Source organism: Chelonia mydas, chromosome 1, assembly GCF_015237465.2.
Source record: "Chelonia mydas isolate rCheMyd1 chromosome 1, rCheMyd1.pri.v2, whole genome shotgun sequence".
Taxonomy (NCBI): domain Eukaryota; kingdom Metazoa; phylum Chordata; order Testudines; family Cheloniidae; genus Chelonia; species Chelonia mydas.
The window spans coordinates 181,151,210-181,295,388 of NC_057849.1; positions in this window are offsets into that span (position 1 = coordinate 181,151,210).

Below are 144,179 nucleotides of genomic sequence, written 5' to 3' on the forward strand. Positions count from 1 at the left end.
CACTCTATACATGAACTTTCCTGCTTTCTCTGGACATTGTAGCATAATGGTTGGGTTTATTACAGTTTCTATATATTTACCTGAATGCTGGATATTTTCTATACTCATGTGTGTTGCTACATTGCTGGGATGGTTTCTTTCTTTCTGTGTTTTTGTCTTCAGACAATTTGATTTCTGTGAAATTTCTGGCTAATTTAGTGATAGAACTCACAGTCATGTGCTCTGTACATTTCTCTAGGTTTTTTATTTTTGTTTCTGCTCCCTGCTTCCTCTTCCTACTTGGCACATATGTTGCTGGACCTGGTTGCTCAATGAGCTCCAACTAACTTGACCTGTCAGACTCTTAACTCTTTGCATGTTCCTTGAATCCTGCAGACAAGCACAAAAGATGGAAAGGGCTGATTGGAGTGAAATCTTGATGCTTAGAAATTAGGTACAATACTATTGTCCTGCAGAGAATGTTGTACTCCTAAACTTACTGGAAATTCTGTACCTTACATCCGAAAAAGTTTCCCAGTGAGCTGGATGTTTCCCCCCACCCATGGAAATTGGGGTTTTGGTCACAAAAAAGCATCACAGAAAAATTTTGTGGTTTGATTTTCCCCCCCCATTTTCTGATGAAATTGTACAAAAGTATTTCAAAAATGTTTTGAATTTTTTAAAAAAATTCAAGATTTTTTTTTCCAAAATGATGAGAACACACACCTTTTTGTGTTCTCCTTTCACTTCACCTCCCCCAGTTGAAAAAGGGAGCTGGGTGGGAAGGGAAGTAAAAAAAAGTAAGAGAAATTCTGTTTCTCCGAGTAGGAAAAAAAAAGGGGGGGTGGAAATAAACATTCTAAACTTTTGTCATTTCAATATATGATTTGAATTTTTCAGTAAGTGAAAAAACATGAACAATTTTGAACAAAATGAATGCTTTTTTTCCAAAATATTTTATGAAAGAAGATCAGATTTTGACAAGTAAGATTGTAACATAGATTGCAAGACTAAGCTCCTTGGAGCAGGGACCATCCTTTTGTTCTGCATTTGTATAGTGTCTAGGCAAAATGGGATCTTGGTCCATGAGTAAGACTACCAGGCGCTATGGTAACACAAATGGAGATATAGAACAATGAACTCTAATTTTCAATCACTTATAACTCAGCTACTTTTAAATATTTTTTAGGTTAGCCTCAGTACTTATCCATATGCTTAACTTTAAGCACATGAATAGTCTGATGGGACAACACTGGATTGTCAGTAAATCAAAATGGTTATCTACAATTTTCATAAAGTTTTCTATAATTTTTTTAATTGCTGATTTTTTTAAAAGAGGTTCAAATTTGATCACAAGTTTGAAACTTTTGGCAAAACTATTTCTCAACAAAGAATAAAGTTAAAACATGTATATGGAAGTGATACAGTTAGAAGCCCATTTGAGTCTCACTTTCTTAAGTTAACAATAGCTAGGGCTGTCTACATTAAAAATTGTGCCACAGTAATTACATCAATGTAGTTATACAAGTGCAAACATCTAATTTATACATGCTGCGTCACTGCACAGTGGGGCTTACATTAGATACAACTTATTTCGTTATATTGTCATATTAAGCAGCACCGTTGCAAAACCTATACTGGACCAGTACAGATGTCTGCATCACTGCAGCTACATTAATGTTGTTGCACTCGTATAAATTTCCTTAATATTGATAGGGTCTAAATTTAGATCCCTAGCTAAGGATGTTTTGTAAATTGATATGCATTCTCCCCTCCCCAACGTTCCCGAGCTCACTAATTAACTTACTTTCAGTAGGGAAGCATCACAGGTCTGCATAAGTTAAAGTTCTCACAAGGTGAAATTCAAAGGAATTCTAGCCCTACAATAAATATTTACACATATGGTTTCTAGCTTTAGGTTAAAACTCACTACAAACTTTTCATATTTTTGGCTTTGAGGTTATGTTTTTATAAATTATATATGAAAATACCCAGTATTTGAAACGTGTGAACGGGTGAAAATTGTTTGATGAGCAAGTTGTCATCCACAGATCAACTATTACTGAGGACTAAATGCCTGGGAAGCATGGGGCTTTCAAGTTAGCAATTATTTATTTATTTACATTATCCCAAGTAAACCTTTTTGTATTCCTTGGTAAAAAATGATTTTTAGTTTTAATATTGAGTGACAATTTACATAAGAACAAACAATAGAATTCAGAAGAACAACTGGATATCTGGGCACTGATTCTTAAACCTATCTAGGCTCCCATCAGGGCACGACATGTCTGTTTCATTCTGGATGGTAACAGGCCCCTAGGGAACATAACACCAGCTGGTGACTGCTGGAGCACAGGCTCTGAACCCAAACTACATTTCCTCCACTATCGGTCCAGCATGTCTTCTACACTAGGGGTGGTGTAGAGCTAGCGATACCAATTCTATGCCAAACGGGCATTCCCTCATGCTTTGGGGAAACTTCAGGTGCCCCTTCAGATCCACACTGTGGTACAGCAGCTGGCCCCCCACTATATTTCTGAAACATTACTCAACGTCACTTTCACTCAAATGCAACAACCATACCCAATTAAAAGCAACTGTTTGGGGTTTTTTTTATTTTATTTTAAAAGTATTTTGTTGTTTCCTTACTCAAAAAGTTCATTGAGTCCAATTAAAGTCATTTGGAGATAAAGACATGTCTCTGCTTTCCAGTATTCACACCTCTGTATTTGGCGGCTGGACTATTTCAGAGGCAATAATTATCTTGCTCGGTTTCCATGCCTCCCCTTCTCTGTAGCCAACCACTAGGTGGCAATGTTTGCTTTTCATATGCTATTAAAAACCACATATGTTAAACATATTAGTATACTCAGGTGAGAGTGTAACAAATTCTGTCCTCAGTATAAGTGAGGACATATTAAATGCTTCAGTTCTGCTCTTCAGGAATCTAGAATCTTCCAAATAAATTTACCAACCAGAATTTATCAGTTTTCTACTGTGCCGGTGTTTTATGAAGAAGATAGTCAGGGTCATGCTGCATTTCAACGGCTAATGTTAAACTAATATGCAGAAGGTTACATCTAATTTCCCCCCACCCCATTTTTATGGCTTTTCAGTGCCACTTCACAGTGGAACTATTCACACTTTTTCATTGATTTGTTAATAAAACGTTAAATAAAATGAAAAGATATAAGGATAAAGAAAGGAGCAATACATCACCACACTAAATTAAAATACTGCATGGCAAAGCATAAAAGAGAAGTCTCATCCAGGCATCGGAAGTCCTCTGTTTGCTGAAGTAGTTATAACCATCATAAATATGATAAAGAAAAAAGGGGCAGTATATTATAGGATGAGTTTAACTAGTTCAGGAGCTGTGCAGGCTGAAGGTGAAGTAAGGAAATCTTTAAAGCACAAGACTAGGAATCATCACAATCACAAGACCATTCCCATCCCAGTCATTGATTCATGATGTCATCTTGACCAAACCACTTAACCTCATTGTGTCTCACTGATGCAAAATGAGGGTAAAACACTTAATCTATGTAAAGAGTTGGCTGTTTGCCATCCTTACCCATACGCAAAATACGCAGCCGCGTAGGGCACCAGGAAATTTGGGACACGCTGCTCCAGCCTCTGCTCTGCCCCAGCCCTGCCCCCACTCCACCCCTTTCCCAAAGCCCCTGCCCCATCCCACCCCACCCCCGCCCCCACTCCACGCCTTCCCCTGAGGGCTGCAGCAAGGGTCGGGCACCCTGCACTCAGCGGGCGGCGGGAAGTGGAATGACCCGGCCCCAGCCCGCTCCCAGCTACGCCAGCCTGGGAACCAGAGCAGAGTGGGCTGGGGCCGGGTCACTCCACTTCCCACCGCCCCATGAGTGCAGGGTCAAGCCCACCCTGCAGTCACCGGGCGGCAGGAAGTGGAGCGATCCGGCCCCAATCCGCTCCGCCGGCTCGTGCCGGGGGGCCCTTCCTCCCCCTCCCCCCGCCCCGCGGAGGCTTGGGGCCACACACCCCGCCCTTTGGGGGGGGCTGAGTAGGGCACCAAATTGCTAGGGACGGCCCTGCCTATTGGCTTCTGTGACCCGCACTACGTCGGGCTCTCCTCTCTCTTTGCTCTTTTGGCTTCTTGTCTTATGTCTGCCCATCCAGTCCCCTCCTCCCCAAACTCTCTCTGTCACTGTCCGCCTTTCAAAGGCTTAAACAACCTAGCTGAGATACCACCTTTCACAGACTATCTTGATTGGCTTTACTGAGAGTCAGGCAACCCCCTTGTGAACATTCCCTAACTCCCAGTAAGCACCCTCACCCCTTTGTCAAGAACTATGAATTATGGACAGCAGCCCAGACCTTCTAGGAGAGTTCCATTGACATATCTTATGTGAGATGGAGATGATACTTTATCCCAAACAACAGTCAGTCTGTTCTATACTCCTAAGGTCATGACACTGACTCAGTATCATACTCAGTGTGATAGGACAAGTAACTTATTACACTTGGATTACAAAGAAAGACCCCTTCGGCAAGGTGGAACATAAGATGTGCTTTAGGAGGAAGGGAGAGAACCTTTGAGAGACAAGGGGTAACATTTTCAATGACTTAGGCTCCTAAATCCTATTTTCTAAAGTGACAGGCATTTAGGAGCCTAAGCCTCATTGCAAGTCACTAAGGCCAGATTTTTAAAGGTATTTAGGCACCTAAAGTTGTAGATAGGCACTTTGAGAATCCCACTAGGTACCAATGGGAATTAAGCACCTCAGCACTTTTGAAAATCCCACTAGGTTGGTCAGAAAAATAGTAAACATTTAATGGGATTTTTTCCAAAGAAAATAGGGTTTTTGAAATTTCCACCAAATGTTTCAACTATCAAAAATGCAATCAGTTTTACTGCAAGTCAAAAACATCAAAGTGCTGACAAAAATGTAATGAAAAGGTGTTTTGTTTTTTTTTTTTGGGGGGGGGGGGCGGGGGTTCCCTGTCAAAACTCAAATTTTAACTGCTATAAATTTGACATTTTGAAATATTTGACCAGCCCCACTTTAAACAGCAGTTTCTAAAATGCACTCTAGTTTAAGGTTTATTGTATGAGGTATCTTTTATTAAGAGGAGACAAGAAATCTCTCCTTTCAAAGAGAAGCCTCTGGACAATATAATCCAAATTCAATTTTAATACAAGGGTTTAAGAGAGAATAATTATTTAACCTTTCAGTTAGGTGAATATATCTGCCCAATACACTTACATTTCAAAGTACAATTAGAATTTCCAGGTTCCAGTTGAACCTCAATAAAAAACCAAAGCAACCTTCCAAGAATCTGTGCTTACAAAAGGAAAAAAAGAAAACAAAATCATCAAAATTCAGAATTTTTGGGCTCATTTTGTAAAAAAATCATTTCCTTAAATAAAAATCTAAGCATCAAGAAAGAACCACAAAGTATAATATTTAAATGCACAGGATGAAATATTACAAAACATGAACGTTACACTAATGTGTTTTATAATGATATAGTATATTACTGAAATCTAACAAAACCAATACTGAAAGATTTATTTGCTTCATCCTATCAGTTTGAAAAGACACTTGTCCTACAGATAACAACGCTTGCTTTTTCATCCACATAGGACTGAATTGGAGGGGAACTGTTTTGAGAATACTTTGGGCCAAACTGTGCCATTGGGGTACAATTGTAATGGGAAAATTGATATATTCATGCTGCATACACAGATTGCAGGCACAATCCCTTAGACTGAGCTCTAAATGCGTATGCTCTATCATGCTCCTTAAATCTGTAGGTGAAGCATGCGGTCCCCAAGCACCTGATAGCAGAGGCTGAAAGGAATGCATGGAGCCTAAGCCCAGAAGAATGCTGGCCACATCAGTTTAGGATATTGGAATGCCTCTGGCATGCTAACCAGCCATCAGTTGCACTCAAAGGGCAAAATCCTCATGGCCATAAAGTAGGTTTAACCCACACTGAGCTGCTTGAGGATTCCTCTCATGCAGAAGGAAGCTCTTGGTGGCATAGAACTAGCATAGCAGCTCTGTGCCAACTCTTTCCCTGTTCCCAGCATAATGAGCATGGTTGCAATTTGCTCCAGACTGTCAGAGTGGCTCCTTGTGGTCAGAGGCAGCTGGGTATAACTAAGATGGCCCTAGGCCAGTCCAAAGGTCAGGGATTGAGGGAAATGCTACAAGTCACCTTTACTCCCTACCTTCAGCTATGTATCAATCACAACTTAGTCAGACTGAAGGATCTGATTCACTGATGTCAGTTCTACCTGCGTGGATGCCCAATTGCAATTCAGAAGAAAGAAGCTCTCTGTGTTCTTTTTGCCCTCTGCCCTCATGCAGGGCTAATTAGAGTTTAACCCTAAACACTAAAGGCCAAATTCTGACCAAACATACTTATACGGGAGTGCCAGACTTCTAAACAGAGTGTTGTGTGCTCAGATATCAAAGGGTAGAATTTGACCCTAAAAATGTATGCTTTGTGTTCTGTATATGTATTCACTCTACCATCCTCTACAATCCTTTTAACAGTTGCCCTATTGGTGGAATAATATACTGCCCAAAATTAAGCTTGTGTTCCTAAATTGGTTCACTGTTTTTACTGATGCAGCAAAGGACAATTAAGTCTGATTTATGAGACATTTTGCAATGGTAAGAATATGGAAACAAGCTAGGTTTGATTCTGTGTATCTCTTTTATTGAATGATGATACTGTTTTTATTCTTATAATTAATGGGACAAATTCTGCTGTCCATCAGTGTTGTTAACTGGTTTAAGTGGTTTGAGGTACAGCAGAACCCTGTTTATCTGATCTAATTGGGACCGGGGCCAGATCAGATAATCAAAAATTCAGATAATCCAGAGAATGGGAAAGTGTGAGGCTACAGCGCTGTCTAGCTGCCACAGGAGAGATCACCCGCTTCTGGACTTGTATGCGCTAGTTTTTCTGTTAATACAGAGAACTGCATAATGGAAGGTCGGATAAATGGGTTCTAGTGTACTTATTTCACGAGTGTTATGGGTGCTCAGAAACTCACAATAGAATTTCACCCATAAATTGTATATTCTCCTGCAGCCAATTGATCAAATTCTGTAGTTAAAGCTCAGAAAAGGTATAAATTAAGACCATGTGTGTAAGTCAAAGTCGAATAGCAATTGCAGCTGGTATTCTATAATGCAGAATGGATGAAGTAATGACCCAACCCAACGCATCTTTGCGCATACAAGTAGTCCCACTGAATTAAGGACTATTGACTCATTTGCTAATAGCTTGTCATAAGTCATTTCATTAACTTCATCTGGCACATTGTACAAAATTATACTACCACCAGCATCTGAAAAGAATGACAAAACTGTGCATATTAAAAGCCCATGCCAGTTACACTTTGTGTAATGCAGGTGAGCCAGACCATTATCTGTAATAACTAGGGCTGTCAATTAATCGCATTTAACTCACGCGATTAACTCAAAAAATTAATCATGATTAATCTCAGTTTTAATCGAACTGTTAAAAAATAGAATACCAATTGAAATTTATTAAATATTTTGGATGTTTTTCTACATTTTCATATATATTGTATTCTGTATTGTAACTGAAATAAAAAAGTGTACAAAAACAACACAATGTGAAACTTCAGAGCCTACAAGTCCACTCAGTCCTCCTTCTTGTTCAGCCAATCGCTAAGACAAACAAGTTTGTTTACGTTTACAGGAGATAATGCTGCGCTCTTAGATTAGGGTTGGAAGAGACCTCAGGAGATCATCTAGTCCAACCCCCTGCTCAAAGCAGGACCAACACCAACTAAATCATCCTAGCCAGGGTTTTGTCAAGCCAGCCTTTTAAAACCTCTAAGGAAGGAGATTCCACCACCTCCCTAGGTAACCCATTCCAGTGCTTCACCACCCTCCTAGGTAAATAGTTTTTCCTAATAGCCAACCTAGACCTCCCCCACTGCAACTTGAGACCATTGCTTTTTGTTCTGTCATCTGCCACCACTGAGAACAGCCAAGCTCCATCCCTCTTTGGAACCCCCCTTCAGGTAGTTGAAGGCTGCTATCAAATCCCCCCTCACTCTTCTCCTCTGCAGACTAAATAAGCCCAGTTCCCTCAGCCTCTCCTCATAAATCATGTGCCCCAGATCCCTAATCATTTGTGTTGCCCTCCGCTAAACTCTTTCCAATTTGTCCACATCCTTTCTGTAGTTGGGGGCCCAAAACTGGACGCAATACTCCAGATGTGGCCTCACCAGTGCCTCCATCTGCTGGCAATGCTCCTACTTTTGTAGCCGGCATTCCAAGGTATTTATGTGCCAGATATGCTGAACATTCGTTTGCCCCTTTGTGCTTTGGCCACCATTCCAGAGGACATGCTTCCATGCTGATGACGCTTGTTAAAAAAATGATGTGTTAATTAAATTTGTGACTGAACTCCTTGAGAGACAGTGCCATGAGAACGCTTGTTCTCACTTCCAGGTGACATTGTAAACAAGAAGCGGGCAGCATCATCTCCTGCAAATATAAATAAACTTGTTTGTCTGAGCGATTGGTTGAACAAGAAGTAGGACTGAGTGGACTTGCAGGCTCTAAAATTTTACATTGTTTTGTTTTTGAATGCAGTTTATTTTGTACCTAATTCTACATTTGTAAGTTCAATTTTCATGATAAAGAGATTGCACTACAGTACTTGTATTAGGTGAATTGCAAAATACTATTTCTTTTGTTTTTTTTACATTGCAAATACTTGTAATAAAAAATAAATATTAATTGAGCACTGTAACTTTGTATTCTGTGTTGTAATTGAAATCAATATATTTGAAAATGTAGAAAACATCCAAAAATATTTAAATAAATGGTATTCTATTATTAACAGGTGATTAATCGAAATTAATTTTTTTAATTGCTTGACAGCCCTAGTAGTAACTATTGGGCTACAAAATATTCATGGTCAGTAGGCTGAACTTTAACTCAGTAGATCACACATTTATTATCTCAAATCACATACCTAGTTCATTTTATAAGTGGGTGAATTGCCATAGGTGCTCAGTTTATCTACATCCTTGTTATGGCAAACTATTAAAAACATGAACTGAGTGTGTACAGTACATGTTTTTCTTTGAAGAAAATCAAATTGTTAGTTTACTTACTCATTCCAGATGACAAAAAATGCTCTATCCTTACAGACAAATATCTCCTGCACATCAGAAGTCATTGCAGAAAGATGTAGGGGGAAAAATGCAATATACATGAACTAGAGGACCTAAAGAGAAACAAACACACATTAAAAACAATACATTACCCTTTTATAGCACCTTCCAGATAAAGATCACAAAGAGCTTTACAAATATTAATGAATCACATTATCTTATGAGATAGGGAGGTATTTCTAGCCTCACTTAATAGATGGAGTAAACAAAGGTCCAGTAACATTAAGTAACTTGTCCAAGGTTACACAACAAATATGTTGCAGAACAAGGAATAGATCCCAGATCTCCAGTCTCCTACTTTTGTACTTTAACCACAGGACCACCCTTCCCAAAATGCAGAAATCTAGGCCTCTTGACGTAGGGTCTCACTCTGGTGAGAATTATTAGTAACCTCACTGAAGTTAATAGCATTAAACTGATATAAAACCAGGTAAGCAAGACCGGACTCAGACACATTAGGAATGGTTGTCCTCTGCCTTGTAACTTAGCTATTTACACTGAGTTCAAGATGAGCACCTCTGAAAGAATCAGGCCCCTTATTTAAGATGTTAATTTGGATTTAGATCATTTATATTTCAAGAGTGAAATCCTGGCTCCATTGAAGTCAATGGCAAAATTCTCATTGCCCTCAGTGAGGTCCGGATTTCACCCCATGTATCAGAATCCCCATTTGTAATACTTATCTGCTTCACAGGGGCAGGATTAGAGGCCAAATGTATTAATTCTTTGCAAAATCCACTGATGGCCTTGAATGGAAAATGCCACGTAAATGCAAAGTATTAATATTATATTTTGTGTGTTATGGTCTCACTCTGGCAAGCTTTAGTTCCAATGGCATTTGGACTTTTTAGAACAGCAAAAACAGATACTGAAGTGTTGATTTAATTCATGTATTTGTATGAGACAAGTTGTTTCCTTTATAAATTCATCTTCCTTAAACACAATTTAAGCCAAAAAAAGAATTTTGTTCCTAGCAAAGAACTGCCTTCTGCTTTCTAGCATATCCTTTAACTATATATACCCTGTTCCAGATGTTTATAAAATTCAAAGATTCACTTAAAAGCAAGCCAGAGTATCTTGGTTTAATTTATTCTTCACACAACTTTCAGTTGAATTCCCATTGTTGAATGGCAAAAGGTGCCATAAAATGTACTAGGTCTTTGATATATTCTTCACATTTATCAATGACTGAGTATGTTCAATAGGATTAAGCAGGCAGGTTTCTTTATCTAACCAGTGAGACGAAAAAAAGGAAATTGAATCATAAATCATGATCAGATTTTTAAACTTCTCATTTGCATCACCTCCTTCAAGTGCATGAGCGCATACAAAGCAGCAGCTATTGCAGTTTCATGGAGTGAACGCTTGTTCAATTTGTATTAACTTATACTGCTAGTAATACAACCACATGAATATCTTAATTTCTATGCAAAGTAGCAGCCCTGGGGACAGTGAATAAAAATAACTTGTGGTTACAAATGCCCATTTGATCCTGATTATTCTAATAGCCACGTATCATGCGTCCATTTAAAAAGATTTAAGTTGCACTGTATCCACTGGTATGGTAATGATTTCTAACACTGGGGGCTTTAAAAAAGAGATTGTCTATGAGGGGAAGAAAATTCTCTCTCTGATATAACCTGGGGCCAGAATTCTCACAGGAGAGGTCAGAGTCAAGATTTGCTCATTGAACAGGGAAGATTCTCTTCTTTCATGTAGATAATCTAAAATGCCTTAATTAGTTTAGAGATGTTAAGTAAGTGGTTTCTTTTGTTTTGAATCCATTTTCACGCCTTTTATGATAAATCTTGCTTTAAGGTATTCTACTGTTTGGTGTTTCAGGCAGTTCATCCCCAGGAAGAAAAACAACTCCGGCAACTCTCAAGGGGGGTGCTAAAGGGCAAAATTGTTTTGGGACCTAAACCACCTGCTCAGTCTCAGTCATAGGGCCTGGGCAATGTTTTCTGTAGGGCCAGTAGCACGTTAAGGGAGACAGCAGCAGGCCTAAGGAGGATAAGTGAGTGGAAGGCTGGCTAGGTGGTATCCACTAAATGGAATACAATTGTGGAGAGGAATTATTTAAGCTCAGTACCAATGTGGACACAAGAACAAATGCATATAAACTGGCCATCAGGAAGTTTAGACTTGAAATTAGACGAAGGTTTCTAACCATCAGAGGACTGAAGTTCTGGAATAGCCTTCCAAGGGAAGCAATGGGGGCAAAAGACCTATCTGGCTTCAAGATTAAACTCGATAAGTTTATGGAGGAGATGGTACGATGGGATAACATGATTTTGGCAATTAATTGATCTTTAAATATTCATGGTAATAGGTCCAATGGCCTGTGATGGGATGTTAGATGGGGTGGGATCTGAGTTACTGCAGAGAATTCTTTCCTGGGTATCTGGCTGGTGAATCTTGCCCATATGCTCAGGGTTCAGCTGATCGCCATATCTGGGGTCAGGAAGGAATTTTCCTCCAGGGCAGATTGGCAGAGGCCCTGGGGGTTTTTCGCCTTCCTCTGTAGCATAGGGAATAGGTCACTTGCTGGAGGATTCTCTGCACCTTGAAGTCTTTAAACCATGATTTGAGGACTTCAATAGCTCAGACATAGGTGAGAAGTTTATCACAGGAGTGGGTGGGTGAGATTCTGTGGCCTGCATTGTGCAGGAGGTCAGACTAGATGATCATAATGGTCCCCTGTGACCTTAATATCTATGCATCTATGAATCTTCTTGGAAAATGTGAGACAGAGGGGAGTTCTCTCTCCTTGCTGGAAATCAAAAGGTTTATAAAAGTGAATACTAAACTATATAATTATCCAACATAGGGTGACCAGATGTGCCGATTTTATAGGGACAGTCCTGGTATTTGGGGCTTTGTCTTATATAGATGCCAATTACCCCCCACTCCCTGTCCCAATTTTTGACCCTTGCTATCTGGTCACCCTAATCCAATATGAAATCAAGCAAAGGAAAAATGGCATGTAATGATAGATAAAGGATGCTTCAGACTTATGCAATAAAGTCCCAGATCTGTGAACACATATATTTGCTTTACTTTGCATGTGCATAAATGTTTGCAGTATTGGGGCTTATATATGCTGCATACATTAGGCACCAATGTGTGGGAAACTCGTATGTACATACACAGCCTTATTTAAAAACAAAACATTTTTAAAATTGTGGCCGGGAGCGTAACATTTGTTTACCCATGCAACAAAAACAACCCTGGTGAAACACAAGAGTCAAGAAGAGGGGAGAACAGCTGCCAGAGCAGCAAACCATGTCCTTGGTTCCAAATGAGAGAGTTTTTATTATTTGTTTGTTTTGGCAGTTTCTGGTATGAAAAATATATTGCAGCATGAAGAAACAAGAAAGGGAAATGATTCATTTTACCTAGATAACTCAGCTGAAGAGGCAGACAGGTCCCAAAGCAGGAAGGTATTGTAATGTACAACATTGAGTAGGCAGGACAGACTTTATACCATATTATATATTCAAAACCAGACTGCTTTACCAGTGAAGAAAACAAGAACTAAAGGTTGAATTCGAATTGCAAATCAGTTGAACTTCTGCTCTTAGATTTCCTCCTCATTAAACAAACTATAGACCTAGTGGTCCAAATTTAGCCCGGGTGCAAGCAGCACGAAGTAATGGAACCTCACCTACCTACACCAGGGCACAATTCTGCTCAACCTCAACTTTCTGTTACATTCTGCCTGCAACCCACCCTCACCCCCACTTCATCCATAGACAGTGCAGAAGCAACCAAAAAATTGTTCATATTATTTACAAAATAATTATGAGCCTCTGTCTCATCAGGGCTCAGTGATAAAGTATACTGAATGTAAAACAAAATTAATTTTAGCTCTTGTGTTAGCACACACTCTCTGTCATTATATCCAGTGATTGCTGGCCCTGAATGGGAGAAAGGTTTCCATGACTTTCTCCCATCTCCATTTTTCATTGAACCACATATGAAAATGCAGCTTTGTACTGTTTTCCAGCATAGTTCCAGCTAAAACATTTGCATGCAAAAGTTGGGCTGGACAGTGAGGAAAGGGACCAACTTTCTTAAAAACTCTTTCAGAAAACAACATAGTTTTGTCTTTTCTATATTGACCAGTGAAACAGGCATGGGACTGGTGTAGGACCTGCTTCTGCAACCCTTCCTCATGTTGAGTAGCAATTATTCGTACAGGTGACCCCATTTAGTTCAAAGTTAGTAGGACTCATGAGAGCCAGTACAACACAACCTGAGGAAGAGTTCCAGAGTCAGGCCTTTAGTTGGAACTCTCTTTTAAACTCTTTAGTTGTCCATCTGAAACCAAAAGGAAACATCTCCTTCCTCCCCTCAACAACCTACGCTTATCTGGAGGAACTACACATTTGTAAAGTCTGGATTAATAGTAATTTATTGACCCTGGATCTGCTGTCCATTTATTTGGTCTCCTACAGGAAATAATCCCTTTTTTGATTCAAGTGTTCAAAGCCAGAACCCCATTTAGGAGGATATTCTAACATACATATGTCTAAATTTAAGTGGATGTTCCTGCTCCACAGAGCCTTGATTTTGGCTTCCGGACACAAAACAGGTTATTTAACAATTCCCTAATTTGAGTTTATTCCCAAGTATGGGACAGTCTATCAGTTGAAAAATGACCCTATGTTTGAGTAGTGGCAGTTCTTTGAATCCCTTCTCCCAGTTGTCCCAGAGCCAAATCTTCTGAATTATTCTGCCTTGCAAATAGAGAAGGACTCTGAGTTCTGCTGTGCAGTGATTCTCAGATAACACAAATGGAGCTTTAAAATAATCCAGGGCACCAAGATAGGAGAGCCATCATCCCACAGTATCTATAATCACTCTAACACAAGGAAAAAGATAAAAAGTCATTTAGGAGAGGCTCTCTGCCAACCCATTCATGTTACATCACTACACCAAAACCAGACATGTCTAGTTCAGCTTCTGCTAAGAAACGTCACCTATATCTGAAGCAAAATGTGTTAATACAGTTTTACTACTTACATACCTCTGAGAGCAAAAGGCAACAATGTATAACTATGCTCAGAAGTACACTTACAGTGAGGAAATAACCCTAGCACTTCAAGGGCGGGTAATGGGGAGAACAGCTGGCTCATGTTCAGTTCCTGTAACATTTCTGCATATGACACGTCCTCATTCAGCCATTCTGAACCAGGCCATTTCTCTCAGCACACTCCTCAAGCACATCTGGAACTTGCCAAAAAATCCTTCTTAAGAGAAATATGAGGAGTTTTTTTGAAAAATAACATGGCAAGCACTGTGCAGAAAATCAAAATTATAATGCCATATCACTTCTTTTATTGAACTGGAAGTCACTGGAAAGAACTCTTGAGGAGAGTAGCTGTAAACAATTAAAGGAGGATTCTCAGATGTTTGTCAGTCTTAATTTCTGGAACATATACTGTATATCTATATATGTTTGCATATATTAAGAGAAATCTTACAGCTGATATATTGAGCAAATCCAGCCTTCACATAGACTTCAGTTGGATTTCCACTAGTGTATGGGAATTGTTCCCACATACCTCATTGAAGTATCTCACCAATTCCATCCAGGAGTCTTGCACTGGAGAACATTTTTCACAAATCACAAGGCACTTGAGTACATTCACTGGTAGAAAATGGAGACACATGAAATGCGAGTAGTCAGTCATTAGACTGAGTAAATAAACAAGAAAAAAAGCTGATCTATTCAAAATGGTGATCACCACCTAGGACCCCTTCTCATCTGTGGAAATACAATTCTCTGTGCCAGGGCGAGTGGCCTGCCAACCTGAAGAAGAACCCAGGGGATCTGCTCCCTCAGCCCATGAATCCCTCATGATCTACGTGGCTCTTCAAGATGCAAGAAATATCTATGCAGATGCATGGATAGAAATCACACTATAGAATGGTTCTCTTCAAAACATAATTTCCTGTTACTTTGTTAATAAGTATTCTTGGTATAACAAGAGGTGCATATTTGTATAGGGTATGTTAGTGATACACTAGTAGTGTATCTTTAAAGGAAGGTCAGTTTAAATACAAAGTGGATGTTGGACCACATTCTGTTCACTTCACTCATGTGATTTAGCTCACAGAAGGCAACAGGGCTGCTCCCATGAGAAGTGTCAGGTAGAAGCTGGATCATAACAGATACCCATATTGTCTGACCAGAATTAAGTTTGAAGCTTGTGCCTGCTCTCCGAAAAAGCATGTATCTTACAATTTAACATCTTTTCCATATGGCCATTCAAAGCTGTTTACGGAGTCTTTTGGGCTCCAATGTAATCTAATTTCCCTTTAAAAGTCAAGGTTAATTTTATTTTACTGTCTCTAATTTTTAAAGCAAATAAGGCCTTACGAGACTCAATTACCACTAACCTGATTTATAAACCAGTCAAATTTACCAGACACTTCTTCTCCCTCCCATCCCTCAATCATATTTGTTTGTTTGAGATTTTTTTGTGCAGCTGGCAGCAATCTGTGGAATAATAACCACCGTCACCAAGATAAGAGTAATTTTTCCCCTTCAACATCTAATCATTTTAAAAGCAGCCGCTAGTTTAAGCATTCCTTGCTAATGGAGGTGGTATCTTTACACAATGTGCCCACTTATATTGGATCACGATCACATAAAAATTGAGAGGAGCAGCAAACTTAATAAATTCACTCCTTTCCTGTAAAAAACCACATGTAAAAATGCTACTTCCTCTTTTATGGATCCAGTTGTTGGAAGAACACTAAAAGGTAACTTTAACGGCAAAGCTGAATAGCCTTTGGCTCTTTTGTTTGATTTTTATTTCTGAATCTCCAATATAGAAGGGCTGTGGCTAAATTTGAAGTCCAGCTTCATCTTGCTGTTTAATTGTCAAGCAAATAGTAAGAGGGTTTGAAACAGGAACACATCAGGGATAAGGTTACACTACTGAAACTGTGTTTTGTATAAAAATCCTGGATACATAATATTAAGACAATAGCAATTATTCCTCTAAGCCTTCTTACAAATGGTAAGAATATTAAGAGAACTATATACTTGAACTTTACAGCAGCACTTCCATAATACACAAAACCTCCTTTATCAACATATGGATAATTTAATCAAACCAAAAGACTTCAACTGATTAAGAAAAAAGTCAAAGTGAAGACAGAAGTGTTGTAAACATTGTGATCATCAGTTTCTGAGATGGAGAAATCAAAGATAAATTGAGAAGTAAGAATTCCTGATAAATCAGAGAGGGGTTTTGTCAAACTTCATTGCTAAGAGTTTGTATAAAATGCTGGGTAAGGAGGTTCAAAGGGATCTCCACTTTTCCAGATGTCCAGGGTCATTTGGCTGCACCAGTTCATCCCAGCAGAATTCTGGTATTTTGTATGTACATATTCATTCATGTGTTAACCTGAAAATTAGCAACTGATTTACAACACTAACACTTGTTTGGTTTGAGAGTACCACTGGCAGAACAGTACATCCCACTGCTCTCCGTTTCTACAGAATGTGTTAATATTGTAGCCAAATATCTTCTAAGTCAATTATATGCAGTCACTTAATGCTTAACACAGGGTGCTAAATTCTCAAATCAATGGAAGCTTTTTCTGAAGGTCTGAAAAAGGGCTGCAAGATTTGCTCCAGTGTTTAAAATAAAACTAATTATTACTCATAATATAACCAGCATAAAACTATCTGAAAATGTAGACAGATTTTTATAGCTTTTCCTGTGACATCTGGCTACAGCAAATGTGTCTTCTTTCACTCTTGATAACAGAGCTCTAACGATGCTACTTATATTTGGGGATTTCTTGGCTGTTTTCCAACTCCCTCTTTTTCATTCCTTCCCCTGGCTGTTAATCAGATTTAGTTACTGTGCTCAGGTCCCAACTGACTAGCAACTTCATTTGTTTATTTTCCTGGGATTTTTGACTTGGCACATGTGGCAGTTTAAGCCTTCTCTTTAAACATCCACTTGATAGAAGCAATTTGATAATTCTCTTTCTCCAGGTGAGAATATCTGGAGCTATCAATCTCTTTCTGTTGAACTCATCATTCTGACTCTTGCCCACCTACCTCCAGCCCCTTACTGAATTCATTGCAGCACAAATTCCACATCCACAATGAAAGCGACTGAAAAGGCTCCATTGCCTTCGTGGTAAATCAAACCCTGCTTGACGTTGAGTGGGGTCTGAGAAATGGCACACAAACCATGACTAAAGCTAAGATTTTGTCATCATAATTTAATTAAAAGTCATGGACAGGTCATGGGCAATAAAGAAAAATTCACAGAAGCCTGTGACCTATTCATGACTTTTACTAAAAATATGCATGACAAAATGGGGAGCTGCCGGGTCCCCACACCATAGAGGGTGTCCCCTACTGCCCGCTCAGAGCTCCAGGGTCCCCTTTCTGGCTGCGGCAGCTCAGAGCTCCAGGGTCCCACCACCACCCACAGCAGCTTGGAGCTCAGGGGCCCCTGCCGTCTGTGTCGGCAGGGGTGCCCCGCAGTTCCCAGCTGCCAAAAGATGGCGGGGGGACCCTGCAATTCCCAGGCGCTGTGGGCTGAAATCATGGAGATCTATGGAAGTCACAGATTCCATGACTTCTGTGACCTCCATGACAAAATTGTAGCCTTAACCATGACACACATTGTTGAGGACTGCAAAATGACAACTTCCTGGAGGTTTTCATACCTTGAACATTGTTGATAAGAATGCTGTGGCTTGGCTTGACAGGATCGCATCTGCCAAATAAACAAACAACTCAATTTACTCCTTGTCTAATTAAAAAATGTTGTTAACCTGACATGACATACAGTGTTCAGGGCCTCAACAGCACTATTAAGTAAACTCTCTCCCGCTTTCTGAGTTAAAGCATAAGGTTCAACTCTGGAACTACAGCTCTAAAAAATGCTTTAATGGCTCGTCAAGTTCTTGAACCTACGGACCTCCTATACAGTTTCACAAAATTGTCAAACACATCCCTGCTACCCTTTAGTCTCTGCTAGTACAGAGGCTCTGTCAGGGCTTTGTTTGACAGCTGAAAAGGGACCTGCCTGTTATCTTTTGACCAGTCTAAAAAAAGGCTTCCCTTCAGCCTAAGGGAAGATTAAACCTTTTGTAGAAAGGTCCTGGGTTATCTTTTCCCCATTTGGAGGGAAAAGGAGGTTTCATTCCTGCTCTTCAGTGAAATCTTGTGCATCTTAAAGGCAAAAAATAATCCTTCGGGAAGCATCAAAGATTTAGCAATAAAGGTCAATCTGGAGAAGATACTTCTGCAGTAAGTACAGGACAGGGTTGAATGTCCCTCACTGTTTACCACACCCTCCTCTCCTTCCCCCCTCCATACAAAAGCTTTGTGTATGTACATGCACTAACATTATTTACTTCTATTTTATTTTAACATTTTGGGATTCACTTTTAAGCCAATTTTTTAAAAATTAACTTTCCTGTTGCTGGTTTTGCTCTCTCTTCCTTCCATTTTCCAGTCTTTCAACCCATGTTCTGTTCTTCTGTTGTACTTTTAGTGTCTCTTCCCATGTCCTTCAATGTCTGCCTCTGTCTTTTCTCTTTCCTTTCCTTTGACCTTCACGTATCGTGTTCTCTCTGCTTCTTCCTTTCCTTGCATTGTTTTTTCTCCCTCCGTCCCTTCTCTCCCAGGGCCTTTCAATCCCCATATTTCTGTCTCATTCATCAACAATCTTCTTCCTGTCTTCTGTTCTTCCCCCTTATTCTCTCACTCATCATCCCATCCAAATCCATATTCTTCTTCACGCAAGATATATTAAAATTAGAAAAAGTGCAGAAAAGGACAACAAAAATTATTAGGGTATGGAGCAGCTTTGATATGAGGAGAGATTAAAAAAACTGGGCCTGTTCAGGTTAGAGAAGAAATGACTATGGAGAAATAAGATAGAGGTCTGTAAAATCATGAATGGTGTGGAGAAAGTGAGTAGGGAATTGTTATTTATCCCTTCACAATAACACAAAAGCTAGGGGTCTAGGCAGCAGGGTTAAAACAAACATAAAGACGTGTTTCTTCACACAATGCACACTGTGGAACTTGTTGCCATGGATGTTGTGAAGGCCAAAAGTATAAATGGGTTTAAAAAAACACAACTATAAAAAGTTAATGGAGGATAGGTCCATCAATGGCTATTAGCCAGGATGGTCAGGGACGCAACCCCATGCTCCGGGTGTTCCTAAACCTCTAACTGCCATAAGCGTCTGACACTGGCCATGGTCAGAGACAGGATACTGGGCTAGATGGACATTTGGCCTGACCCAGTATGGCCATTCTTAAGTCAAATTGTCTCCTGTCCTCCTCCTCAAGCCCGCGCCCCTCAGTTCTGCTTCATTTCTTTGCTCACCGGAACCACTGCTGTTCGTCTCTCCTTTTTCCCCTCTCTCTTCCTTTTACCTCCCTGTTTCCCACAAAACAAGCAGCAGCCCTTGGCTCCACTCAGGAGCAGCCCATAAATACAGCTGCCACTTCTCTCTGTCGTGGGAAGCAAGGACAGCTCCCAGCTTCACCCCCTTCTGCCCCTCTGGAAGGACACCAGTGTGGAATGAAGAGGCTGGCCTAGCTGCCTACAGAGCACAGTTCTGGCAGTTACTTTTACACCTTACCCGAACTGCACTAGATGGAACTAAAAAGCATTGTCTATGCTATGTCAGGCCTGAGAGTTTAACTGGGTCTGAAAGAATAATAATGGGACTGAGGGTGCAATCCTGAACCCAACCTGCATTTAAAAACTGCCTTCTTGCTCTGTCTGTATTGGTCTCCCAATTTTTGTCACAATATAACACTCCTAATAAGTCACAAAACCACTGAAATTAGAGATAAAGAAGATGTACTGTACCATGTTACCGTTTCTCTTGCTACAAAGAGGAATGATCCCTAGAGTCAAATTTTGATTGCTTTGTGGAGCCTCGTGAACTTGCATGAAGAAATTTGAGAAGATTTTCATTTCTGATTTTGTCTGATGACACTAAATGGTATCTGTCACATACAACACTTAGCATCTAATGAAACCAGGATAGGACCTTAAATTAAGATTTCAAAATTGATAGTGTCGGGGGTACACGCAGATCATGCAGAATAAATGCTGACAAACTACAGGACAAGAAAATGGATAAAATCACTTGTCTCTCAACTCTACTGTCATCGATGCTATCTTCAGAATGAAACCTGAATGAATTGTTAAACTAAGCAAATGGTCAAGATGATCTCACAACTAAGCATTTGTCCTTAAAACTGAATTAGACAGCACTTTTGCTGTAATGCAGTTAAATGAAAACTGTGTAAAAACTACTTTTTCAATAACAATGAGTGTCAGAAACCAGCAAAATCAAAGACTTTGAGGTGAGGGTGCTCAACCATTCACTCAAGTTGTTATTGCGCTGGGCATGGGGCCTACTCCTAGTATGGCAACTAGAACTGATAAAAAAAATAAAATATTTTTTCAGTGAAAAGCAGAGAGAAACTTTTCTCTTCCTTTCCCCCTCCCCCATTTTTCAATCAGCTATAGTATCAATATTCTAGGTGGAGACATACTTTGGAGTTCCTCTGATTTGTCCCAAACCTGAGATTCCCAAACCTGAGCCTTCTTTTGTAGGTGACAAATCTGAGGAATTGTCACAGACTGAAGTGTCACTAGAGGAGGTTTTGAAATTAATTCAGAAATTTAACAGTAACAAGTCACCGGGACCAGATGGCATTCACCCAAGAATTCTGAAAGAATTCAAATGTGAAATTGCGGAACTATTAACTATGGTTTGTAACCTGTCCTTTAAATCAGCTACTGTACCCAATGACTGGAAGATAGCTAATGTAACGCCAATATTTAAGAAGGGCTCTAGAGGTGATCCTGGCAATTACAGACCAGTAAGTCTAACGTCAGTCCCGGGCAAATTAGTTGAAACAACAGTAAAGAATAAAATTGTCATAGAATATCAGGGTTGGAAGGGACCTCAGGAGGTCATCTAGTCCAACCCCCTGCTCAAAGCAGGACCAATCCCCAACTAAATCACCTCAGCCAGGGCTTTGTCAAGCATGACCTTAAAAACTTCGAAGGAAGGAGATTCCTCCACCTCCCTAGGTAACGCATTCCAGTGTTTTACCACCCTCCTAGTGAAAAAGTTTTTCCTAATATCCAATCTAAACCTCCCCCACTGCAACTTGAGACCATTACTCCTCGTTCTATCATCTGCTACCACTGAGAACAGTCTAGATCCATCCTCTTTGGAATCCCCTTTCAGGTAGTTGAAAGCAGCTATCAAATCCCCCCCTCATTCTTCTCTTCCGCAGACTAAACAATCCCAGTTCCCTCAGCCTCTCTTCATAAGTCATGTGTTCCAGTCCCCTAATCATTTGTGTTGCCCTCCGCTGGACTCTTTCCAATTTTTCCACATCCTTCTTGTAGTGTCGGGCCCAAAACTGGACACAGTACTCCAGATGAGGCCTCACCAATGTCGAATAGAGGGGAACGATCATGTCCCTCGATCTGCTGGCAATGCCCCTACTTATACATCCCAAAATGCTATTGGCCTTCTTGGCAACAATGGCACACTGTTGTCTCATATCCAGCTTCTCGTCCACTGTAACCTCTAGGTCCTTTTCTGCAGAACTGCTGCCTAGCCATTTGGTCCCTAGTCTGTAGCGGTGCCTGGGATTCTTCCATCCTAAGTGCAGGACTCTGCACTTGTCCTTGTTGAACCTCATCAGATTTCTTTTGGCCCAATCCTCTAATTTGTCTAGGTCCCTCTGTATCCTATTCCTACCCTTCAGCATATCTACCTCTCCTCCCAGTTTAGTGTCATCTGCAAACTTGCTGAAGGTGCAATCCACACCATCCTCCAGATCATTAATGAAGATATTGAACAAAACCAGCCCCAGGACCAACACTTGGGGCACTCCACTTGATACCGGCTGCCAACTAGACATTGAGGCATTGATCACTATCCGTTGAGCCTGACACTCTAGCCAGCTTTCTATCCACCTTATTGTCCATTCATCCAGCCCATACTTCTTTAACTTGCTGGCAAGAATACTGTGGGAGACCATGTCAAAAGCTTTGCTAAAGTCAAGGAACAACACGTCCGCTGCTTTCCCCTCAGCCACAGAGCCAGTTATCTTGTCATAGAAGGCAATTAGATTAGTCAGGCATGACTTGCCCTTGGTGAATCCATGCTGACTGTTCCTGATCACTTTCCTCTCCTCTAAGTGCTTCAGAATTGATTCCTTGAGGACCTGCTCCATGATTTTTCCAGGGACTGAGGTGAGGCTGACTGGCCTGTAGTTCCCTGGATCCTCTTTCTTCCCTTTTTTAAAGATGGTCATTACATTAGCCTTTTTCCAGTCATCCGGGACCTCCCCCTGATCGCCATGAGTTTTCAAAGATAATGGCCAATGGCTCTGCAATCACATCCGCTGACTCCTTTAGCACTCTCAGATGCAGCGCATCTGGCCCCATGGACTTGTGCTCATCCAGCTTTTCTAAATAGTCCCAAACCACTTCTTGCTCCACAGAGGGCTGGTCACTTCCTCCCCATGCTGTGCTGCCCAGTGCAGTAGTCTGGGAGCTGACCTTGTCCGTGACTAATGGGGGATATGATAAAGTTATATAAAATCATGAGTGGTGTGGAGAAAGTGAATAAGGAAAAGTTATTTACTTGTTCCCATAATATAAGAACTAGGGGCCACCAAATGCAATTAATGGGCAGCAGGTTTAAAACAAATAAAAGGAAGTCGTTGTTCACTCAGTGCACAGTCAACCTGTGGAACTCCTTGCCTGAGGAAGTTGTGAAGGCTAGGACTATAACGGGGTTTAAAAGAGAACTGGATAAATTCATGGAGGTTAAGTCCATTAATGGCTATCAGCTAGAATAGGTAAGGAACGGTGTCCCCAGCCTTTGTTTGTCAAAGGGTGGAGATGGATGGCAGGAGAGAGATCACTAGATCATTACCTGTTAAGTTCACTCCTTCTGGGGCACCTGGCATTGGCCACTGTTGGTAGGCAGGATACTGTGCTGAATGGACCTTTGTTCTGACCCAGTATAGCCATTCTTACGTTCTTATATCCCTGTACTTTTCCTCTCACAAATCTATATAGCACAGCAAACCACATGGTCCTATTACCTTTCCCTCCAAAAGAATGGTTTCAGAGTAATAGCCGTGTTAGTCTGTATTTGCAAAAAGAAAAGGAGTACTTGTGGCACCTTAGAGACTAACCATCCGATGAAGTGAGCTGTAGCTCACGAAAGCTTATGCTCAAATAACTTGGTTAGTCTCTAAGGTGCCACAAGTACTCCTTTTCTTTTTTCTCCAAAAGAATGTAATTGTTTCTGCTCAGTTGTCTTAAGTAAGCTCCTAAATTGCAATGTCCAATATTAGTGTGTGTGTATATACCACTGCTGTTCCAAAGCATGTTTACCAAGGAGTGCTGCTATGCTGCTGGCAACCACAAGGTTGTCAAAAGTTTCAGTGGTGTGATGAGAATACTAATGATGACATAAACTGAATATCCAGCCAGACCAACTGAAGAACCTAATTAGAGATTGATTCAGTGGCATTCAATCTGTGAGGAGGCTACATCCCTTGGGATTTGCCCTGATGACACGACTGCCAGCTATTAGACATAATTATGGTTGCAATTTAGTCACAGAGGTCAGGGAAGTCATGGAATCCATGACTTCCAAAAGACCTCTGTGACTTCAGCCAGCGCTGGCTGGGAGCTGCAGGGTGCCCTGCTGCTGGCAGAGGCAGGGACCTGAGGGGACCTCCACTGCCCCAGGTCGTGGGAGCCCCCCGCAGCTCCCAGCTCCCTGTGGGCGGCAGGCAGACCGCCACTCCCAGCCACCACGGGAGGCAGAGGGACCCCCGAATCTCAGAGGCCCCAGGAGCTCCCAGCCTGGGTGCAGTTGCCCAGGCTCCCCATTTTGTCATGGATATTTTTAGTAAAAGGGACAGGTCGTGGGCTTCCATGAATTTTCCATTATTGGCCATGACGTGTCCTTGACTTTCACTAAAAATATCCGTGACAAAGTCTTAGCCATAGACATAATGACAAAAAAAAATATTTGAGGAGTTTAAGATGTTTGTTGTATTTTGTTTTTAGAATTGCAAGAGAGTTTGAGAAGCTAAATAAATGGCAATCTACATAAATGTCAAATTAGCTCTAATATTGCTAGAGCTGAAAAAGAATCTCTCTTCCTTTAGTTCACAAGGCAGGGCCCCATACCTTTGGAGCAGAAGGACCTTTTCTACGTGAGCTGAAGGAAAACCTTCATTACCTGTACCTAGGACTACAGTATAACATTCATTTGAGCAGGGCTGGACCAAGTAGATGGCTGGGCAGGCATATGCAATACCCTCTCTATTACACACTTTTGTACTCAAAAATGCCCCAGCCCTCTTTGCAGACTGGCTGTAGTAGTGCTCTGGAGAAGATGCTACAGTAGAAGAATGCTGGCCTGCAGCCAAAATCCAAAGGAGACTGCTGCCCTTGACTGCTTTCCCCCCCATGTGGTGTGGGACCATATTGACAGACTCTTCACTATTTCCTCTAAAAGGAGATACCTGTTTCATTTCCTCAGAGGCTGAAGCATACTCACATCCCTCAGTCTTTTAATCTGATGAATAACATTGCAGGGGGTTATGCCTAAAGTTGGTCAAAAAAATTCATTCATTTCCCCCTCCCTTTAAAAACAACTGACCTTCAAAACTCAAAACTTTTGTGAAAAGTCAAAACCAAACATTTTCTGTTTCTCCCTACCACCCCCTCCTTCTCTTTGCCCCTGAATGCAAGGATTGCAGGACGAGGTACCATGTTTCCAAAGCAAAGAATAGCCTTTGGATGTGTTCTATTACTATTATCAGAACATATCTCAGTCGATGTCAGTCTCCATATTTAACTTGACAACTCTTAAAACATAATTTGGACAAAACATTTGCTCCATTAAGGGCCAGTGAATACTAATTCTTTATTAAGTTGGTACTCCCAGACCCTCACCCTGCAGAGCATCTGATCTAAAAAAAAAACCCTTTACATTTGTTTTGTATATAGTCACTAGGTACTGTGTTTATGGGTGCCATAGAAATCCACTGGATAGGTAGTCAATCCTTAAGACTCTCTCATGATATGGCAAGCAGTTGGTGAAGTTCCACAAATTATGATTTTGGTAATGCCCACTAGCAATGCTAAGTGAATATCAACTTTTCCATTGTAAACCTTTATTTTTGTAAGTTTATAACAGCTCTATAAGATTTATTTTTATCAGAAGCTTGGCATAAAACACAAGGACTTGATACCAGAAAGTTTTTTATTATTTATATCCTTCACAAAACAAAAATCAGTCATTTTCATGTTATAGAATATAAAATGGGTAGATATTGACTTGTCTGCTTTTGTTCAATAAAATCATTAAACGTCTTATTTCAATTGTGTAATTTAGTAACCGACTAGTATATAAATACAATCATAGTATTTAAGAGAAAAAAACAAAAAATAGATGCGATATAAAATTAAGTTGAAAGTATACCAAATGCCCTCCTAGTCCTAAGAATACTAAAGTTCACCTCTTCCTCCCTAAGTTGATTTGTAGTGCACCTTCTGATCAATGCCCCCTGGGTTAGCCATCCTTCTAAGGATAATCACAAGCCTTGACTTTTTGCTCCTGGTCTTGAATGATATAATATATCTCTGGTTTGATCCTTCCATCTAGTGTCTGGTTGAATAAATGAATAACCATACCTCTTGTATAATTCTAATAGAACTGGTCAGGAATTTTTCAACAAAACATTTTCTGTTGGAAAATGCCAATTCATCCAAACTTTTGCTGGGAAGGTTTCTCAGGTCCAGGATAGAATTTCCACTCAAATCTACAGAGAAAATAAAACAGAGCCCACAATAGGCCAGTGGTTAGGCGACTCAGTTGGAACGTAGGAAGCCCTGGTTCAAGTATCTGCTCCACCAGATTCTGAGGTGGAACTTGAACTTGGGTCTTCCACATCCCAGCTGAGTTCCCTAACCAAAAGACTATAGAATCAGCGTTTCTCTCTCTCTGACCCAATGAACATTTTAAAAAGTGAAACAGCTCCAACAAGAGTAATTGAGGGGGGCTAGAGAGAGAAACCAATGTCTATTGCATGGATTAGCAGACGCCATGTACAGGCTACTCCCCCAATATACTTCAGGAGAACATGCCTTTCTTTTGGCTGTGTCTTGGGTCTGCAATGTAAGTGCTTCAGAGGTACCGTTGGAGTCTTTTTGGGACACAATACCAGGTAGACACTTTTCCTCTCCATGTAGTCAACCTCCTGTCTGTTTTTGCATTGTCCCATTCTACATTCCTCCATACGGTAGAACAGAGTGGAGATTAATGCATATTAAGATAAATTATATATCAAATCCACTTTCGAAGCAGTCACTTCCCTAACGAAAGTGTTCTTTAAATTATAAATCCATTGTTTTATTTAAAATTTTAATCCACTTTTTTAAAAAAAAAGAAGAAACAGACTGCTATTGATACCACACCAGGTTTTGTGTGTGTTTGCGCTTATATCCCATCTCTCTTCATTTTTTATTTTGTTTTTGTTTGGAGGTATTTCATAAGGCATACAAAACATATGGAGGCAGTATCATTTATTCCCTACATTGACAGTCTGTTGAAAAGGCTAAACCACCCTCAGTTATGAACAATAGTAATTAAAAGGTCACCTATTCAGCGCTGAAATGGTGTCTGGAAGAGGCAACATTTTGCAGAAATTAGGATTTCTGAAACTGGTTTTTAATGTAATGCATCAGTTCATTCATTCTATGATATTATATTCAAGGAAATAGATTGTAGATAGAGCTTTAATTATGCAATACATTTAAATACAAGCCAGATTTGGGGGATGTGCTGAGTTATTACATTGAAAAATAATCTGTTTCTTTTTGTTCTATGTCCGCATGGCTTTATATAGGAAAATAACATAAAACCTATTAAGTTACCAAAGAGCTTCCTTCAAATAATGTCAAAGATCCCACTTAAACCTATAAAGAGCTAAAGCTACCACTACAGAAATAAGCCACAACTGAGTTGTGAATAGGCTATTAGTGTATGCCACAGGTCTGTCTACCTCATGCTTTCAGCCATCCAATAAGTGCAGCAGCAGCCTACGTGAGAGGCTAATGGCTATTAAAATATGGCTAACAGTGATTTGTTTTTAACTTTCAAAAAAAAAAACAACTTTCATTATAAGAAGATACATAAAAAACAACATGTCAGTATGAAAAGTGGCTCCCAGTCAAATTAAGAGGAAATAATAGGAAAAGTTTATAGATACCTTTTTTCTACTATTTTGAATTACTCTCTTTCCCCCCTTCCAAAGTTCCTTGGAACCAGTTCTATCTGGAATATTGTAAAGCTCCCAGTTCAGCTTTTACAGTAGAAAGTTCAAAAAATGACTCAGTGGGCCATGCACTGGCAGAAGTGCAACTCGGCACTTAGGAGGAAAGGGTAGCTCACAAACTGACACTTATTCATTTCGCTCTTCTTTTCCCGCCACCCCCTCCTGTCCCACTGATCTCTTTTGACCCTTGTTACAACCGTGAGATTTATCTTGTACAAATTAAAAGGGATAATTCAGGGAATTAAGAATATTTTTCTAGTAGTGCCATCCATGCCCTGAAGCCTCTTGAATATTTTTGCCCATGAAAATATAAAGGGTGATTTGCTCTTTGAATTTGTCCCTCTTTGGAGTACAATGCGTTTAAGAAGATGTTGGTTTCCCACTCCCCAGCCCTGTTGCTTTCATTTGTTACAATTTATCTTTCTGGTTTTGCCAGGCGAAGCAGCAGCAAACGCTTGACATCCAAATGGGAAGTGCTGCCTGTGAACACTCCATGTGGAGTGCGAGCTCAAACAGCCCTTCGGTTTTGACTGAAAAGGGGGATTTTCTTTGAAAAAAATATATAACGAAATATGGAAATAGTTTAAAGAAAATCCCTTTTCAGTCAAAACTGAAAAGCTGTCTGAGCTTCACCTCTCCTCTGGCAAACGTTTGCAGGGACATTTCCTGCTTACTCACCAGGAACCGGAGTATCATTAAAGCCCCTTAGCTTTTACTATAAACCACCAGCCCACCCCCTCCATGTGCTCACACACAATCACCATGTACAATGAACTGAAGGGGTTTTTTGTCGCACTTCAGTTCCTGAGGCAGCAGAAGAGAAGAAAAGGAAAAACACCTTCCAGGGAAGGCAGAGAGGGAGAAGTGGAGAATTAAGGGAAAAACTGTTTACAAGTATAAATACCTTTGGATAGTTTTTTTAAATCACTTAAAAAAACAGAGGTAGAGAAAGGTATTAAAAAGCATTTTCCTCCTTTCTTTGCCCCACCCATTAAACAAAAAAGGGATATTTTTGAGTGAGGGGTTCCCAGAGGTGCACTAGTGCAAGTTGGCACGTGGCCAGTTAGAACTCAGCTTTAGACAATCTGTATATCCAGTCACAAACTGCCATTCTTGTGGACATGTGCTTTGGCTTTCAAGTCACATCAGCTGCACAGGCTTCAATGAAGTTAGGTCATGGATGACTAGGATACATGCAGATTAATCGAAAATGTGCCTGTGCACATATTTCAAGCTATTTTATCTTTTCCCCCTTTTATAATCCTAAAGCTACAGAGAGTCCATTGTAATATAAAATAATATATTCCTTAACATCAAATAAACTACAAAGAAACACTAGTATACGGTACTTTGAATCAAAATAAATACCTATGGAGATTGACAGTAAGCCTGCATTCTACCATTTCATCTTAATATTCTAGCGACTTAAAGGCAAGACAGTTTTGGAAAATGTTACTGTAAAGGAAAGGGTGTAGCACACTAGAGCCTGAAAATTAGATACAGGATCAGAAATCCTTTTAATCTTTGAGATGATCACTAATAAATCATGAGCTTATCTGTCCAAGTGAATCTTGACTTGAGCAGCTGAATGATAGGCCTACAAAGTGAATGGCTATTGAGATTCTATTGTGTGTGTCTCATGTGGTAATGTAATTAAAGTCCTGGGGAATCAGCATTTGTGGACACCTCATATTTAATCCTTGTGGCTCAAGAATCGAGGACACTGATTATTGTATGCTCCACAATGGCCATTAGTCAAATAAAAGATTGTTTTTCACTTTATTTCTATTCCCCAAGTAACATACTAGTCGGCAGTTTTACAAAGACAACTGTTATTAGAAGCAAAATCAAATTAAATTAAAAATAAATTAAAAATGGGGATTAAATTAGGGTGGAAACTAACAAAGAATAGAACGTAGGACTATGAAGGTTATCTATGAAAAGGAAGCCTGCCAAAGCTGCCCAGTCCAATGACAATAGTTCTCCTTCATGAGATTGTGCACATATACATTCCACTGCAGGCGTACTTTGCCAGCAGTACTTCTAGCCAGCACGTGCTCCCACTCTCCTTGTGCTCTCAGGCAAGGGCATAAAAAGGATACGTCTGCTACCTCCCTCTCCGTTCCCTCACAACACTGTATGTAACATCCAAAGCAGCAGGGAATGTGGGACAGTTGTGGAATGTATATGCGCATGACACATCTCAAAGAACATTTACTGTACAAGTAACTATTTTTTCTCTTTTGAGTGATTGTGCGCACAAACATTCCACAGCAGGTGACTCATCAGCAGTTCCCTTACAGGTAGAGAGAGAATTTGGATCTTCTGAACAGAGATTGTAACACCAACTCACCAAAGCTGGCATCACCACGAGAGACTTAAGTGATGGGGTAATGACCGGAAAAGGTACATATACATGATCATTTTGCTGCTTTGCAGATATCAACTATTAGGATATTGGTTAAGAAAGGACTACGGAAGTGGATTGAACCCTGGTGGGGTGAGCCATTATTCTTGGTGGAAGAGAGATTTTAGCAAGATTGAAGCAGAACTTAATGCAATCAGAAATCCAATGCAATATTTACAGAGCTGACAGTGATTAACCCTTTACGCTCTTAGCATATGCTACAAAAAGCTGGGAAGAGGTTCTGAAGGACTGAATGCAGTCCAGATAGAATGCCAAGGTACGAAGACTTTCTTCAGCTTTGGGAAAATGGGTTTTTAGGAAAGATACCAGAAGATTAATGGCTTGATTAAGATGGAAAGCTGACACTACTTTAGGCATAAAATTAGGGTGTAGTCTATGGGCAATTGTATCTTTTTGGAAGACCGTGAAAGGAGGAGAGCTTCAAGTTCTGAAACTCTCTTTGCAGAGAAGTGACTGCCACCAGAAACGCTGTGTTCTTAAACAAGCGAGGTAGTGAAGTTGTAGCTCTAGGCTCCAGGGTGGTGGGTCGTATTAGTTTGGAGAGGACTAGGCTGAGATCCCATATACATACACAATCAGACACAGGAGGGTGAACACTGAGTAGACCATTCAAGAATCAGGAAACGAGAGTGAGAGAAAATGGAAAACCCCTGTACTGGTGGATGCAATGCAGAGGTGGAAACCAGGTGGACTCTCATAGAACTAACTGAAAGGCCTGGTGATTTCAGATGCAACAGATACGTCAACATACATGTAATCTTTTTGTGATTGGGTAATAAACTTTGAGATTGTGCCCAAATCTAAAATCTTCCACTCTGCTGTATAGCTAGCTTTAGTGGATTCTTTTCTGCTGCTCACCAGGATGTCCTGATCCATTCAGGAGAACATTTTCTCATGAGAATTCAACAAGAGATCATCCGTGTCATGAAGTGGAGAGATTGGAGTAGAGACTTGCTCTGGTCTGATACAGGAGGCCCTTGAGTAGAGGTAAAGTTATTGGTGAGTGGATGGAGAGTTGATGTATGTCTAGGAACCAATACCCAATACTGCTTTGGCCACAAGTGCCTCAAGAATTAATGTTGCTTTGTCTCTTTTCAGTTTCCTGAGTACCCTCAGAATGAGAGGAACTGGAGGAAATGCATATAGAAGATGACTGGACCAAGGGAGAAAGAAGGAATCTGAGATGGAGCCAAGGCTGCTGCCCACCCTGAAGCACAATCTCGTGCATTTGTTGTTCAGGTTCATTGTGAACAAGTCTAGTACTGGGTAATCTCAGTGGTGGAAAAATCTAGATGAGAAGATCCTCTAATTGACCACTCATGTTGGTCTATGGGGGTTGGACCTGAGGCTTTCAGAAAGAAAGGCTATGGAAGGTAAGCCATGGTGGTCAGGGTTGAGATCTGCTCCTATGAAGGTCATGCCCTTGTTGATTGCAGTTGCAAAAAGTTTATTTAAACAAGCCAGGCTGATAATTAGCCACTCTCATTTGAAGAGTAGTGGTGGCATAATTTTGGTCACATAAATCCAGTCTCTTAAATTCTTTATCCTTGGGAGTAGCTTCATGATAGGGTTGACAAGACCATTCATTAGCTGCTGTGACCACCAAGGAATCGGGAACTGGGTGAACAACAAAAAATAATCAAAATCTTGATGTGGGACTTGGTATTGTCTGTCCACCCACTTTGCCATAAGAGGTATACAGGCTGGGGCCTGCCAGAGGATGCATCACCTCATTCTTGAGGTGAACTTTAAGTCAGAAATCTCTCTCTGAGTCATGGTGGGGAATGAGGTACAAATAGGGATTTGTCCCTGACATGGCCTTCACCAAGACAAATCAAGCAGCTCTTGTGCCTGCTCATGACAAGGATTACAGCCCTGCACATGGCACAATGCTTATGACCTGGGGATTTTTTCATAATAAACATTCCAGGTAACTACTAAAACTATAACTAAATAAACTAACTAAGCTATATACACTACAGAGTTTTGAAATGCTGGCTAACCAAAACAAATGCTAGCTCCAACTCTTGCCACAGGTGGTGAGAAGGAACTGAGAGGGATGTGGTGGACACACCCTTTTTATGCCCTCACCTGAGAGCATGACAAGAACAGGGTTTCTCACTTAGTCCTTAACTGGGCTCAAACTGTCTTACTAAGAGTATTTGAAATGACCTTGAATGAGTAGAAGAAAATATAAGAGGAAGTTGTGCTGTCTCCTTGAAAGCTGGTGTCACATTTCCATGTTTCCACAGAATGGGTAATTGTGAAGTTCTGACTTCCATCTTGGTTTGTGAACCTTTTAGGGTTCTGGGGGCATTCTTTTTTGCATAATTTCTGCAATATTACAGAGATGCTTTATGCAGCTCAGAGTGCGAATCCCCACTACCTGAACAAATCTGCTGCACAAACTTAACAAATTTTAGTGGAACTTTCCATCTCTTCCATTTTTTCTTCCAGGTAGCCAATGTGATTAGGAGTGTGCACTTTTTAGCTACTGCTAACCACCATAAATTTGGTAGAATCATATTCTCAGCTGGTTTGTTGTTTTCTAACAACCTTTTATCTTCACTGCACAGCCAAAACAAATAGTTTTTGTATTATCATTTTGTAAAATACAGTCTTAAAGCTGAAAGTGCCAGCTCTGTGCTTTAGTGATAAATTAGGAAGTGTGGTTTGCTTAGAAAGAAGGAAAGTTTTTCAAGTGGACATGAAAAGAAATAAAAATTACTTGAAACGTTAAGCTCCTGGAACAACCGTGCAAAATGTTGGCCTTGGCAGCAGAGGCTGACCTTGTTGAGTGATGCTAAGTGAGACTAGCTGAGTCTCCATAGCAGGTAGAGCTTGTTAACACCATATTGGATATGGCCCTTCAGTCAGTGGAATCTAGGATCCTACACTCAGCAGTCCTAGGATAGAGACCCTAAGAACAACCAAGCTTGGAGAGAAGGTTAGGGAGGGAATTTGAATTAACTTCTTAATACAGCCATAACAGGTAGATGTTCAGATACAAAGTGATGGGTAGGTAGAAAGATGGCAATGTGGTCATTTTTGACCCTACATAAATCAACTGTGTTTTAGAGCAGGGTGGGAATGCCACCAGTTCACCAACAAGTTACAATATTTTGGCATAGAATCATTCTACATATACAAGTACCTACGTATGTATAAAGGTAGGTACTTGTATATGTAGAATGATTCTATACCAATACTGTAACCTGTCAGTGAACTGGTGGCACTCCCTCTCTGTGAGTGTGAGATATGTCTTTCTCCAATTGTCTTTGTACACTTGATATCACAATTTTGCAATCTCAATCCGCAGGAGTACAGATAACATTTAGTGTGCTGGCTGATGCGGTTATGTTATAGGCCTCCATCCTGTACATTGTTTTTAACTGAAGTAAAGCCAGTTTGGAAAGTCTATTCCTTCTCATCAAGCATTTCTAAAAAACATAATATTTTAGGAGTCCTTCAAAAACAAGATTTCCATATCAGGATTACTTCCTGCTGGTACGAGGTAGTTATTACAAGAGCATCAAATGATTCAAAATAAGCATTCGCATTGCTTGCTTCATGAAGAAACTGGAAATGTAGGACAATCTACTGCCCTCAATCCTTCCTAATGTGCCACTCCCACTAATGTCACTGGCAGTCTTTAAACTTTAATTTTAAAGTGTAATAAAATATGATTCAAATTAATTTTCCATAAAGGTCAAAGGTTTGCCTTAGCACTTGGATTTACCACAGTGGCAAAGCAATGAAGCACAGCTATATACAGGGTGGTGTCCTATGTGAAAAACAAGGGAGGAAGGTGTTTATAGTAGGAATCCTGCGAGTTTCAAAGTGATGCCTTTCAAACAAAAATCTAATAATTAAAATAGGAAAGTGAAAGATAATGCCATTGCCATCAAACTCAGCATTTCAATCCAATATTTTATGGTAAGGTTAACTCTGCAGTATAGATAAAAATGGATAATAGAAATTAGTTTGTGAAAAATGAGTTAAGTCCTGTGGTACAATTTATCACCTGTTGGGAGAATTGCAGAAACTTCTTGGCAGTCCTCACACACTATCTGCCAAGTAGCACAGATTTCCAATATGAATGACATGGAGAATGAAATCAATGGAAATCCAGCACACACTAGTCAGTAAAGAGAGTTTCTTGTCCTGTTACTTAAGACACATGCTGGATCCCAATGCTCCGTGTCCCTATGTGAGGCGGTTTCTAACGGGTGCAATATGTACAGGAACAGGAGAAATACACAAATGATTAAGTTGTGTATAGATGTACACACTGTTTACATGTTGGCAGAAAACAGCAATATTTAGGTTTAATTTTGCTTGTGCATGCCTGTCAATGCTGTCATATGACCAAAAAGCCAGCTCCTAACTCTGCTGTGATGAAGGCAAGAGTGTCAAGGCTACTCCCTTCACCTGATGTTCTTAACCTTCATCTCTATAGTACTCACTCACATAACCAAGGATGCTTTACAGAAGAGCAAGGAGCAAAGAGAAGAGGACATTGAATGGGGATCAAAGGAAGGATCTCAGTACACACACAGAAAAATCACTTTTAAATGCTGAATGAAATGTCTCTCTCATTTAACCTGTCTGGGCCTCATTTCCCTGTCTGTAAAATGGGAAGAATAATGCTTCCCTAGTGAGGATAAATACATTAAAACATGGTGAAGCGCTTTGAGGTATACTGATGAAAAGCGTGATGTAAGAAATTGGCATTATTATTATTATTATTTGTGCAATGCATGTCAGTGTTCTACATTTTCTAGTGAATGCTGTAATTTGTGGATTATTGAAGCAGTGCTGCAATGTTAGGTATCCTCTTAGAGGCTTTTATCGTATTATAATCTGCTCTTCTTGTTATTACATTACTACTACTGGCCACCAGCTGCTTTCTCGCAAAAAGTTAATAAAAATGGGACACACATTTCATTTTCATATTAAAAATGCCTTTCAAGAAAAAAACAACCTTTCAAGCTTTATAAAAACATGCTACAGTATTCTATGGTAATAGTTCAAACCCTGCCACCCTGTAGCAATGATGCTGCCATGTTTGGGGCTATTATTCTAGAATACCGGTGAGCTTTTTTAAGGACATGATGGCTAAATGAGCTTTATTTTGACACTCCCATTACCTTATTCTAACATGGCACACTCTTCTACCCAGCATTTCAAAAGCAGAAAACCATCACCATGGTGTACCTGTGAATGAGGCAAGCATACTAGGTTGTTAAGGTGAGCACATGGTTTGGGGGGAACTTGGAGCTGGTAGTGTGTTGGAGTCATTTTACTGGTTATAACTAACGAAGCCAGAGTGGGGCTGTTGGGCATAGACAGGCTGCTGAACCAAAGCTATCTAGGATGCAGACACTCCAGAAAATTCAAAATGGAGAAATGGAGACAAATTGGAGAACTGGTCTGAATTCAACAAGATGAAATTCAATAAAGAAAAGTACAAAGTACTACACTTTGGAAGGAAAAAAAATCAAATATATTAAGGGTAGCTATAAAGAGGACTGTGATCAATTGGTCTTCATATCCACTGAAGGTGGGATAAGAAGTAATGGGCTTAAATCTGCAGTAACAGAGATTTAGGTTAGATATTGGGAAAAACTTTCTAACTGGAAAGGTTGTTAAACTCTTGATTAGGCTTCTAAGGGAGGTTGTGGAATACCCATCTTGGGAGGATTTTTAAGAACAGGTTGGACAAAACCTGCCAGGAATGGTGCAGGTTTACTTGATCCTGCCTCAGCATAGGGGCTGGACTTGGTGATTTCTGCAGGTCTCTTCCAGCCCTAATTTTTATGATCCTACGCTGATCCTACAGCAACCTTTCATGTTCCTCAGCTTTTTCCCCCTTATGTTTAGAAGCTGCTTAATATTTACTTTACTTCATAATGCATTAAAATAATAGAAAACAACAAAGAAAAGAGATAACAGCATTCATCCCTCATTGTTTTTGTAATATCCTTCATGCTCCAGTGCCTGTCTGTTTGACTGGATATACAGGGATCAACAATTCATGAAGACTCTTTTCAGTAACTACTTATAAAATGGTTGGCAAAATCAACAATTTCAGAGCAAAATATCCAAAAGGGAAGATAGAAACATTTCCCATGTCATGCACAACTATGTACCTGACTGCAGGTCTTTTCATATTACATCATCAGCATTTGTTTAGGTGGCATTCAATTCTATCAGCCTTACTTGTGTAGTAGTACCTTACCTTACTCTGCAAGTATTCCCATTTACTTCAATGGGTTACACAAAAAGTACAGTGCTATTCAATATATGAGTAAGACTGCAGAAATGCACCTCAGAATGATCACAGCAATTTAAAAATTACTCCATGGTTAAGCTTTGTAACTTGTCAAAGCAAGCATGAGACACTTTGAATGCGACTAGAACAACAAGGGGCAGAGTCAATTCCATAAGTGTGTATAAATTGGACAGTTTCTTGCCTAAGATGAAAAAATATAGGCCAGCATAAGTGAACATAAGTGTCATGCTCCCAACCTAGTGTGTGTGGAGTCTGGGGGAAGGAGGGTCTTAAGTCAGCTTTGTTTATTTAGTTAGGCTTTACCCTGTCGCTCCTGACAATTCCTGATGCCTTTCTTGTATTTTCTAGAGACCACAAGCTAGCTTTGTTCTTCCATTCAGCAGTGAAATCAACAAGGTTGGACAGATGTAACTGAGGGAAGAATCAGACTCAATGCCTTTTCTGTGATTGAACAAATTTTTGTTTGGTTTAGAATCACAGAACTGGACGGAACCTCGAGAGGTCATCTAGTCCAGTCCCCTGCACTTGTGGCAGGACTAAGTATTATCTAGACCATTCCTGACAGGTATTTGTCTAACCTGCTCTTAAAAATCTTCAGAGATGGAAATTCCACGACCTCCCTAGGAAATTTATTCCAATGCTTAACCACCCTGACAGTTAGGAAGATTTTTCTAATGTCTAATCTAAATCTCCTTTGCGGCAATTTAAGTCCATTGCTTCTCGTCCTATCCTCAGGTTAAGAAAAACAAATATTTTTAAGAAAATATTTTTCTTCCTTCTCCTTGTAACAACCTTTTACATACTTGAAAACTGTTATGTCCCCTCTCAGTCTTCTCTTTTCCAGACTAAACAAACCTATTTTTTTCAATCTTCCCTCATAGGTCATGTTTTCTAGACCTTTAATTATTTTTGCTGCTTTTTTCTGGACTCTCTCCAATTTGTTCACATCCTTCCTGAAATGTGGCACCCAGAAGTGGATAGAATACTCCAGTTGAGGCCTAATCAGCACAGAGTAGAGTGGAAGAATTACTTCTTGTGTCTTGCTTACTAGACGCCTGCTAATACATCACAGAAGGATGTTCGGTTTTTTTGCAACGGTGTTACACTGTTGACTCATTTAGCTTGTGGTCCACTATGACCCCAAGGTCCCTTTACACAGTACTTCTTCTAGGCAGTCATTTCCCATTTTGTATGTGTGCAACTGATGGTTCCTTCCTAAGTGGAGTACTTTGCATTTGTCCTTATTGAATTTCATCCTATTTACTTCAGACCATTTCTCCAGTTTGTCAAGATCATTTTGAATTTTAATCCTATTTTGAATTTTAATCCCTTCCCAGCTTGGTATCATCCGCAAACTTTATAAGTGTACTCTCTATGCCATTATCTAAATCATTGATGAAGATCATGAACAGAACTGGACCCAAAACTGATCCCTGTGGGACCCCATTTGATATGCCCTTCCAGCTTGACTATGAACCACTGATGATTACTCTCTGGGAACAGTTTTCCAATCAGTTTTGCACCCACCTTCTAGTAGCTCCATCTAGGTTGCGTTTCCCTAGTTTGTTTATGAGAAGGTCATGTGAGACAGTAACAAAAGCTTTACTAAAGTCAAGATATACCATGTCTACTGCTTCCCCCCCATCCACAAGGCTTGTTACCCTGTCAAAGCAATCTATCAGGTTGGTTTGGCATGATTTGTTTTTGACAAATCCATGCTGACTGTTACTTATCACCTTGTTATCTTCTAGATGTTTGCGAATTAATTGCTTAATTATTTGCTCCATTATCTTTCTGGGTGCAGAAGTTAAGCTGACTGGTCTGTAATTCCCGGGTTTGACCTTATTTTCCTTTTTATAGGTTGGTGTTATATTTGCCCTTTTCCAGTCTTCTGGAATCTCTCCCGTCTTCCATGACTTTTCAAAGATAATTGCTAATGGCTCATATATCTCCTCAGTCAGCTTCTTGAATATTCTAGGATCAATTCACCAAGGTCTGATGAAATGCAAGACATCTAATTTTTCCAAGTAATTTTTAACTTGTTCTTTCCCTATTTTAGCCTCTTCTGATCCTACCTCATTTTCATTGGCATTCCCTATGTTAGGCATCCAATCACCACCAACCTTCTTGGTGAAAACCGAAACAAAGAAGTCATTAAGCATCTCCGCCTTTTCCACATTATCTAATATTTTCCCCCCTCACTGAACACAGGCCTACCCTGTCCTTGGTCTTCCTCTTGCTTCTAATGTATTGTAGAATGTTTTCTTGTTACCCTTCATGTCTCTAGCTAGTTTGATCTCATTTTGTGCCTTGGCCTTTCTAATTTTGTCCCTACATAACTGTGTTATTTGTTTATATTCATCCTGTCATTTGACTTAGTTTCCAGTTTTTGAAGGACTCTTGATTTTTAGATCATTGAAGATCTCCTGGTTAAGCCAGGATGGTCTCTTGCAATATTTCCTGTCTTTCCTACGCAGTGGGATAGTTTGCTTTTGTGCCCTTCATAATGACTCTCTGAAAAACTGCCAACCCTCTTCTATTGTTTTTCCCCTTATACTTGCTTCCTATGGGATCTTACCTACCAACTCCCTGAGTTTGCTAAAGTCTGCCTTCATGAAATCCATTGTCTTTATTTTGCCATTCTCCCTCCTACCCTTCCTTAGAATCATGAACTTTATCATTTCATGATCACTTTCACCCAAGCTGCCTTCCACTTTCAAATTCTCAACCAGTTCCTCCCTATTTGTCAAAATCAAATCTAAAACAGCGTCTCTCCTAGTAGCTGTCTCCACCTTCGGAAATAAAAATATGTCTCCAATACATTCCAATAACTTATTGGATAATCTGTGCCTTGCTGTGTTATTTTCCCAACAGATGTCTGAGTAGTTGAAATGCCCCATCACCACCAAGTCCTGTGATTTGGATGATTTTGTTAGTTGTTTAAAAAAAGCCTCATCCACCTCTTCTTCCTGGTTTGGTGGTCTGTAGTAGAGCCCCTATCATGACATCACCCTCATTTTCACCCCTTTTATCCTTACCCAGACACTTTCAACAAGTCTGTCTCCTATTTCCATCTCAACCTCAATCCAAGTGTATACATTTTTAATGTATAAGGCAACAACTCCTCTTTTTTCCCTGCCTGTCCTTCCTGAGCAAGCTGTACCCTTCTATACCAGTATTCCAGTCATGCGTATTATCCCACCAAGTCTCTGTGATGCCAACTGTGTCATAGTTGTATTTATTTAATAGCATTTTGAGTTCTTCCCGCTTATTCCCCGTACTTCTTGCATTATTATACAGACATCTACAATACTGATTTGATTTCCCCCCCCCACACACACACAGTTCTGTCTTGTCTTGTCTCTCCTTTATCCCTGCTATAACAGCCCATGCTTCCCTCCTCCCCCCCAAATTCCAAAACTGCTCCCAGATCTCCATGTTCTTGACTTACCTGTGAGCTTTGGCCACCTGCCCCCTTTGAACCTAGTTTAAAGCCCTCCTCAGTAGGTTAGCCAGATATATTTTAGATATATTTTCTGCCTCTTACTTTTTTTTAAGCATTGCTGCATCCCATTCCATTTTTCATCTCATCTACATTTTCTCATCCATCTTTGTTGTTCCTAACATCCTATTCTCTACACTATTCTTTCTTTGCTCCATTTTCCCCTCCTCTCCTAAGCACAGGAGTACTAGAGTCCTTCACAATGGAGCAGAAATTAATATATGGGTGAAATCACTGTATGTAAATTAATTATATGTTCCTAATACAGTTTTCTAGTAGTTTGTAGTAACTATGTGGATGATTTTTCTTTCACTTGCACCAGTACAAATCAAGAGTGACCTTTCTGAAGTCAGTGGAGCTACCTGGTGAAGGGGGAAGAGAACTGGGCCCTGTATTAAATTTGTTTGAGATTTCTGTGGTCACATATGTTCAAAAAACTAATTGAATTTGGGTTCCTTAAGCACATAAGAGACTCAGCCTTTGTATTTTGATCAAATAAAATTCCACTACTGAAATGAATCTCTTAAGGTAAAACAGGAAAACAAAAATTAAATTGGAAACATAACAAATCTCAGTCTAACGTATGGTGCAACAATGGGAGAAGTTATACAAATATTTCTCAGATGCTTTCTTTAAGAGCTATTCAAGTATTTTATACAAAGTGGAACAGCTTCAACAGGAGAGTGAGAGACTTCCACCCCAGCATATGCTATAGCCCAACGATTTGGGCACTCACTTGCCATGTGGGAGACAGAAATTCAAATCCCTGCTCGGAATTAGAGACATTGTGGACTTTAAACAAAGGCCTGGTCCACACTGGGGGGGGGGGAGAGGAGGGCACGGCGGGGGGGGGGAAATCGATCTAAGTTATGCAACTTCAGCTACGTTATTAAGTCGATGTACTTAGATCTACTTACCGCAGTGAAGACACCGCGGTAAGTCGACAGCTGACGCTCTCCCATCGACTCCGCCTGCGCCTCTCGCCCTGGTGGAGTACTGGAGTTGACGAGAGAGCACTCGGTGGTCGATTTATCACATCGCTGGACTGATTGCTGCCCATCGATCCAGCAGATAATGTAGACAAGCCCAAAGTCTCCTACGTCCGAGGTGACGGCCCTAACCACTGGGCTATAAGATATAATGGCAGCACCACCATTTCTGTGATTGGTGCCTAAGTCCTATTGTGAATCTACCCTGAAAATTTTGATTTTGTCTGAAATTTGGCAAATTTGTGAATAGTTTTGATAAACCTGAAAACTGCATTTTTCAGCAAATAAACCATTTGCTTGAAAATAAATTTACACACATACTTCAGCCTTTGCTGGATTGGTTCCTAAATAGTTTTGTGGTAACAAAGGGCTCAAACCATTTAACAAACAGGCTCTTCACCTGTTTTCCCACTGAAACTTCACTGGCCTCTGACTTCACCGCTACATCATCATCTGTCCTCCCAGACTGCCAAACACCACAAAAGCCAGCCCAAAGTCTTTGGAGCAGCTCATGCCTCACCCTACAAAGACATATGTTGTTCCTTCCCTCACCTTATTAAGAGATTGACTTATAGGAATTAATACCGGGAACTCATTTATGTAAAAACTTTGAACACCTTTCCATATTGGTCAGCAATTGTCACATGATGGCCAGGAGAAAGCTTATAGCTTCCAGCCCAGGCTTAATAGCAAATGGAGGAGGGCAAGGCATGAGGAGACTACTCTGGAAGCAAGGTAAATTTGTAACAAGTATTCAGGTTTTGGAGACTTTTACCACTATTCCATTTGCTACTGAGCAGGGCATAGGTGCCAAGTCCAGGGGTGCTCTGGGTACTTAGCGGCCCCACAGATCAGCTCCTGCCCCTCCCTCCCAGCACCTCCCCACCCACCATGATCAGCTGTTCCGTGGTGTGCAGGAGGCGCTGGGAAGGAGGGGGAGGAGCGGGGATGGGGTGCACTCAGGGGAGGGGGCGGAACTGGGTGGGAAAGGTGAGGTGGGGGTGGGGGCTGGGGAGAAAGGGTGGAATGAAGGCAGGGTCTGGGGTGGAGTGGGGGTGGGAAGAGGCAGGCCAGGATGGGAATTTGGGGGAAGGGGTTGGGTGGGGACAGAGCGGAGGGTTGAGCACCCCTGGGGCCTGGAGGAAGCCGGCACTTGTGGAGCAGGGGAAAAAAACCAGTCTTGCACCAAAACATCTCCCTGGGCTAAGAAAATGTGGTAGCAGGAGTCCCTGATAATGGTCTGAAATACTATTGTGCTAATTAGGCCACCATCCCAGAGTGTGCAACAAATATGACTGTTGTTTCATAGCTCTACACTAGTGAGCCTATATATTTATTATTCATTTCCTATTCATTCATTTTAATTCACACTTTTTATATCCATGCCTATCCTACACTCTAGTTGTCTGTGATAAAAATGTACATAATACAAAAGACATATAGATCCAGTAGCTAACACCCTTCCCCTTACCCTCCCCCCCACTTCAAATATGGCATACATTTTAGATAGTCCTGACTGGGGAAGGTGTGATTGTATTTTAGATTTTACTCTTTGGCAGGTAATGGGAAGAATTTGGGGGTTGAAAGCAGAAGTATTTTATGGAAGAACCAAGCACACAGCAATAGACTATCCTACAATCAGAGATCCATACTGGTAAATAAGTACTGGAGAGAATGTAGTATTATATCATGCAGTCTGGAAACTTTCTTCACCAGGATGATTAGAAGTGGGCCTAAAACCCAAGTTCAGACAGTTTGATGGTGGTTATATAGAGTTTGATTTGGTTAGGTTAATTTGGTTTGGTTAGGCTAATCAGAAATAAAGGTGGAAGCGGGATTCAGGTGGGGAACCTTCACAAAGTCTGAAAACATTTAATTCCAAGGGTTTAGTTTCCAGCCCATCCCTAATGAAAAGACTTGTGTCCCTTTTTCAAACTCCAAATACACTCCTTATAACTGCTTATAACATCCCAGTTAATAGCTTCAGTCATTTCTCTTGTGGGAGAGCCTATGAAGAAACTAAGTGCCACATCCAACCCTCCCCCCTAGTCAAACTGAATTTACTCATAGTATGAGATAAAAACCAGGCCTATAACGTGCCAGCCAGTAACTTCAGTTTGTCATTGACTTCATTATGAGAAAAAGTGTGGACAGACAACACAAGCATCACATAGCTCAAGAGCCGCACACTAGGAGATCTAGATTTTGTTCATGACATCACTCTAAAGGACAGCTCAATCAACATGCAAGCAAAGACGAGAAGACTGTGCAATATAGCAAGAAAGATGGTGTTAATCAATTATGAAAAAAAATATCTAATGGGGACCCCAGCAACTCCCAATTCAACCACTGCAAAACAATACAACAAGTGAGTCAATTCACATACCTTGTCAGGAATGTGGAAGCCAGAGAGGATATTCAGAAGCAAATATCATGAATTGGTGACAGCTGCATTAGCCAGCTTCAACAAAATTTGGTTGTGGAAAACCTACAATTTCCAAGAATTTATTGGATAATCCGTGCCCTGCTGTGTTCATCTTCAACTCAAATATCTTAACAGATGGACGTGAAAGTTGGAAATCCACCAAAGATACACACAGATGTCGAAGTGTCTTTGAAAGAAAATGTCATGGAAAAAATACTAGGTATTCAATGCATGAATTTGAAAGAAATGCTGAATTTGACAAAGAATTTAACTCCTCCTCGTCTCCCCTGGGCCACTGGGCAGCTGGAGAAGAACACAAAAGGACCCCTCCATCAGACACTACTCAGAGAAAGAAAATTCATGGACTCAACAAATAGAAGACATGCACAGAGCAACACAGTATAAACAGGGATAGTGGAGCCCTGTTTGTTCCCTATGCAACATCTGATGGCATGGGAAAACTTCAGATTCAGAATAGCATCAGTCATTTCCCCTGTGGCAGAGCCTCAGAAATGAAGTGCCACATCAGAGCCCATCAGATGTTGCCACTACAAGACCTAACAATTTCAGACTGATTAAAGTATCATTTAGTTCCATCAGACTCCATTCCAAAAAAGGAAAATCATGAAGGAAGTTATACTGCATACATGCTGGCCATAATTTCTACTACAATTTTGAATATAATACTCCCAAAAAAGGCCTTCAGCTTTTTCTACAAGCCTACATGATATGCTTCAGAGCACCTGGAATCGCTTCGCATTTCCAGCATTTATCGGACGCTGAGGATAAGTCTGATGTGTGCTGTAATTCATCATTCGTTTGATTTCACTATTTCATAGGATTTTCTCCTGTGCTTCCTAATCAAGTTTGCCGCTAATCTGCATATCAAAAGTATTTCAGTATATTTATAGCAATAGCCTTTAAACACTTGAAAAGTATTAGCATGTTGGCATTAATATAATCAATTTTTTCTGGCATTTCCCCTTCTCTCTCCTCCCAACCCATTCATTTTACATACGTTAACAAAAATACACATGTAGGTTTGGCTGCTAATTATTTTCCATCTCTGAATACATATTAGGCATCCATATATAAAATGTTTATCTTGCTTTTATCTTCCTTACCTCACACTAATCTGATAAGTGAATTTTTCCTTGACATCACCACCACCGTAAAGTTGCATGAAAATCTGATCACAAACACATACACACATTCTTATCTGTAGTGTTATAAACAACTGCCACAAAAATCTGTGCTGATTTTCCAATTTGTCATGGAAAAAAGAAAAATATAAAAAAAATTTTAGATTATCTAGTATAAGTGGTCTTTAGACATTTTAAATCAAGTGTTTCATTCAAATTGCACCCATTTTGGAAATACACATTTCCAAAAAGTTGATCTTGCAGATAGTGATTCCTCCATCTTTCTCAGGCTGCCTGTATTGTATTTATCAGGCAGATGCTATTCTCTGCATACACAATACTATTTTCCCAAACTTTTAAAGTATGTATATTGTGATGTGATATGCTCAGTGCTCAGTTCCCATTTCAGTACCTAAATGAAGGTGCCAGAAATCCTTCATGAAAACCCTGCCCATAACCTTTCTAATGTCTATTGCAAAGGAGAAATACAACTTAAACTGGATCATATTGCTGAGAGTAAGTGCATTTTGCAGCAAGCCTACATCATCTGTGAAACTAAATATTCTCAACGGTATACATGCCAAGAAGGTAAATTACAAATAATCCTATGGTGGAGTAAACAGTTTCACATGTTCCCTCTTGTTCCATTCAGAAGCGTATTCAGCGTAATTGCTTTTCTATAAAGGAGACGTGGGGTAGCTCACACACTGGAAAAGTAAATGTTTAGAAATCAACACTCCCTTTTAAACAATCAGTCTTTGCCTTTTGTAAATTATCATGAACATATGCAGAATTCTTTTCGGGGGCACAAAAACTCAGTACATATATTACATTGACTTTTAAAGTTCTGTAACACCATACACCCACTTTGCATCTGTCTTCTACTGATGCGTCTCTTCTGTCAGCCAGGGAATCTCTAGACTCAAGCAAGTAGAGCAGGCATTAACTTTATCTCAAGTTTAAATGCTTTTCATCCAATGCATGAGGAAATTCAATGTTACAGTTGCAAAAGTAACTGCAAATCGACCCCATTGCACATATATTGACATATTTAAGTGCGCAATACTATTATTCAAAAAACGGTCTTACACCAAAGTCTAGCTCTCCTGAATTTTTTTTAATAATTTCAAACACTGCATTAACTGTTGGTTTTGGGGGGTTTTTGCAACGGTATTATAAGCATTCCAAGAGGTCAGGTTAGTTTTAGATTCAAAAAGAGGTTTTTTTCCTTCTTTTTAAAGATTGGGGGGAGGGGCAGAGAAAAATGACTAGACACAGATAGAGAAGCCATAAATTACCCAGATCTAGCTTCTACTTACAAAATGTAGTAAATCTTTTTAAGACGGGTACAAATATCAAGAACAGCACCACCCAAGTCTATTTATATGACCAACAGCTAAGATCTCCTCCTCCGAACAAATTCTACTCTTTATAATCCCCACACAGAAAATATCACCTGCTGCTCAGTCTGGTTCAATTGTGTTTGAAACCAAATTTACATTCAGTCAGTTGCAAAACTGGGTGTGCTCTCTGCTGGTCATGCTGCCTTTCAGATTCAGGGATTATGCAAATAAATTGTCCTACACTCTGGACTGACACTAGAAGGTGTCAAGTTGTCTTGCCCAGCAAAAGGGACTCTCAGCCAATTGCCTGCATTTCTCCATCAAAAAATCAAAGGCATCCTCCCTTATCCTATTTTAAGGTGTCCTTAACCAGGTACCATTTAAACATAACTTGTTAGTGAAGAAATTTTCTTGTTCTGTCAGTGAAGTTGGGCTCTGGACCATCTCCAGGAACTAAGAGGTATATTTCCATCATATAAAACCTGCTAGAAAAGCATTTAAAAGTTTTATATTATTTGTCACCATACTAAAACATTTCCCATGATCTGATTAATGTTTTACAGTGCTAATGACTTTCACATCTATTGATTGGAAAATAATTAAAGATATTGACAGACCGTCCGGCATAACTGCCCTTTCCCCTTCTAAAAATATTTCTTCACCTACATTATCTCACTAACTTAAAAGCTGGTCATTTTCCATTAGGGATAAGATGGTCATGGTTGAATGAGAGACTAAAATAGAAAAGGAATGAAGGAAGCACCCTGAATAATCAAGTGTCATCCTTTTCACTTTCTGCCTGGATATCTTTAAATGACTCATGAATCTTGAACTGGGGTTCAGTAGTATATAAAATTTAGGTCAAATTTTTCCCTCAGTCATACCTATACCTTGGGAGAATGTTGCCCTAGTTTAGACAGCAAATAATTGTCTGTTAGTTCATTCCGATCAAGCAGGTCATCAAGTACTCAGAAGTTGCAATATGCACAACATGGATTTCATTAGCATTGCAGAAGGCACATTTGGTGTTCCATGCCTTTGATCAAAGCTGTTTGAGCATTAGAACATGGGATCTGGGCACCTATTTTGACTTAGGCAGCCAAATATGAAAACATGGCCCCAAAAAGGCATCCACTTACACTGAAGAGATTTTTAACAGAACCAGTTTATAAGTTATGCACGTTCACTATTCTGGAAGTGCAATTTTCTTATTGCAATATACTGAAACAATCTGGACTTTCACTATATCCTAGTTCACTGTAAGCAGAATTCACTATATTTGCTACCAGAAACTATCATTTTACAACCCTAACTAAGCATAAGCTTTTAATAGATATGCACAGTTATTCGCCCTTTAATGTTTCACCAGATGCTGCAGAACAGAAAAAGGACCATACTAATGAGAGATTTGCTACAGTAGCACTTCCTTGAAAAGCTTTGGCAAAGTAACAGTATCAGCAGTGACAACTATGATATTTAAATATGCCGGAGATCTACAGAAAACAAATGTTATCAAAGATGGAAACAAGCAGACACCACATTTTAGGGCATAATTTCAACATTTGTCTATATTGATGAATATGTTCCATAGACAGTAAAAAAAACTGCAAGGGATTATTACAGTAACTGTTTATATGCTAGACATACTGCAGGACAACTTGTACTTGAATTCACTGATACATACATATCACACACGACATCTTGCACTAATTACATTAATCAGAAATCTCAATCAATTCTAGAGCCCAACTATGACCAACAATATCAACAATTACAATCAAAAGAGTAGGTCTATGCTGCTCACTCACAGTGAGACAGAATACACACACTGCATGCTTGACCCTGCAGAGTATAAATAGCTGTGTAGCTGCTGAGGCAAGTCAAAGTGTGTCTGAACCCTGTTGGTATGCACCCTATGTGGCTCTCTTCACACCCAACCAGGGCTTCCCACATCTACACTATTTTTAGCAGTGTAAGGCCCTGCTGCCAGGGAAAGGCTCCAGAAGCAGGGAAAGGCTCAGCACTTCCCCACGATGGAAGACTTTCCCCAGTGCCTGTGCCTGCAAGGGTTTTTCATTGCTATGTGTCACTATACACTGCCGTGAGGACGCAACCCCTGGTTTGCACTGCAGCATGTAGCTACACATACCCTACATACCACTGCCCATGTAGACGAGGCCCAAGAATTTGGTCTCGTTTCCAATGGACAGCAGGGTAACTGGAGGCTGAGAAAAGGGGGAAAAAGGAGACAAACGCAAACAAAACAATTAGAAAATTCTGAGGCGTGTCCATGTCAGGACAGCGCCAGGAAGGATACTCTGACAAAATGTAGAACCATAAAGGAAATTTTAGCACTGTTATTTAAATAAATGATTTTATAATAAAAACAGTCTTTAGAATAGAGTCTTTGAAGGTCAGTTATGGAAGCATTATTGGAGACTTCTAAGACAGGCTAGAATAACATCACTCCTGAGCATTTGAGTACCTATTCTCAAGTGCAAACTACCATATGACATCACTAGCCTTAACAACATTCACAGGCAAAACCAGAAAACCTTTCCCAGTACCCAGCAACTCAGCCCCATTTTATTCAGGAAAAAAAAAAACTTTCAGGTTTCAGATTTTATCATGGAGGTTTCACAAAGATGTAGTCATGGATACAACAAATGTTGTCTCTGGAAGAGCCATATGTATATGATGACTATTCTCTATTCCACATTTTTACAATGCAGTTCATCGAAGTACACAGCAACATGGTGATCAAACTACTGAATCAGAGTCCCAAATAATGCTAATATCATTATGAAGTTCTGGGAAAGCAGCAACATAATAGCAATGCTAAGCCCTCACAGCAGAGAAACAAAGATTGTGATTTAGAGCAATTAATCAACAAGAAAGAAGCAAATGAAATGGTCTGCTAACCCTAACATTTATCTCTTTCATCAATAGGACATCAGTGAAATTAAACTCAGACTGAATAGTGACCAAAAAGTCATCATTATCTGGTAGCTGTTCTGTGGTTGTGAGTTGGTACTACTGATCCCACAAGTTTGGTATCCATGTCACAAATGTGCACCATCAGGAGCCTCATTAACTAATATTCTTATTGGCAGACTCAAAAAAGAGCTCTGGACTGAATAGACATGGATCTTCAACTACTCTCTCACATCTGGAAGTAGCCCCACTAGCCCATTACTGAGGCACACTGTACAAGGTTGTGAGGCAGAACCTACTACTGCCACTTGCCATGGTGTACAGGTTCTATGGATAAACTGAGACTTCAGTTTCCCGCACTATCCCATTTAGTACTTTTCATAAGCACCACCATCCATCTAAAAAAATAAATAAATACAAGTACATTAACTTACATGATTTAAATATGTATTGCTAAACAGAATGCCACAGGCAGAACTAACCCTTTAAAAGAATAGCTGACATGAAATAACCATTAAAAAACTGGGATAATAAAATGTACTGGGTGAAGTTCAACACTGACAAAGTTTCAGTGAAATTACTCCAGGGATGAACACTGCCTCCTGAGTGTAGCTAAAAATCTTCTTGCATATCTCAAGACAAGGGAGATCATTTTTTTCCTGAGGCAAAGGAGTGTATAACCAAACTATCATCATTTTGCTCAGTAGTTATGTGCTAATGTTTCCAAACTTTATGTAGATGCAGAAAACTTTTGGCAAACAATGCAAACAAAACTTCCCATTGGAACTCGAATGAGAAACATTGACTGAAAAGAAACCATGCCTATACACCCTATCAAAATTCATGTCCAGTAACAACAAAGATGGCCAATTCCCCACAATTTACACAAATCACTCCCTTAGAGGGTCTGCAGCTAGTCTACCATATGAAAATGGTATTGAAACAAGACATATTGTGAAAGTCATGCAAATGAGTCCAGCACAAATAGTTTTATTACAAGAACAAATTTACAACCAAGACAATGTTTCAATAACATAACTGGAGCTAAGAACAAAACCTGAAACAAAGAAATTTGATTTATGCTTCATCCACAACCTGTCCTGAACACAAAATGTACCTATACATATTAATCTCAAACATGAATGCCTGCATGAAATGAAATCAAAACAGTCAATGTACATTTTTTCTACCCAATTGCTTTAAAAGTAGCTGATCTGAGCCCATTGTCAGATTCTCAGTGCAACCTACTCTGTGCGGTCATTGAAGTGAAATAAACTGAGCTGCAAACCACTCTGCATAATGAATTGCCTAAATATGAGAAATATCTGAACTGATGATATTTTCAAATAAAACACCTACTGTTTCAATGCATTTTCTCTTTAATCTTGTGGTATAACAAGAATAAATATTCATATTGATGGAACATGCTTTTGCATGGAACCTAGACAGCTTTTGAGGTTATCAAATGCCGCCGCTGCACCTCAGCATTCCATTTCCCTGAAAACATTTTTTACTTTTGCATTCTCAAATGCGAGTATTATTATTCATGATTTTATAACACCAAGGAGTGTTGGGTGCTTCACCACCCACATGGTTCTCTGCGGAACTGGAGCGAGCCTAACTTGTAGATGCAAAAAGATAAGTAAGGATGACAGACAATGAGGATAGAGATGGGGATTTAATCTTAGCACATTCAGTAGCTCTCACTGAGAATCAGATACTAATATCTTCATTCCATGTGCAGAACTGTCATTAGAGTCAATGGGTTTTGCATAAAGATGAAGAGTGGATGATGACTTTGTGGGTTTGATTTAACTTTATGATGGAATCTACAGCTGGAAAAATACTACTAATTATACTTTATCTGAGCCTAGAAAGAACTAGCATGCCATGCAATTCAATTGCTTTAGAAGTTGTCGATTTAAACACTTTAGTTACAGTGTGATTAAATACACTTATTACAAACCACAAAAATTATCCTTGAAATGACTTCTTCAGAATCCTTTTTTCCATATAGAATTTTAACATTTATGTAAATGGGCCCAATTCTCCACTGCCTTGCTCTCGTATAGTTATTTACACCTGGGCAGGGTGGGCAAAAAACAATGTCATCCTAAGTCAGTAGCATTTTACACCCACATTTCACAGGTGCAAAATAACAAGATAACAGAGAAACAAGCTTGATGGCTAGTCCTGGGAACATGAAGACAAATTTGGTTTCATTTCAGGTTGTTTGGTATGTATTTCCCAATCATTTTTTCTAGTCAAATATTGTAGCACTCACCACTTAATCTATACATCATTCATGCTTTCAAAGTAAGAAGATTGTGTTTTCCCAAATCAAATCATGTTTGTGGTACCGTATTTTCCAAGTTGTAAAACACTTAAGTCCTCTCTGCTGGCTCCTTTCTCTGATCTGCTCTGCTACTCTGCCTGAGCTCGAAAAGCTGAGCTCTGCCTCTCTCTCTCCTACACCTCTCTGTTCCTTGCTTCCCTCCCGTTCTCTGCCCAGAGAGAGAAGGAAGTGAGGAATACAGGGGCCCACCTCTTCCCTTCTTGAGCCTTGTCTCTTCCCCCACCATGGGGACTGTGAAGAGGTTTTTAACTCGCTAGAGTTGGTCATTGACTCATTGGGCTCATGCTGTACTGTTGTTGCATGAAAAGTTATGACAAGCTTTAACCTTGAAACACTTGCACCCTGTGTGATGACAGAGAGACAGGTGAGAAAAAAAAACATTTTATCAGAGAGCAACGTACCTTGAACAAGCATTTTATCGTTTTTTAAAAAAGTATTTTGATAGATGAAATAAAAAATGGAGAACTGTCAGGAAGCCAGAAATCTTCTTGGGACACCAGGACACTGAATAAAAAGTGGGATTATCCAAGGTTGTTTCTATGTTTAACTAGTTTGGAAAGATCAATCATCTCTTTTTACTGATAACAAGTTTATGTGCTTCTAACTTAGGCTGTGGTTGGTCACAATGTGTTCATTTGCCAATTTCTTCCCCTTCAATATTTCAGACTTAGGCTTGGAAGAATTCCATTTTTATTTTAATAATTTTGACAGATAAAAATAAAAATAAATTACAAATATTGATATTATCAATTTACATTTATCACCGTTACAGGAAATTAGGGGCGGGGGCGGGGTCAGACAATTATTTAACACCAGTGTTATAACACATTTAGGTAGGACTCTAATACGTTCCCAAGCTCCATTTTTCTTACTTTGCTTATCCGTGCATTTCAACCAGGGCCGACTCTACAATTTTGGCCGCCCCAAGCAGCGAAAAAAGCTGCAGACGGCAAAAGGAAGAAGCTGCCGCCGATTTGCCACCGTGGCTGCAAAGGAGAGAAGCTGCTGCCGAATTGCCGCCGCGGCCAAAGGAACTGCCGCCCCTTTCCAACTGCCTGCTTGGAACGCTGGGGCCTGGAGCCAGCCCTGTTTTCAACTAAAATCGATGGACATATTTTTTCATCAGTTTGTGTGTAAAATGAAATTGACATTTACTGACAAAAATCTAATCCTGCCAAGCCTACACCTGACTGTATTTTCATCAGTCATGCTAACAGCAAAGCTAGCAATGTGTTTTTAAACTTTACAAGGGAAAGGTTTTATATAATACCCTCTCAATGCATATTGCTGTTTGCGACAGATAAATGAAATGGCCAGAAAATAATACAATTGACAATCTGAGAGTCAGCTGAACAAGTCTTACTATCAATACATGAATAGCTAATCAGCTAGAGGAAAAAAAGAAATCAAATGGTTTGTAGACTGTCTGCTACTGAGAACATCATCTGCCAGCTGTGATTTAAATGCAGCATCAGTGGTGCTACTTAAATGCAAAAGATTTAAAATATGATCTGATCTCAACCCAAACCCCTCAGGACTCTGGTTAGCTTGCTCAGGACAGCATGGCCAAGGAAGTCAATGGACCTGACCTTTCTCTTACTCCTGATTTATTCCAGCTTAAGTAACTCCACTCTGAAGTTTCAGTGGAGTTCCACGAGCATATGGAGAGCGTGAGAGAGGGGATAACTAGGCACACAATGCCTCATCTTTACTGAACAGGTCCTTTCAAAAGGATTCTGTCTTAAGTTCAAAATGCTGCTTCTAGTCTTTGACTCCGCATAGACTGGCTCTATTTAAAAATCAAAAGCACATCTTGCACTTTAAATGTCATTACCATAGGTCTTACAATACTGTTTAAAGTTGAAAGCAGCAGGTTAAGTAATAGCTAATTTCTGGAGGGTTTGTTTGTTTCTTTTGTTCCACTAAAGGTTTATTTAAATTTTAACCCATAGTAAATACTGAACATCAGTCTGTGATCCTTGCTCAGCTATTCAGTCCTTACTCAGACTGACCCCCAACTAACATCAGCGAGAGTCAGCCTGAAGGAGGACTGAGAAGAAACCCAAAGTAAAAACAACAAGCCAAACCCAAAGGGCCTTTGCTCCTTTCAGGATCACTGGAGTGTGTGTGGATGGCTGCACTGCAGCCAGAGTACACAGAAGAATTGGCTGACTGGCTCTGTCATAAATATAAAGGGAAGGGTAACCAACTTTCTGTATACAGTGCTATAAAATCCCTCCTGGCCAAAGGCAAAGTCCTTTCACCTGTAAAGGGTTAAGAAGCTCAGGTAACCTGGCTGGCACCTGACCCAAAATGACCAATGAGGGGACAAGATTCTTTCAAATCTGGAGGTGGGGAAAAGGCTTTTGGCTGTCTGTGTGATACCTTTGCCGGGAACAGATCAAGGATGCAAGCCCTCCAACTCCTGTAAAGTTAGTAAGTAATCTAGCTAGAAAATGCATTAGGTTTTCTTTGTTTTGGCTTGTGAAATTCACTGTGCTGGAGGAAATGTGTATTCCTGTTTTTGTGTCTTTTTATAACTTAAGGTTTTGCCTAGAGGGATTCTCTATGTTTTGAATCTGACTGCCTGTAAGATTATCATCCATGCTGATCTTACAGAGTTGTTCTTATCTTTTTTTTTGTTCTTCTAATAAAGTTCTGTTTTTTAAGACTCTGACTGGGTTTTTTGGGTCTTAAAAATCCAAGGCTGGTTTGTGCTCATCTTGTTTATTCTCAAGCCTCCCCAGGAAAGGGAGGTAAGGGCTTAAGGGGATATTTTGGGGAAATAGGAACTCCACATGGTCCTTTCCCTGATTGTTTGTTAAATCACTTGGTGGTGGTGGTGGTGGTGGCGGCGTTTACCTAATCCAAGGACAAAGACTTTGTGCCTTGGGGAAGTTTTAACCTAAGCTGGTAGAAATAAGCTTAGGGGGTCTTTCATGCGGGTCCCCACACCTGTACCCTAGAGTTCAGAGTGGGGAAGGAACTCTGACAGGCTCCGTCAAAATTCCTTCAAGGGTCTTCTGGGTAGCACAGCCCAGCGTGGCAGCATCCCCTCCCTTGGATGCTCCTTCTCTCCCACCCATTTCAGTGGCTGACCACTATCTGGGCCTGTGCAAATCCCTCAATATTTGGCCCATTTATGAGAAAAGGATAAAACAGAGCCCCAAACATCTGGCCTTGGCTGCTTCAGTACACTGCATGTACAGTAAGCTAGATAAACATTATCAACTGCCCAATAACTGTACTAATGATCTCCAAGGAAGCGATGGTAGCCATTGTCTCTGAGTCCACTACACTGGACAAAACACTTGAACACACCAAAAAGAACTTCCTGCTTAGGCAGAGGAGGAGGAACTCTCACCTAATAGGTATTTTCCATCGCTCATAGCTATGATTATATTAAATATAAACATTTCTTTAAACTGATCATTGGGAGCTGTGTATTGAAGAAATGACAGAGCATTTACTTAAATTTCCTATCACAATCCTTAGCTTTTATTACATGAAGGAAAGGTTCAGAAGTTTGAGAAATTGAGAGAGCAAGAGAACCATCTTCCAGGGAGGTCTCTAGTAGCTTTCTCTACATAGCAAAGTTCACTGTCAGTATAGCTTTTTCTCCACATGTATGCATGGAACATTCTGCCAGCTGGTGAGACTGGAAGACAGGGGAGGGATCACTTGCTGACTGCCCTGTTCTGTTCATTCCCTCTGAAGCATCTGGCATTGGCCACTGCTGGAAGACAGGACGCTGGCTTAGACGAACCATTGGTCTGACCCAGTATGGGCATTCTTATGCTGCAACAATGTATTAGTATTTGTTTGTTCCACAGGCATTTCTAGGCAATAAGAACACAGCAGACAAGTGTCTCAATTAACCCACGTGCAAACAGTCTCAGAAATATTTAATTCCTTTGTTGCTGGATTAAATACTGTGAAGAGTACATAATGTATATAACACCACAGATTCATTCTCAGGCAAAAAAAACTAGCTCCTGAATTTTCCCCCCAAGGATTTGCTCCTCTCTACTTATTAGATCAGGAGGAAAAGCAGCTTATTAACAATGCCAATATTTATACAGTATCTTCACACTTGAAGATTTGATCTTCTTAAAATTAAAACTCTCTCTTTAAGGGCCTGAATCTAACCCCAATGATGGAAGCAACAAAACTTCCATTGAGATCACAATACTTTTTGGGGGGAGGGGCGAGGAATCAGACCACGTATTGCCAGTTATTTAGATATCTAAAATATCCACTTGGCCTGACTTCAAGCACCCTTTTTTGAAAAACGTTTGCCAGTATGGTTGTCAGATTTTTAATCTAAAGACCTTCCACCTCCCCTATATTTATAGAGCTCAGATCATCTTGTTTTAAAGATTTTTTTCCCCCAATCTATTTAATGATGTGCAATTTCATTCATGAATCTTTCTAATTTCTTTCTTCAGCACTGTTTGGAAATAGACTGGGTTTGTCCTTGTGATTCATAAAAGGATTATTCCCTATGCATCAGATCTGACTAACGCTTTAACAATCAGACCCTCTGAAGTAACCTGGGAAATGCAGCACTTTCAGCCTTTTCACAGTGGCTGAAAATAGCAGAAATTGTAAACTCCCTGAATCAGAATCCTTGAAGTCAAGCTGAGATAACTTTCCAAGTGTTTTAGGGCAAGATATTATATTCATGAAGATCACTTCAGTGTCCTCACAAGAAGCTCTCCATTATGTCAAGACAAGGTAATAAGTATGCATGAAGAAAGGAATTCTTTGGCCTAAAATATTTTAGGCAAGTCATTTGTACTATAGTGAGGATTTCAAGGGCCTGTTTGGTGAAAAAAGGTTTCCTCCTACATACTGAACATTCCAAGAGCACAGCTGCCCCTTAAACAACGCATAGGTATCACAATCACAATTCTACAGAAATGTTAGGAATGACCATTTCAAGTTTTTATAATTGGAATTGCATGTCATGGTACGATGGAAAGTATCTTCTTGTTTTACCAACATTTATTTCTTTAACAGGCTAATTTCCAATATAGTTTTTTTTATTCTGAAAAACAAATTACTGTAATGATTTCTTAACTTATTTTAAAGAGCTTCATTGCATCGCACCAGAATCTGACCCTACATTCTTCAGGACATTTCCCTAACGCCATCTTTATGTAGGATCATTTTTTTTAAATTTAAGCTAAAACTCCTGCTTTGTATAAAAACAGACCAACCACTTTTCTAATGTTTCAGAATCATACCAACATATATTGTTACATTAAGAAATTCACTTTCACCTGACAAAGTGATTATTTTATTTAAAAAGTAACAGAGCTGACAAATAAATTAAAATCTGGAAACCAGCTTGTCATGTGTTAGCAAAAAAAAAAAAAATTTACAAATATCTAAAAAAAAAAAAAAACACACCACACACAACACACAGGAATATGGTTTACCTATCAACACTTCCACACACTGGCTTACCCTTTTGAGCAGAATTCCATTCAGGATCAGACCCCAAACGAAGGCCTGATCTTGCAAGATGCTAAAAAGTGTTGGTTGAAAAATGGAGAAAGTTAGTCAAAAAGTTTGATCACTGATTGAAAAATACCTCACGAAAACCAAAACCCACATTTGGGGGAGATGAAAATTTTCTAAAATGGCAAAGAATGTCGAACTTTTGAAAGTTTTCTGCCAGTGATGGTGTGGAGCACTCCTATAAAGGTGCTAATTATCCCTCACCATCTCCACTGCTAATTACCCTCCCACTCCTAGCAAGCACTTGCTTGTGTAGTTTAATATTCTCTTCAAAAAATTGTTCCAGCACCTCCTGAGTAATCTGAATACAGCAGAGTACATTTCCTCAAAAGAAAGAGCCCCCTTTGACAGTGTCAGTGTGGAGTAATATGCCCAATTTTGTACTTCAGGTTCTTTCTGGATTTTAGAGCACTTAGAAGAGCTGAGTTTTTAAACCGAAAGCTGGTCTTAATCTTAACTATAGCAGAGTGACCATATCAGAAGGACGACCGGTGAGCGTAATTCCATCAGCACCTGTGTAAATATCAGTCCTGCTCCTAGCAGCTATCTGAATATCCCCAAATACCACTCCTCATATGAGGTACCTCTTGACCGTTGTCTCCCCATCTCAGGCAGTTCTTTCCTCTGGAAGTTTTAATTGGACCCTGAGATTAGTACTGCAGAAGGTTGCTTTTTTGGTGGTTCAGGTTCTGTAGTTTCTGCATCAGAGTGTTGCTCTTTTAAGACTTCTGAAAGCATGTTCCACACCCTGTCCCTCTCAGATTTTGGAAGGCACTTCAGATTCTTAAACTTTGGGTCAAGTGCTGTAGCTATCTTCAGAAATTTCACATTGGTACCTTCTTTGCGTTTTGTCAAATCTGCAGTGAAAGCGTTCTTAAAATGAATAACTTGTGCTGAGTCATAATCCGAGACTAGTATAACATGAAATATATAGCAGAATGCAGGTAAAACAGAGCCGGAGACATACAATTCTCCCCTAAGGAGTTCAGTCACAAATTTTATTAATGCGTTATTTTTTTAACGAGCGTCATCAGCATGGAAGCATGTCCTCTGGAATGGTGGCCAAAGCATGAAGGGGCATACGAATGTTTAGCATATCTGGCACCTTGCAATGCTGGCTGCAAAAGTCCCACGTGAACGCCTGTTCTCACTTTCTGGTGACATTGTAAATAAGAAGTGGGCAGCACTATCTCCTGTAAATGACAAACATGTTTGTCTTAGCAACAGGCTGAACAAGTAGGACTGAGTGGACTTGTAGGCTCTAAAGTTTTGTGTTGTTTTGTAAAGTTATGTACCCTTCCCCCCAATAAAATCTACATTTGCAAGTTGCATTTTCACAACAAACAGATTGCACTACAGAACTTGTATGAGGTGAACTGACAAATACTATTTCTTTTATCATTTTTACGGTGCAAATAGTTGTAATAAAAATAATATAAAGTGAGCAGTATATGATTTGTATTCTGTGTTGTAATTGAAATCAATATATTTGAATATGTAGAAAAAAATCCAAAAATATTTAATAAATTTATATTGGTATTCTATTGTTTAACAGTGCGATTAAAACTGTGATTAATTGCGATTATTTTTTTAATTGTGATTAATTTTTTTGAGTTAATCACGTGAGTTAACTGTGACTAATTGACAGCCCTAGTGTAGACGCTTACTGCTGTAGTAAGTTGATCCCCCTCGAAAGGCAGTAATTAGAATTCCTCCATCTACCTAGCTGAGTCCACAGTGAGGGTGAGGTTGATCTAACCACATTGCACGGGGTGTGACATTTTTCACAGCCCTGGGCATTATAGCTAGGATGCCTTAAGTTTCAGGTGTAGCCCACGCCTCAGAGTCTTGATCACCAAGCCTTTATTTTAAATGCCTTTGGCATTGGAACTGGAGTTTCCCCTCAAAATGGTATTTCAGCTTCATTGGTCCCATCTCCCCCTACTTCTATTTCAGCTGACACTTGTGTAGCAGAGGAAACAGTGTGATATATTTGATGGATCAATTAAAAAAAATCCTCCCAGATCACTGTTGTCTTTGCTATTCCATTCACACTTTCTTTCCTCCCTTTCATTAGATGTTGTGCTTAAGGGCAAATGAATGTCACAGCTCCTTATATACCAGTACTGATATTAGTCCACAGACTTTAGTCTTACTAGGAAGGGAGAGCTGCCAAAGGTTCTGTTAGAAAAAGCACCCCAAACTGTAGATGTTTTTATTTCTACCATATCCAAATCTCTTGCGTGTATGGAACTGGGCTAGAAGTCTCATAAGAAACTCTTTTCAGCTTTCTGGTACCCTTTCTGCTTCGAGGGAAGTCACTAACATTGGCACTTCTATTTCCTGGCCCAGCTGGAGTCAAGGTGCATAAAGAGTTCAAAAAATAAAAATAAGGAGGGGCAGTGGAAACTTCATCAGACCTCAAGAAGGATGAATCCATGCTTTATTTTTACTATGTTTTAATTATATGTTTTAATTAATATAAATTAATTTATAATTTAAATATATTATATTATATTTTCCTCTATTTTTAATCATCTTTCACATTAGGACTCTGGTCCAATTGAACTGTGGTTGATGCAAGAGCCAAGGTGGACTTTAGTTCACTTCTGAGGACCTAAAATCAGTTCTTAACCAGGGGTATGCATACCCCTGGAGCTACTCAGGGGTCTTCCAGGGGGTACATCAGCTCATCTAGATATTTGCCTAGTTTTACAAACAAGCTACATAAAAAGCACTAGTGAAGTCCGTACAATCTAAAATTTCATATAGACAATGACTTGTTTATACTGATCTCTATACACTGAAATGTAAGTACAATATTTATATTCCAGTTGATTTATTTTATAATTCTATGGTGTGATACATGAAGAGGGTGAGAGGAGTAGCTCCCTTTGATGGACACCCAGCCAGCCAGTTAGCTGTAAAATCCCTCTTGGTCTGTTCTCTGCTTGCTTTACCTGTAAAGGGTTAACAAGCCCACAAGTAAAAGAAAAGGAGTGGGCACTTGACCAAAAGAGCCAATGGGAAGGTAGAACTTTTTAAAATTGGGCAAGAAAATTTCCCTTTGTCTGTTGTTCTCTAGGCTGCAGGGATGGAGCAGCAATGCTGTGTAAGGCTTGAACCAGGTATGAAAATTCATCTTCCATACATAGAAGAAATTATTTGGATAGGGAATGTTTAGTTAGACACAATCAGGTTTATTTTGGCTTGTGGATCTCCTCTGTGATAACCCCAGATGATTTTGTTTGTTTTTAACCTTTAAGCTAAACCGCCAAGAAAGCTATTTTGGGTGCTTGATTTTTGGAATTGCTCTTTTAAAATCTAGCAAAAGCCTAAGTCTCAGCTGTAATTTTTTCCTTTTTGTTTTTAATAAAATGTACGTTTTTTTAAGAATGGGATTGGATTTTTGGTGTCCTAAGAGGTTTGTACATGTTGTTTGATTAGCTGGTAGCTACAGCTAATTTCCTTTGTTTTCTTTTTCAGCTCTTCCCCCGGAAAGGGGGCGGGGGGGTGAAAGGGCTTGAGGGTACCCCACAGGGAGGAATTCCCAAGTGTTCCTTTCTGGGTTCAAAAGGTTTTTGGGTTTTTTGGCGTTTTTTTTTTTTTTCCTTGCATTTGGGGCGTGGTGGTGTTTACCAAGCCAAGGTCAAAAAAAGCTGTATCCTTGGGAGTGTAATACAAGCCTGGAGTGGCAAGTATTAATTTTTAAAATCCTTGCAGGCCCCCACTTCTGCACTCAGGAGTGACAGAGTGGGGATTTAGTCTTAACATATGGTAAAAATGAGAAGTAAGCAATATTTCAGTAACAGTATGTTGTGACACTTTTGTATTTTTATGTCTGATTTTGTAAGTAAGTAGGTAGTTTTTCAGTGAGGTGAAACTTGGGGATACGCAAGACAAATCAGACTCCTGAAAGGGGTACAGTAGTCTGGAAAGGTTGAGAGCCACTGCCTTAGATCATCTGGCTCAACACAGACCCAGTCTACCATAAATCAACATAGCCTAAAACTTCCCTATGAGCCATTCCAGCAGACAGCGATTGCTCAAGCAGAAAAATGCTTTAGCTAAACCAGGAGAGAGCTGGCATGTGAGAGGAATCCTCCATTGTCCAGATCCACCCCATCTAGGGCAAGCTTTATATCATTTTATAGACCAGAGAATTTGCCTAATATATTTGACATCGTTTTAAGCTAAAGAGTGGTATACACAATGTAGAACCACCATGCAAAAAGATAAATGACCTTTTTCCTGTTCCCCTCTCATATTTTAGGACAAAATAAAAATATTCAGGAAACTGGAAGACTAAGTATTTGTTCTGACTCATCTTTAATGCTCTCTTTTTATCATTTTTAAGAAGGATAATTGTAGCGTGTAGTGAGTCACTTCGAACTAATAATCTTTTCACACGGTTTTCTTTACCAGGTCAGATTAATACTTAGTCCGATTTGGCACTCTAGTACCCGTCTTCCTCACTTAGACACAGTATGAGTCAGATTCTGATCTCTCTGGACCAGATGGTTTTCACATGTCTCAAGCTGTCAGAAATGAGAGCTTGACAACAACAAAAATGGCACCCTAACTGTGATGCAAACATGAGAGCAAATCCACACAGAAGAACTTCACCTATCTGAATGTTTATAAATATTTTGCAAACCAGCCTTTCAAGACAAAGGAGAGGCTCACCAAAATTAGGACTAACCTGCAAATTAGGAAATAGAAACTTCTTATTTTATGTTGTTTAGATACATGAGTCAGGCTAGTTGGAGAAAAAGCACAACACAACTTCCAGAATAGACCCTTAAGACGGAGTTTATTCTCTTTAGATACACATCAGCTGGTCTGAGTGGTCCTTGGTTATGAATTAAAAGGCAAATATCCCAGTTACTATAAAAATGGGGCCATCTAAGTACCTGAGATACTCCTTTCTCAAAATGTATCTACAATCCTTTCTTCTTCTGCAAAAGTATTATACATCTACAGAGTTGTAGGGCTTGCCATGTGGAGAAACACCATAGCCAACAGGTTAGGCACTCACTCTCTAATCCTTGTGATGATAAAACATTCAAAAAGGTTGCTTAAACAGATGCTATTTTCCTACAAGGCTTCTTTTCAAATCCAAGTGTCTTGGAAAAAAATAATTGCTCCCTTTTTGGTTTAATACAAGTTTGACACCAGGTAAGGGGAAGCCAGTCCTCAGGAATAAGCTGTAGAGATGGAACAGTACTTTTATTACTGCATGACAGTTCAGACTGGTTCTGCTCAGACCTCTGGAAACAACTAGTTCACACTGGCCATGTTTGGAGGCTTTACCTATTTAATGCATTTGCTTTCAGATGCTTCTATGCAGAGGGGAAATCTCTACTTAGGAACAGGAAGGCTTCCAAACACACACAAATATATATATATAAAAAGCAATCAAGAGCAGTCTGACCCTCATCCTGTCCCTAACTTGTTTAAAAAAAAAAAAAGTTAAAAAGTATGCCAGCTGTGTACTTTAATACATAAAGTGCAAAGGATGAATATCTTAACCATTCATTTCTGATGTATGTTGATGGAAGACAATATCATTATGGTGGAGTTCTGCCAATCCAGCTATTAAAAGTACAGTGGTTGTAATCAATCACTTTAATGCTACTTGCTTCTACAGGAGTAATGACTCCAACTGAGTCAGCAGCTGGTACCCCATTGACTATATGGCACCCTGTGAATCCCAAGCATTGGGGCACCGAGTCTGGTTGAAAGCTACCAGACGGAAAATAATATTTCAACAACATAAACTGCTTTATGAAGCTGCGCTTAATGGATCCTGAGAGGTTACTTTGGAGTTCATTTCATGCAATATGTAGGAGTAACTTCAGAGGCTGGGTGGGACAGCTCCATGGAGCGTAGGCCGTGTGGCCTGAAGCCTTAGAAAGCAAAGTGCTCTCTGTTGTCACTTGTTGATGAAGTGGGAGAAGAGCAGCCCAGAGCTGCTTAAGAACTACAGAGGTGCAGGAAAAGGAGCTCTCTGCTGGCATCCATTGGAGAACATGGGGAATTGACTGAATGGGACGGTTGGGGGCATTTTGGTTACAGCACAGTAAATTTTGAGTCTGGAGGCAAAGAAATGCTATTGACCTTTGTGGGAAATACATACAGACAATCAGATGTGCCTTGGTTCACCGTAGGGAGCCCACTCACAGGTTCTTGGCATACGAGACAATTTGGTATATCTGAGAACAGTGTGGGCCTGCCCCACCTACGTGACGCCACCAGTGTGACCTCACATGCACCTTGCATGCAAGGTCATGCCTGCAGGGGGTGGAGCAGCACACTTTTCAAAATGGCATCTGGTTCGGTCTCAGTACCAGACAGGGGATGAACCTTAGAAAAGCAGGACAGTCTAGTTGAAAACCAGCTGAATGGCCTGCCTAGTTTACTCTGACTGAGACTGCTGTTAGGCACAGTTGGGTGAGGGAGCTTAGTCAAAGCTGAGAAGACGGAGGGAGAAAGAGGCTCCTACCTTCCACTGGGAGTGCCTCTCTGGTGATGAGAATTCTGTTAAGGGTCCAGCCTACCGCTGAACCCTCACAGAAGAGCTGAGCCTGCTACAGAACAGTGGGGGGTAGAGCTAAGGGTGGCTTGGAAGCAATAGACAGTGCAGAGTGACAGTAGCAGCTTTGGGGTGACTGATGGACAGAGCAGCCGTGGCTGAGAATTGCTGAGGAAGCTTTGGCTGAAACTACGGAGTATGTCTAGGACCCTGGGAGGCTGGAGATTCCCTGAGCCCAGAAGTCTACACTGCAATAAAAAACCCCGCAGCCCAAGCCCAAGCCAGCTGACATGGGTGTCATTGGTGTCTAATTGCAGTGTAGACATACCCAGAGAGACCAGCAGCCCAACTAAGGGACCCTAGTGCAGGTCTCCCTGCCAGAAGTTGAAGCTGAAATCACCCCAGTTGAGCCAGGTGGTAGAGCCCCCAAAGCAGTCCAGGACAGCTAACGGTGAGTGGGGAGCTGGGACAGAGGAAGGTGGCTGGAACACACCAGCCACTCAGTTGCCAGCGGAACTGAGGTTGGGTCTATGGTTAAGGCACCTGCGGGGGGGAGGGGGGGGGGGGCACTCTTACCTCATAGAACTGGGGGGGGCGGACAACAATTTAGTAGATCAACCAAGTTCATTCTGTTCTCCCCTCTTTTCCCTCCCTCACCCCTTAGGGTTCTTTGCTGTAATCCCTGTACTAAATAGGGAAGTAGTGCCTATCCAGGGCACTCAAGATGGCACATAGTTTCCCAGGTTTCTAGGTGGAAGCTCTAGCCAGTGTTAATTAAGTCTTTAAGAAAACAACTAGAAAATTGAACCCAGCCTTCTTTGCTGCTCTCAACACCTAGCAGAACGGTTACATAGGTAACCATTACCACCCTATTCCCTTTATTACAAAAAGGACATTGTTTATGGATGGTTTAGAATCCACAAAACACTTCCTTTATGAGTGCTTTAGCCAGAAGAGAGCTGGCAGCAGGTAATAGGCAGGAGAGCTTTCCTGCCAGCTCTCTAACCAGTCAGGGCTGTGAGGATGGAGAGGCCAGTGTTTCAGTATCTGTTCATCCTTTAGCCAATCCAGGCTCCCTGGGTAGTGCCAACCTTCTCAGCATTGCTGTTGATCTGTGGAGTGGGGGCTTGTAGCAAAGTGCTGAGCACTCACCACTGTGGCACCTCCTACTGGTCATCTGGGAATTAGCTCTTTTCTAACCTCAGCACGCCCTCTGCTGGCTGGTGTCTCACCTGCCTCAGGCTCCCATGTCCCTCCCAGAACCCAGTGCCCCTTTCCTTGGGGTGCCTACCCACAGCAGCACCCCCACTGGGTCTCCCCTCCCAAGGGAACCCTCAACTCTCTACGCCCACCTTGCCTGAGCGGCTACTGCCAGTCATCATCTAGCCCCGTTTCCCTAGGGCAGACTGCAGTCTATAATGGCCACTCATCACTGGCAAAGGGGTAGGACCTGCTGCCTTTGCCTATCCCCGGGCTGCCCCTCTGCAGCCCCAGTACCTTTTTCAAGCCTTCAACAAGGCCTGCAGCCTGGGGGTTTTCCAAGCTGGAGCTCCCCAGCTCCCTTTGCCCTTCCCCAGCCCTGCTCTGCTTCAGGTATCTTGCTCCCAGGTAACTAGCCCTTCCCACTCCAAGGCTAGAGTGAGACTCCTCCAGCTCCTGGCCCCCCAGCCCTCTTATCAGGGCCAGCTGGGCCCCGATTGGGGAAGCAGCCAAAGCTGGGGCCATGCCCAATCAGCCTAGCTTGGCTGCTTTTAACCCCTGTTCTCCAGGAGTGGGGCAGCCACCCCACTACAATGGCTCCACAAATGAAAAAGTACAAGCCCTTAAAATAACTGCACAGAACACACCACAGATATTGTATTTGTAAAAATGAGTATTCCCTTACGGGCAAGGATGGAGTACACTCAAAAGCATTGGCTAGTTTCGTTCTGAGGTGTTTACTACATATTAAGGCCCCAAATGCCTTTTCTAAGGAAGAAGAGCACTGCACATTGCTAGGGGTTTAACTATGGTACAAAGGGGCCCATTTTAAAATGAGTGTAAACAATGCTCTACAGGGAATTAGGGAGCAAAGAAACCTGAGCTGTCAGATCAGGAGAACTTTACAGTAGTGATCAGCTTGCCATGCTGGCAGATGGAAACAAGAGATCTATGCATCAGCGTGTTAATTGCGCAGATCTAGTAATGACTTCATCTGGATTAATCTGCTTAGTTGCCTCACCCTTCAAAGCCAATATGGCAAGACCCCTCCATCTGTCTTTGTATGTTGTATTTTCATAAATATATTCCCATACTTTTTTAGTGCATAGTTCATATGTATAACCTTCCATGTAAGCTATTCGGAGTTTGATTTGAAAGTGATTCATGAATGTGTATGTAAACTCTGTTCACATTGTTTGGCATGCCAGGAAGTTCAGAAAGATTTATGCTCACATATACCCAATTTTGCCACAGAAAATTTTGTTGTGATGCTACCACACCAAATTCTCCAGACTTGAAAGTGGGACCACACCTCAGCCCTGGTACAACAATGAAACTCTGATCTCAGAAAAGTTAATTTCCCTTTCTAAAAGTAGGCTATGTGCAAGACAAACTAAACAATGAGAGTTTCTAAAAAACTGGGGAAATACAAAATGTTGGAATACTTATGGCATTGCCAGCAACATAAAGATTAGGATAAAATAAATAACTTAATCAGAAAACTCAACCATAATACATCCTCATCCTCTGAGAAACTGCATGGAAATAGCTTCAGCTGAGCTGGTAAATCTTCCTTAGCACAGGAGATAGGCTAAACCTATCAGGGACATAAAAGAAATACCAGGCAATTTGATTTTCCACATGTTCTCTCCCAGAAAGCCAGGCTTGGAGTGGAAAAAAACACCCTAAAAGAACAACCTGAGATAAAGTCTGAAGATATCCAGATAGAACAAAAAATAGTTGAGGGAATTATTGACAGTTTAGACACGAACAACATTTGTTGCAATGCTATTCAAACTAACCAAGCTAGACTGAGTACATACTTAGTTCCACGCAAATGGTTCCCACTGCTCTTATCTTTATATTTCCTTTTATTTCCAAGTGCAACCAGCATGACACAGTTATGGCTTTCACAAAACAGCCAGCAACGTTCAGCATTAAGTTCTTGAGTCTGAAGTTGGTTTTAAATTCTAGTAGGAAGTCAAAGCAGGAACACACTTAATAAAGAGTGCTGAATCTCATCATAACATTTAAGAAGCTCTGAGCATTAGGTATATTTTTGTGGTCAAAGTGAGAGAGGTAACAGGGAACAAGAAGTATAAGTACATCTGAGAGTCTTCGATCTCTTTGGCCCTGAACCTCACATGGAGCATGAAAAAGGCCCTTTGCTCATTTCGGATATCCATCTGTGGGCTTACTTTAAGATGTACATTTGTCTCTCCTTCAGTTGCTTAGTATGTACCAAAGACAGTGAAGAGGCTGTATATAAATCTGGTACATAATCAAATCCTACCACTGAAGAAGACTGATAAGTGTTGTCAGGAATAAGATTTAGCATCCAGAACAGTCCACACAGAGTACGCAGAAAAGATGGTCTTTACTCCTAAATGTTATTAAAAAGGTGATTCCTCATGTTAACCCCATCATATGCTTGGGCAAAAAAGTTACAGTAAGCTCTAAAACACCAAATCTTTTCAAAGTTTAAGTGATAGTAATACAACTGTTTGCATGCAATTTATCTGCTTTGACAGATTATTAGAAAACCACCTCTAGTGCACAATTATGGACAAACAGAATCAGATATCAGTCCTCATTTATTTCTGGAAAAATATAGCTTGACAGTCATCTGCTACGGAACATAGTTTGACTTATTGGCTTCCTACACAATTTTCTGTTCTACATGCTGCTGCAGGCTAATCAGAGTATTTTATGATTCAGCAGATCATATTAGGTTTCAGAGTAACAGCCGTGTTAGTCTGTATTCGTAAAAAGAAAAGGAGTACTTGTGGCACCTTAGAGACTAACCAGTTTATTTGAGCATGAGCTTTCGTGAGCTACAGCTCAAGGCCAGTCCTTGCCTACAGACAGCCCCCCAACCTGAAGCGAATACTCACCAACAACCACATACCACACAACAGAACCACTAACCCAGGAACCTATCCTTGCAACAAAGCCCGTTGCCAACTGTGCCCACATATCTATTCAGGGGACACCATCACAGGGCCTAACAACATCAGCCACACTATCAGAGGCTCGTTCACCTGCACATCCACCAATGTGATATATGCCATCATGTGCCAGCAATGCCCCTCTGCCATGTACATTGGTCAAACTGGACAGTCTCTACATAAAAGAATAAATGGACACAAATCAGATGTCAAGAATTATAACATTCATAAACCAGTCGGAGAACACTTCAATCTCTCTGGTCACGCAATCACAGACATGAGGGTCGCTATCTTAAAGCAAAAAAACTTCAAATCCAGACTCCAGCGAGAAACTGCTGAATTGGAATTCATTTGCAAATTGGATACTATTAATTTGGGCTTGAATAGAGACTGGGAGTGGCTAAGTCATTATGCAAGGTAGCCTGTCTCCCCTTGTTTTTTTCCTGCAACCCCCCCCCCCCAAGACGTTCTGGTTAAACTTGGATTATTGCTGTGCACATTGTAAGATGAGCTGTTGCCAGCAGGAGAATGAGTTTGTGTGTGTGGTTTTTGGAAAAGGGGAGGGTGGAGGGTGGGGGGGGGGGTGAGAAAACCTGGATTAGTGCTGGAGGTGACCCACCTTGATTATCATGCGCATTATAAAGAGGGGTTTCAAAGGGGGATGGGCTGTTGCCAGCAGGAGAGTGAGTTTGTATGTGTGGGGGGGGGGGGGGGGAGGGTGAGAAAACCTGGATTTGTGCTGGAAATGGCTCTACTTGATGATCACTTTAGATAAGCTGTTGCCAGCGGGGGAGTGAGGTGGGAGGAAGTTTTGTTTCATGGTCTCTGTGTGTATATAATGTCTTCTGCAGTTTCCACGATATGCTATGCATCCGATGAAGTGAGCTGTAGCTCACGAAAGCTCATGCTCAAATAAACTGGTTAGTCTCTAAGGTGCCACAAGTACTCCTTTTCTTTTTACAGATCATATTAGGTAACTTTAGGTAGAACCATATTTACTGACTTGGTGGACACTGTGCAATTTCTTACTGAAATCCAAATATTTCCTAAAGCATCTTTTAGAATTACTCCCTTCATTTTCATCATGAATATGGAAAAGAAAACCTCACTTCTCCAAATGAAGCGTGACTTCAAGGAGTCTCTTACAATGCATTTTTTTTTAAATTTCCAGATCTTACTCTTGTCCATCTGAACCTCCCTCCTTCTATTTTTATGCACCCCTGGCTGACACTGCACCACTCTGAGTGTGAGAAGAACTGGTTTGTGTGACATTTTCCTTGTTCTTAATCCTAGGGTACAAATAATTGAATTGGAAATGTTTCGTTAAAACACTGCCCTAGCCATGGATAGGCCAATGATAAATCAAACAGAAAGCACACTGTTTTTCATGGATATATTCCAACCATCAGAACGCTGCACCCCACAGTGCAACAGCAAAATTAGTCAGATAACATCTCTTGTATTCATAGATTTTTATGGCAAGCAGCAACTATAATGATAGCCTAGGCTGACCTCCAGTAGAGCATGTTTGTCCCTGAGATCTGCCAGAGAATTAATGACATTATCAGGGAGTGACAGGATCAAACCTACTGAAGACCATATATTTTCCTGAAAACTATTTCAAGGCAACTGGTACTGATGCTAACATCAGGTTCATCATCTGTAACTGAGGAAGCATTTTTGAACCAGTTGCTGTTCAGTCACTGCACCCTTCCTTCTTCTTTCTGTATTTTGACCTCTGAGAAGGTACAGATCTCAGGAGGTCTGTACATAGGATTTTCAGAAGTGCTCAGCTTGGTCCCATGGGAGTCAATGGGAAAGAGTTAGGCCAACACTGAGCATACTTTTGAAAGTCCCAACTCATATTACTAAAGTGTGGGCTTAAAAGGAGGATTTATTTCCCGCCAATTTGAAACACTCAATAGCCTTTTTTCTTTTTTGCCCATTGCAGTCACATTTTTTCCCAAAGAGATTTTGCCTCAAGTTTTTCTTTTTTTCCTTATTTGTATTTATTTGCTGTATTAACATTAATTAACTTCATCTGTAACTGAAGATCACGAGTTTTGGGTTGAGGTGATGCTCTGCTGGATGATGAGGCATGGCCAAGAATTCCTCAGGTTTGCCAAAGACAAAACACAAAGCACTTCATCTTAAATTCCCAATCCCAATGTGAGGAAGATGGACATTGTGCAGAGGTTGACTTCTCTGTTCAGTACTCCCAATCTAGCCAATCTGGAGGCACTGCACTACACAAATGGGAGGCGGGGGATGGAGAATATATGAGGAGAGCTAGCTCAGTTGCTTCTGTGGCACTCCCTCCTTAACCAAGACATTGGCAAATAAGAAGCACCAAGTCCAAAGGTCCTGGTTAATGTGAAGAGAGCAAGTGGGGCAAGAACCTTGGTATGTAGCATACTGTTAGCCAGTCTTAGGTAGAGGGGGCTGCTGCTCCAGTTTCTGATGTAGCCCTCCCTGCTGAAGAGTGCCATCTTGAAGAACCACCACAGATGTGAGAAAAATCAGGCAGGAGGGGATTCTTGGATGCGGGAGGAGGGTGTGGAGGTATTTTATTTTTCTTTGGGGTGTCTGCATCATAGTATGATATATGGGTGCTATTAACCTTGTCTCCATCCCTGTATAAGAATTATTTTTAGGTTCATGAAGCGGAAATGTTACTCAGGCTTGTGAATGGCTTATTGTGATCTTTGAGCATTTACTATTCACACTCCTTCCCTTACTCTCCTGGGTCTGAGAGACACTGAGAGATTACAAGCCACTTCTCCCAATTATTACCTCCTTGCCAGAGAAATTTGGGCAAAACTGAATCCACTGTTGCCAGCTGGGAACACTGGCTTAAAATAAGAGGAGAAATGTGTTTGATCAGAACACAGGAAACAAATTCAGGAACTAAAACATCACTGTTGCCTCTCTCATCAGAGCAAAACTTCCCAGATTGCAATACATATTGTAAAATGACTGTTGCAATTACTAAAGCCATTCAACAGGTGTCCCTTAAATGAAAAATTAACATTATAGTTAATGCTTGTTTTGATGGCTGCACCAGCATCCTAAAGAAATAGCTTCCAAATTGCTTTACACAAATCATATGCTCCTCTGCCATCTGGATGCCTTCCCAAGTGACTTGCTATTAGCATTCTGGGTGGCTGGCAGGTCAGGATTACTCTGTGCGAGGTGTATGCTGGTTAAGTGGCACCATTTGCTTTGTTGATCAATTATTTCTCCCTGTTTCCACTTGACTCTCTGAGGCTCCTTTCCAAAAGTGTGTATTATTCAGCATCATTACCTTCCAGCTCAAATCCATTTTTTATAAAATCCTTTTGTCTTTATTAATTCACTTCACTTCTCCATTTTAATTGAGAACTCCCCTGGAAAACTCACTTTGTCGGACTCCCCATTCTTAGTCCCATGAGAAGAGCAGAATAGACACCATGCACTCATTGAGACATACACAATAGCATTGCTCCAATCCTCTCCCTGCATAAGCTTATGCTACTTCCCCTGAAATAGAGTCTTCCAAATAGCTTTGCTCATGCCTCCATAGTAGATACCAAATACCAGATAAAATGTCAAGCCTATATACAAGGATAACAGATCTATTTGGTAGTATTTAACATTCATAACTTTCATGACTCTGCCCCATTTTTACTAGATACAATAGGCTGATCTGCCAAGAAAAATATATTGTAAGAAGCACTTACTGGACTTTTAGAATTATTGTACTGGTGTAAAATAAATGTATCTGATCATACATTACCAGGAAGCAGTACATGTAGTTAAAGATTATAGCAATCCCGTTTCTGTAACTGGAAGAATACTATACTATAAGAATGACTCAACACAGGGAATGTAAAAAACTGAGAAGTATTTTTGTTTATCCTCATTACCACTCCAACCTAAACTCCATTATGAATAACTAAAGTAAAGTGCCCAAAGTAATGGATCAATGTTGTTATAATCTAGAGACGTCAGTATTCAAGGAACAAGGCACCTAAATCCACATTTACTGGCCTTCATGAACACAGCAAGCCTTAAGTATGATGTATGCTAATACTGCTTTGCCTTTATTTTTCAATGCTTTCATTGCACTATTCATCTCTGGCACAAGGCCCAGTCCCAATGTCCCAATCGAAGTCCCAATGAAAGCACCATTGGGCTTACTGTTTTCTACAATACCTCTAGTATACTTTTGTAAAGGGGAAGAATTACATATCACTCCCTCCAAATGCCATCCACAATACTCTGGATGGGTTTGATGGGTGTTAGGGAGTGTCTTGCTTTGTCTAGTGTGTCTAACACCAAGACTAGATGAATTCCTTGCGCAACACCTGCATCCTTGGTAAGAAACCAAGCCTCTGTCTTGAATTATGAATTCCTGTGTAACCACTGGACTTACCCTATCTTCCAAGGCTAACTTAGAAACATTAGTCCCAATTCAAAAGCAATGAGTGTGGTAACACGCTAGACTGACGGACTTAATTCCCTTTCACATGGGGACAGCAGGTGTAAGTAGAACTAAGGACGTTTGGGTTTGTTTTTTAAAGCATAACCTGAATACTACAGTGCCCAGAGGAAAAAAAAATGTAAGTTATGTAGGTATCACTGATTTTCACTGTCTTATTATTGAAGTGTTTGGCATGGTTTAGTTTTAAGGAGGGATTTTTGTTTTGAACATTCAGAATTTTAGTAATAGGTTTTCATTCTTAAATATTATTGACGTCACAGATTGTAAGAGTAGAACCTTTGGGTTAGGATTATTGAATAATTTTAAAAAGTATCCCATGGATTTTCCCACATGAATCCTGTATGCTCTAAAAGGAGCACATTTATCTCGCTCATGCTTCCTTTTATGATTTATATGTAGACATCTGAAACAGATAGTGAATTTCAGTCTGGAACTGGAAGAAAAATTGCTGTATTATGACAGGTGTTGGACTTCACTCCCAGAACTAGTTACATGGCCTTCAGCAGTTGAGAGCCAGCTGAGTGCTAAATACAGCACACGTCTTTACTCACACTACAGCACACTAATTGAATTTGTGTAAGACTCCCTAAGGAAAGGGAAGCCATGCTGCACATATTTTTACATTTAGGGCTCCTGCAGAAGTAGTTCTGATGAGTGATTAATATCAGCCTTGGGAATTGTGTTACTCATTCATTGCAGTGCATTGGACTCTTTTGCTTTCCTGCATTTCCAAAGGTCATTGGTGTCCATTTGTAGAAGCCCCATGAATTTCAAACTTACTCTCACCTGCTAATCCTGATCTGTGACCCAATATCCCACTGGGCAGACAGATGGGTTAGATCTTGCTCCACACAAGAGGTCCAAAAGCAACTCTGTGTTGCCCCTCCCACCAAGTAAGTGCTTCCTCCCCATCCACCTTGTTCCAGCAGACCCAAACCATTGTTGTTTCCCTACAAAAACCCCTACTCACACTAAAGTAAGTGGTCTGATGCCTGGATCCAAACTCTGCATCAGTTCCACTGGGGACTTCATCTTCTCCTGACTGATTGTGCTGGGGGCTTTGCCAGCCTCCAGCACTCAGGACCCTGAGCTACCACCATCACCTGGGAATCCCAACCAGTTCAAGCTTTGTGGAGTGGTGAGACCCCAGCTCTCTCTGTTTTCTTTTCTACCTCACGTATAACTTTTTAATGCTGACTTGTTTGATCAGGTATAGTTTTCTATATCCGACTTTAGTAATCTTTAATAATGTATCTGTTTGTTTAGGCTCTCCTTGTGTGGTTATCACTATTATTCAATAAATAACTTTTATGGTTAAGCTGGTTGCATCCCTCCCTCTCTCTCTGAACTTTACTCCTTTGTGTTTTTGGCTTCCCCATTTTCTCTGCAGCAATGCTCCTATTACCTAAGCTAAAGATCCCTGTAGCGCCCACAAATACTGTGGGGTTTGATCATCAAGTGGGTTACTACCAGAACAATTGTAATGTGAAACTGGGGATAGGGATGTGCTGAACCTTTGACATATGAGGGTGGCAGCTTGGAAGTGTTGCTTGACCCAATCCACCAAGTCCAGGGGCATATAAGGGTGGAATCCTGGAAGTACTGTTCGACCCAGCCTGCTCAGGCTTACTCTATTCCGGTGCGGTACCTGTGGCATATAAGGGTGGCAGCTTGGAAACCCAGCCCACTGAGTCCAGGGACATATAAGGGGTCAGCTTGAGAGTGCTGATTGACCCAGTCTACTCAGACTTGCTCTATTAGTGTGTGTGCGCGCACTGTGCACACACTCATCTGATTCTGGGACTGGAGGAACCCAGCCCTGGGGAACCTAGGTCCTGCAGGATAGCTCCATTGGGAGGGGACTTGCTGAAGGGAGAAGTAGAGCTCCGTATGAGAGCGCAAGGGACATAAGCAGTACATTGATAGAATTACAGAAAGCATCCCCCCCAGAAGAGTAACCCTAATAAATAAGTGTACCCCAAAGTAACAGGCAACTCTGGTAACACATCAGATGGCAGTCCCAATAGGGTCCATGTGACCGAACCCATCACACCGAGTATCTCCACAGCTATAGAGAAGTCACAAATGTGAATTTCAAGTGTTAAGCTACTGAAAGTGAATTAGATTGTCTTGCAGCTGAACAGTCAGTTTTAGGCACGGGTGGCATATTAGGTCACCCTAAAAATCATGGTTTTTTTTTTTTAACAAATATATTTTGTGGTACCTCTGCTCCACCAGTGTGGACTAATAGGGTAAGAGTGACCATGCCTTTATCACTAGCATACAGAAAGGAGCAAATGACTGAGTAAGAATCACTAAAACAGTCCTAATGTGAGCACCACCTGTGAAGTCACTTATGTTCATACAGTGTAGCATGTCTGACTTTAATACTTCATAACAATACTTCACAGATGCTGAGCACCCATAACTCTAACTGAACTCAATGAAGTTGCAGGTGTCCAGCATCTTTGCAAATCGGCCCCAAAATGTATCCAATTTGGCACTGAAAAATCAGTGGCCGCTTTTGAAAATTTTGGCCCAAAAGATGAGTGAAAACAGTGAACAAATGTGGAAGACACCCCCTTAAGAGACACAAAGAAGAGCGTGCATTTTCTTCCAGGATACCCAGCAAATTAAATGGGACTACATGAACATGGAGGATGGGCCATTCAAGCTGAAAAAATGGTGGGCACTTGATTTCTGTTAATGCCTCGTGCTTACCAGTCTAGAAGAGGAGTACTCTTTAAAGAGTTGAGTTATTTAAATATTCCACCTTGCTTCTGATCAGCATAAAAAGTGCTGCATGCCATCTGAGGCTTTAGACATGATTAAAACCATGCAGCAGTTCTGACTGAACTGGAGGTAACTGGTTTTGCTATTCTAACTGAAATAAGTTCTAAAATGAATATGAAACCCTAAACAGTTTGATGGATTAGGGAAGCCGATTGTATCCCATAGAATTTCCAGAATAAAATAAAAAACCTATAGGAGATGTTGGGATGCTTTATTGCTATTATATATTCTAGATTAAATGAGCTACTATCTATGTAGAGCAGGAAACTGGATCAATTTCAACACGGCAGAGTGAATGTGACAGTAGAACTGTCAACTGTATACCTATTAAAGGGTTTTTAAAAGTCTGTCTCATCATTTTAGGCAAAACAGTCTGTTATAGATATTACTAGAATCAATTTACCTACAAAATTACTTTATTATGCAGTCATGTTTTAAAACTTAACCAAGAGCAAGTCAAAGGAAGAAAGAAATGAAGCGCTAAAGTAAAATAGTTAAGGTATTCTGGGGAAGGAAAAGGGTCAAGTTCTATTATAAATCTGTAAATCTGGAGTAATTACAATAGTGTTGCTCCAGATTTTCACTGTCTTAACTGGAGTAGAATTTGGGCCATGATGTTGGATGAGTACTGCATGTAACACAAGTAATGTTCAGAAACAGAGACCCCCCCAGGGCCAATTCTGCCCTCAATTACAGCAATGCAAGGAGCAGAATAAGAGCAGTTTCCTTACTATCTGGTTCCCTGTTATACCATTTCCTCCATGAAAATGTTCAAAGGGTTTTAGGTTTGTTCTGCACTGGAACAAAAATTTTGAAACATTGAAAGTTGTAGCAAACTGGTGTTGTCCTCTGGTCAGCTCTGTTATTTTCCTATGTAACCTCACTATACGTTTGGAAAAGACGCATAGCTGGAGTTTCAAAAGGAGTCTCTTGGAGTCCAGCCCCCAGCTCCTGCTGAAATCCCATGAAATTGGGCCACCTAACTCATACCAGCAAATATTAAATCAAAATGTTTGCAACAAAACTTCAAGCCACCACTACTGCTGTCCATCCTCTGCCTGCCATGTGACTAGATAGGGCTTCAGTCTCCCCTGTCACAAACACTACGATGAAGCAAAAATGCGAGAGAAAGGGGAAAACAGCATCTGATATTTTTATGAAATAGTGTTCAAGCAACATGATGATTTTGGATCTGCTGAAGGAACTGTCATTTCACTGATGTCACTGGAGTTGCACTTGTGTGACAAAGCAGAACATGCCCTTTTTAAATTATAACCTACTCCAAGACCATCCTTTACACAGAACGAGCTTGGCTTAGAAACTATTAATAGAGAATAATGGGAATCTCCTCTAGTATGCTTGAGAGAGCTTTTAGGAGGAGAACACAGGGAATTAACATCCACAAGAATGGAACAGTTTATGCAAAGCAGTTCAAGGAAGGGCATGTGCTGACGTGGAAAATGAATCACAAGAATTATCAGCAATTTTGATGAAGCAGATTTAGTCAAAACTTTCACTTTCAAAACACAAAACATCTTCACACAACACACACATAATCCTGCAAAGACTTACAATATTTTTAAATTTCAGAGAGATGCAACTCAAAAATACATGCAATTAATTTCAAAGGTAAAGACTTAAGATACACTAGACTCATGAGAATGATGCACTCTACTGAAGACGCAAAGCAGCTGTGTTGTCTCTAAAATAGTGCTGACATTTACTCCTCCACAGGGTGTGTCTTTTGTTGGTCAATGCTCAGAATTAAGCTGTTTACTACCAAAAGAAGCCCCCTGTTACAGACAGACAGATACAGCAAGTTGCTAAGGAAACACATAAAATTGTTCAGGTTATAATATAAGCCTTCTTGCCAATGTGATGAACTAATTTATTGGCTTTACAAGGCAAAGTGGGGCATTTAAGGAACAGAATCGAAGAAGTGAGATTATTGCTGTTAACTCTAGATCTGGTGTTTTTATATAAAGGAATTAAGAGCACACCACCTGTAATGCTAACAGGAGGCATCATGTAATTAATTCCCCATGTCCTATGCTGAAAATCTATACTGAGGAAAAAATCTTGTTATAAACTTCAAATAGAAAGAGAAAAGGAAGGAAATGTCAGAATGAAACTGAATTAGGAGAGAAAATTCTTCGTATCCATCTTTCAGAATATTCAAGTTTATTCATATTCAATATTGAATTCCCCTCCCACGCTATCATGTCTCATGCAGAGCCACTCTTGACTTTATGCAGGGAAATAAGCATAGCTTAAATGGGAAAAAAATAGCTTCCCCTGCCCAAAACTGAGGATGCAGACTGCAGCTCAATCCTTGCATAGCCTTCTGCAGCCTGTGAGCTAAAATAGTGGCTACTGACTCCTGACCACTTTCAGTGGCCTTTCTCTGGAAGCCTGCACCCGATGTGCTGGCATGCTAGCATAACTCACTGGTGAGTGTGTTACAGGTCCCCCTCTATGCCAGTACACAGAGAATGCAAGTCTGTTATAGCCCCCAGCTAGCAAGCCTTGGCTCTTTAGCTGAAGCAGCTCATGCTTTTAGCCCTGGAGGACCCTCCCACATCATGTCCTTACCTGTCTGCAGGCGTGCTGGCCTCTAACACCCAGACAACACTGGAGAAAGGAGACTGGTGAGAGCGGTGGCCAAAGCAGCCATCAGAGTTCTCAACTCCTTGCTCTTTTGCACTGAGGAAGGTATAAGCCCACCTCATCCCCTTCACTCCTACTACTTCCTTTGAAGCAACGCTGGAAGGGACGGCAGAGCCAAAACACAGGCTGCATACCCAGTCTCCTCTCCCCACTTCAGGGAATAGTGAAAAGAAAACCCACCTCTGACTGAGAGTGAGGTTAGCCAGACACACGCAGCCCACGGCTCTGCTTTCTTTTCAGGGGTGCTTCGAAGGGGGGACTGTCCACCCCTAGAAGTTGAGAAGCTAAGGCAGTCCTCCCTGCCTCCAAGATATAAGAAACCAAAACCCTGGCAGCTCCAGCTCTCCCTGCTCACCTCCCCACTGGTGGCTATACTGGAATTTTGGGGTGGGGCAGAAGGAGAGCACATACTCCCAGACATGCAGATATGTGATTGTTGAAGAATGGGTGGTCCTGGTCCCTTTTTCTGCTTCTCTCTCTGGAGGCACCTGTTCCCTCTTTCTCTGCATGCCAAACCCAGGCAGAAATGTAAGGTACTCAGTTGTGTCCATCAAATGTAATGCTGAATTAACATTGGTTTCCAGATTGCATATGTAGTCGTTAGTGACTGCCGGAAATACACGGGTTAAATAAGCTTCCTTTTCAATCAGTTCCATAATAAGTAAGATTGAATTTAAACACCAGCTAGAGAAATCTTAGCGGAGAGATTTGTCAATCATGCCTACTTTCAGAGACGAGGATAGCAAGCGCAAAAACCACAGGGCTAGATAAAAGTTCATCACCAAGCTTAAGAGGACTGTACAAAGACTTAATGCTCACACTGAGGGGTCTAAGGCAAAAACCAAACCATCAACGTTTTTCTTTCATCTCTCTCCCCCCCCAGGTGGCCAGACATATTCGTTTGAACTAGTGTGATATCATAGAGAAAACAAAATATCTGGCTACAGATCTTCTCTGTAGGAATATTGGAGAATAGGAATTGTGATTCTGCATCAGGCCAGTGGCCCATATACTCTGGTAACCTTCTCTGACTTTAGCCAGCACCAGACACTTCAGTGGGAGGTGCAAGAAACCCCAAAATGGGGACAGTTATGGAATAGTCTGCTCATAGGAGAAAGTTCTTCCTAGCCCTGATAGCGAGCATATGGCTTATGGTCTGCAACATGAGAGTTTCTTGCTCTTCCAAAATTTAAAAAAAATCCCGTCGCTTTAGCTTGTTTTTGTATAAAAAAGTGTCCAATGCTTTTGTAAACCTTGCTAAACTCTTGGATTTAATCCACACACACACACACACACACACACACACACACCTTAGTAAATCAGCCATATATAGCCAAAGGGAAAGCTGATATTCCTCCATGTATCGCCATAACTGACATTCTTCAGGGACTTTGCCAGTACCCTCGCAGAATGTGCTATACGTACATATCTCACGCAGGGTTCTCTTACAGAAACTCAGCACCTTCAAGTAAAACCCATGCATTTCTCTAAGAGATTTAAAAGGATGCACATAATCCCTTCACGTCAGAGACTTGGCTGAACCACAAAGTTCAATTCAAGATGCACATCCAAACGGTCCCAAAATTTGAGACAGTTCAGATTTGTGCTTTTGGTTCAGCCCCTTAGAGAGACAAGACACTGCTATCTAGTTTGTATTCAGAGCTGCATGCAAACCTCAAAGATCATGGGTATTGGATCAAGGATTTTGACCTGGGCCCACATTGATTGAAAACGGCATATATTTAAGTCAGGGACTTAAAACTCCCACCCTGAAAAACATCTCTTTCTGAAACCCGGACATGTTCTGTACTGTGCATTCACTTCCCATTTTCGTGTTTAACTCCTAACATTGATCTTTATGCAAGAAGTTTAAGCCAAAATCCAAAACGATTGTACAGCATGTGCAATATTAAACCATGGGAAATCATTTCCTTTCATTGATGGTACTGTACATAAAAAAAAGGAGGGTTAAAGGCCTTACCTTGACAAAGAGACAGACATACAGAGGCATGGTGGAGAAAAGGCTGGAGGCAAGTTTATCATGAACATCATGACTGATGCCCAATTCTCTAATTTACTCCTCTGGCATGGTCTTAAACCCCTACTCCTTTAATAAAGTCTTGGGTACCTTAAAGGATTAAATGGCTATTTGCAGATTCTAAAATATTAGGCAAAATTATTTCATGTTTTAGGACCATAAAATATCTCTTTCTTAAAGAGACAGTGGCCCCCAGCAAAAGTGCCAGTATTACCAGAGCAGGAGAATTTCTACCATATTACACCCTTCAATTACAGTGATATTTGTCCATGGTTCTTCCTGTAGGAGAGGCTAACAGATAGAATTCTGTCTCTGAACTATTGGGCATAATTACTTACACCTTGTAATTGTACCTGCACTAAAGAGAAAGGATAGTCAGAGCAAGGTTTCCATTGTCTATCGCTTGGCACAAGAGACCAAACTGCTGGGCTCTACCTTTAATGTCGCTGTTTTGGCTGTGAATACTACACCATTCCTGAGATCAACAGAAAAACCCTGCAAGGAGTTTGGATTATTTCATTTAGTTATGATTCTCTGTAGCAAAGAAAAATCAGGACAGAGACATCTGCAGGTGTCAGGCTCAGGCACTGTGGCATGATAGGAGTTCTGAATACTGATAAAGTTATTCTAAAATATTGGCAGGTTATTCACTGGCAGACTTCCAGCACCACATCTGTTTCATGCATTTAATCTGTAACTAGTCTGCAACCAATACTGAGCTGTTGGCTAATAATCCCATTGGTGTGATGATCTGCAGGATGTCAACTGATTGTAATTCTAGAATGAAACTTGCTATCATTCTGAAAAACTATAGAGTAGAGTTCAACTCAAAGCCACACTATTGATTGAATCCTCAGGGACACTGCCACTAATGTTCAACTACCTGTATCTGTACCAGGCTGGAAGCATAAAGCCTGAAAAGTCTTCTGTCCGCACTTGCGTAATGAACCCATACAATGAAATAACTTGGCGATTCAGGATTTCATTAGATTGCAATATGCCTTGTGCTGAGTCAGTTAGGAATGCCTCATTTTTCATTACCTGAAATGATTGAATACTCAGTTTGTTCAGTAAGACCATAAGGACAGTAGCAAATACTGGTATCAATTATGTATTCTAAATGTGGCCTTCCCTGACTGGTGTTTATAACATTGTACCTTTGCTCAATATTTCATGGATACACTATGCACGTCCTGTACCAGCACTGCCACTCTACAGTAGTCTGTATACCAGTCACTCTCATTCAAAACAAAGAGTAATTTACTAAGCGACATGGCTAAAGACCCCATCTTCAATAAGCAACTACATAAGTTATCCCCAAGCATTTTATAATTGAACTAAGCCACCTCCTTTCCACGATTACAAGAGCTCCATCTGGCACAAAGTCTGGGTGATCAGCACTCTCTCCTAGGAGACCCACTTAACCACTCTGTACAACATTGACCCTGAGAAACAACACTATATTCACACAGCTTATGTACAGGAAACTTTGCATAGTTCACTACATTGCTTTGTGGTTTTAGACAAACATCTTATAGAAAAGTAACATGTATTATAACTGCTATTTTAAGAATAAATGCCAGAGAGGTTAATCTTTCAGCTACAAGTGACTTTTTATTTATTAAAACCTATAGTTATTATGTGCCAAGTATTTTGTAAATAATAAATTAGTTATACTATTTAGTCTTCTATGGGAGTCTCTACAGTTCTTCAAGTAAAATTTTCAGTGACCTTTATTATTAAAAGACCACCTCTTACAAGAGATCACTTCTTGTCAGGCCCTTGGACAGCCACTTAACACAGGCTTCACTGTATTTCTGACTTCAAAAAAAGAGGCAACTGACTTTCATTGCAAGTTTCCCCTGTGTTAGGGTGATTATGGCAAGATGCTAAACCCAGGGTTGTGAGTTCAATCCCTGAGGAGGCCATTTAGGGATCTGGGGCAAAAATTGGGGATTGGTCCTGCTTCAAGCAGGGGGTTGGACTAGATGACCTCCTGAGGTCCCTTCCAACCTTGATATTCTATGATTCTATGAAGCGATAGACCATGTTTGGTTTTCCGTGACACTGTTCTTTCCAAGTCAAACTATTGATTTTGTTTGAAGAGCTATTCTGACATTAACTTTTGGGACTGCATTAGTGCTAGCCTACGAGCCAAACTCTGCTCTCAGTTACACCAATGTAAATCCATAACGTCAGTGGAATTACACTGGATTTACACTAGTATAAATGAAACCAGAATTTGGCCCCATGAGTTTAGATGAATTGCAACTCCAGCTAAATAGCTAATATAGATTTTTGTGTAACATTACTTAGAAGATACATAAGGCTGCACAGAGTCAACAGCTGGTACAGAAGTAATATGAGGACAGATAGTTTCTCATTTATCTTAGAGATAACGGAACAGAGAACATAAGAATGGCCATACTCGGTCAGACCAATGGTCCATCTGGCCTAGTATCCTGTCTTCTGACAGTGCCCAATGCCAGGTGCTTCAGAGGAAATAACCAGAACAGATAATCGAGTGATCCATCCCCTGTTGCCCATTCCCAGCTTCTGGCAAACAGAGGGCCTTGAAGACAAAATGGGGCAGGAGAACACCTAGTGTGTGAAATAACTTTGACTGTCCCCTAAACATTAACTTTAGGTTCTGCTGAACCTATGAAATTGGAGAAACTACTTCTAGAGTTGAGGGCCTTTAAACCTAGTGACTGTATATAAGAGCATCCCAGCTGACCCGAGCTGTAGAGATGGCACACGGGGAGGGAGGCAACTTCTCAAGTAGCTACTGCAGCATCCCAAACCACAGAAGACTTCACAGAACAACATCAATACTCTGAATTGCACCCCAAATAAAATAAGAAGCCAGTATAGATCTCAGAGAAGCTATAAATATTTTCTCTCTAGGGCTACCACTGCTGAAACTAGCAAGCAGCCACATTCTGCACCAGCTCTGGGTTCTGATTAATCTTCCAGGGTAGTCTGTAGGGCCTGAAACCACAGGATCAGACCCATCAAGCACATTTGTTGAAACAAATCAATTTCAAAACTGACCCAACCCCCAACACAGCAAGGCCTATCAGAAGGGGAGAAAAAAAGTCAGACAACTCCAGGATGCCCACTAAGGACTTCACTATTGCTAACCATTTTACAGAGGTGCTGAGATACCATAGTGATGGGTGGCAGTATAAAACCGACAGACAGACAATGTGGAGATTATAAAGGCAGGGATATTTATTGTAAGGCTCACACATCAGAAAGGAATTGCTTAAGATCAGCTGATTAAATTTTCCTGTGTATTTTATCTCCAGTCACTGATGGTGTGTGTGAACACAGGAGCTGCAGAATGACCCAGAAATAACTCCAGTCAGAGAACCTCCACAAACAAATGATGAGTAAACCCCCTTTATAATGGGGCCTGATAACACACCCACCACATCTTCTAGGTTGTTTTGTTATGGTTATTATATAAGAAACAAAACTAGGCTCAAAGACACGAAACAAATGTACCATAATTCTGAGCGCCATCTATGTTTGCAGAGCTGAGACTATATAAGTGTTTTTACAGCTGGTGGGAAAGTGTTGAAGGGGGTTTTAAATTATATCAGTCACATGACTGGTGATTTAGGCAGAGATTTTCCAATTTGCCTAAGGGATGCAGGATCCTAGTTGCCACTGAAAGTAAATGGGACTTGTGTTCCTAGCTCCCTTAGATGCTTTTCAAAAATCTCCTTCTAAATGATGCATGGTAGGGCAAGAGGAAGGAAAAGTGCTGCTGTTTTGGACTATTTGTGCTTTAACTTCTTGAGATTTATAAACACAATCGTATAGGGCACCCATAGGTTTGGATGGACACGCTTTGATTTGGAGTTTCTTACAGACCAAAATCTAAATAAAATAAATAGCACTGGTCTCCAGCTTAACAGACCATAGCAGTCAGCCATTTAAGTTTGCTGTATAATCCAGCATCCTAACTCACTTTATAGTCACAGTATATTACCGTATATCCCACCCTATACGCCACATTGCTGCTTTTCAATACTATTGAAGTTAACTGAAGCACCCCGACAGCTATTCATGTTGAAAAATCAGGAAAAGTTGAAGTCCAAGGTATGTTTTCTGTGGAAATCAGACAATCATTGCATGCTTTGTTCAAATGGATGTGATTCTCTTGTTTCCTTCCCTGCTATTGTCAATTTGGGCCTTAGTAATGAATTCAGTACAAAAGCAGAAAACAGGAGCTAATTTTGTTGGCATCCTTCTCAGCATGACACTGTTACATATGAAAGCCCCCTGCTTTAACAAGGGGAAAAAATAAGTTTCCTTCTGTAAGCAAAACGCCTTGCCAATTTTCTTTATATGTGATAAATAGATCATTCATGAGCTAAAAAAAATAAAGCTTCCTAGCGTGGAAAGAAATCACATCAATATTTTAATCTCTGCCTGGCTTCCTGATTGGTAGGTGCATCACTTAACAATTGAAAGGAGAGATATTTGTTAACATGTTTTAATTTTAAAAGGCATGCTGTCTGGAAACAGCATGATTTATTCTAAGTTAAGGTGTTCTCCAGCTCATGTCAGGGTTCTTCACTAATAAGGTCAGTAAATCTGCTGTCATCAGTTTCATTAATGCACACCTTTCTAGATAACTTTTAATAATTGGATTCCCAAAGAGCTATCCAGACTATGCTTTGCTTGCTCATAATTGCTGGAGCCAAGTCTGCTCCCATTGCAGCCAATAAAGTTAGGTACTGAGTTTAATTAAAGAAACAGGGTTGGGCCCCATAGGACTTACTCTAAATATCTGCCTTTAAGGAAAACATTGATTGAATTAGATTTCTACAGACTTTCAGACAAGTTCACATTCACTTTGTCTTTAAAGGCACAACCCTGTTCTCTTCAACAAGTAACTTGCAAAACAATTCTGAGACGCATAAAACCTGCGGTATTGGGAACTGTACCTTTACGTCACTTAGGCCACATCTACACTAGCGAACTTACAGCAGCGCAGCTACACAGATGCAGCTGCGCTGCTGTAAGATCGCTCATGTAGCCACTTTATGCCGACAGGAGAGGGTTCTTCCGTCGACATAACACCACCTCAAGGGGCGGCGGTAGCACATAGCGCTGTGCATACTACCACTTATGCTGGCAAAATTTATATTGGTCAGGGGGATTTTTTTTTTCTTCACACCTCGAGAGACATAAATGGTAATGTAGACATGGCCTTAGTGTCAGAGACAGGAAGTTTGGGGAGGGTTGCTGCAAAATACTGTGTTCTATTATGCAGAGGCAGTTGGGAAACTATGACACTGAATAATGAGGATCTCCTTCATGCACCTTGGATGCAGAGGGATTTCTGAGCACCACAGAATGTAAAACACCACATGCAAAATTGAGACAGAATTCACAGTTGCATGAAAGTAAAATAACACACTTCTCGAGATCCAAAACTTTTCATAAAAAAGTATTGTGGCAAGATTCAGAAATGAAAGGGTCTACTTTGGATGTCAATTTTTGGTTACTCAGTTTGAGGACATCTTTAAAGGGGCCTGACTTCCAGAAAGTGCCAAAACACCCACCCTTTGAAAATCTGGTTCTCTTAAGGTATCTCAAGGTGAATACTCAAAATCATTCACTTTTGAAGAGTTAGGCCCATACTTTAATATTTATACTCACTTGAAGGACAGAGGACAGATTAACACTAAGAACACGAGTAAATCAGAGAAGGAATATTACCACTGCTATGCATCTAAGACTGCACTTGCCTGGACAGTTTTGTGTCTCAAACCAGAGTGCGTGTGCACATACGCATGTGTGCATCCAATCTCAGGCTTTAAGATGCACTGCATGTTTTCTTTTCTAAAGAGATTACACTTGGTTAGGCACAAAGGAAAAAAAATCCTTCCCAAAAAAAAAAAAAATAGTTTATATATTGGTAACACAGGACTAAGTTACCAGACAGGGGCATGCAAGATGAGCCTAAAATAAATACACAGGCGGAATGGGCAATTGTACAGCCAAAAACCCTTTTCCATACACAATTACTAATTTTCCATGTGCAAATGCAGGGTTATTGGGCACAAGTACAGCTGGGTGAACTTTTTCAGGCAAATAGTTTATTCATGGATTATGAGGGTCTTCTATCTTTATGAAAGGAAGGGAGAGATCAGTGGCTTTTATGTTCTGTTTTATCAACTCCCTTTCCTCATTTATTCTCAAGTCAAACCAACTGACACTTTGACACTAGATATTTTCCTGTGGGAGAAACAAGTTGGAAAAAGTCATACTCAGATCTGCCTTTCACTGCTTTTCAGCTGTCCTCACCAACATTGTACTTGGCTGCAGTTGCTGTCATTAGGTTCTTGTAATTTATGGGTACAGCATCGCTCCATAAATTACTGGGGATTAGGTGACATCCAGTTTGTGAACTGGGTAATTTCTCATACCGACTTGCAGTGATATTAAATCAAATCTTTGTACTATCGTACAGGATCCACACACCTGGTAAACGTGTATATTGCAATTGAAAGGGGTGACTGCAACACATGTAGACAGACAAGCAATAGTAGGCTGCTCCAATATGCACCCAGGGTCTCAGGTGGGCGGACCTAGCCGTGCAACCACAGCTTCACTGCTAGATCAAAACTAGCTCCGGTATGTCTACATTGCAGCAATAATAGACATACACCATAGAGGCAAACTCAGCAATGACATAATAATTGTGTAAAATAAGCATTAGATGCAAGCTAGTTAGAACGTATGTGCCTGATTGGCAAAGCAGTATCATTTACATTAGCCTGCTACACTGAGGATGTGTAAAAGATACCAAATTGTATGTTCTGGGATAACGTGATGGCAAACTAACAGGAATGTAGCATGCAAAAGGGGAAGCGGATGTTTTGTCTTCTATCCTCCGGTTAATTGCTTTTCCCACAATCCTCCCCTACTGCTCCAATACCAGGCAAATTGGTTCTAACTATAGTTAGTAACAGAATGATCAGACGTGTCGATGATCACAATATGTAGGAGAAGAGTCAACATGGCTTTTATAAAGGGGAAATCACTCCACACCAATCTATTAGAATTCTTCGAGGGGTTCAAATAAACATGTGGACAAGGGGGATCCAATGGATACAGTGCACTTGGACTTTCAGAAAGCCTTTGACAAGGTCCCTCACCAAAGGCTCTTAAGCAAAGTAATCAGTCATGGGATAAGAGGGAAGGTCTTCTCATGGACCAGTAAGTGGTTAAAAACTGGGAAACAAAGGGTAAGAATAAATGGTCAGTTTTCATAGTGGAGTCCCCCCAAGGATCTGTACCAGGATTTGTGCTGTTGAACATGTTCATAAATGAGCTGGAAAAAGAGCTAAACAGTGACTTGGCAAAGTTTGCAGATGATAAAATTATTCAAGGTAGTCAAGTCCAAAGCTGACTGCAAAGAGTTACAAAGGGGTCTCACAAAACTGGGTGACTGGGCAACAAAATGGCAGATGAAATTCCACGTTGATAAATGCAAAGTAATGTATAATGGAAAACACAATCCCAACTGTACATACAAAATGATGGGATCTAAATTAGCCGTTACCACTCAAGAAAGATCTTGGAGTCATTGTGGATAGTTCTCTGAAAACATCTGCTCAATGCGTGGCAGCAGTCAAAAAAGCAAACAGAACATCAGGAACTATTAGAAAGGGGATAGATAATAAAACAGAAAAGTCCATAATGCCACTATATAAATCCATGGTATGCCCACATCTTGAATACTGTGTGCAGTTCTGGTCACCCCATCTCAAAAAAATGTGTATTCGGATTGGAAAAAGTACAGAGAAGAGCAACAAAAATGATTAGGGGTATGGAACGGCTTCCATACTAGGAGAGATTAAAAAGACTGGGATTGTTCAATTCAGAAAAGAGACAACTAAGAATATGATATGAGGTCTATAACATCATGAATGGTGTAGAAAAAGTGCATAAGGAAGTGCTATTTATCCCTTCACATAACACAAGAAGCAGGGAGGTAACCCAATGAAATTAATAGCTAACAGGTTTAAAAACAAACAAAAAGGAAGTACTTCTGTACATAACGCACAGTCAACCTGTGGAAGTCATTGCCACAGGGTGTTCTGAAGGCCAAAAATATAACTGGGTTCAAAAAAAGTTCATGAAGGATAGGTCCATCAATGGCTATTAGCAAAGATGGTCAGGGATGCAAACCCACCCCCTAAACCTCTGATTGTTAGAAGCTGGGACTGGACGACAGGGGATGGATCACTTGATAATAGTCCTGTTTTCTGCATCCCCTCTGAAGCGTCTGACAACAACAGTCACTGTTGAAGACAGAAAACTGAGCCAGACAGACCATTCATCTGACTCATTCTTATGGTAACTGAAGTTCACCCCTGTGTACAGGGGCTGCTCAAGGACTTTACCCATTTTATGGATGGAAGTAGTGCATAGGCCTTGTGCAGATTCTTTGCACAGATATATTGCTCTTATTGAATTCCAAACTGATGCAAGTCCCATGACTGCCACATTCGTTCATTTTATTATCTGCTTTCACCTGAAGTCACCTTTACATTTGGCCCATTGACTTCAATAAGATTTGCACCCACTTCCTTCAGGCATACTGCATTTGGGCCATACAAGGGAAGTAATTAAAATAGGTGAATCAGAATGATATTACAGTCATTGGACTCTACAATAATATTGTCCCACATTTTCCTCACTGAAATGTGTGTCAAAAATCTAAGAGCAGGGGAAATGAAAATGAACATGAACTTCCAGTGCAATGCTGTAGCTACGAAGACTAATGTATAAGCAAAGGAATACGGAGTAGAAGGAAGGTGTTATTGCCACTGCACACCGCTTTAGTTAAACCATGAATGGAGTACTGTGTCAAGTTCTGGTGTCTACATTTCAGAAAGGGTGTTGAAAGGGTTCAGAGAAGAGCTACAAGAATGATTCAAGGTCTAGAAAGTCTGCCGTACGGACAAGATTAAAGCTCAATCTCGGTTTGTCCAAGAGAAGGTTGAGGGGTGACAATCATAGTCTATAAGTATCTAAATAGGGAAAAAATTTCTGAGAGAAGGATTTTTAGTTTAGCAGACAGATCCAATGGCTAAAACTTGAAGCTAGACAAATTCAGGCTAGAAATAAGCTGCACATTTTTTAATAGTCAGGATAATTAGCCATGAGAACATCTTACCTATGGATATGGTGGATTCTTCATCATTTGAAGTCTTTGCATCAAGACTGGATGTCTTTCTAAAAGCTATGCTGTAGCTTAATTGGAGGTTATGGCCTTGACACAGGAATCTTGTGGTGAAATTCTATGGCCTGTGCGATGCAGAAGGCCAGACTAGATTACCACAATGTTCTCTCTGGTTTTAAGAGTCTAAGAAAATTCCACAATTTAATAAAATAATGAAGGGCTTCTAACCCAGGCCCATAGCCCTGAGTTCAGAGACCAGCCTTTCCTCAGGCAGTCTTTCATCCTGTTCCTGGAGCTGCTGCTTCTGGTCCCTCCCTGGAGCACCTGTGTAAGCAGCGTTATTAATTCCTTGTTTTTCAGAGACAGGGAACTGCCTCTACAGCTTGTCATAGTAACCTAAAGTCCTCTTTCAACAATAATATCCCCGTCATAAATATAAAGGGAAGGGTAACCACCTTTCTGTATACAGTGCTATAAAATCCCTCCTGGCCAGTGGCAAAATCCTTTCATCTGTAAAGGGCTAAGAAGCTAAGGTAACCGCACTGGCACTTGACCCAAAATGACCAATGAGGGAATAAGATACTTTCAAATCTGCAGTGGGGGGGGGGGAAGGCTTTTGTCTGTCTGTGTGTGATATCTTTGCCTGGAACAGATCAAGGATGCCAGCCCTCCAATTCCTGTAAAGTTAGTAAGTAATCTAGCTAGAAAATGCGTTAGGTTTTCTTTGTTTTGTCTTGTAAATTCGCTGTGCTGGAGGGAATGTGTATTCCTGTTTTTGTGTCTTTTTGTAACTTAAGGTTTTGCCTAGACTACCATAGACAGATTCTCAAAAATGCTCATCGACTAGCAGCTTCTATGGAGAACTCAGTAATCTATCCACTATTTCTCCAATGCCATCTTAGCAAATATCAAAGATGCTGCACCTCTGGCCACATGCATTTTCGCTGGCTCCCAATGAACTCTCATGGGTAGTTTCTATTTTCCCACGTTCACCATAAGGAAACCCCCAAACAGTACAGCAGCTGCCGCAGAGTACTAGCATTCTTATGAGCAGACCTTGAGACAAAAGATGTAGACCCTTATGGAACAAAGGGTATTGAGAAAAGCGTTAGAACCAAATGACAGGTTTAGCAGGGCGGCGTCAGTGAGAAAACCACACGTGGGTCTGCATTGATCCTAAAGGCCTCGTTAGACTCAGAGCACTAAAACACTCCCAAGCACAATTCAGAAAGAGCCAGAATGTAGGGGAGTAAAGGTATAAAAGATGACAGCAAAAAAAAATAATGTTTGCAAAGTGTCATAAAAACACAAAGCATTATTAAGCCCCATCAGCAGCCTAGGTGGGAATAGAACTCGGGAATTCCCAGCTCCCAGCCCAGCTCACTAGACCACGCTGCTGACAGACACTCAGAAGACTAACCATTCACAAGTGCATATTTGAGGAAAATTAACTTTTTGCTTTAGTGCAGGAAATGTCCAGCCCCCTAGATTTGATGGATGCTAATGCACAAAAACCAAAACAGCAAAAATTTCCCATTAATTTTATCTTTATTAGCCAGTTTTAGCAAACTAGTTATTACCTGAAGAGCCCCTGTTTAAATACCAGTGATGGGAATTAACCTTTACCCTCCTTATAGGTGGGCAGAGGGGAGCATGACAACATGGAAATAGGATAGCAAAACAGCATCTCTGTTGCATGTGCTCCCCTTCCCCTAAACCAGCAGAAGCCCCTCTGCTTAAGCTCAACATGGTCAGAGACTCGAACTGAAGAGGGAGGCACAGGATCTGCTCTCCATGCGATGAGCCCTTGAAGCACAGATAGAATCCCAAGTAGAAATCTGAACAGTACTTTGACTCCCCCACCTTTGCATTAGTTGACTGCACCACAACCTACTCTGAGCTTTAGGAGTCACACCACCAGAAGAGCATGGATTCCAACCACTCTGTAGCTATGCTTGGGGTTCCATAGGGCTAGATCCAGATTTCCCACAGCCTGAAAAGTTTGCCTCCTCCCTACTTCCATGAAAACATCACCCCGCATTATAGATGGAATAATATGGCAACTACACTGTGCCAAGATACTCCTCTCAGTTTTTAACATCTCTTTTCCCTTCCTGTGGATTTTTCCATTCAGTGGGAAAGTCATGCACCTAGATCTGTTTGAATTGTGTATTTAAGTGAGGGAAGTACATTTTTGCTGAAAGACATGGGAAATTAGGTTTGCATTTTTCACTGACATTGTCCTAGCCAGCCCAGATCCTTCTGTAAGGCCTGCTTTACACTTAAAATTAGACCAACCTAGCTACCGTGCACAGGGGTTTGAAAAATTCTAGACACAGCTAGATCAACAGAAGAAGTTTTCGACCAACATTAGCTACTGCAGGGTGGGGAGTTGAATAACCTGCCTCAACAGGAAAAAACCTTCTTTCAAAGTGTCTGCACTAAAGCACGACAGGGACATAGTTGCAGGCACAAGTTGGTTTGGTTTTGTAACTTAAGAGGAAAGCTCATCTAACTTAGCTTGTAGCATATCAATATTAGATTAGACCCCATATGCCTGCAGGCTGTTTGTTTTAAAATCCTCTCTCTTTAATGTTTTGTTCCAACTGGTACATAAAAACCACTTTTTGTTTTTTAAGAAAGTTGTTGGGTCACTCAGTCACTATCATAGGCACCCAAAGGGAGGGTCAAGCAGGTGCCCAAACAGAGTGCCTAACAGGTTTCATTCAGAGACACAAGAAAGAGCACAGACATGCAGCTAGCCTGGTAATTGTGACGTATTGGTGACCATGCTAGTAACAGGACCAAATACCGTATTAATAATCTATTAAAGAGCATCTCATATTAGTCACAACATTTCATTTAAAGAGTGGAGGAAAAGGGGAGGCTTTGGAGGAGGGGATGAAAATACTGATGGGAGCAATGGGTGAAAAGGTAGTAGAGAGTAAGGCAGGGTGAAAAACAAATAGAAGTCATGGTGGAGAAAGGAAAGGAGAGAATTTTAACTAAAAAAGTTACAAAAAATTAGATCAGGTTGGGATTCTAGTTAGAAATTAAAATGGAAAACTGTTCACAAAGGGGGATATTTGCATTAATTTATTTCTATTTTTAGCACTTACAAGCATGTATCCACAGCTCTGAGCAGGGCTGGATTTAGGGGCAGGTGATCCATGCTACTGCCTAGGGGGAGCTGTTTTTGTTCTTAGTGACAAAAGAAAAAAATGCTTGGCTTTCTGGGGCTCATCAGATAAATTGTTCACTGAACATAACAGTAATTTCCTCAGTTTGGCAGCGCTCCTTGGGAAATACGACAAGGTCATGTGTGATCCCCCTCATTGAGTAGTTCATAAAGCAGCTATGGACCATTACTGGAGCAAAACAATTCAAAACAAATGGATTACCTTTAGGTGCTTGATAACATGTTGATGAGTCTGTGGACAACTCTATTGGAAAAGGTCAAACTGTTTATGAATGTTTTGAATGAGAATAAAATAAAGCTTCAGGACTGCCACAGCCAAGGCTATGACAACAGCACAAATATGAAGGGAAGAAGCAACAGCATCCTGGCAAGGATCCTTGTGCTGAATCTAAGAGCTTTCTTCATTCTTTGTGCCTGCCCTTCCTTCAACCTGGTTGTGTCAGATGCAGCATCATCTTCTTTAGATTCAGTATCTCTCTACAGAGTACCGCAAAGGACATGCATCCTGTTTTCAGGATCAACTATCAGGTGGAAGATCCTCACGGACCTGTGCTACACCCCAGCTTTTAAACAATCCCATCGAGAAACCCCTTCAGTGTGTCATACCCTTAAGGGGCCCCACTCTTCCTTAAGGGTAGGCACAGTCTACAGGGTAATGCCTCTGAGACTGAGCCTCTGGACTTCAGCACTCCTGTTTAATACCATGAGTTCGGTCTCAGTTGGCCTCACTGAGACAGACACCTGTTTCACCTTCTTCAGCAATCAATGCACCTCTGAGTATTTGCAGTGACACAAGCAGTCTTTTCAAAACAGAGTAGGGTTTATTAGGCAACTGGAGCACAGTGTTGGGAAGTCCTTAGCTTAGTATAGAGAAGCTAAGGTTAAGACATAGCCCACATTGGCCAAGCCAGGGTTCATTGAACCATGCTGCTGAAGAAAAAAAAACAAAAAAACAAAAAACAAAAACCTTGATTTCTTCTGTCTCTGACACAGGGTATGAGACAAACTATCGAGATGATGCTGGCAGAGCCATACATCCATAACTATGCTAGAATACCCTTGTAGCGTAGATGCAGACTACAGCAACAAAAGGGGTTTTTCCTGTTGGGGTAGGGACAGGAGCTAGGTTGATGGAAGCATTCTTCTGTAGCCAGCTGCATCTATGCTAGGATTAGGTCAGCATAGCAATGTCAGAGGTGTTTTTTCACACCCCTGACTGACCTAGCTATATCGCTCTAACGTAGACAAGGCCTCATGCCATGTGTACGCTACAAACTTTGGTCAATACACATTAAGTTGGCCAAAAGCTACCACACTTAGTATAATCTGTGATATGCATGCATACTCACCAGGAGTGCTTGTGTTGACACAAAGCGTGGTGCACCATGGATAAGTATCCCAGTATGCTATGCACCACTTTGGCTTAATGCCTTCGAGAGAATTTTCATGAATGGTGAGGCACATGAGTCATGCAGGGAGGGCTGGGAGCAAGGGGTCAATTGCCCCATCATACAAATTTCTCCATCCCATATTGCCATCTATATCCCATAATTTTTGTGCCTTTTTTAAAAAAAATCCCACAAACCTGTGCAACCCTATTTGCTATCCACCATCTCTGACACAAGCATTGAGGCTGCACAGCTCTACACTAGTCATGAGCATTGCAAAACACAGGACAAACAATCCTCCAGTAATTGCAGAAAGTACTGCAACAATGGGTGACATGACTTATCTGAGGACAGATTGCTCTCGGACACAAGGAAAAATAATTCAAGGCTGTTGGTAGCATTCACGGAACGACTGCAAATAAGGGAGTGCTGCTTCTGGGCCCAAGAAATGAGCATCGACTGGTGAGATCTCATCATCCCAAACTTTCATTATGATGCTCAGTAGCTCCAGAACTTTTGGATGTACAAGACCACATTCCTGCATGTGTGTGCTGAGCTCGCCCCAGCCCTCCAGAGTGGACGCCAGAAGAAGAGCTGCACTGATTGTGGAGAAGTGAGTAGCAATTGCACTATGGAACATTGCAGTGCCAGATGGCTATTGGTCCGTGGGAAATCATTCTGGAGTTGGAAAAAATCAGCAGTGGGATCTGTTGTCACGCAAGTGTGTGGGGCCATTAATCATATCCTGTTATGCACGGCTGTGATTCTAGGCAATATGCAGGACATCATGGATGCGTTGGCAGCTACAGGGTTCCTGAACTGTGGTGGGGGATACATGGCATGCACTTCCCTCTTGTGCCCCCAATCCATAGCGTCACAGAGTATATCAACAGAAAAAGCTACTTTTCCATGGTTGTGCAAGCACTGGTGGATCACCAGAACACTTAATCAACATCAGTGTGGGCTGGTCAGGAAAGCTACAGGATGCTTGCATCTTTAAGAACCAGGACTGTTCAGGAAGTTGTAAACAGGGATATTTTTTCCCATCCAGCGGATTATCATTGGCCATGTTAAAATGCCAGGAGTGATCCTAGAGGACCAAGCCCACCCCTGGCTCCTCTGGCTCATGAAGCTAGAGCTGTCAAGGTGATCAGTGTATAAAGGAAAGATTTAGCTATAGGCTCAGTAGGTGCAGAATGACCGATAAATGTGCTTTTGGTTTAACAAAGGGACACTGGCTGTGTTTACTCACTAGATTAGATCTCAGGGAGAGAAATCTCAATGGTTATAGCTAAGGCTATGTTTTAGTCATGGGCATTTTTAGTAAAAGTCATGGACAAAAACAAAAATTCACGGCCTGTGACCTGTCCATGATTTTACTATATACCCCTAACTAAAACTTGAGGGAGGGGGCTGCAGGTGCTGGGGGCGGTGGTGGCCTGGGCCCCTGCTGGTGCTGCAAGGAGGGGGGAGCCCAGCTGAAGCACATGGCCAAGGACCCTGCTGGTGCTGCGGGGGGAGTGGCAGGGGTTCCCTACCCAGCTCTGCATGTCCCTGCAGCTCCTAGGCAGAGGAGGAGCCGGGGCTGCTGTGCGCTGCTTCTGCCACAAGTGCCAGCTGCGCAGCTCCCATTGGCCAGGAACTGCAGCCAATGGGAGCTGTGGGGGTGGGGCCTGTGGCCATAGGCAGCATGTGGAGCCCCCTGGTCCCTCCACCTAGGAGGAGCTGCAGGGCCAGGCCAGGCCAGTGGGAGCTAGGGAGCCCCCCCACTCAGAAATAAGCACCCACGGTCTCCCCCAACCTCCTGCCCCTAGCCTTGAGCCCCCTCCCACACACCCAAACTGCTGCTGCAGAAGTCTCAGAGAGTCACAGAATCGGACTTATGACCTCCGTGACAGACTCGCAGCTTTAGTTATAGCTGCCGCCTGTCTCCTGCATAATGCCCGAGAAGCAAAGCAGGGGGAAGTTGCTGTTGGGGTGGAGAGGAGGGCAGCGGTCTGCTGACTTTTAACAGTTAGATACAATGGCCATTACAAGAGCTTAATAGGAGCTATGGGGCTAAGGAAGGCCTCAAAAGGAGCACTTTAAACAGTCAGCTACAGTACTATTCTGGATCGCGCTCTACTTGGCCCTGAAGATTTCAGGGTTGTAACGAATTGCGTAGTACTTGGCATACATTTATGAACATCACATGGCCTTTTAATGAACCTATGAATTATGCTGTGCATTTTATGATTATTACACTGGGTTTTTCACTGAACCTGGGAGTTCTGGGCTCCTGTTCTATTACAAGTAACATATACTTTGAGTGCAACTAGACATTCTGCACATGTGCTATGAAGATGACTTTCCAGAAAATGAAACCAACGTGTATAACAATGCAAAAATAATGTGCAGTTAAAAATAGTATAAACACAGAAGATCAATTAATGAAGCAGAACTTTAAAACTAGAATAGCAGAAAACATGTGTCCATTTCACTCCATTTCTGCCAAACATAAACGAACACTGGCTTTCACATAGGCTAGTGTAGGTGAAGCAGTGGTTCCCCTTACTACCCCTGGCATGGAGTGGCAGGGGTAGGATGTGGCCCATGATGAGACATGGAATGCAGGGGGGAAAGAGGGAGTTAGGGAGCTGCTGAAATGGAGTTCTCCATTGACTGCAAAGGGAGACAAGCTCATAGTTGTAGGTCAACAAGTGACTGCAGCATTTGTGTTGGCCGGCGGAGAAGTCCCATTACATCCTGGTGCATCTCTTTTGCCTTTTCCTGCTGGGACTCCTAAGCCTTTCTCCAGTCCCTCTGTCCATGGTCTGATACAGCACTGGCTTGCAGGATCTCAGTGAACACGTTCTCCCTAGTCCACTTTTCTCCCCCTCAGAGTCAGGCATTCTGCAGGGGTGGAGGGGCACCCCTCAAACCCACAACGGCAACAGCCATAGATCAGATAGATGCATCATATTTATGGTCACCATTAAAAGCAAAAGATAAGGGAAGGGAATTATGAAACTTATTTAAAACTTATTCCCATAAGATTTGCTTATTGACACTTCAGCTATGGAGCACCTTCGCCCAGCACTACTCTCCAGCCAGGATAACCATGGCCCACCAGGGGCAAGGATGGGTGGAGGGTGTCAGAAATCAGGAAGGAATTGTTCAGTTGCATAAAACCAATAAAAAACTTTGGTCCCTTATCTACATGAGTATGAGTACAGGTCAATGACATTAAGTACTGGCACCATTTACCACAGGCAGTGAGGATTTTAGCTGATATCTCATGCCTGAGGGGTCACAAAGGCACAGAAACAACTGCTGCTGGCCTCCCAAAGTCACACAGGCCCTTATACTGCTAGCCTGTTTACTACGTTGGTGCCTGTGGAAGCCATCCTGGAGTAGTGTGGGAAAGCATCCTACTGTGGAGGAAGAAACAAGGCCGCCATGCCTAAAAACCTTCAGGAGAGGACTTCCATGAAAGTCTCATTGAGATCTCCCAGGAGGCACAAGGAACATCCCTATGTACATAAACTGCTCTGTATGCCCCCACTCCGCCCCGCCTAATCCTACAGAGGAATGAAAAAGCAGATAATCAACTCTACCTCTCTTTGTTGTACTGCTACCTCTTCTCATAGCAGTAAAACAATGAAAAAGTAGATACTTGTGTCCTGCCAACTTGGGGTTGGGTGGGGTTCCAGCTTCACATTTAAACACTGTAAGGGAGAATGCATGCACACACTTACCGGAGGTTCCTTCTCCTCAGTTGGGCTCATCTATGCTCGGCTGGTGAGACTAGCTAGACTGCAGTAGAGTCAGGATCTGTTTGAGACTTGCAGCACAGCTGGACACCCCAGCCCTGTCACATGTTTCTCTTCCTCCTCGCTTTTCATGGCAGAGGTGTCTGTATCAGGTTCTACTGAGGTATCCATCGTGGTCTGGGGGTACTGGCAAGGTCTCTGCCAAGGATGGTATGCAGCTCATTGTAAAAGCAGCAGGTCTGTGGCTCAAATGGATTTCCACTGTTGTGGAAAACGAGTCACACCATCTGTTTGGTTCAAACAGTCTGAGGCCCTTTATTGAATACAAGCATGCAGGGAGAAGGAGACAGAGATGGTCACATGCAGGTGCCACCTTAGTCTTTCTGCCCTGCCCCTATACCACCAGACTTATGATAAGCCCAAATTCAAGCCAAATGATCCATTAATTCCTTAAGGCTTTATTAATAATGCTTCAGTGGTAAGGAAATGTAAGAGCATATTTCACAACTAGCACAGTGCTGACACACCATATTATCAAGATCTGTGGTTTGCTGTGGCAGCGTTTTGACTAGGGACTTTTGGAGGGTGCATATAATGGACAGCTAGGGACTCTTCCGGAGGCCCTTTTGGTTCTTTTCTAGTTAGAGATTGGCCTAGTCCATTATATGGGTCAAGTGCCACAGCCTAGCATATGTAAATGCTTTAGCTTAAAGCCAAGTCTTACAGGATACAGGCCTGTAGGCCTCTTGCTTTACAGCTTTTGCATAGATTTTGCCGCAGAATGGGACGAGGTCAGTTTTAACAGCAAGGTTAACAGCAATTTCCCCCACACCACCTAATCCAGTAACATTTGCAAATTACCAAATATTTAGTAAATGCTTCTGAGCATATGGAAAGTATGGAAACAGCAGTTCAGCAACTCAATTAGTGATCAGAAAAAGATGGAACCACCACTTTGGCATAGACATAACTCCAAGTTTCATGTGAAGGGAACAAAGGCACCAAAGTTAATTGATATGAAATTAAACTGAATTTGAGGTAAAATATTGTATAGGTGCATGGGTCTTTTCCACTGTTATGTGCTTGGAAAAATATACTCCTTGTCTAAGTACCTATGAACCAAAATAGCCCAACTAAGCATGACTGATTACAGCCTGGTGGTTTGCAAATTTCTCTCCTATTAAAAATAAGATAGAGGGTAGGGAGTTACAGTTATGATTAAAGAACAGGCATTTTGAAACTGTAAGTACTTGTTTAATAATTGGCTGAGGCTTCCTTTTCAGAAATGTCACATGTCAGAGGATCCAACTGTCATGCTCTGTTGGCAGGATGATTCCTCCCCTTCAGTGAGTTTCATTGCTTAATAGGTTAACTGCAAAACAAATGAAAACTTAGGAGGAGCAGGAGCGGAGAAATGACATTGCCCACCTCTACACAGCTTTCCCTCTGGATCCTGCACTGGAATGAAAAGGAAACTCAAAGGGACACTGGAGTTTCCTGCCCTCTCTCTGGGTACTGCTACCAAGGGTAATGACCAAGGTTTGAGTTAGGCCCAGTATTCTTCACTGAGCGTTCTGATCTGCAGCATATGACAGGCATTCAGCACAGAAGGAAGTTTAGTTCAAGCTTTTCAGCCACGGCCAAACTCACTCTGTGAAATCCTCCTCAAACTTCCTGGTTCACAACCTCAGAATATACCTCACTGAAATGTCACAAGACTGGCCTAACGTCTGCTATTTCCCTCTTCAATACCCTTTCATTCACTGAGAGGGTGAAATGGCAGAGCCTAGTTACACATTTTGTAGCTGATATCTTAAGGGAAAATAAATGTTTTACTAATCAGCAACATTTTTACCCTGCCCCCCAATGTTGCAGTCTAATTTGAGCTGACATTTTCTTAAATATCAAGTGTATTTAAGTTAGAACTCAAGACATTTAAGCTATCTAGAGCTGGTCAGAGAATTCTACAGGAATTTTTACTTAAGTGAGGCTAGGAAAACTGGGTAGACCTGAAGTGCAATATTTAAAGGGACCACTGATCATGTGCATATCTAATCCACTGGTAAATGTGTTACAGATCTCCAGCTCACATCCTCTGTGGAACAGGTAGAGTCTGTTACAGCCCTAGCTACAGGCCCCTAACTCATTAGCTCAAATTGAAGTAGCTTTAACACTGGAAGTCACTGGTTTAATCCCTGGCAGAGGTGCTGACTTTGATTTCTCAGGGGTGTTTGACCGCCACTGTGCCCCAGGTCCTGCCTCCACTCCAGCCCTTCCCCCAAGGCCCCACCACCCCTTCTTGCCCCCTCCCCCGAGCGTGACTCGCTCCACCTCTTCCTGCCCCATCACCCCCAGTGCCTCCTACCCTCTGCTGAACAGCTGATCCTCAGCAGGCAAGAGGCGCTGCGGGAAGGGGAACAGGGAGGAGCTGATTGGCGGGGCCCGCCAGTGGGTGCTGAGTACCCACTTCCCCCTCCCCCTTCCTGTGGGTGCTCCAGCCCCAGAGCACCCACAGAGTTGGCACCTGTGATTCCTAGTGTATCGGCCATCACATATACATCTGCATTTTCCCCATGCAGTAAACAGATTGAGAGCCCATTCTGTATCCAGTGAATGTATGTTTTTGTAAATTCTCTTCCTTTTTGTAAATGAACAGGATGTCAAACGAGGGAGGAAATAATTTACAAGATAGAATGAAAAAATCTGCCCTGTGTCAAAGAAAAAAAACTGTGCCAAAGCACTGACGAAGGCTTTATATTTATTCATTTCCTTGTAGCTAGGCCACAAGAGGAGTTTCAAAAGAGGGCAAAAGACTAAAAGTTCAATGTCAAACATTGCCACCCAACAGTCTTTAAAAAAAAAAAAAATATGCAAGGACAGACTAACCCATCTGAGCAGCACATGTTCTCTAAAGTAAAAGTTTAACTAGCTGAATCAGAAGAACAAAAATCCTAAAAGAAGCAAACAGCCCTGGGGCTTTGCCATCTAAACAGTGATATTTTCAGGCCTAAGATGCAAAGTGATTGAACATTTATTAGGAAATCACCAAATCCTAGTTTAAAATTAGAGAGACCACTTGTGGGCTGGATTAAAGAAGGGATCGTTCCTTATCTATTTTAGTGGCTAGTATAACAATGAGAACTGAACACAGGATTTTTCCTATTTCTGTACTGTGCAGATATCTGTGTTTGTGTCCATGCCTGGGATACTCTGCAAGAGAAAGATTCTTAGGAGGAAGAGGTGTTACCATTTCATGGGTTAACTACACTTTTTGACCTCCTTTCTGGTCTCCCTTGAGGGTACCCATTTATGGTTTCCAGCTCCCAGGCATCACCTCTGACAGAGATCTGTATTTCCCTGCCTCAAGACCTTGGGTTTAGGCTTAAGGCCCTCTGCACCTCACTGTGGTTTCACCAGCAGGGTGAAAACATTAGAGAAAACAAAAACAAAAGCCCTACACACATGCTAAAAGCTCACTAGAGGTCACCCCAACTCCAACCTAGAGCTCTGATAGGTTGAAGTCTCAGACCCCCATAGCTAGATTTGTCCTGTTGGTTATGAGTTCATGTCAGTTTTTAGATCAGGAACCAGAAGCCTCATCTAGACAGTTCGGCTGTTTCTTTATACAGCTCAGGCCTGAGACCCAGTCTCGGGGAACAGAATCACAGAATCATCAGGCAATGGCCCTCTCCTCAGGGCACAGATTCAAAAGGTTGGGGTATGGGGTTGTTGTTGGGGTTTTTTTTGTTGTTGAGGTTTTTATTTTTTTTTTGAAGGGGGGGGTTAAATATAGCCAAAGTTGTGAATTTGCCTTAACGAATCCTCAGGGTTTCCCCTGCTTATCACCTATTGTAGTGTCCCAAAAGCCTGTCTGATATATCTCAATATACTCTTTTTTTTAACTCCTAATACTTCCCCAGGACTCACATCTGTCACAATGGGCATGCTATTAAAACTTATTCCCACATGTGGGGGAGCGGGGTACCTTAAATTTTACCATACAGTTTTTGAAAATGGATTCTAAGTAGCTAAAAACATGACAGGTGTTAATACATCTACACACAATCCAGCTCATGAAATAGTAACCAATAGCACATAGGACCCGGTTATGTAAGTCCTTTAACAGGAAAAGCTCTCATTCATGTTAATGGGAGTTTTGTCAGCAGGATTGGTCCTATAATGTTGAAAGGGGCAATATGTAGACTGCCTGCATTTTCATATTCTCTTTCAAATCTTCAACATACACTTTTCAGAAAAAAATTAGCATTACATTTCTTTCTTCAGGCTATGGAACAGTGGACATTATCTGCCATGGATTAAACCCTCTGAACAAGCACAAAGCTCAAAAGGAGAAGAATGTATTAAACCTGTGCTTTCCAATCTAGTGTCCTTGCTTGGAGGAAGCCTGAAGCGGGTACTAACTTCAGGAGCTAAACCTGCTAAAAATTGTGCCTATGCACAGGGAAATGAAGATGCAGTAACTTCTACTACCCCAGCAAACCCACACAGCAGGACAGGACACCCTTCCAATGTGTAATTTCTAAGAGAGGTCAGGGCTAACATGCCTGGGCTAATACGCTGGGCTGTACTCCACAAAACCTTAAAGGGGTGTAGCCTAAGGGTCAGAGGATGCAGTCAGGCCACTTCTCCAGCTGTGCATATGCAGTCAATAACTCCCACTGAGGGACTGGCTCACACTACTCCATTATGGAGAAGCAGCACTTGCATCTAGTGTGCACTTCCCCCTTATTCTTCCTCGGCCATTCTACCACACACTATCACCCATTTTCTGACACATCCCAGTAAAAGGTGGAATTTTTTCCCTAAGGCAGCTATTTCTTAAAACAAAATTATACAATCATTTTTTGGCAGTGATAAGATTATTAATGTTTGAGGCTCAGGAAGATTTCTAGGAGAACTGTTGACTTATGAGGAGAGGCTGAGGGAACTGGGATTGTTTAGTCTGCAGAAGAGAAGAATGAGGGGGGATTTGATAGCTGCTTTCAACTACCTGAGAGGTGGTTCCAGAGAGGATGGTTCTAGACTATTCTCAGTGGTAGAAGAGGACAGGACAAGGAGTAATGGTCTCAAGTTGCAGTGGGGGAGGTTTAGGTTGGATATTAGGAAAAACTTTTTCACTAGGAGGGTGGTGAAACACTGGAATGCGTTACCTAGGGAGGTGGTGGAATCTCCTTCCTTAGAAGTTTTTAAGGTCAGGCTTGACAAAGCCCTGCCTGGGATGATTTAATTGGGGATTGGTCCTGCTTTGAGCAGGGGGTTGGACTAGATGACCTCCTGAGGTCCCTTCCAACCCTGATATTCTATGATTCTATGTTGACCAAATCCAACTGAATGGTAGTTTTGCCCCAAAACAAGAACAGTTTTTTTCCAGAAGTAACAAACAAAAAGAAAAAACCACCTATGAAAAAGGCATAGTATTATCACATGTTTCTGCTTCACATCACAGATGTATTTTTCACAGTAAGTGAAAGTGAGGATCTGGGGAACTACAGGCCAGTCAGCCTCACCTCAATCCCTGGAAAAAATCATGGAGCAGGTCCTCAAGGAATCAATTCTGAAGCACTTCGAGGAGAGAAAAGTGATCAGGAACAGTCGGCATGGATTCACCAAGGGCAAGTCATGCCTGACTAATCTAATTGCCTTCTACAACGAGATAACTGGCTCTGTGGAGGCGGGGAAAGCAGTGGACATGTTATTCCTTGACTTTAGCAAGGCTTTTGATACGGTCTCCCACAGTATTCTTGCCAGCAAGTTAAGGTATGAGCCGGATGAATGGACTATAAGATGGATAGAAAGCTGGCTAGATCGTTGGGCTCAGCGGGTAGTGATCAACGGCTCCATGTCTAGTTGGCATCCGGTATCAAGCAGAGTGCCCCAAGGGTTGGTCCTGGGGCTGGTTTTGTTCAATATCTTCATTAATGATCTGGAGGATGGCATGGACTGCACCTTCAGCAAGTTTGCAGATGACACTAAACTGGGAGGAGAGGTAGATATGCTGGAGGGTAGGGATAGGATACAGAAGGACCTGGACCAATTAGAGGATTGGGCCAAAAGAAATCTGATGAGGTTCAACAAGGACAAGTGCAGAGTCCTGCACTTAGGATGGAAAAATGCCATGCACTGCTACAGACTAGGGACCGAATGGCTCGGCAGCAGGGCCGGTGCAACCACTAGGTGAACTAGGGTGCCAAGTGGTTGGGGGCGCCAAAAAGCATCTGCTTGCGTGGATGAGCCCCAGCCATGGTGAGCCCCAGCCATGGAGGAGCTGGCGCGGTATGGGGGGGCAGCAGCCCCGCAAAGGCGGTGGCGCCGGTAGCAGGGAGCAGCCGTGCCCCCTGCCCCTCCTGCCCATGCTGAAGCCTGGCGCCCCCTGGGGGGCTCCTACAGGCTGCAGCAGATGGGGGCTGGTGCCAGGCCCCGTATACCCCGCGGCTCCCCCCTTGCCGCGCTCAGGCTCTGTGGCTCCTGAGCAGGTGAGGCGCTGCTGGGGCACAGGGCCCTGAGCCTGCTCCAGGAGGGGCAGCAGTGGTGGCAACAGCTCACACTCCCAGGAGCTGCAGAGCCAGAGTGCAGTGAGGGAGGAGCTGGGAGGTGCATGGGGGCCGCCGCCCGCATGCATCCGCTGCGGAAGCCCCCGGCTCCCCCCTCACAGCGCTCGGGTTCTGCAGCTCCCGGGAGTGTGAGCTGCCGCTTCCCCTCCGGCTGCCTCAGCACTCTGCGCGGGAGGGGCCGTGCGCATGGCAGCGTGTTTGGAGCCAGCGGCTCGGGCATGGTAAGGGGACTCCCGGGGGCAGGTCAGGGAGCAAGGGGGGTTGGATGGGGTGTGGATAAGGGTTGGGGCAGTCAGGGGACAGGTAGGGTCCTAGGGAAACAGGTAGGGTGGGGGGGGTGTCTCAGGAGGGGGCAGTCAGAGAACAAGGAGAAGGGGAGGGTTGGAGGTTGTGAGGGGGGCAGTCAGGGGGTAGGAAGTGGATCAGGGCAGGGCGCTCCCCCCATCCTCTTTTTTTGGTTGTTGAAATATGGTAACCCTATGGGGGGGGCTGGGCTGCAGCCTGGGCAGGAGCGTGAGGGAGTGCGGCTGCTCCCCCCGAGCGGCACCGCCGCCTTTGCAGAGCTGCTGCCCCCCTGCGCCGTGTCGGCTCCTCCATGGCTGGGGCTTGCCATCACTGCAAGGAGGATGCTCTGGCTCTCTGGAAGGCAGTTCCTCCCTGCCGAGCTGCTGCAGCAGCCCAAGCCCAGCAAAGCCAGTGAGTGGACTCTGGGCGGGGGCTGCCGGGGTGAGGTGGGCTCACAGCAGGGCTGTGCACCATCCAGGGGGCAGTGAGGGGGGGAACCTGGTCTGGGGAGCAGCCCCTGGGGTCTATAAAGGTTCATTGGGATTTGCCCCTCAATGAACTGATGTGCTGGGGAGGGGGGCACGAAAGGTGGAAGTTTCGTCTTGGGTGCAAAATATCCTTGCACCGGCCCTGCTAGGCAGCAGTTCTGCAGAAAAGGACCTAGGGGTTACAGTGGACGAGAAGCTGGATATGAGTCAGTGTGCCCTTGTTGCCAAGAAGGCTAATGGCATTTTGGGCTGTATAAGTAGGGGCATTGCCAGCAGATCGAGGGACATGATCGTTCCCCTCTATTCGACATTGGTGAGGCCTCATCTGGAGTACTGTGTCCAGTTTTGGGCCCCACACTACAAGAAGGATGTGGAAAAATTGGAAAGTGTCCAGGAGAGGGGAACAAAAATGTTTAGGGGAGTGGAACATCTGACTTATGAGGAGAGGCTGAGGGAACTGGGATTGTTTAGTCTTCAGAAGAGAAGAATGAGGGGGGATTTGATAGCTGCTTTCAACTACCTGAAAGGGGGTTCCAAAGACGATGGGTCTAGACTGTTCTCAGTGGTGGCAGATGACAGAACGAGGAGTAATGGTCTCAAGTTGCAGTGGGGGAGATTTAGGTTGGATATTAGGAAAAACTTTTTCACTAGGAGGGTGGTGAAGCACTGGAATGTGTTATCTAGGGAGGTGGTGGCATCTCCCTCCTTTGAGGTTTTTAAGGTCAGGCTTGACAAAGCCCTGGCTGGGATGATTTAGTTGGGGATTGGTCCTGTTTTGAGCAGGGGGTTGGACTAGATCAGTGGTTCTCAAAGCCGGTCCGCCGCTTGTGCGGAGAAAGCCCCTGGCACACCAGACCGGTTTGTTTACCTGCTGCATCCGCAGGTTCAGCCGATGGCGGCTCCACTGGCCGCGGTTCGCCACTCCATGCCAAGGGGCTGCGGGAAGCGGTGCAGGCCAAGGGATGTGCTGGCCACCCTTCCCGCAGCCCCCTGTAGAGAGACAGACATTGAGATTAGAAGTTCTTGCTGCTTAACAACAAGGTTGAAATATTTCATTAATGACAAGGGGAAAGGGGGAGTTCAAATTCTCAGATTTGCTGTATAAATTTATCATGGGTGCAAAGAAATTGCCAGACTGCACATGTCTTTCACAAACAGGAAAAAAATTACAGGTTTAAAATTTACAAACTGTTTTGAGTAGCATTTCTCTTGTTTTGAAGTGATTTACAATACTAGTCAATTAAGATGACGGCTTGATCATATATTGGGTGAAATGGTTCAGAAAACTTACATTAGTTCCACAGTAAGATTATTCATAAGACCTTTAAATCTTCATGTGGGTTCTAATCACCTACTTGGAAGGTTAATATTAAAATAGCATTGACATTCATGTTACGTATAACTAACCTACAAGATTTCAATTTCCATATATTTCACTGAACTTCGTAGCTGTAACTAAAAGCAATTCATCCTCTCAGAAGGGTAAATATTTAGCACATTGCTCCTCAGTTTAAAGAGAGACACATTTTAGACAGCACAGGATGCTTTTCTCATCCAAAAACAAGTGGTCTTTCAGTTTGTTTTCATAACTATAAATGGTGATTAAAGACCCAAAGACCCTTTTTGCAAGACAGAGTTCAAGTGTCCTTGTCACACTGCAGTTTGAGTAATTAAACTCTGGCTTCCCAAACTCCCTTATCATTTCAGCTGAATGAGGCAGAATGGAAGCCATTCAAAAAAGTCAACATTTGCCCATTACCATGCAGCTAACTGTGACTGACCCCACTACATGGTGTGAGTAACTGCTCTGTCATACCACTCCCCACTAGGTGTCTGGCAGCATGCTCTGCATACCTCAAGGTTGGAGGTATGTGCGGCCGTCATTTCAAGCACTAAGCTATCCATGCGCTAGCGGTCGATGGGTCCCCTAAACACTTACATTTTGTGTGAGTGTCTTTACTACGACTACCAGAAACAAAGGTGGCAACTGCCCGAGGCACAATTGCTGTAAATTGCAATACAAGATTACCCTAGTCCCTACTGGCAGTCCAATACAGGAATATTAAGGTAACAGTCTCATTGGGATCCTCTCTACACCATACGCCTGCTGCACACGTGCAGTTGCTTCCACATCTCTTAACAGCAGGCCATTGTGCTACATCCTCCTATTCTAGTTACTGCTGCCCCTGCCCCCCATCCATCAGCAACAGGCTGCTCTTCTCTGCCCAGCATCAAGCTACCAGCCAACCAGCCTTTCCTTCAGTCCCAATTCCCAGACTGCTGCTCCTGCTCTCATACAGTCTGGACCACTCTGACTGCAGGATGTTACCTTTCACCTGTACCCTAGGGCAAGAGTTCGCACACAATGGTACTTGTACCATTGATGGCACATGAGCTTGTTGGAAGTGTAGCAGGGTGGTCTGTCCCCTTTAAGGGGTAGTGGGGCACAGGACCATCCAACTCCTGTTCCATGACCCCTTTAAGGAAAGGCATTGAAAGGAGCAGCAGACAAGCTGGGGAATGGAACCAGGTGTTGATCAGGTAGCTACATCTTTATCATGATTAAAACCCAGCTGTTAGGTAACTGCCAAAAGGAGAGAGAGCAGGCCGCTTGGAGAGGAGAATTATGGGATCATCAAGTCAGGGAGAGGCTCCCTGGAATGGGAACTAGAATGGTGAGCCAGGGAAGCCTGCCTGTATCTCACCAGAGCCCCAAGGAGGAATCCCTTAACCAAGAGGAAGAAGTTGTGACTTCAGGGACCAGAGCAGATGGGGAAAATTCTGAGAGGCCAAGGGATTTCATAGAATATCAGGATTGGAAGGGACCTCAGGAGGTCATCTAGTCCAACCCCCTGCTCAAAGCAGGACCAATCCCCAATTTTTGCCCCAAATCCCTAAATGGCCCCCTCAAGGATTGAACTCAACCATGGGTTTAGCAAGCCAATGCTCAAACCACTGAGCTATCCCTCCCTGGCAGAGGTACCTGGCTCCAGGGGAACTGGGAACCTCTAGTCTTAGGACAAGAGTGAATTGGAGCAGAAGCTTCCTGGTGCCAAAGTAACCAGCTGCCCATTTACAGCAGAGACTTTGCCATCTCTCTCTCTCTCACACACACACACTCCAGCTAGAACTCATTAGATCTATGCAGAAAATAGTTTCCCATCTTGTGAAATTTTGCTATTTCCATACCTCATCAGGATGAAACTTTCTCTGTAAATAACTTTTTTAAAAGTGAAAGAGACACTCACCCACCTGAGAATAGCATGGTGGTCAGGTCACTCACCTGGGATGTGGGAGAGTTGCATTCAATCCCTAGGTCTGCTTGATTCAGGTCAGGTTACAGTGCTCTCCACTGACTAGCTCCTTTCCCTCTACTCTGGCTGAGCAGGAGGGAAGGTACCAAGTAATAAGAAACTAGGCTCATTACAATGCAGATATCACCTATTCTGTGCACAGGGACAGTCTCAGAAACCATAAGCTAGACGCAGAGGAGAGTGAGGGGAAGGGATGATTTCTCTACAAAGGGAAATTGAAAAGAAATTCTGCAGCATTTTGGGGCAAATTGCTTTTAGCTGTCTGTCTTGTCTTTAGATTGTAAGCTCTGAGGCAGGAACAGTCTGTCTAGTGTTGGGTACAGTATCTACTGAAATGGGGCTCGTAATCCCTGGTTGGGACATTTAAATGTTACTGGAGTACAAATAAGTACTCTATAGTCACATCAGATACCATTGCATAAAAACTGTTAGCAAATGCTATTTTAAAAAAGGCAACTATTGTGGTTTTTCTTCCACTTCAGGTCTTAAAACTGTTGCTCTCTTGCTGTCACCTCCCACTGCAGTGATGTATTTTCAGGCTGTGTGAAACAATCCCCACTATATGCCATGCACAGTATGAAAAGTTGTATTACGAGTATTTCTTTATTTTAACACACACACAGAAAAACATGAATAGGATTTTAATGAATACTGAATGTCAAAGTACTAAATTTGTCTATTCTAGTGTGTTATGGAGTTTTAACTTCAGTTAATGGGTTTGGAAGGATGTTAAGAGAAGTACTCCAGAGACCAAAACCAAATACTTTAAAAAAAAAAAAAGAGAGAAAAACCAACAGGTGACAATATGAACTGTAAATTGTTTGCTACATAAAATATTCCAGTGAGAGCTTAATAGAAATATTTTAATGACGTTAGAAGATAAATGCTTAGTTTTTGCATCTTCTTACAAAAGAGATACATTAAAAGAACAGGAACACTTGTGCAATTGCAAAGCTTAGAAATATAAAAATCAAGGTGCTATAAAGTTATCATGAGCTGGGCCCCAGTGTAGGAGCTCAGCTGTGTGTGGCCAACTACAGAAAGGCCAGTGAGTAGCTACTCTGTACACCAAGTTCCAAAGCAGCATAACCAAGAATGCAAAGATACCCAGAGCAGCTGTAGCTGCCTCTCCCAGACTTTAATATGCTAGACCATAAGAATTATGGCCATAATGGGTCAGATCAATGGTCCATGTAGCCCAGTATTCGGTCTTCTGACAGTGGCCAATACCAAGTGCTTCAAAGGGGATGAACAAAACAGGCAATCATTGAGTCATCCATCCAATCATCCACTCCCAGCTTCTGACAATCAGAGGGTAGGGACACCCAGAGAATGGGGTGCACCGCTGACCATCTTGGTTAACAGCCTTTGATGGACCTCTCCTCCATGAAGTTATATAGTTCTTTTTTGAATGACAGGGAGGACAGAGGCATTTAGTTGAGGGCTAACCAATAGAATGGATATTCCTGTCTGTGTGTCTTTTTGTAACTTAAAGGTTTTGCCTAGAGGGATTCTCTATGTTTTGAATCTAATTACCCTGTAAGGTATTTACCATCCTGATTTTACAGAGGTGATTCTTTTTTACTTTTTACTTCTATTAAAATCCTTCTTTTCAGAAATTGAATGCTTTTTCATTGTTAAGATCCAAGGGTTTGGGTCTGTGGTCACCTATGCAAATTGGTGAGGATTTTTACCAAACCTTCCCCAGGAAGTGGGGTGCAAGGGTTGGGAGGATTTTTGGGGGAAAAGACGTTTCCAGACAATGCTTTCCTAATAAATAAACCGAGATAAACGTTTGGTGGTAGCAGTGGAAGCCCAAGGGCAAAGGGTAAAATAGTTTGTACATTGGGGAAGTTTTAACCTAAGCTGGTAAAAGTAAGCTTAGGAGGTTTTCATGCAGGTCCCCACGTCTGTACCCTAGAGTTCAGAGTGGGGAAGGAACCTTGACAATGCCTAAAGATAAAGAATGGGAACTGTGTGTTGTAGGACTTGAGCCAAAAAGGCCCTAAAGAAGAGCCATGGTTTGAGGGAATGGCGGAGGCGGAAGGGGAAAGGGAACAAGACATGATCGAAAATAGATACTCAGCCAAGTGAAATAATTATATATTGCACTATAAACTCCATCAGAATTCATTTTGTATGCTGAATTGCTTCCGCCTCATGTTTAGGAATACCTGATCATCAAGCATAACTGCCAATAAATATACCATGTTGTGGTAGGAAACAGTGGGCTGAAATAATTAGATTCTGGTGAAGGTGCAAAAAGACCATATTAATTGTGCAACATTTCAGATAAACAGATGACAAATCAATTACAGTAAGTAGCTGTTTTCACATGCTATAGTGCAAATAAATCAACACACAGTACTTTGATCAATTAAGATGAAAGCATGATCATTTTTGATTATTCAAGTTGAATTTTATCCATTGAAATGAAAGGTGGGTAAGGAATTGACGGACTGAAGTGTGGTTTTTTTTGTTTTGTTCCAATACTAATACTCCTACTCCTATGAGGTACTATTCCTTTGTTCTCAACCTAAAAGGTCTGAATGGGTTTCAGAGGTTCATGACCACAGTTAGCATATAAACCTAAGGCTTCAAGTGTCCCTCATGGTTATGCTAAAATAATTGTTGGTATATAAGCAAAACTATCATGAAGCTTGCAAAAGTAATGCTAAGAGATAATAGAAATCATTAACAGATAAAAGTTAAATTGCTTTAGAGTAAAAATATAGAATCATAGAACCACAGGGTTAGAATCTCCCATTGGTCTGACCCAATATGACCATTCTTATGTGCTTAAGTGGTCTATAAAAGATCTATACCGATTGTATACCAACTTGGACCAGCGTGGGCTGCAGGTGCTGAAATCCCCACCTGGTGAATACCACCTGTCTGTCTGTGCTGATAATCAAAGATTTAACATCCAGAATTTAAGAACCTAAGAATGGCCATATTGGGTCAGAACAATGGTCCCTCTAGCCCAGTGGCCAATGCCAGGTTCTTTAGAGGGATTGAACAGAACAGGGCAATTAGCAAGTGATCCATCCCCTGTTGTCCGGTCCCCGCTTCTGGCAGTCAAAGGTTTAGGGACACTTAGAGAACGGGGTCGCATTTCTGAGCACTTGATCAAGAGCCATTGATGAACGTATCCTCCATGAACTAACTTAATTTTTTTTAACCTAGTTATACTTTTGCCTAGCATCTGGCAATGAGTTTCTCAGGCTGAATGTGCTTTGTATGGAAAAAGTATTTCCTTATGTTTGTTCAAATCTATGCCTATTAATTTGGTTGGGGGACCCCTGTTCTTGTGTTTTGTGAAGGGGTAAACACCACTGTCATTCACCTTCTCCACACCATTCATGATTTTATAGATCTTATATCCTCCCTTAGTCATCTCTTTGAAAAGGCTGAGACTCATCAGTTTAAAAATCTCTCCTCCTATGGAAGCTGTTCCATCCCCTAATTTTCCCCCCCCTTTTCTGTACTTTTTTCCAATTCTAGTTGCATCTCAAAAAAATAAAAAAAAACCTGAACAGCATGCAGTATTGAAGGCTGTCTGTGTGCGCGCGTGTGCACATCCTGATTTATATACTGGCATAATGAGGTTCTGTTTTATAATCTGTCCCTTTCCTAATGGTTTCTAACATTGTTAGCTGTTTTGACTGCTACTACACTTTGAGCAGATGTTTTCAGAGAACTATCTACAATGACTTTAAGGTCTGAGTGATAATAGCTAATTTAGACCCTATCATTTTGTATGTATAGTTGGGATGTTTTCCAACATACATTACTTTGCACTTAACACAATTTCATCTGCCATTTCGTTGCCCACTCACCCAGTTTAGTAAGATCCCTTTGTAGTGCTTTGCGGTCACCTTTAAAAAAAAAAAAAAACTAACGATCTTGAGTAATTTGGTATCCTCTGCAAACTGTGCCACTTTGCAGTTTACCATCTTTGAGATCACTCAAGAATATGTTGAGCAGTACTGGTCCCAGTAGAGATCCTTGGGGGATCCCACTGTTTACCTCCCTCTGAGGGTTCATGTTTGGTTATTCCACCTGGAAACAGTCAGAGCACACTCTGGCTGTTTTGTAGAGGCAATGCACACATTGCTTCTATCCAAGGACAAGGACTAGATATGAACCATGAAAAGTTGATTGTAAGACGGTGACCGTGGGAAGCTTTCTTAGCCTGGGCTCAAGGTCTGAGAACCAGGATTGTAGTAGATAAAAGTTGGTAAGTAAGAATATTAATCAACGTCATGCATTCCTTTGTTGTATCTTTTTGCGGTAGGAGTATGTAATGCATAGGGGGGAGAAATATAATAAAGGAGAAGGTTGAAAGCTGGGGGGGCAGCAGCCCATTTCAGCTGACCAGCCTGCTTGCTTGCATAAAGCTGTGTTCTGTCTCATCATTAAACCGCCACAACTGGCGCCCAAACGTGGGGCCCTCAGCACTAACCTCGCCCGGCAAGGGTTTCAGACGCGTCACTCATCTGCTTCGTGGATCCCGGTGAGTAATTTTCGTTGTGGTAAGTATGGGAAGTTCTCTCTCTGCTTTGCAAGTGCAACACCGCAATGAGCTACAGTATTTGCTGCGTAAGGCTCAGCATGACTGCCCTGCTCGAGCACTCACTCTCCTGCTACAGGAGGTACGTGCCCAGTGCCCGTGGTACCCTGAAGCAGGAACCCTTAAGCTAGCGGACTGGGAGCGATTGGGCCAGACATTGCACGAAGAGCCTCGGGCGCCCGTGCAGGCTTTACACACCTGGCACCTCTGTCGCGACGCGATACTGCGTGTCGCCTCGGACAGACCCTCTCTCGCGAGGCTGGTAATCTCGCCACGCCCGTCGGCTCCTGCAGCTCTCCCCCCTCCTACCGATGCAACACAGTGTGTCGCCTCGGAAAGACCCTCTCCCGCGCCAACAGAAGGGCTGCTGATTTCGCCACCCCCGTCTGCTCCTGCAGTTATCCCTCTCCCTGCTTCGCCCCCAGTGCCTTTATTACCACCGCCTCCCTTGCCTTCCCCACCAGAGCCGGTGGGTGATCGCCCTCCGCCCGTGGGGCCCCATGCTCCGGGGCCCCCCGGGGAGTCGTCTGCATGTGCTCAGAGGCTTTCGCTGGTGCAGCAAATGGTTCACGCAGCGAAGACTCGCTCAGATCTTACAGCAGAGGAGCTGGCTGAACTGGTCTCGGTTTGTCCGGTGACCTGGCAGAATGATGACCAGGGCCATCCGGTTGGAACCTGGGTCAGTTTGCCTTACTCGGTGATTAGAGAGGTAAAGAAAGCTATTCGCGAGTTCGGCCTGACTAGCACCTTTGTGCGTGGTCTCATTGAAGGGATAGGTACTGGGTACTCCCTAATCCCTGAAGATTGGAAGGCGCTGTTGCGCATGATGTTAACACCTAGTCAGTATGTTATTTGGATTAGTGAGTATCGGCAGATGGCGGAACGCCAGGCCCAGCTTCTTAGAGAGCAAGGTATCATTTTTGACCATTTGGCAGGGGAGGGACAGTTTGCTACTGTTGAGATGCAGACTCAACTCCCTCCGGCCCTCTTCCCCATTATTTCCACCTGTGCCCAGCATGCTTTCCGGAAGGTCCCAGATTCAGGCAAGCCTACTAAAAGCTTTGTCAGTATCCGTCAGGGTGCATCAGAGTCCTTTTTGGATTTCACCAACAGATTGCAGGAGGCTATCCTCCGACAGGTGGATAACCCTGAGGCAGTTCAGGAAATCCTGTTAAAACTGGCGGTTGAAAATGCAAACGAGGATTGCCGCCGTGCTCTCCAGACGGCGCAAGCCTCTGGCATTTTAGAGCTCTCAGACATGCTACGGGCGTGCCAGAACATCGGCACACAAGCCCATAAGGCTGGAGTTCTGGCTGCCGCCCTGAGAAAAACCGGGAAGGAGGGGAAGCGTTGTTACCGCTGTGGTAAGGAGGGTCACTTTCAGCGGGAGTGCCGCTCATCAAAGGCACCCGCCCGACCCTCAAAGAAGTGCCCCAAGTGTCAGAAGGGCTATCACTGGGCTAATCAGTGTCGTAGCGGGTCGGGAAACCGCGCGACGGATCCCCCCCAAACCCAGGGCCAAACGGGGGTGTTTCCCACTCAGACAACCGTTCCTCTGCCTTAAAATCCATAGACTCTATGAGGGCGGCGACTGCTGGAAGTGCACGGCTTGATTTGATCATGCAGGAGGACACAGATTTTCGGCTGCCAGGGGAGGTCTGCGCCATACCTACCCAGGTGACGGGACCTCTCCCTGCCGGCTTTGTGGGTCTCGTTCTCCCTCGCTCACATGCTGGGAAACAGGGCTTTTTTGTCATCCCCGGGTTCATTGATGCTGATTACACCGGCATTATTAAGGTTCAGGTGTGGACTCATCTCCCACAGTCGCTCCCGCATGGACGGTCAATTGCACAATTGATTTTAGTCCCCTATCAGGTGCCAGCCGCAGAGGATCGAACCCGGGGCAGAGGCGGCTTTGGATCAACGCTGTCTCACTCGCCGTCTCACAGCACGTCCTCTCCACTTGTTGCTCTAACAATGTCAGTCCGCCCCTCAAAACCTCAGTTAACACTTCTCTTAAATGATGTTCCTTTTACAGGGCTGGTGGACACTGGAGCTGACGTTACGGTGATTCGTGATCCGGAGTGGCCGGTTAGTTGGCCTACGGTTCCTTCTAAAGAGTTGTGGGGGATCGGGGGTAGTAAACCCAGGCGACAAAGTTTGTCTTGGGTCACAGTCTCTAAACCGGTAGGCCGTACCCTTGCTACTATTCGCCCTTTTGTGCTCCCTGTCCACCTCAATATTTGGGGCCGTGATTTACTTACAAAGCTGGACACCACCCTCGATATTAACATCTGATGGCCCAAAACCCTCCCTCACCCACATTGCCCTCCGCATTACCCTTGGTATGGCAATCCTTAGAGCCCGTATGGATTGACCAGTGGCCCCTCCCTCTAGAAAAGCTGAAAGCGCTTCATTCGCTTGTGCAGCAGCATTTGCAGGCACAGCGCTTGGAGAGCTCTACTAGTCCCTGGAACACCCCGGTGTTCGTTATTAAGAAAAAATCTGGTGCGTGGCGGCTGTTACATGATTTAAGGGAAATAAATAAACGCATCCAACCTATGGGCCCCTTGCAGTTTGGCTTACCAAATCCAAATTTAATTCCTCAAACTGATCAGCTCTGTGTGTTAGATTTAAAAGATTGTTTTTTCACCATCCCCCTTTGCCCACAAGATCGTGAAAAATTCGCGTTTACGGTGCCACAATATAATAATTAACAACCCTCTCAAAGGTATCAGTGGAAGGTCTTGCCCCAGGGAATGCAAAATAGTCCAACCTTATGTCAACTTTTTGTGGATCGGGCCCTCGCCCCTTTTCGTGCCCGGTACCCTACGCTAAAGGTCTACCATTATATGGATGACATTTTGCTTAGTGGTCCCCAGGTCACGGAACAACAGCTTGAATCTTTGTCTCAGATTCTCGGCCAAAATGGCCTGTTAGTGGCACCAGAAAAAATCCAACGCTCTTATCCCTACCACTACCTCGGATATAAGGTTTTACAAACCTATGCTGCTCCGGTTCGTCCGGCATTAATTCTACCTCAACCCCTAACCCTTGTTAAATTACAACAGATTTTGGGTCATTTAAATTGAATTCGGCCCTATTTTTGTCTCCCCACCTCAACGCTGCAGCCGTTGTTCGAGCTCCTACGTGGAGCCCGGGCACTGGGTGCAGTTATTGCCATCACTGAAGAGCACATTGCCTGCATTTGACAGATTAATGCAGCATTGAGTCAGCAGTTTGTGGACAGACTCCCTGAGGTCCGTCCCCTATGGTTGGTTCTTCTTGCCACCCCTCATACGCCCACCGCGGCTCTGTTTGTACCCCGTATGGATACAGCCATCTCTATCATAGAGTGGCTGTACCTCTCCTCCACTCCTCCTCGGAATATTTATCCATATTTAGATGCCCTGTCCGATCTTGTTCGTAAAGCCCGCCACCGTGCAGTGCAACTCACTGGCACTGATTTAGTTACTATTGTGTTCCCCTTGTCCCGTGGTGAATTTGATTCCTTGTGCCATACCTCTTTGGCCTGGCAGGTTGCTCTTTGTGATTATGTGGGAGAGATTTCTTATAATCCCCCAAAAGATCCTCGGTTGGTAATTACCCAAAAGTTGCCTCTAATTGTTCATCGTCTTAGCCGCTCTCAACCCATTGTTTCTGCTGTCACTCTTTTTACTGATGGCTCTCCACATCGAGGTGTAGTCACCTATCAATCAGGTGACCCCCCTCGTTGGCATTCTCGTTTTACACTGCCTCAGCGTTCTGCGCAGCGTTCAGAACTGGCTGCTGTTATTTTGGCCTTTCAACTTTTTGCTGATTGTCCCTTTAATTTAATTGTTGACACCCATTATGTTTATCAAGTAATTGATCATTTACCCCTTGCCCTCATTACCCCTCAGGTTGATGCGGACCTCCTTCGCCTGTTTTTGTCTTTGCAATATCTTATCTCCACTCGTAATTTCCCTTATTTTGTTGCTCATATTCGCAGTCATACCCCTCTGCCTGGGTCACTCACTGAGGGCAATGCGCGCGCTAATCGCGCGTTACGTGGTCAGGTAAATTCCCTTTTTTCTGACCCCATTGAAAGCCATGCCTTTTTTCATCAGTCTGCCTCTGTTTTGGCCCGACAGTTTCACATTCCTGCTGATCATGCACGTTCCATTGTTCGTTCCTGCCCCCACTGTGCCGCTGCTGCTCCTACTTTTTCTTATGCCGTTAACCCTAGAGGTACCACAGCGAATCAGCTGTGGCAAATGGATGTCACTCATGTGCCACAATTCCGGCCCTATTCGTTTTTACATGTTTCCATTGATACTTATTCGGGGTTCCTGTGGGCAACCCCACAGCGTGGGGAAGCCACTGCCAAAGTTATTCACCATTTGCTAGCCTGTTTTTCTGTTATGGGTCGCCCAAGCCAGATTAAAACAGATAATGCCCCAGTCTACTGCTCCACAGCCCTCTCCACTTTTTGTGCCCGATGGGACGTCCGTCTTAAACACGGGATCCCTTATAATTCCACGGGCCAAGCCATTGTTGAACGTGCCAATCGCATGCTCAAAACCTTGCTTGATAAACAATTAAAACAAGGGGAGCTGCGTCTCCGAACCTTAGGAGACATTCAGCAACAAATGCATATTCTTTTGTTTACTTTAAATAATTTAACACTGAACGCAGATCAGCAGACCCCCGCGGATCACCATTTTCACAAATCTGAGGTACTGGAAAGACCGCGTGTCTTTTACCGTCAGCTGCCTGATCCGCAGTGGCTGGGCCCAGTGCCTCTAATCACTTGGGGTCAGGGATATGCTGCTGTGTCTCTCCCTGCAGGACCGTTGTGGGTTCCAGCCCGGTGTGTGCGACCGGCACTGAAACAGCATGGCGTGGCACCAGTGGCTGTCGAACCCCATACCAGAGTTTCAGCTGACCTTGGAGGAGACCGCGGCGCCTCCCAGATCGACAACGGCGGGATGGAAACGGAGGAGGAGTAGCGTCCCAAGCCAGCCCGTGACATGGGGAGCAGTAAAAGCATTGATCGCCGCGGCTTAACGAAGACTGGCAGCAAACCAACAGCCAGAGACTCCTGAGACTTTGTGGCGATTCTCGCCCAAATCACTGCTAATTCTGTGATGATTGTATGCCTTTTGTGCCTGCTATTTCCTTGAGGGGTTGGCTCGGGAGCGCTTCCCCCGTTACGAGCCCGAATGACAGAACATATGGGAAAGATTGGCTTCAATAGCAAATGTTACCCACTTTTGTTTATCTGATTCTGTAGCAGCTGGAGATTTGTTAGGTACGTGCCTTATTCCAGTATGTCATCACCCTGAGGAGACAGGGAATAAGACGATGCTCGCTGCTTATGCGAATCTCTCTTCCCAGTACTCTGACATGGCTAACTGGGGCCCGGCCAACTATACTCTGCCTCACACGGCTATATCTCGCCACACACCATACCCGGCCGGGGCCAACAATGTCACCTGTGCGCGTGTGGTTAACTGCACTAGTACAAAGGTGCCCTTGGGCTGTTGGCAAATTCCTCAACCCCTTTTAAATTGTTCCCACGCTGTGAATGTTTCATACAATTATGGCCATATCATCCTACCATCAGGGTGGTTTTTTACCTGCGGCTCACGCACCTTTAGTTATATTCCTGCAAATTTAAGTGATGGCACCCTTTGCTGTCTTAGTAGAATGACGCTTATATTGCCTTTTGCCAGCCAAAGGCACAGTAAAAGAAGTGTACCCCTTTCAGATAATTGTGTTGCAGATGTTGAGCTTTTTAGTTGCGCTGAGTATACTGCCTTAGCGGCCTCCATTGTTGGGGTCCCCGCGCTTGCCACTTATACAGCCAGAACCTTAAATAACCTGGCATGCTTTGCAGCAAAGGCAATTAACACAACATCCCAGGCAATTGCCCTACTTAACACAGAGCAACATGAATTAAGGGATGCAATCTTGGATAACAGAGCAGCCATTGATTTTCTGCTCTTAAAACATCACATAGGCTGTTCCACGTTTCGGCATATGTGTTGTTTTAATTTAACTGATAATAGTCGTTCCATAGAAACTAGACTGGCCGAATTGGCCAATCTTACGGCACACATACGTCAAGATCTGGGGTTTGAGGGCTTTTGGAATTGGCTTACAGGTTGGCTGCCATCTCTAGGATGGCTGCGACAACTTTTAGGTTATGCTGTGTTTGTGATCATTGGGCTTGTTTTTTGCTGCTGCTGTGTACAATGTTTTCCCTCTTTGCTAAGACTTTGTAGAGATTCGCCCTGGCAGGCTCCCCGAGTTATGTCACTGTCTGTCTGGGAATTAAATAGCTTGCAAAAGCAAATTGACGGCTATCATGAGATGGCTGGGTATAATTAAACAAAAAATGGGGGGATGAAGGGTTCATGTTTGGTTATTCCACCTGGAAACAGTCAGAGCACACTCTGGCTGTTTTGTAGAGGCAATGCACACATTGCTTCTATCCAAGGACAAGGACTAGATATGAACCATGAAAAGTTGATTGTAAGACGGTGACCGTGGGAAGCTTTCTTAGCCTGGGCTCAAGGTCTGAGAACCAGGATTGTAGTAGATAAAAGTTGGTAAGTAAGAATATTAATCAACGTCATGCATTCCTTTGTTGTATCTTTTTGCGGTAGGAGTATGTAATGCATAGGGGGGAGAAATATAATAAAGGAGAAGGTTGAAAGCTGGGGGGGCAGCAGCCCATTTCAGCTGACCAGCCTGCTTGCTTGCATAAAGCTGTGTTCTGTCTCATCATTAAACCGCCACATCCCTCCATTCCCAAAACTGACCATTTTATTCCTACCTGTAGCAGGGTGCTGGTGCAAAAGCACCTAATTAGCCCCCTGCTCAGCCAGCTCCAATCAAGAGAAATAGATTGGGGCTGGTGGAACAGGCCTGATGCCTGGCCTGGGGATTGGCCCCACCTGCGGGCCTGACAAGCCAGCAGCTATAAGGGCTGGGAGCCAGTATAAAGGGTACAGCCAGAGGGAAAGGTGAGTCTCCTGGCTGCGGGCTGCCGGCTAGCCAAAGAGGGAACTAACCCTGTTAGCCTTGTAAATAGCTCAACATTGGTGGTGGGAGAACCGTGTATGTAAATAAAGCCACAGGTGCTGCATAACTGGAAGCCTCTCTGAGCATTATTGGGGCAGTCAGCGGGCCCCAGGAGGAGGGGACAGAGCTTCCTGGGCAAAGGACCTGTCACACTACCCCTTGTTTTCTTTCCTTTTGTCAGTTACTAATCCATAAGACCACCTTTCCTCATATCCCATGACAGCTTACTTTGCTTCAGAGCCTTCAGTGAGGGACCCTGTCAAAGGCTTTCTGAAAGTCCAGATCTACTCTATCCACTGGATCACCCTCATCCATGTTTGTCGACGCCCCAAAACATTTAATAGATTGGGGAGGCATGATTTCCCTTTACAAAAGCTGTGTTGACTCTTCCCCCAACAAATCATGTTAATCTATATGTCTGATCATTCTGTTCTTTACTATAGTTTAAGCCAGTTTGCCTGGTACTGAAGTTAGGTTTACCAGCCTGTGATTCAGTGGTAGGATACAGCCCCTACCCCATTTAGCATTTGAATATAGGAGCTATGGACTGTATCCTACCACTGCATCATAAGTAGGAAATTCCTATGTTAAATCACACATTTACCGGTTTAATTCAAATCTTGTTTATGTTTGTTACCCAATAAATGCAGGTGGTGAGAATATCATACACCCCTTGGCTCACCTGTTTTTCCCTAATGGAGAATACTTATGCAGAATTTTTTTTTTAAAACAAAGTATAGGTTCATGCCCTGCCCAGTGCCGCTCATGATGTGTTCATTATGATATACCCCTCTACCTCTCCACTGCCCCTTTCCTAGGTCTGCAGAGTCCATCCATAAGCTATAGTTTTCCAGCCTGACCAAATTGTTTTACTATCCAGCTTGTTCAAGAATATGCTTGAAGTAAAATATTTAATTTTATTTCTACTTCATATTTCCTGAAAGCACCAGTTCCAGGGACTCCAGGCCTGAACAAATGTTTTAACAAATATACTGAAGGGGAAACTTCAATACCAGTTCCTTTGTAAGCCTGTTGACCAAAACTCCTCAAAACTGCATCCCCTACCAACTTAATTTCAGCCCACACCACGCACAGAAATTCAAGAAAAATAAGTAAGCATGGCAACTAGAATCCCACTACATCCTTAGATAGCTTGGACATTATATATAGGATTATTGCTTTTCACAAGATGGTGTCAATGCAGAAGGTCTTACTAATTTTGTGTATCTGGCTAATCAGCTAGTTCTTGACAAAATGCTAGGTATCAGATGTAGTGCATTATTTTTAGAAGCTGAATGTATTCACTAGTGGGAACTCCTCTGTCAATCTCGCTTGCTAAATCATTTTTGTTATAGCTACTGGCTGCAAGCTATACCCACACAAGGAAACAAAATGTTACATTGTATTTCTATTTTGTAGTGCTTAAGAACCTCAGCCAAAGGAGCAGTACCTTATTGTGCTAGGCACTATGCAGACAAGACAATAGACTATGTCTAAGAGCCAGTGTACCAAAACATGACAATCTTCTGCAAGAAAGAAATATTTGTGAGCTAATTTCATATAGCTATAATATCTTTAGTGTGTTTTCTATTCTGGAAGCTATCTTGCAGTTAATCTATTCCATGAGGATTAATTATATAAACTAAATACCTTTGTGCTTCTGAGACAACAATACCGACAGAAAATTCAGCAACATTATTAAAATGAAAGCATGCTCTCTAACCAGTTGGTTTTAAAGGGCTGAACCCATCTGGTTCATATTTTAGGATGCAAAAATCATACTTCCACATTTTGTTAATTATAAATGTGTTTAATGCACACCCCTACCTCTCACTTCGAGAACAACCACAGGATTCCACCCACCAACCAGAACTCCAGAGAGTACCAGGCAAAGGAGTACACCTAGTACAATATGAACATGCTACAGCCACAAATCATTTTAGTAAGTCTGTAAAACACTTTTCCCACACCCTCAATAGAATATACTATAGATACCAGCATGTTGCAGCACCTTCCAAAAGCAGCACTGAAGTGAGTCAATATTAAAAAAAAAAAAAAAAAAAAAAAAAAAAAAAGCTTTCCTATAATCCCATCCACGAGACCTCATCCCTCTAGCCTCCATGATGAGGGAGAACAACTGGAGCCACATTGACCTAAGGGGACAGGAAAGATGTTGCCAGTTCCTGCCCCTGTTCCTCAGAGCTAGAAACCTCCCAATCCCCGCACTTCCACCAGGGAGCATGCAGGACTGGAGACAGTCCAGACTAGCTTTAGATACTTGTATTGAGCCGGAATTTATGTCATGGGTAGGCAGAGAAGAAGGAAAGCACATGGTATATCAATGGCAGAGCAGATTGACTGGGGCATTGTGCAAAAGGGAAGAATCAGACAGGACAACAAGGAGAAGAAAAACAATTGTACCAAATATCATCTCAGACATTTGACTTGTCAGCTGTTCAATTGTAATTTCTCTGGGGCATGTTACTCAACATCAGTGAAAACCCTCAGGCTTCACCTCATCCAGCACAGAACACTACATAAGAAATATACATAAGGAATCAGAAAGCCATCTACTGGCTGTGGAAGGGAAGAACAAACATTTCTGCTCATGCAGTTGGCAAGTAAGAATAGCCCAACCACTGGGCTTCCCAACTGATAGATCCCTGTTGCTTTGGCCAGTGGTATTTAACCTGATTACAAAAGCCAGTGCCACTGGCCAGTCACAGTTTGAGAGAGGAGTGAGTTATTTTCACAGCCTCCAAACACAGCCCAGTAAGAGCATCAGGGCAAGTTACAGTATGGACAAATTTTTCACAATGCTATCCTCTAAGTGAGAGCTGATAGGATATTGTAGGAAGTCAGAACAGAGGTGTGATCACAATAAACAGCTTTCAGACAGTTTAATATGTTAGATTGATGTTAAGCGTCTTCAGTGACTTGCATTAGCAACTTAGTTTCTTGCAATGTAAGCTGACACCTTTATACACCAGCATTACTGAACCTCAACATTTTTAATATATAGGAAGAGATAGGATGGATAAACAAAGGAGCATTGACAAACAGCAGTAATTACTGTAGTTTGCTTTTCTCTCTCACGGAAATAAGTATTCCATCCCATTTTGCCAGCACCCTGGAGCATGTCATCTCCACATCTCACACATGCACATGTTGCAGATACTGCACAGTGTCAGACAGTTGCATTGCTAAGAATATTCATTCGTAACCCATTATGATTCACCAGCTTAAAAAAAAGCTAACTTTTTAAAATATTTGATTTGACAGAAGCAAAAAACTACTCAATGTAGATTTTGGACAAATTTCATTTGATCTATTGCACTTAATATCTGTTGATGCACCATTAAAGAGAGCTTTGGTCCATTAATACTACAGTACAGTATTTGGATATTAAAACAGTGGAGAATTTTATCCTGACACCAAATGCTGTCCTGATCTTATATTTGTCAATATTATGGAGCAACAAGATGAGAAATTTCACTGATAATCTTAGGAAAAGAAAATTTTGCATTAACTCATTCCCTACACACACTTTATAATATATAACAAAAGCTTTTTAAAAAAATCTACACAAAAGGTTGGGTTTTATGTCTAAAGATTTTCCTCTGCTCCTTGAAATGATATTGATTACACTTAGGAACAACTTGCAAAAGTTTTGTTTTGTTTCATTTATTTAATGCTATTTAGCTCCTGTGTCTTTAAAAGCCCTAGCCTTTATATTGATAGGTTGGTGTTGCCAATGTTCTCTTAGACCACAGTGACCTGTAACAGTGGCTACAGTATCAGAAATAGCAGGGTGAGAATCACTATGAGGACTATCACTAGGTTTGGAGACTCCAGGAGCACTCAAGGAACAATATCAATGACTGCAATAGCGTTCACAAGTTATCATCCCTTATTATGCAGATTATATCTGTAGAATTGACCAATACATCAATTAAGATGGAAGAGAAATCAAAGTGTCCACATTTTCATACTCACATGAGTACCGTAGAGATGGGTGGATCTCCCAAGAGGTGGCCATCTGTGGAGGGTCTCCTGATGGGTTCTTCCTCCCTTATTCATGCTGGGAAACTCCTTTTATCTTGTGCTACATTCACACCTATAACTCTTATAAATATGCTTGACGGTTCCAACCCTTTTTCCTTATCTTGGACTACCATACCCCATAAATGTTCAGGTTCATTTTTATAGGCTATCCTCCTAGTTCCCCCCTTACTACTTTCATTAACATTCATATCAACAAGTCCCCATGGTAACTTGCAGTCATTGTAGCATCACGGGAACTTCTGCAGTCAGGCATCTTGCAGCAGGGACAGACGTATTGTGGTACACTTTCCCAAACATCACCCATTTACTGATACAGGGTTATGTCAACTTCTGTCAGAACTAAGGCCTAATAAGGTTAAGCTGAAATTTGACAGGCCTCAGGCTGGTGGACCTTGCTTTAGATCCTTATCTTATTTGTATACCTAAGTGCACATTTACCAATAATATATACTTATCAACACGTTTACCCCTATAATACTATCCCCTACATATTTCTACACTAATGCTTACAACTTAAAGCTATTCATCACACAGTAATTGCATATGGATTAATCACAACAATAGATAATTAAATTATATAGGATTAGCTACAAAGCTTTTTTAAAGAGAGCAGTGGAGAGCTCTCCTTAATACGGGAGCCTTAAGATAACTGGGATCGTTGGACAAATAAGAGACTTGGTTTAGTTGAAAGAAAGGGATAAAATGCATTCAGTTCTACCCCTAGTCTCGGGGCCTCACTATGCTCCCATTAAGTCAGTTGCAAAGTCCAGATGACTTCAGTGGCAGCAGGAGCAGTCCTTCAGCAGGTTTGCAAATAAATTCTGGAGTGCAGCTATTATACCAGGATTAAACAATGGTTCAGATATGGGGCCATATATATCCAGTAAGAAGTTTCTCTCTGATGGTGTATGTAGTTACCAGAATGCCAAGGCATGGAATGTGGGGTTACATAACAGCCCATTATTATTATAATATCACAAGGTTCTATATCCATACAGGTTTTTATGTCATGCTCATCACCATAGCAACCTGACCTACATCTAAACCCTACATGTAATATTGCTCCCTATCACCCACTCTCGTCATGGCTGCCTCCATTAATCCTCCCTATACCACTTTCAAGCAGACCCACTGAAATCAAGGCCTATTATGAAGATCTGCAGAATTTGTTATGAGTGATGCCCTATACAGTTGTCATAAATGACTGGAGACTTATTCTCCTCCCACGCCCCACCCCTCTCCTGGTGTAATTCAACCTGTCTATACAGCTTTCATATTTTAATACCTCTATGAGGTCTCCTTTTATTTATTCCTACTCCAGGTCAAACACTCCCAATATTTGCACTCATTCTTCAACAGAAATTTTTCCATGCCATTAACTTTTTGCTGTTCCTGTAACACCTTCACTATTTCTCCTCTATCACTTAGGAGATAAGCTGACTAGAGCTGCACACAGCATTCCAAGTGGGGGAGGGGAGAGCAGGGATTTATAGAATGGTACTTCAGGTATTATTTCCTATCCTATTCCTTATGCACGCTAATATTTTGTTCACTTTTTAAATGACAGGTGTTTTTCCTAAGTAGCTAAAATTTCTAAATTAAAAACATATATAAACAATTCAGAGTAATCCTTCCAATATTTGTTAATAAATGCAAGCTAATAATCAGTTTAATCTACCATCTGCTGCCCATTTCATCTTGTTTTTCTAGATTCCTCTGAAATTCTTTGGTATTCTCTAGATTTTTATTATTTGTATTACAATAGTGCCTTTATTTAGTGCCAGTCATGAATCAGGATGCTGTTGTCCTAGGCACTGCACAGACACAGAACAAACTCTAGTTTGTTGGAACATACTCATGTGAAAGATGAATGCAAAAATGTGACACTGAGGAAGAAATTGGAAAGCAAGGGAAAGCAGACGAAAAAATTCTCCAACAAAGCAGAAGCAAGACTTCAAGCAGTTGCATCATTGAAAAGGAAATGCTTAAAAAAAAACCCTCAAGGCCGTGGGGGAGATTATGTTTTTACAAAAACGGAAGAGTGAAAAGGTGCTAAGCCAGCAGAGACTGAGAAGAAGTAATTGCTAGTGGCAAAAAGACGGAGGAAAAATTAAACTGCTCTTGGTTGTGCATTAATAGTACATCTAGCACAGGAAGTGTGGTGCTTTCCAAGTGTTACAAGGCACATTGCTACCACCTGCCCTTAGCATGAGGGAGCCTTGTCTGCGCCTGCCTGGGGTCAGCTCCCAACTCCACTGGTCATGGGCAACACAAGCACTCCCCTCTAGGCCTCACAGATCCTGCGGTCACTGTACAAGGTTAGCAATAGACACACTCCAACCCCAGGGCCCTCCAGGTGTCTTCCTGGAGTGCCCAGTCCTGGTTCTACTAAACGCTCCCAGTATTCACAAATCCACTGCTTCCAAAGCAGCAGTACACCAGCTCACCAGTTCCCTGTCAGATCACCGCTCCACTTTACACCTGGCATTTGTTTACAGTGAAATCAAGTACAAAAAAGTCTATTTAACCAAGCACAGAGATAAAATAATGCAAGTCCTGGAAACAAATGGTTCTATATAAAATTAAAGCATAACATACATTCCAGAACCTAGACTTAACTAAATACTCTTATGCCCTGAAAAGAAAAGGAGTACTTGTGGCACCTTAGAGACTAACCAATTTATTTGAGCATGAGCTTTCGTGAGCTACAGCTCACTTCATCGGATGCATACTTCTGCAGTTTCCACAGTATGCATCCAATGAAGTGAGCTGTAGCTCACGAAAGCTCATGCTCAAATAAATTGGTTAGTCTCTAAGGTGCCACAAGTACTCCTTTTCTTTTTGCAAATACAGACTAACACGGCTGTTACTCTGAAACCTGTCTTATGCCCTGTAGAGTAGTACTCACCCAAAGCCCTTGCAGCTTGTAATAGCCAGGCTTCACTGTGATCCTTTTTTTTTTTTTTTTTTAAATGAAAGGACACTGTCAGCTTGTCTCCTGGGGGACAAAGGAATACACTAGGTCCTTCACCTAAGACCCTCCTGCCCAACAGGCTATAAAAACTCCATGGCCCACCTGTGCCACAACTGTTTTTCTGCATATAAAAACAGGGCTGGTGTTAGGGGTACCAGCCATGGCAATTGCCCATTGCCCTATTCCACAGGGAGCCCCATGAAACGAAGTTGCTCAAACTTCGGTCCCATTGCTGCTTCGGCTCTCTGCCTAGGCCTCTTTGAGGCTAGTGCCAGCTCAGCTTGGAGAACCCCCTGAAACCTGCTCATGGCCCCCCAGGGGACTTCATGGACCCTCAGTTGAGGGCCATTGCCCCAAGACAGAGTCCCAACTTTTGCTTTCATTCATAAACGTGACAAAACATGCTGTTGTGTCTCCTCCTGTAGATTTCACAATCTTTCAACTGGCACCTGTCTTAGTATACAAACGGGCCTCCATTGTGAGGCCGACAAACTGTTGGCTACGGCAGCTTCACTAATAAAGCAGTATTAATCCTGTTCCTGGGGTGTGTGTACAGCGTTATCTTTTATAAATAGGCAGGTGAGTGCGGCTTTATAAGTGCTGTGGCAAAGCACCTTCCTTGCCTCCACATTTCTCTCTGGCAATGGGGGGGCCTGGAGTGAATCAATCCCACTCTGGCGCCTATTAAATCTTTTCACAGATTTATTTTTCAGTATTTACACAGTTAGGAGCAGTGGTTCTCTTAAGCCAAACAAAACCCAAACTTATAACATAAAAAACAATGCCTCACCTGGTCGCCCCCCTGGGGTGTTGCCTTATTGTATTGGCTTCTGGTTGCCAGCCCTTCCCTAAATAGCAGTTAACTTGGATTTCTCACTATAGGGAACAAAGCAGCCTTCCATCCAGGAACAGCCTTTTCTGTCTCCTGCCACTAACCCTGCTGCAGTTTGTTTCTCACCCCTCCTCTCTGGGGAGGTCACTGGCAGGCCTTAATTGGCCTCCGGTGTCTCTCTAACCTGAGATACCTCCTTTCAGCTTATAGGGAACACAGCCCTCACCATTCCAGGGCTGATATATCTGCATTCCACTACACTCCTAAAGCTGTCAGGTCTGACTGTCAGAGCGTATGTTAAACCAAGCCAACTATATTTGAGACCACATATAAATGCCCCCATATTTCACTCTATACTGATGCAAGCAACACTAGGATTTCACAAGCATGAATACTCCTGATAAGTGCAATGAAGTGGATCACTGCATATAGATTCCCTGCTCTGGTAACTGGCCATCTGGTACATGCATTCTTGATGTCTGTATTCCACAGAGAAGGCACAGAACACAGCTGCTCTTTTAGCATTATGTGAGCTTGTGTCTCTTTTGTTGAAGATATTTCAACTGAGGAAGCTGGTAGCAAGGAGAGGGGAAAAATTAATTCTGCTATTAAGCAGCTTGTGGCTTCTTCATTTCTTTGGATGTGGTTATGCTACTTGCTTCATAAACACATTTAAGGTTTGTTTTTGGAAGAGTCCAAGTTTTTGTTTTAACTCTTGTGACTAAATTTTATCATTTTCATTAGTAAACCAACCCAAGAACCACTTTCCTAGCAAGCTCTTGAAACTTAGGAATTTTGTGACTTTTCTTTCCCAAAAGCACTGGAACTACCTCCCTCTTTGCAATCATGAAACATCTAGGTGGAAAACTAGCATTAGGCACATTTTTCATGTATCCTTAATGATCTCTTAAATGCAGTTCAGTAGATGAAAATAAGGCAAAAGAGCCAGCACAACAGACCTAGACAGCTTTCTGCACCACCAGCAGTCCACAGACCACAGATTGAAACCTCTGTTGCTAGAAAATATTGACACTTAACCCAAGTGGTGTAGTTAGGTTCCCATGTATCTTATGTCACAGAGCAGCCATTACAGTATTTGACTGTCTTGAGCAGAGGACAAATCATCACCTCTGCATTAGGAGCAAAGATTAAGAGATCCCCTTAAACAGACATTTGGGAAAGCTGTCTAAAGAGCAAATAAATAAAATAAAATCAATCCTTGACTCCAATCTCTCAAAATGTCCATTTTGCCATTAGAATCTGGAGAGGTTCATTGAAATTCAATTGTCTGGCAAAGAGCAGAGATACTGAATAGATTCAATTGTTCTTACCACCTCCAATGTCTTTTTGGAAAAAGAAGCTGAAAAATAGATAGCAAGCAAAAAATCCAAACAGTGATGGGAACAGATGTCTTTTACATTTTTAGTCTGCATACATTTTTATTCTTTGAGGACAAATCCCACCAGCAGCTGACAGCCCACTCTGCCAGGCAGACATCCAGAAGAGATCTAGAGGTGTTTGTAGGGAATTGTCAAGGATTATCTCCCTCCTCCTCCTCAATTCCCAGGCCACTCTGCATCACTACAGCCTCAGAACTGCAGGCTCCCAGAGTCCCTGCTCTTCCCCTTGACAGAGGAATAGTCAGTGGATCCATGAGCCTCACCCTGCTGACAACCCTGAAACACACATGCTCAGGCACAACCCCTAAGTCATGTTCTCCCAAAAGTCTCCCCCCACTCACACAGCAAAATGAGTCTTGGACTTTTTTCGGGGATTTATTCCCTATGTGCACCTCAGAAGAGACAAAAATGACAGTTCATTTACAGTTATCTACTCATAATTCAGGAGTTGGGTGTCACATCTGATTCAATGAATATTCCATTATTTCTAATGTGAACATATCAGTTACAGGTGAGATTGTCACAGACCCTTATATGGTGCGTGGTAGAAGGAGCACTCAAAGGGGGTGCCCCTCTCCCCCGTGCATGACCTGTGGAGTAGAATACAAGGACTGCTCTTCAGATGCAGCCCTGGGGCACATAGTGCCCCAAGGGGGGAGGGAGGGCACCAGTCCTGTTCTCCACACCATGGGGCAAGCTAGCTGCACTGGGGGAACAGATAGACAGAAGGACTGCACATATTAACCCTTCTTTTAGGATGCTGCAGCCTATCAGGCCACTCAGGGAGGTACTGTACGCAATCCCTTCTCAAGCATACTCTGTGTCCTACTCTTGTCACTGGCAGAAATCTGCCATTTGGCCCTGATTTAAAATTAAGTTGCATAGTAAATGAAGTGGTAGAGAATTGTTATAATAGAGCACCATTAGGTACATTAGTACTATGGGCTCGTCTGCATGAACAATTAGACTGCGGCAAACAAGGAATCTACCTGAACTAGGCTGCCACATTTTAGCTGTCCACATGCACCCAGCTAATGTGCATTAACGAGTCAGTTAGGACACTTTGATCTAGTCCTGCTTCAAAGGAGGACTAAGCCTTGGTCTACACTAGGCGTTGAGGTCGAATTTAGCAGCGTTAAATCAATTTAACCCTGCACCCGTCCACACGACAAAGCCCTTTTTTCCCCGACTTAAAGGGCTCTTAAAATCGATTTCCTTACTCCACCCCCGACAAGGGGATTAGTGCTGAAATCGGCCTTGCCGGGTCGAATTTGGGGTACTGTGGACACAATTAGACGGTATTGGCCTCTGGGAGCTATCCCAGAGTGCTCCATTGTGACCGCTCTGGACAGCACTCTCAACTCAGATGCACTGGCCAGGTAGACAGGAAAAGGTCCGTGAACTTTTGAATTTCAATTTCCTGTTTGGCCATCGTGGCAAGCTGCAGGTGACCATGCAGAGTTCATTAGCAGAGGTGACCACAATGGAGTCCCAGAATTGCAAAAGAGCTCCAGCATGGACTGAACAGGAGGTATGGGATCTGATCGCTGTATGGGAAGAGGAATCCGTGCTATCAGAACTACATTCCAGTTTTCAAAATGCCAAAACATTTGCCCAAATCTCCCAGGGCATGAAGGACAGAGGCCATAACAGGGACCCGAAGCAGTGCCGCGTGAAACTTAAGGAGCTGAGGCAAGCCTACCAGAAAACCAGAGAGGCAAACGGCCGCTCCGGGTCAGAGCCCAAAACATGCCGCTTCTATGATGAGCTGCATGCCATTTTAGGGGGTTCAGCCACCACTACCCCAGCTGTGTTGTTTGTCTCCTTCAATGGAGATGGAGGCAACATGGAAGCAGGTTTTGGGGACGAGGAAGATGATGATGAGGTTGTAGATAGCTCACAGCAAGGTAGCGGAGAAACTGGTTTTCCTGACAGCCAGGAACTGTTTCTCACCCTGGACCTGGAGCCAGTACCCCCGAACCCGCCCAAGGCTGCCTCCTGGACCCACCAGGTGGAGAAGGGACCTCTGGTGAGTGTACTTTTTAAAATACTCTACATGGTTTAAAAGCAAGCACGTTTAATGATTAAATTTGCTCTGGCATTCGCGGCTCTCCTGGATGTACTCCCAAAGCCTTTGCAAAAGATTTCTGGGGAGGGCAGCCTCATTCAGTCCACCATGGTAGGACACTATACAGGCAAATAGCACATACTGGGGAATCATTGTAGAACAAAGCATTGTAGTGTATGTTTGCTGGCGTTCAAACAACATCCGTTCTTTCTCTCTCTAAGTTATCCTCAGGAGAGTGATATCATTCATGGTCACCTGGTTGAAATAGGGTGCTTTTCTTAAGGGGACATTCAGAGGTGCCTGTTCCTGCTGGGCTGTTTGCCTGTAGCTGAACAGAAATGTTCCCTGCTGTTAGCCACGGGGAGGGGGAGGGATGAGGGGCTAGCCATGTGGTGGGGGGAGGCAATATGTGACCTTGGAATGAAAGCACATGTGCTATGTATGTAATGTTAACAGCAAGGTTTACCGTGAAAGAGTGTACCCATTGTTCTATAAAATGTGTTTTTTAAATACCACTGTCCCTTTTTTTTCCTCCTCCTCCACCAGCTGCATGTGTTTCAAGGATCACAGGATCTTCTCCTTCCCAGAGGCTAGCGAAGATTAGAAGGCGAAAAAAAATGCACTCGCGATGAAATGTTCTAAGCTCATGTTGTCCTCCCACACTGACAGAGCACAGACGAATGCATGGAGGCAGACAAGGTCAGAGTGCAGGAAAGCACAAAATGACCGGGAGGAGAGGTGGTGGGCTGAAGCTGAAAGGTGGCAGCAGCATGATGAGAGGAGGCAGGATTCAATGCTGAGGCTGCTGGAGGATCAAACTAATGTGCTCCAGCGTATGGTTGAGCTGCAGGAAAGGCAGCTGGAGCACAGATCGCCACTACAGCCCCTGTGTAACCAACTGCCCTCCTCCTCAAGTTCCATAGCCTCCTCACCCATACGCCCAAGAATGTGGTGGGGGGGCCTCCGGCCACCCAGCCACTCCACCCCAGAGGATTGCCCAAGCAACAGAAGGCTGGCATTCAATAAGTTTTAAAGTACTGTGTGGCCTTGTCCTTCCCTCCTCCACCACCCTTCCTGGGCTACCTTGGTAGTTATCCCCCCTATCTGTGTGATGAATGAATAAAGAATGCATGAATGTGAAGCAACAATGACTTTATTGCCTCTGCAAGCAGTGATTGAAGGGAGGAGGGGAGGGTGGTTAGCTTACAGGGAAGTAGAGAGTGAACCAAGGGGTGGGGGGGGGGGGTTTCCATCAAGGAGAAACAAACAGAAGTTTCACACTGTAGCCTGGCCAGTCATGAAACTGGTTTTCAAAGCTTCTCTGATGCGCACCACGCCCTCCTGTGCTCTTCTAACCGCCCTGGTGTCTGGCTGTGCATAACCAGAGGCCAGGCGATTTGCCTCAGCCTCCCACCCCACCATAAATGTCTCCACAATATCTGTGAGAGTAAGGGGGAGCGCACAGCAAGTAGTAATAACAGTGGAACTATTGGTTTCGCTGAGGTCTAACCAAGTCAGTAAACTGCGCCAGCGTGCTTTTAAACATCCAAATGCACATTCTACCACCATTCTGCACTTGCTCAGCCTGTAGTTGAACAGCTCCTGACTACTGTCCAGGCTGCCTGTGTATGGCTTCATGAGCCATGGCATTAAGGGTAGGCTGGGTCCCCAAGGATAACTGTAGGCATTTCAACATCCCCAACGGTTATTTTCCAGTCGGGGAATAAAGTCCCTTCTTGCAGCTTTTGAAACAGACCAGAGTTCCTGAAGATGCGAGCGTCATGTACCTTTCCTGACCATTCCACGTTGATGTTGGTGAAACGTCCCTTGTGATCCACCAGTGCTTGCAGCACTATTGAAAAGTACCCCTTGCGGTTTATGTACTTGTCGGCTTGGTGCTCCGGTGCCAAGATAGGGATATGGGTTCCGTCTATGGCCCCACCACAGTTAGGGAATCCCATTGCAGCAAAGCCATCCACTATGACCTGCACATTTCCCAGGGTCACTACCCTTGATATCAGCAGATCTTTGATTGCATTGGCTACTCGCATCACAGCAGCCCCCACAGTAGATTTGCCCATTCCAAATTGATTCCCGACTGACCGGGGAAGCTGTCTGGCGTTGCAAGCTTCCACAGGGCTATTTGCCACTCACTTCTCAACTGCGAGGTCTGCGCTAATCTTGGAATTCTTGCGCCTCAGGGCGGGGGAAAGCAAGTCAAAGTTCCATGAAAGTGCCCTTACGCATGCGAAAGTTTCGCAGCCACTGGGAATCGTCCCAGACCTGCAACACTATGCGGTCCCAAGAGTCTGTGCTTGTTTCCCGAGCCCAGAATCGGCATTCCACGGCATGAACCTGCCCCATTAGCACCATGATGCCCACACTATCAGGGCCCACGCTTTGAGAGAAGTCTGTGTCCATGCCCTCATCACTCTCGTCACTGCGCTGACGTCGCCTACTTGTCCGGTTTCGTTTTGCCTGTTCTGGTGCTGCATATACTGCTGGATAATGCGCGTGGTGTTTAATGTGCTCCTAATTGCCAAAGTGAGCTGAGCGGGCTCCATGCTTGCCGTGGTATGGCGTCTGCACAGAAAAAAGGTGTGGAACGATTGTCTGCCATTGCTCCGATGGAGGGAGGGGCAACTGACAACATGGCTTACAGGGTTGGCTTACAGGGAATTAAAATCAACAAAGGGGGTGGCTTTGCGAGAAACAGAACGGCCCCCTCAAGGATAGAACTCAAAACTGGATTTCGTGGAGGGAGGGAGGAGAAAATGAATACAAAACAAATCTGGTCTATTCTTTGTTTTGAGCCACTTCATCTATCTTTATACATCTTGCTGGCAGCAGACTGTGCCGTACGACCACTAGCCATCGTCATCTCCTGGGTGCTCGGCAGAAGACGGTGCAGTATGACTGCTGGCCATCCTCTTCTGCTGGCTGCTGATTAAAGGACAGTGCACTGCCGGTAGGACTGAATCTCCATGAAACACAACTTAAAAGGGAAATGACTTGGCTGAATCACTCCCATGTTAGCCCAGGCGCCCCAACCTCATCAAGGTCACCCTGGACTAAGTCAACGACAGCTACCAGTCACACTACACTGTCTGCTGCCAAAAGGCAATAAACTGTTGCTGTGTAGCAATGCAGTACCGTGTCTGCCAGCACCCAGGAGACAAACAGTGACGGTTAGCTGAGCGGGCTCCATGCTTGCCGTGGTATGGCGTCTGCACAGGTAACTCAAGAAAAAAGGTGCAAAACTATTGTCTGCCCTTGCTTTCATGGAGCAAGGGAGGGAAGGGGGGCCTGACGATATGTACCCAGAACCACCCGCAACAATGTTTTAACCCCATCAGGCACTGGGATTTCTACCCAGAATTCAAATGGGCGGCGGAGACTGCGGGAACTGTGGGATAGCTACCCACAGTGCAACGCTCCGGAAGTCGATTGTTGCCTTAGTACTGTAGACACACTGCACTGACTACATGCACTTAGAGCATTTATGTGGGGACACACACAATCGACTATATAAAAATGCTTTCTACAAAACTGACTTCTATAAATTGGACCTAATTTCATAGTGTAGACATACCCTAGGTCAAAGCACTAACGCACATCAGTAAGGTGCAAATGGACAGTTGGTATGTGGCAGGCTCCTGTGGGGTCTATACTCCTGAAGGAATTCTGCAAACAAGATTTTAAAATTCTGTAAACTGCATATTTTGTCAAACCACCACAATATAATCACTCCCTTTTTAATTTGCTGACAAGTATTTTGAAATAAATTACCAAAATAATTTAAAATGTAGAGATGGTGTTATTTTAACAAATAAAATATGCAAAACTACGCAGAATTTTAATTTTTTGCCACAGAATTCCCTCAAGAGTACCAGGATTGTGTGGAGCAATCTGGGTGTAGGCAGCTTGGTGGGGGTCTGGGTGCAGGGGGGACTCTGGATGCACAGGAGCTCAGTGTGAGTTTCGGGTACAGGGGAGTCCAGGTGAAGGTGGTTAGGGCTCAAGGAAGGGGTCTGGGGATTGGTGGGGGGGGGGTCAGGGTGCAGAGCTCCCAATAAATGAGATGAGGTTTGACAGAGTGGGGGTTTGGGGGCCTTGGTGGGGGGGGGGGGTCACTGTATGGGGAGCTGTCCCCCATCCACCCAAGCCCTGTGCATCCAGGACCCCTCCACCCCCCCGAGTCTCAGCCCCTGGAACCCCTGAGCCTCACCCTCCCTTGTACCGAGACACCATCCCGTCAGCACTGCCCCCCATGGTGCAGAGCTTCTTGCAGCCTTGGGAAGTTTCTGGGGGTTGATCTGACCCAGCCCTGGCTGCTCTGTGCACAGAAGGGAGAACTAACATCCCTGGGTGGCTGGGGCATCCCCAGACCCCCCCCCCCCCGGCCCCCTTCTCAGTGATTTACCTCTCCCCCAGCTGCCTGAACAGATGCATCTGAGCTGCCAGGGAGGGGTCAGTTAGCACTGGTGCAGCTTCTCTTTGCTTCCCCACAGAAACCATTTTCTGCAGAAAGTAAAGAGAATCGGGGAAGAGGGGGCATTTTCTGTTATACCACAGAATTCCCCCCAGGAGTAAGTCTAATTGTTTATGTAGACAATCCATAGGAGCACATTATCTGCTGAAAACTCCCTGTACACATCCTCTTCTACTTAGGTTTTATACCACACCCATCATCATGGGATCAGAGTGCCTTCCAGCTTACACAGAAAGAAAAATCCAGACAGACAGTTAGAATTAAGTCCAGAAAGCCTTCATATTCAGCTATCAGTTCTTAGCATAACTAGTGAATTCAATGGAGGACATGTGTGTAAGGGGACTGTTGCCCCCTTACTAACATTCAGTGGGGGTGTTTTAGTTGCTAGCTCCCAGTGCTAAAAAGGGGAAGGGTCAATGGGGAATCAGGATCCTGAGACTGACAGCCCCCAGGAACAATGGGGAGAGGCCAATGCTCCAGCTCAGCCTGATTGACAGGACGGGCAGGCTAATCAGGGAGTCAGGGAGGTCCCGTCCTCCGTGTGAGCTGGAATTGCCTGGGTCAAACAGAGTGGGGCCGAGCTAAGGAGAAAGCAGGGGTCCAAGCTGAGCTGGGGAGCAGAGCTGGGCCAGATCCAGAGAGAGCAGACCTGTCGCAACCAGAGGCCGAGGGGCCAGAGAAGCAGCCCAGGGAGCTGAAGGCAGAGCAGCAGTGCAGAGACAGAGTGGTGCAGCTGGGGCTGGAGCGGGTTGGAGCTGGGTGCGGTGAGCAGCTGAGGAGAGTGAGGGGGACCCTGGGCCGCGGGCCCAGCACAGGGAGATGCCTCAGCCAAGAGGCTCTGCAGGCCAGGCTTGGATCGTAACCCTGACAGGGCAGGGGCGACACTGGGAAGAAGGGTCCTACCGCTTAGAGCCTGAGAGTGTGTGGCCACCATCAGAGCAAGTGTCCAACCCACAGCATCCCTGCAGCACAGCCAGGGCCTGATAAGGGGGCCTGGGACTTACTGAACTGCCCTGACGTTCCGGAGATACTGTTTGTGATGTTCACTGCCACAGAGCAGGTTGATGTGTTTCCTTTAACCTTTCCCATTTTTCCTTATTCTTCTTAAAATAAATGGTTGATTAAACAACTTGCATTTGCTTTAAATTGTGTGTAATGGTCAGAGAAGTGCCCAGTGCAGAGAGAGTACCCCGGAGTGGGGACACCCTAGCCCCTGTCCTAGGTGAGCACAGCAGGATTGGGGTTCGAGCCCCCCAGGAATCCTGGGCCCAGCCTTGTTGGGGTTACGAGGACTCTGCCAGACAGGAGAGTGGAAGGGGAGTCCTCAAGGGCAGGGAGGCCACTGGGTAAGGGAAGTGGGAGTGAGGACTCAGATCCTTTTGCTAGCCCACTTCACCGGGGTAATGCAGAAGCCAGGAAATTTCCCCACAATAGCGGGACTATTCCCCCGCTTACATGTGCGTGAATCTAGGTATCATAGATACTTATATGACCCCATAACTGTGGTATCGGAGCACTTCACAATCTTTTCATTTTATTTATCTTCAAACCCCTCTCTCCCCAACAAAGTATTATCCCCATTTTACAGATGGGGAACTGAGACACAGGGAGACTAAGTGACTTGTCCAATGTCACACAGGAAGTCTGTGACAGAGCAAGAAATAGGACCCGTGTCTCAAGTCCTAGGACAGCACCCTAACCACAGAACTAGACTTCCTCTCAATAGTGGAGCCCTTAAAATTGTAACACTGGAAAAAGAGTGGAAATCTGAAATAGCCATACCCTTAGAACACTTGGAAAAGCATCCATTTGGTTAAAATAATTTCCAGGGTACAAAGAGAAACAAATCACAGGGACACAGTTAATATTATACAATAATAAGAGAGAATTTGAAATAAACTATTCTGACAAATAAAACCACATACAAAGATGAGATAGTAACATCAGAAATCACTGGAGTGCAAGAAATAGCCATATGGACATCACCAATGATCAGACCTAACTTAATGACTGAGGTTTACTCAGAGTGCACAAAAAATCGTCCATTGAAAAACTACACTGGGGGGGAGGGGAAGGGGGAGAACAAAATGATCTTACATGAGCAAGAAAACAGATCTTCTGGGAGGTGTCAGCAGAAACCTGTCTGACCCTTGAGTCAGTTGGTAATAGAAGCAAGTTGCCTGTCAAACTGATTCCCAATTTGCAGCTGCTGATTTTTGTAGCAGATGTCTCAAGAGAAGCTCCTGCTAAAAACTGATCTGTTAGAGATGCACCAGTGTCATCTGGAGCATCATAAACAGCCACTTTGGTTAACCCACTTTTAGGCTTCACAGCTGAGAGGCACAAGACCTATGAGTAAGGCTACGATTCTGTCATGGATTCTGTGATTTTAAGAGATGGCTGCGAGTTCCTGAAAATTCCATTAAAAGCATTGGTTGAGAAAAAACGAGAGATCGGTTATTTCCTTTAAAATCTGCAGTACGCATGTTGAAAGTACTGTTTTGTGCACCACTGTTGCTTAGCCAGTAAGATTTGTTGTAACTGAACAGTCAAGTATGAGGAGCATGCGTGAGGTTTAATTAGAGTGAGGAAAAAATGGCAATGCCAAGAACACTGAGGAGCAACTGGCAAACATCACTGCTCACCAGAGGAAGGAACATTCCATGAACATAGTGGATTGATGTTTTGTACAGCATGTAATGTTCCTGTGTAGATTACAAGCAAAAAGCAAACTGCAAACATAAAAAGTCTGTTATATAAATGTAAGGCACAAGGCCTTGAATGGAGTGTGGGCGAGAAAGCTAAAGTACAAAAAAAGGCAAGTGAGCCGTTTACTGAAAAGACTGAAGCACAGAGAATTGCAGGTCAGAAGTTCACCGACTTTCAGAGTCTTTCTGCACCGTTGGCATTTCGCTATATGCCCTAGACAATCCTGATATGTTATACCTACCTCAGGTCATCTCTGAAAAAACATACTTGCCAAAGCTTTTTGAAAGACATGTAAGTGACCTGAAAGACCTGCTGAATCAATGTTTTGGAATTAGTCTCGTAGCAGATGAAACTACTGATGCCGAAGGGTGCAACATACTGAATATCCTGGCAGTGCCCTGATAGTCTTTTACAGACATTTCAAGCTGACTAGGGAAAAGTAGTTTGGAATTGAAGTCTTTGCTGATGGAGTGTGTATGTTTGGAGACTTTAAACTTTAAAACTAAGTCACGCAGTGGCAGAAACAGTTCAGAAATATCAAATTCCTTTTGATAAAGTCACTGCTTGTGTGTCACTGACAATGCTGCAAATATGAACAAAACCTGGGAACAAAGTGTCAAAGTGCTTTTTCTGAATGCAGCGCATGTAACATGCACTGCACTTCTTCACAACTTAGTGGGCGATACCTGGAGAAAAAAAACATTTGGAAAAGTAAATGAACTTGTCGTTGCAGTAAAACATGCATTCACTGCCTACCCACAAAGCATGGTTTCATCAATTTTTTGGGGGGGGGGAGTGCCTGCAATTCCAGCTTCACTGGAATCACAGTGGAACAGCTGGTTTGAAGTGGTCCATTTTCATACCAGTCATCGGCAGAATATGTGGATTTAAAAAAAAGAAAAGAAAAAAAAAAAAAAAAAGAGATACAGCTTCGCTCCCACTCTTTTAATCTGTTGAAGATGTAGTCACTAAGTAAATCAACAGAAATAAAAGCAGATGTTGCAGCAATAGAAGCTTTTGTACCAAGAATAATGGCACCTGTCACTGCTTATTAAAAAAAAAAAAAAAAACAGATAGTGTAAAGTGGCAAATCAGTTGGCCAATTTTGCCAGTTGGACAAAGTCCTTCAGTGGCACAACTGAAAACCTGTTATCTAAGAAAGTACTTTGCAAAAACAACAACAACAAAAATCGAAGCCTACATGACTGGATCTGAATGGTTTTGTTTACACTGCCAGTTTTTTGAAAGCCTGCTGAGTGTTTGATTCCAATCAGGCCAAACTTCTTGGCCTTGCATCACTAAATATGTTTGAGTCTATTCCCATGTTTGAAGTCAATGCATTGGCAAAAGCAGAGTTTTGTAGCTACAGCAGTACAGTTTTGAAAGGAAGTGCCTTGACTTTGTGGCATTTCAGTGCAATTTAAAAGATCACTTTTCAAAGTCTGGCCATAATAGCTCTGAGGTGTTTATCAGTCCCCGTTAACAGTGTTGACTGCAAGAGATCATTTTAATCTTACAAAGATATCTTACGAGATGACAGACACTCAATGAACGATGACAACCTGGCAATGTACAACATGCCGTTTCAGAATTGTGGAAAGCTCTAACTGTAAGTACATGACCTTTTTACACTCTAACAATTAATCTTGTCAGTAGTCAAAATTATAAGGTTTAATTGGCAATTTAAAAGCTTCTGTATTGATTTAGTGAAAACTGCACTCTGTGTGTGTGTGTGTACGTACATTTCCGTGATTTATTGTTTATTGCCTGCATCCTGTCCGTGACTTTTACTAAAAATACTCATGGCAAAATTGTAGCCTTACTTATGGGATGTTAATACCCAAAAGTGAGTGATTTTAAAGCATGATTCATTGTTATATGTTCAGTTACACAGCAATAGAGTTGTAGCAACTTGAGGAATCCTTCACCCAAAGCAAAATTCACCTTGCACATATGTATAGCTCTAACATGAGGTGTAGGAAAGGCTGGGAAACAGAGGGAGAACTCCCGGACAAATACACTTTGACTAAAAGGTATTCAAGCATAGATTTAGACACTGCAAGTTCTGTTTTTATCTGGGGAATCTCTTTAAAGGCATCACTGCTACAAAATAAAGCATATTCAGTAGCTGTCGGGTACTCAGATATTTAAAAAGTGTTGGAAAGGGTTTGCCATCAGAGATAGAACGATTAAGGTAAAGCCCAAGTCAGATCATTATTTATATTGCAGTGGTATTTAGAAGCCAGGTTGGAGCTCCATTATGCACAAATTCACAGTAAAAGGACAGTCTTTACCCCAAAGAGCTTACAATCTAAAGCAGAGGTGTGCAAACTATGGCCTGCGGGCCGGATCTGGCTCATCAGGGTTTTGGATCTGGCCCGTGGGATTGCCACCCCCGTGGCGTTGTGGACCCTGTGCCACTGCTGGAATCGGCCAGCACCACGTCCCTGCGGATCATGAGAGAGGGGGGCAGAGGGCTCCCTACGCTGCCCTCACCTCCAGGCACTGCTTCCCACAGTTCCCATTGGCTGAGAACAGGGAGCTGCGGTCAAGGGGAGCTTTGGGGGAGGTACCCGCAGGGGAGGGCAGCGCATGGAGTCCTCTGCCCCTCCCCTCCCCTCCCCCCCCCCCCCCCGGACATGGTGCCGGCCACTTCTGGGAGCAGTGCAGGACCAGGGTAGATAGGGAGCCTGTCTTAGCCCTGCTGCTGCCACCCTGGAGCTGCTCCAGGTAAGTGGCACCAGGCCAGAGCCTGCACCCCAACCCCCTGCCCTGAGCCCCCTTCTGCACCCCAACCCCCTGCCCTGAGCCCCCTTCTGCACCCCAACCCCCTCCCACACCCCAACCCCCTGCCCCAGCCCTACGCTCATGGCCCTGCATGCAATTTCCCCATCCAGTTGTGGCCCTCAGGCCAAAAAGTTTGCCCACCCCGATCTAAAGTATCGGACATCAGATATAAAATAAGGGACTAAAGACCAGAAGACGGAGATGTGAACTTTTTCAGGTTGGAATGGCATTGAGTGGAGCACTTCAGACAGAGTATTGAAAACATGATGTCCAAGTTTGCCCATGAACAAAAGATCAACAAGATTTTAGGACTTGAAGGAGGCTGACGAAAAGAAACCTGTTTCAGCAATGGCTCTAATTTAAGGCTTTCAAAAAAATTAGTTCCCTGTGGGCTGATGATTCCAAAAGCAGGTGCCATCACTGCTGCCCACAGGAAACAAAAATAGGGCCAGGGGTGGGGGGGGGGGAGAACCCAGAAAGTTAGAGCATTGCATCATGCTATGTAGGGTAGGAGTTAGGAGAGGCACACTGTCATCACAGATTCTTCATATTTGAGCAAAATATCAGATGCTGACTGCATTTTTTTGCAGTTGATGGAGCAAGTTCACATTAGAAAGGAAGGCCACAGCATAATTTAAAGCAAATTAGTGGGCTCCATCTCACTGGTCTTGACTCAGGTAGGAAGTAAATGGAAGCTTTGTCTGAAACAAAAACTGCAGAATCAGTCCTTATGGGTATGTCTCCACTGCAATTAGACACCCAAAGCTGGCTTGGGCCAGATGACACAGGCTCACAGGGCTCGGGCTCATGGGCTGTTTAACTGTGGTGTAGACATTCAGGCTTGAGCTGCAGCCTGAGCTCTGTGACCCTCCCACTTCATAGGGTTCTAGAGCCCGGGCTCCATTCTGAGCCCAACTGTCTACACTGCAATAAAAACAGCCCCTTAGCTTGTTTCAGATGGCTCGGGCCACTCATAGGTTTTTAATCCCTATATAGACATACTGTATGTTTCCCTCCCCTGCCCCTTAAGAAAAAAAAAAAAAGAAGGGGTGGGGGGGAGAAAGAAGAGGACACTTTTCCTCTCCATTATGGTGACTTATGCAGTGAATTGTTAACTTTAGATGAACAGAATACATTTGGCCAATGAGCCCACTCTGCCTTTTGGGGATTTTTCTTCATTCCTACTTCTCACTCACCATACCTCCATACCTCCTCCCCAAACGAATGCTTCATGGGGGATCAGATCCTGCATTCCTACACATTCCAAATTCCTTCTGTTGTCAGTGGGGTCCTTGGGGAGGCAAAGAAAAGGGTATTTTGGGCCTACTTTTTTTTTTTTTTGGAAACATATGTTTGTCCCTCCATTAACTTCCCCTTCAAACATAAGATTCCATGGATTTGTTATCCTTCCTCAGAAATGGCTCTGGCTCAATTCCTTGTTTCTTCTTACTTTCCTCATTTTTTTCTTAGGGTGTCCCTAGGTTCTGATCCCTCTTGCTTTAATAAAAAAAGCAGTATCAACTTTATCTTTAAAAAAGTATTTGAATTACTTCTGAACATTGTTTTCAGAATCATTACTAAATTACAATTCCCAAAAAATCCCCAGCATCTTGCAGTGGTATACTCCTAAGGAGTGCACACACACACAACCCCCAAACCCTTGGAAGAGGGAACTTACATTGGAAAAATCATAAGACACCATAAAGGGTCTCAATGTGCAAATGAGAAGATGGTACAAGGAGATTAGTCACTGTTGGTCTTATTGGAAAGGGATGCCTATGCGTAAGGGATGGGCTCCCCATTAACTAGAGTGTAACAGTCACCATAGCAAATTAACAAGGTTTGGGTGATTATTGAAACTAAGAGCAGGAGGAAAGCCAGCAGGGGAGCACTTTAGCCAAAGACCTGGTAGAGCTCTCTTTTCCCTTGCAAAAAAAGAAAAAGGACCGAAATTACTGCCGACGTGGAGGGAGAGGGTGAGATCAGAAGCACATTGTGGAAAGTAATAAGGTGTCAGTCAAAGAATAGGCACACAGCCAAAACTAAAAGCTGTATCTGTATACCACAGAAAGCAGCTAGAAGACAAAAGTGGGTGGAACTAAGAAACCTGGCATTGAAACAGAACCTCAACATAATAAACATTACTAAAACATGTTGAAATGACAAATCAATAGTGTACTCTAGCTCCTGGATTTAAATGATATAGGAAGTCCTATACAGCAGATGTGGCAAAGTAGTACTATACTTAAGATTTCTCTGACTAATATGATCAAATTCCTGAATGTAGGAACCACACAGTATCTGCAGATACACGAATTCCAAGTCATAGCATAAACTAGAATGATTATGCTACTGACCTTCAGATCAGGAAACAGTATGTGCAGCATGGAAGATGAAAAAGCAACAAAAGTGTAATAAAACAGTAATAATGGACTAGGCTACTTACGCAGATTATAATAGAATCACAGAAGGCAAGCATGCCCATCAACAAAAAAGGAAGTAATACGGCAAGAATAATACTATGGCTAAATGGCAAGGTTCAAGAGGATATTCAAGTCATGTAGTCATCCATCAGAAAATGGAAATCCAGCCTAAGCGAAGCTAATAGAAAGAAAAGAGCTATAACAGTACAACGTAACAGAAATTCAGAAAAAAATTGAAGAGCAAGTAGCCAGAAAAGAACAATATGGAATTTCTTTAAGTCTACCAGGGCTCTGCTGGAATACCAGGGAGCAAAGGGAACAACTGAGAAACTAAATAATTTCTTTACCTGATTTCAGCACAGAGGATGTTGGGGAGATACCTACTCTTTTCAGGCAATAAAGATGAAGCATTGCCAGAGACCAAGATTGTGGGATATTAGTGTTAATCACATCTATATCAAATAAGATCACTGACCGAAGTGATATTAAGATTATAAAAACGTGAACAGTTTAAATTCAGATGCAAGATAAAGAGCAAATTGAATCCAGGTTAACACCTTTACCCAGGACAATTAGCCTGTAAAAGCACAATCCACTGGAACAATTTACCAAGGGCTACGTTGGTTCTCCATCACTGTCCATTTTTAAAATCAAGATTGGATTAAAAATATAGGCTCTGCTTCAAAAATAAATTATTTTAGTTCTCTGGCCTGATGTTGTACAGGAAGTCAGACTAGATGATCACAATAGTAACTTCAGACTTCGAAATCTATGAAAAAAGTCTTTAGGTTAATGCAGTGGATCTCAGCCTTTCCCATACCATGACCATGTTTTACAACTGAAAAGTTTCAGGACCCTCCATCCAACTAAACATGAAAAAGGGGATGTTGATTGTGATCCTCCCCCCCACCCCCCAAACCCATCTGCACTCACACCTCAGTCATGGCTCTTACAGTGAGAAGACAGACTAGAACAAAAAGCGGAAGGCCCTTGGACTGTGAGATGCATATCTGGAAATAAAATAGGATAGGGCTCTTTAAAAAGAGAAAGAAAAGAAATCCACAAAACTACACATTTCTGTGCTTCAGTAGAACTTTCCAAGCTGTAAATTGGCACAAGGAAAAACAGGACGAACTATTTATCCAAAGCAATACATACATTCCTCAATGGATATGGATACGAGCAAAGGACACATTACAATGGAGGTGTTCAGCTTTTCAAAAGTCTGCAATACTAATCAACATGTTTTTCTGTATTTTGGAGATAATAAAACTTATTCTTGGTATTTCAGTGAGAGTAGCATCTAGGCTGTAAAGTATGCAAATAATCACCAAAATAAATTTCACGTCCAATGATGGGGGAGCATC